At 41.9% G+C, this 136332-nt stretch overlaps 5 protein-coding genes across 10 annotated transcripts in view; 3 read left to right on the forward strand and 2 right to left on the reverse strand.

Moving 5' to 3' along the window:
- Positions 1-12895, reverse strand: part of TPRA1 (transmembrane protein adipocyte associated 1) — a 27899-nt gene extending 15004 nt beyond the window's left edge. For 2 of the 4 annotated variants that reach the window (XM_051983164.1, XM_051983154.1), the window contains exon 1: positions 8896-9266. In XM_051983164.1, coding sequence (XP_051839124.1) covers positions 8896-9000 — 105 coding nt within the window. In that variant the 5' untranslated portion in view covers positions 9001-9266. Of the gene's footprint in view, positions 1-8895; positions 9267-12524; positions 12670-12747 lie in introns of those variants that run through there. The other 2 variants (XM_051983180.1, XM_051983172.1) reach the window with 2 other exon arrangements.
- A 38949-nt stretch (positions 12896-51844) lies between these two features.
- Positions 51845-66342, forward strand: MCM2 (minichromosome maintenance complex component 2). Its single transcript, XM_051983208.1, has 16 exons — positions 51845-51961; positions 53750-53994; positions 54793-54968; positions 55395-55655; positions 56251-56470; positions 56907-57114; positions 58082-58216; positions 58652-58843; positions 60411-60504; positions 60903-61153; positions 61305-61431; positions 62850-62962; positions 63718-63966; positions 64679-64861; positions 65140-65295; positions 65406-66342. The coding sequence occupies exons 1-16, from the start codon at positions 51956-51958 to the stop codon at positions 65514-65516; spliced, it is 2727 nt and encodes a 908-aa protein (XP_051839168.1). The 5' UTR covers positions 51845-51955; the 3' UTR covers positions 65517-66342.
- Positions 66343-67244: 902 nt separating this feature from the next.
- PODXL2 (podocalyxin like 2) lies at positions 67245-103616 on the forward strand. Its single transcript, XM_051983220.1, has 8 exons — positions 67245-67659; positions 87799-88077; positions 94701-95515; positions 95886-95960; positions 97997-98153; positions 99278-99339; positions 100758-100937; positions 102165-103616. The coding sequence occupies exons 1-8, from the start codon at positions 67620-67622 to the stop codon at positions 102375-102377; spliced, it is 1821 nt and encodes a 606-aa protein (XP_051839180.1). The 5' UTR covers positions 67245-67619; the 3' UTR covers positions 102378-103616.
- Positions 103617-108404: 4788 nt separating this feature from the next.
- Positions 108405-121420, forward strand: ABTB1 (ankyrin repeat and BTB domain containing 1). Its single transcript, XM_051983232.1, has 12 exons — positions 108405-108675; positions 112646-112708; positions 113595-113650; positions 114079-114223; positions 114741-114900; positions 115214-115259; positions 115872-115988; positions 116104-116222; positions 116378-116476; positions 116917-117084; positions 119594-119794; positions 119968-121420. Exons 1-12 carry the CDS (start codon positions 108620-108622, stop codon positions 120172-120174), a joined length of 1437 nt encoding a protein of 478 aa, XP_051839192.1. The 5' UTR covers positions 108405-108619; the 3' UTR covers positions 120175-121420.
- Positions 121421-129294: 7874 nt separating this feature from the next.
- The window catches only part of MGLL (monoglyceride lipase), a 187432-nt gene continuing 180394 nt past the window's right edge, over positions 129295-136332 (reverse strand). For all 3 annotated transcript variants that reach the window (XM_051983241.1, XM_051983257.1, XM_051983248.1), the window contains 2 exons: positions 136109-136324; positions 129295-134029 (listed from right to left, as the gene is read on the reverse strand). In XM_051983241.1, coding sequence (XP_051839201.1) covers positions 133904-134029; positions 136109-136324 — 342 coding nt within the window. In that variant the 3' untranslated portion in view covers positions 129295-133903. The remainder of the gene's footprint in view (positions 134030-136108; positions 136325-136332) is intronic.

Genomic DNA, 136332 nt, shown 5'->3' on the forward strand with positions numbered 1-136332 from the left:
CAAAGAAACTATTTGTTGGGATTAGGGATAACAAACTCCCGCTGGGTGCCGTCTCCCACCAGAGCGCTCCCATAGGCAATCTAATAGGTCGGGGAGCTAGGAGAAAGGTCAGACTGGAACTGGACAACCGGCTTCCATCTGTACAGAGGGGATGGAAATCACCGGGAGAGGATGCAGAGAGAAAGCAAAAGACAAAGCACCCAGATGGGGAGCTGAGGAGAAGAGGCATCTCAATGGCTACAGCACTGAGCCAGTTGGGAAAATCTGAGCACAGTCTGGCCACAGGCATTTGCTAGCTGTGTGACCCTGGGCAAGTCACTTCACTTTTTTCAGTTTCCTCTTTTGTCAAACAGGTATAATAAGAACACCCACCTCTCACTTTGTTGGGAGGATAAAATGAGATGTTTGTGAAGTGCTTTGCAAAACTTAATGTGTTCTATCACTGCTAGTTAACACTACCATCAAGAGGAGGCAGACAGAGAGGAAGGATGAGACCTTAATGGTATAAGATAATGTCAAACAAGGCAGTAAAATGGGCTGCAGGCCAGAGAAGGAGGCCTTACCTGCCAGTGATCACAAGCCCAGCAAGGTCTAGGATAGCAATGGCCACCCATCTTCTGGAGAATGGCTTTGAGGAAGCAGCCTGGGAAGGACAGAAGACCAGAAGCAGGGCCAAGGGGGGCAGGCCAGTGGGAGAGCCAGGCTGTCCTGTATCCCGGCAGAAACCCCGGTAACTTAGCTCGTCCTAGTGCGGTACAGGTGCAGGGAAGTAGGCGGCCTGCCCCCAATCTGGGCCTACATTCACTACCCATCCCAAGGTTTCTCAAATTAAACAACCACTGGGTGCTCCTTTCCTACCCAGACATGGAGAAATGCAGCCGTACCATTTGTCACCTGTAGGGCCTGGAGGCCAGAAGTGGGGCCTGATATGTCCAGAATGAAGACCTGGTTTTCAGCTCCTCAGGTTAGCAAGGGAAACCAAATAAATTCATCCCAGTCATACCTTTCAAGGAACAAGGATATGGCCTAATCCAAACATTCAGGAGGAAAAAAATGGACAAGCCAAATGTTTAAAATCCTTATTACTCACTGGCAGATGCACATGACTGAAAACTAGCCCACTGGCTCCGAGGGCAATGTGTACTGAGAATTCAAGTTAAGGTGAAGGAAGGACAGAAAAAGCCCTCCAATTAAAATCAAAGCATTTTATAGGGAAAACATTCTCTAAAAGGAGAGAGAGAGCTGAGACAAGAGAAAGAAAGGTCAGAATGCAATCAATGGGGGGGAAATGAGGCCTCCTGGAGCCACAGAAAACTATGGCCCCAAGAGGAATCATCTATTCCAAACCCGCAGACTGCAAAACTCTTGACCCAATCAGATTAAAATGCAACTGGGGAATGTTTCATTATTAAATAAAAATATAAACAACTCAGATAATGTGAATTTGTGGCTTTCTATGTATCTAACAGTTTCAATACCTCTGATCTTGTCCAAACCCTTTACTTTACAGATGGAGAAACTGAGACCCACAGAAATGACACAACTGGCCTAAGGCCAAATAACAAAATTGTACCAGTCAGGCCTAGAATCCAGATCTCCTGAAGCCCTGGGCAGGCTACCGAGCACACCAAGAATCCCCTTCCATCACTCAGAGGAAACTGGAAAAGTTCCTTACGTGAATTCTACCATCTGTAGGAATGGAGTACCTTCAGACACTCCTCTAGGAAGTGCTATGTGAGCCAGGAAACCAAACATAAAATTTAGTCTGAGAACCAGCACAAGTCAGATGGGGATCAATCTGGAACAAGCCCTTTAACCTCTGAGCCTCAGTGTCTCATCAGGAAAATGGACAAAGAAAGGCCAGAATGATTCCTGAGCTCTCTGCCAGCATGCTCCCTTTTATAACCCCAACTCTCACCTAATACACTCATTAAGAACCAATTAGTGGAGAATGGCTGAATAAATTGTGGTATATGAATATTACGGAATATTATTGTTCTGTAAGAAATGACCAGCAGGATGAATACAGAGAGGCCTGGAGAGACTTACATGAACTGATGCTGAGTGAAACGAGCAGGGCCAGGAGATCATTATACATGGTAACAACAAGACTATACAGTGATCAATTCTGAGGAACCTGGCCATCCTCAGCAATGAGATGAACCAAATCAGTTCCAATAGAGCAGTAATGAACTGAACCAGCTATGCCCAGGGAAAGAACTCTGGGAGATGACTATGAACCACTACATAGAATGCCCAATCCCTTTATTTTTGTCTGCCTGCATTTTTGATTTCCTTCACAGGCTAATTGTACACTATTTCAAAGTCTGATTCTTTTTGTACAGCAAAATAACAGTATGGACATGTACACTTACATTGTATTTAATTTATACTTTAACATAAAAAAAAAGAAAGAAAAAAATAAAAGAATTCCTACCTCCTCAAAAAAAAAAAAAAAAAAGAACCAATTAGATGTAAGATGCAAAGAATAAAAGACAAAATGGAAAACAGTTCTTGTTTTCCTTCAGAAACTTAATTTATAGGGTTTGGGGAGGGGAGGTGGGGAAGGCAATCCAACTGGCAAACAGAGAAATTGATACCAATTAAAGGTGAGACTCTAATCCTAAAGGCTTCAACTCTACCAGGAAAGGCCTAGAAGGAAGTTAAAGACTGTTTGGAGGGAAGGAGCACATCCAGGGTAGGCAGGTGGGAGATGGAGCTCAGAGAGACAAGGACAAAGCTGTAAAGGGAAGTAATGTAAGTAGAGGAAGTTGAAGTCAGAGCGGAGGCCTAGAAAGGCCCAGGGGAAGAGTCCGTATTTCACCTTACACTGTGAGTAAAATAGTGAGCAGGTTTGTGCTAAATTCCTAGACCCCTGTCCATATGTAAGATTTTTCTCTCGGGGCTCTTATTAAAAAGGGAACTGTGCCAGAGTCTTTATTTGTGTACCTAATAAAGACTGAGATTCTGGGCCTTAATTTTAAAAGCCAGTGAGCTGGCTGGTGTTTCTCTCCATTGGCACAAGGAAATGTGCACTACATATTTAACATATGTAGGACTGCTTGCCATCTTGGGGGGGGGGGGGTGGAGGGAGGGAGGGGAAAAAACGAAACATAAGCGAGTGCAAGGGATAATGTTGTAAAAAAATTATCCTGGCATGGATTCTGTCAATACAAAGTTATTATTAAATAAAATAAAATTTAAAAAAAAAAAAAAACAAGGAAATGTGCACTGAAGTGAGCCGGGTGATCCTGACCGGCAACTACTGTGTCTTGGCCGGTTCGCTGTCCCTCCCATGTCCCTTCGGTGTCACCTGTGAAACAGGGATAAGAATCTTTGCATCGCATTGTTGGTGGAGTTGTGAACGAATCCAACCATTCTGGAGAGCAATCTGGAATTATGCCCAAAAAGTTATCAATTTGTGCATACCCTTTGATCCCGCAGTGTTACTACTGGGCTTATATCCCAAAGAGATACTAAAGAAGGGAAAGGGACCTGTATGTGCCAAAATGTTTGTGGCAGCCCTGTTTGTAGTGGCTAGAAGCTGGAAATTGAATGGATGCCCATCAATTGGAGAATGGTTGGGTAAATTGTGGTATATGAATGTTATGGAATATTATTGTTCTGTAAGGAATGACCTGCAGGATGAATACAGAGAGGCTTGGAGAGACTTACATGAACTGATGCTAAGGGAAATGAGCAGAACCAGGAGATCATTATACACTTCGACAACGATATTGTATGAGGACATATTTTGATGGAAGTGGATTTCTATGACAAAGACTCAGTTTCAATTGATAAATGATGGACAGAAGCAGCTACACCCAAAGAAAGAACACTGGGAAATGAATATAAACTGCTTGCATTTTTGTTTTTCTTCCTGGGTTATTTTTACCTTCTGAATCTATTTCTCCCTGTGCAACAAGAAAACTGTTCGGTTCTGCACACATATATTGCATCTAGGATATACTGCAACATATCTAACATATATAGGACTGCTTGTCATCTGGGGAGAGGGTGGAGGGAGGGAGGGGAAAAATCGGAACAGAAGTGAGTGCAAGGGATAATGCTGTAAAAAAATTACCCTGGCATGAATTCTGTCAATATAAAGTTATTATAAAATAAAATAAAATGTTAAAAAAAAAAAAAAAAGAATCTTTGCATCAGGGTTTGGGAAACTTTTAAGCTCTATGGAAAGGGGAGCTCTTCTTGTCACTAAAGCCCACCCTTTATATCTTTCATCACTACATGGAAGCAGCAGCGGGCTCTGGATGCCAATGGAGGAAAAGCTAGAAAGTATGGCCCCAGAACAGAGATAGTGTGTTTTGTCTTTGGATCATGAGGACCACCAGGGGGAATGGTGGGTAGAGCACGGGACCTGCAATCAGGAAAGCCTGAATTCCAATCCAATCTCAGACACTTACAAGCTGTGTGGCCCTAAGCAAGTCACTACTGCTACTTGTCTCAATTTCCCCATCTGTAAAAACAGATGTAATTATAGCACTTATCTCCCAAGGTCTTTGTGAGAATCAAATGACCTATTTGTAATGTGCTTTGCAAAGTTCTCTATAAATGATAGCTATTATAATTAGGACAGCTAAACAGAGAGGGAGGGACCAGATAATCAATTTTCCGGCCATCCCAACAGGTGAGCACTGCCGGCTGAAATGCAGAGGTGTTGCAACTGACATCAGTAAATAGAATATCGGCAGATGCTTCAGTACTTAAGTATCATTCTCCAGGGAGAAAACATCCATCTAAGGAGGAATCCTGAGACTTTTTGAGTGATTCTCTACTATTTGAGTGACCTTGGCCAAGCACTTAATACCTGTGGGCCTGTTTAAGAGGCCTGGCTGTGGGTGGAAGCACAGCAGGAACTAGAAGAGGCAGCAAGGAGCGGGGGAAGGTTCTTATCCCTGGCCCCAAGCTCCAGGTGCCGGGCTCCATCTTTGGCACCCTTGGAAAAAGGCTGATGACTGGAAATCCCACTTCCACCCTGGGACGGAGGCTCAGAAGGTCAGAGGAAACTTCTTCAATCTTCCCCTGCTGAGCGCCAGGGGCCAGTGTGCTCCAATTGTGCTTTCGGAGGAAGAAGGGACCTTGGATGCCCTTCTTCTCCCTGGTTTAGGCCCTCGCTTTGCAGATGACCACCTGAGGCTGAGAAAGTTGTGACTTGCCTAGCTCACTTTGATAGTGCCCAGCAGGGGCAGGATTTGTTCAAACAAATAAATAAATAAAAATAAATGCAAGCATTTATTAAGCACCTACTGTGTGGTACACACAAAAACCAAACAAGCCCAGACTTCAATGAGTTGACATCCCAAGCGGAGGGGAGATGCGAGGTACCTGTGGGAGCAAACACAGAATTTCTACGTGGCAAATATGAAGCAATGGGGGCATGGGGAGGGGACGCTTGAACAGAACAGAGCCCATTTCAGGGAAGGAGGAAGTTCCATCTTGTCCAGAAGTCAGAGGTAGATCACTAATGGGCAAGAACAAAGTGACAACTCTTGCCCTGGCTTTCCACTGGCCTGCTGAGTGGCTTCCCTGGCCTCAGTTTCCCTTCTCCAGTGTGGCAGGGAAACACCACGGTGAGCAGCTACCCAGGTATTCATAACCAAGCCCATAAAAGCTCAGAAACAAACTGGCGCAGGGTGTACCTCAGAGTCACCACGCCCACCTAATTAGGGCCTCCAGTGCCATCTTTCCTCAGCCCCTGCCCCCAGACTCCCTTTTCCATCTCCTTCAGCCCAGCCCATAGGATGCCCGTGGCAGGGGCAGACTTCCAGAGCAGCCTCAGGTACTCATTAGCCAGGTTGTCACTTCTCCTACTCGGCTTCCTATAATGGGGGCAGTGAGTGCGCCCACCTCGGAGGGCACAAGGAGAGGCTATGTGCGGGTAAGCCCTTGGCAGGATTTCATGTACTACAGAAATGATGACGACTGCAGTGGGAGAGGAGTGGCCGGGGACCATGAGCTCTCTCTGCCTCAGTTTCCTCCTCAGGGTCTGGGGACTCCCACCTCACCTAGTGGTGGTTCTTCTTTATTATAGCCTCCCTGCCTCGGGTCTCCAAGGGAAAATAACAAGAAGGAGGAAGCCTTCCAACCAGGGAGGGAAAGGAGCAAAGGGACCTGAAGGGAGCCCTCAGCCCAGCTAACCCCTGGCCGGCCCTCTGACCTTCCATTGCTCACTCTCCCCCCAAACCCTTGGGAAGAGGAGAGAAGCCGCTGCTGGAAAGCCTGTTCTCGGCCTCCCGGCAGGGATCCTGACACAGAAGTACTACCTGGACCAGAGGAGCAGGAAGTGGCCCAGGAATCTAAGAACAAATAAGGCTTGGGTGGCTAAGGCTTGGTTACTTGCTCTACCGGCCTGGTGACTTCCAGGAGCACACTCGAGACATCCCTTCGGGCTCCAGGGCACCAAGCCGGCAGGGCATCATGGAGGCCAGCGCCCACATCCCTCATCCCTGCTCCTCGGCCCCTGCAATGACAGGCTCCTTGGGTATAATGGGATGTCTCCTCCTTCCTCTGAAACCCACTTCCCCCCAACACTGAAGAGCAATCTCTGGAAAGGAGAGAGAAAAGAAGAGGGCAGTCTGACGTTCAGGAGAGGGACAGAAATGTGACCTATTTACTGCGCTTCTGTGTGAAACAAACCTGTGAACTGGATACCTCCTGGGCGAGGGCCGGGGAACACGAGCAGGGGGTGGACGGTGTTCTCATTGCCAAGGCCTTTAGAGGTGGCAGATGGAAGGCTAGCCTGGGGCTGGCCTGCTGGGGCAGTCAGGGCCTCTCGGTCACCTGAGCCAGAAGTGAAGGGTGCCCCCCCCGCCACCCCCGTGCAGCTGCCACAGACAGGATCCTCCTCCCCACTGCAACGGCCATCTCGCCCTATAAAGCCTGGCTCTCTGAGCCCATCAGATGGCCCAGGCTCCCAGAGCAGCTTTCAGGACAGACAGTCTCCCATCACTCGCCTAACAGCCACAAAGCCAGGTTGACAAAAAGCAACCCACCTGCTTCTCAAGGTCAGCCTGCCCCTTAGCCGACCTCCACACCACCCAGCGGGCAGCAGGAGGCCTCCAGCAGCTCCTCACGGCACAGAGACGCCGTGCCCGGAGAGTCCTGAGGCGCACGCAATGTGCTGCCATCTTGGCCCGGGCCCAGTCTATAGGCCCTTTTGTTATCCTTAGAGACATCCAGCAATATCAGGTGCCCCAAAGAGAACATGTACAAGCCAGGAGTTCTCCCCCTGGGGTTTGTGACCTTGTTTCTGTCTTTTTAAAAACATCTAGACAACAAACAGCATTTCAAAATAAAATGTTTCTTTGTGGTTAGTCCGCTGTCTTTTACTTAAAAGCCTGATGCTAAGAAGAGGTCCAGAGATTTCATCGGACTGCTGACCACGGGGTGAGTAACAGAGCAAGATTAGGAACACCTGCTCCAGCCCAAAACCCTGACTTTAGAGATGAGGAAGCAAAGACCCAAAGGAGGGAAATATCCCAGAAGGGCAGCCTCAAACGTGACTCTTCTAACTGGGCCCCTCTGTGTGCTTCGATGCCCTTCCAAGCTGCTGCCCCAGCTGGAGATGGGCCACTGGCTCCTACCCGAACCTCCTGCGAATGAAACCAGTTGGTTCTAGGTTTGCTTCCTAAAGGACAAATGAACAGACCATCTACTTTTCCCAAAACAACAGACCAAACCAAATCAAGGCCTCCTCTGGCTCAGCACCCCAGGAACCCCTCTGTTTTGCCTCGGCTGACATCTCTTTCTTTCTCACATTGGTAAACTTCAACTCTAAGCTGAGGGTCAGAAGGGCAGGAAGCATCCTCTCCATACCAAGAAGATCGCTGGCCACATTGTGAAAATCAGCATCTTTAGGTTTTTGCCCTTCACCAAGTCCTACTCTAAATCATCACAGAAGTATGTAACCCTGGCTCCTCCAAGGCAGCCAAGGGCAAGCTACCTGTCTCTGGAAAAGGCCCTGGACCCAGTGACAGCCAAGGGAAAGAAGGCCCCAGGAGGCAACCCCTTGGCCATGGCAACCACAACTCAAGATACTACCACCCAGAGACTCAGTGCTGTTGGAGACCTGCTCGCTCCAGCAGGACCGTGACAGTGATGGAGACGGGGACCGAGGGTGCTAAGAGTTCCCCAATAGTGCAGCCATCCACAAAGACCACCCTAACACAGGAGGTACCTAGGTACCAAGGAGGGGACACACTATTAGAAGAAAAGCACCTTCACCACTGACATTCTCACCATAAATGAAACCAGTGGAGAAAAGCAAGAGTGGCCAATAGGTGTTGATTTGGAAGGGGGAAGGAGAATGAGTCAGAAGGGGATACAGAACTATTTTGTGACTACCTTGTTAGATGTAATATGTGCTTGAAGAAAGTTGTACATAAGCTTGTAGATTCACACACAATCAATCATCTCTTTTGTGGAAGATTATTAAATTTGTAATAAAGAAAAACTCCAGAAGCAGAGAACAGAAGGGAGCTGCAGCTGAGTGGCGGGATGGCTCCCAAGATCGCCTTAGAAAGGCCAAGTTGTCAGGACTCATTTCAAAAGCATCAGGAAATGCCATGTCACACAACCTCCAGACATCTCGTATTGCTCACATGTTTAGTATTTGCAAAAAGGTAACTAGGAACTAAAAATAGCTCAGCATTTAGACCACCATTTCTAAGGGGTGGAGAAGCACAGAAATCCTACAAATTAAACCATCATCTTGGATACTCTGTGACTTAAATCCATAAAAGAAAAGAACTGGGAACAGTGAAAAATATATTAGAAAAGAAGGAGAGAGGGCAGACTCATGCCTGAATATCATGAATACTTTGTTGGAAAAAAGTATCTGAGGGTTCTAGAAACAGTAATACTCTGGGGTCTCACCAGTTCAGGAGCGCTTCCCATGATACAATTCACAATCCCCCAGACCTTCAAGGCCACAGACATCCTGAAGCTCACTGAGTTGGGGAATGGACAGGGAAGAGGCATCTCATGTGCTTGTGATCTTCCTGGATTTCTCCTGGTTTTTCAGGGTCTCTGGTAGAGTGCTCTGGTTATCCACTTCTCATTCCTCCTTCTTGCTGATCAATGACCCAAAGACAGCTTTTGCTCTAGTTCTTCAGGATTCTGTCAGTTCCACATCGCATCCTGCTCAGGCCCATCACAAGCTTTTCCATCCTTGGGGACAGACTTAATTTTCATTCTCTAAACATCTCCATGTCTTCACTTCCATGAGGTATGGGGTCAGAAAAAAGAGCTTTGCAATTTTCTGAGAGCAATCCAGCCCAATCTCTTCTGCTTTCAGCTAAGTTGGGAGCCCAACTCAGTATCTTTGATATTTTTGTCCTAAACATTCATAGTGATGGTCAAGCTCTTCATTTGGACATACTGAAATCTGAGCAAAAAAAAAAATTCTTCATATATCTTTCCTATGTGGATGGTTAGGATTAAAATCTTTTAATTGCAGATCTTTTGCAGAGTCTCTGTGACGTTCTAGGGCTTGATGCAATAAGCAAAATATCATCAGCAAACAGAAGGATCCAGAGGATTCACTTTCCTCTGAATTTCCTCTTTGACCTGTGCCTCTCTCTCCAGCATATGCCTTTGGCAAGCATACAGCTTCCTATTTTATGTTTCACCTAACGTTTGTGATCAGAGAATCATTGACCAGGAAGGAAAGAAAGGACAAAAAAAGCCAAGCAATATGCTAAGCATTTTAAGAATATTATTTTATTAGATTCTCACAACAAATCCAGAAGGTTAAATGTTGTTATTATTATCTCCACTTCTACAGATGAAACTGAGGCAGAGATTAAGTGACTTGCCTAGGATCACAAAGCTATTAAGTACCTGAAACCATATTAGCCATTGTACCACCTGGCTGTCTCAAACAGAGTTATTTCTGCTGTGGTGTTTTCCAAGGAATCTTTGGATGCTGACATGGTGAGGAGACAGACACATTGTAATGTAAGAATCTGTGTTTTGTTCTACCAAATTAAATGTCTTTCATAATTGATAAATAATAAGCCAATGCATCTTGTGGGATCTTAAATTCTGTCCATCTTTTAATTAACTGTGACATGATCAAGATGTGGTCCATGGCTAAACACTGCTTGCCAAAGTCAGCAACAGCACTTAAAAAATCCAAAGAGCTAGGAAAGGCAGCCAAATTGGATGAAGTGGCCAGAGAGGACTCTGAGGGATCAAAATAAATAGTATTTAAGGAGGAAAAGGAATGGAAAAATCTCAGACTTCCATTACCTTCATCTACCACAATTTGTAAAAAGTATTCTCTAATCAATGGGCAGTCACTTTTGTCTCCAGCTTTTATAGCCACAAAAAAGCCACTTGGAATATTTTTGGCAAACATAAGACCTTTTGTCTTTGACTTCCTCAGGGGACTGCCCAGTGGAGCAATTGTTGGGTCAAAGGGGATGAACAGTTTAGTAACTTTTTCATGTAATTCCAAATTTACTTTTACAGAAAGATCGGATCAATCCACGGCTCCATTAATGGGATATTCAGAGTCCAGTCTTCTTCTGGCCCTCCAACGTGGATTATCATCTTTGCTAATCCAACAGGAATTAGGTGAAGCCTCAGAATTGTTTTAATTTATTCCAGCAGTGATTCTGAGCAATTTTCCATGTGGTTATTAATAGGTTACAGCCCTTCTTTTCAATACTCTTTATATCCTTTATTCACTTATTAGAGTCACATGGTAATCATATATTAGAGTTAATTCTCCTTATTTGAATATCAGACTTCTATAAAATAGTTTAAAGAAAACTTCTGATTCTACTTCATTCATGAAAAAATCATTTTTTAAAAGTTTATATGTTATTTGACTATTTTATTATTTCTTTTATCCTTCATTTGTTCTATTTTTGTCATAGCTTTGTAAGGTTTCTTCTGTTGTCCTCTAATTTTTTTGATAATGGGACCTTTTCTATTTAGGTCATATGGTCATTTGGAGATTATGGCAAATATGTGTATGTACACAGTGAATACACATGTACATACATACACACAAATATTTGATTATATATTGATATGTCTGTGAGTATGTACACACATATCATGTTTAAATCACATGCAGTATAATAAGATCTAATCCTCTCTTTTGTCAGGCTGCTCTCCACATTTACTAGCAGCTCTAGTAAAGTACAGATCTTTCTCTAGCAGCTTGGGGCAAGTATTTACTTAAAAACAAAAAACACTAGGCTACTTTGCTCAATTACTTTTAGGTACTTCTTGTTCCACGTATGTACTTTTCCATTTTTTTAAAAACCAGGACCAAACTGTTTTAATGGCTATGGTTTAATAGTACAATTTGAGATGCAGTAAAAATGCTAGGTCACCTGCCTCTTGCATCTTTTTCATGATCTTCCTTGAGGTTCTTGGGCTTTTGTTTTACCAAGTTAATTATTTCATCTAGTCCTACAAAGTAGTCCTTTTGGGCTACTGGTTGGTATAGGAATCCATTTTTAAATTTAGATGGTACGTTCATGTTTAATGATATCGACATGGCCTACCCATGAGCAATGAATTGCTTTTCAATTCCATAACTCTTCCCTGATTTCTGTAAAGAATGCATATTGGGCATTTATAAAAATGTTAACTGTGTCTCAGCAAATTAACTGGCAGGTGTCTTATGCAGGTAGGATGGAATTTTTCTAACTCTTGCTCTTGAGTTTTGTCTGCGATGTACAGAAAAGCGGATGGTTTTACGGATTTGTTCTCCAACACAGGAGGCCTAGGGTGCTCATGGATATGTGGGATTTAGAGATGGGGCCAGGGCTGCCCGGATTTCCTTCCCTATGGGAAGTGGGTGGGAAGGGGACAGTTTCCTGCTCGGTAAATTGAGAAATAAGAGAACTGCTGTCTATTCAGCTACACTAGGTTCTGACTCCGCAGCAGCTGTGACCCAAGGAGAGGAAGTGGAAGATCAAAGATCACAGGACTACACTGAAACTGAAAAGGATTTTGGCGCACATCTAGTCCAACTCCCTCACTTTACCCTTGGGTAGTTAAGCAAGGGGCACGGGCGGGGAGAGGCGGGATTCGAACCGAGGTCCTTCGGAGCCCTCCTTGCTTCTCTGTCCAGCTGTGCCAGGAATTTAAGAGGGGATGGCTCTGTCTCCAGATGTGAGAAGGGGGTGTCTGCCTGTCCATCTCCAGGTAGGATTCCAGGAATGACAAGAAGGTGACTGTCTATCCAGATGTGGGGGTGGCTCTCTCCAGATGTTAACAAGGGGGGATTGTGGCTCTGTCTCCAGATGTGGTGAGGAGGGGGAATTCTCTTTCCAGATGTGACGGGGGTGTCTCGCTCTCCAGCTGTGACAGAGAGGGCACCGACGCCCCGTGACCAGCTATGACCAGAAGAGGGTCACGGGTTCCCGCTCCACCTGTGCCCCCAAATGGGAGGCGGCGGCCCCCCCATCCAGCTGTGACCAAGGCTACTGGGGAAGGGGCAGGACCGGGAGAGAGGCGCCGGCCCTCGGGGGCCTCCTTACCTGAACTCCTCGAATTTGCAGCCGCTCAGCGCCCGACTCCCGGGCGGCCCATCAGCCGCCCCCCTCCACGGCCCTCAAAGGCCCAGCAGCCTCGGGCTCCTCCGGCTCCTCCGCCGCTTCCGACCCAGAGGACAGAGGACGCGGAGGAGAGGAGAAGGAGGAGGGGCAGGGGAAAACGAACAGCCTGACCGGCAGGGCAAGGACCGTCGCCCAAGAGCCTCACCTCCCGGACACCGAAACGCGGAAGTCGCGGTCGCGTCTGGGGAAGCTCGGCCCCTCCTGGACTCCCGTCATCTGGCTCCGGGACCAGCCGAAAGGCAGTCCGCGAAGGGTGGGAGCAAGGGGGAGGGGATTGTGGAGGTGGAAAAACACCCAAACTCGCCAACCAGCTGGGACTAAAAATTTATCTGTCATCCCTGGGTATAACGTCCAGCCCCGCCTCTCCATCACAGAGTAGCCAATAGAACTGAAGCACTCTGAGATCTCGGCTTAAAAGAGAAAGTAAATAGCAGAAGTAACCAATGGAAGCAGTCTGAGGCGGGACGCGTTGAATTTTCTTTTAAAGAGACAGTCTCTGGTCATCTCCAGGAAGACCATCCTCCCACCAGTCTCGTAACCCCCTGCTGTACCTCTCCCCCGAGGAACAGGACCAGTGCAACAATCCAGACCATCAGCACTAAGAGGGACCGTCATATTAACTTCATATTACGGATGAGGTACAGAGAGATTGTGACCGGCTAAAGGTCGCACGGTGAGTGAAGTTTGTGCAACCTGGATCTCGAACCCAAGTCCACCTAGTCCAGATGGGACAAGCCTTCACAGAGTGCCATTTCTTTGGTTTGGTCTTTTTATACTGTTTTTAAAATACCAAGTAAATATTTATTTAGGAAGCTCTCCAATCCCTCTCCTATTCATTTAGAAGGAAAATCGATGGGATGTTACTATACATGAGAGGGAGAGGGGGAGAGTGAAAAGGGAAGAGGGGGGCAAAGAAAGAGAGAAAGGAGTTCCAGGAAAGGAAGGAGGAAGGCAGGGGGAGAGAGACAGACACACACACACACACACACACATACACACACACACACACACACTTCAATTTGCACTACGTTCTCTCTCTGGGATATCATGAGTTCTTTGGAATTGTCTTAGATCATTGTAATGAGAGTAGCTAAGTCCTTCAGGGCCGATCATTTATGCCATTGCCATTTCTGGAGCTGTGCACAATGAGCTTCCTGTTCTTCTCACTCATTTAGCATCCGTTCATATAGGTCTTGCCATATTTTGATTTTTGTTTTGTCTTTTTAAAACTGTTCCCACTCATATGTACACATATATTGTATTTAACATACTTTAACATATTTAACATGTATTGGTCAATCTGCCATGGGGGGGAGGGGGGAGGAAGGTGGGAGGGGAAGGAAGGGAAAAGTTGGAACAAAAGATTTTGCAATTGTCAATGCTGAAAAATTACCCATGCATATATCTTGTAAATAAAAAGCTATAATAAAAAAATAAATAAATAAACTGTTCCCACTCATCATTTCTTATAGTATTCCATCACAATCATACACTGAAACTTGTTCAGCCATTCTCTAATTGATGGGCAACCCCTCAGTTTCCATTTCTTCACTGCCATAAAATTCTGTTCTAGTGAGAATTCACCTAGAATGCCTCTCTCTCAAGAACCAAGAACTTCCCTATGAGTATTCACTGCACTTCTGCTTTCCTTTATAGCAAAGAATAATTGGATTTCAGAGTTGAAAGAAACTTCTGAGGACATGAAGGAAACAAAGTACTATTGAAAAGTTATAAGATTTGGAGCAAAGCAGCTCTTACAGCACAGAACGTCAGTTTGTCCAACTCCCTTAATTTAAAGATGAGTAAATTGGGGCCCAGAGAGCAAAAGCAATTGTCTAAGGTGTGGGGTTAAAAATATAAGAACAAGGATCAAACCCAGGTCCCCTGCCTCTAAGTTCAGTGCACAGCACTGCAGTGTACTTGGTGTTGAAGAATTTGGGTTCAAATCACACATTCTGCTACTTGTGTGACCTTAGCCAAATTACCCCCCTTCAAGGGGAATATTTGCAAAGCATTTAGCACAGTGCCTGACATATTATTTGTTATTCTATTTGTTTTCAAGTGGCATCTGGCTCTTTGTGACCCCATTTATCATCTTGGCAAAGACACTGAAGTGGTTGGCCATCTCCTTCTCCAGCTCATTTTACAGATGAGAAATCTAAAGCAAATTGGGTTAATAACTAAGGGTCACTAGTAAATGTCTGAGGCCAGATTCCAGGATTGACACATAGTTTTTAATAAATGTCTTCCTTTTCTTTCCCCTTTTCCCTCAGCCTCGGTTTCCTCACCTCTAAAGTGAGAGGGGTTGAATTAGGTAGTCTCTAAAATTCCTTCCAGTCTCATGTTCCTATAGCACCAAGCTTCTCCCCTGAGCGTCTAACAGGAAGGAAGCCAAAATAACAAAGTTATAATGATCACTGAAGCCGACTCAATACATCGTCCAGAGCAAAGACCAGATCTGAGACTCTAGTGAAAGGTATAATTATCCCACAGAGTGAGGAGTCCCAGAGAAATAGAGCTGTGAAGGAATTTCCAGCAAAGGACAAAGGGAAATCTCTCTGATGCTAGTCAGGAAAGCCCATCAGAAAGGATTAGTCATTAGGAGGCACTGAGAGCCAAAAGCTAATTTGGTAGGAAATCTGCCTTGAGGTACTTTCTCTAAACAGGGATTTCTGCACTGATGGGAGCTTTGCCTTCACTTTCCCATCACAGACTACTGGCATCACATACAGCTGATCCCTTTCTTTTTGTGCTCCAGTCATGTAGGATTCTGGGCAGTGTGGGTGAAAAATACCTGTCTCTCAACTCTTCCCCCCCTCCTTTGCCCCATTTCTCCCACATCCAATTCAACCATGCACACTGCTTCCATTGTGCCTGCTCAAATTCCCCTTCTCTCCTTTACAAACTTCTCTTTATGTTTGACCTTGACTGCAGACAAATGGTATACTGGAGAGGGTGTTAGAGCTGGCTTCAAACTCCACCTTAGATACTTACTAACAGTATGTCTCAGTTTCCTCAACTATAAAATAAGGAGAAACAATAGCATCCTACCTTGAAGGGTTGTTGTGAGGATCAAATGATACAATGTCTCTAAAGCTTTTAACACAGTGTCTGGAACACAGTAGGAGATTAATGAATGTTTGTTTCCTTCCTATATGTTAAATGAGGGAGTTGGTCTTAAAGGCTTTCAAGTTTCCTTCAAGTTTTAAATCTCCAGTCTTAAGAACCTAAGCTCTTTCCCTCCTTTGACTCCAACATCTTCCAGCAACACTGCTTCCCTAGACTACATTCCTTCTATTACTAAATGCATTTTCTTTCACACCCTCCAACTCATTCCTTTACTGTTGGGGAGTTGGAATATCCCTTGTTTGCCATTACCATTTCTAGACTTCTCTTTCAGACACTTGCTAGCTGTGTAACCTTGGCAAATCACTTATCCCTGTTTGCCTCAGTTCCCGCATCTGTAAAATTAGCTGGAGAAGGAAATGGCAAAGTACTTCAGTATCTTTGCCAAAAAAAACCCAAATGGGATCACAACTGAGTTGGACACTGCTGAAAATGATGTGAATTCTAAACCAGCTTTTGTTGTTAGCATAGAATAAAGTAAAGATGACAAAAATCAGCTCATATGAGCTCCGTTGTTCATCCATCCATCCATTCTGTCTCCCACTTCTCAGACTGTCATGATTTGCCTGATCAGTCACACCTGGCTCCACCTTTATTCTCCTTAGCCTCTCCCAAACTTCTCTTCATACTCCCTAGACTCTGCCCCCACTCCTCCTATCCCCTGAGACTTTAAAAATCATTTTCCCCCAAAGCACAATATTGCTTAACCACTATCATTATGCTTTGATGATATTTAGTTAAGTTCATGAACTATTTCACATAAGAAATGGGAAACCTTTGTAACCTGTGATAGATGTCTATAACTTGATTTCTTCATGTCAATTGAACTATTATGAAATAGTTCTACTTCATATTTCCATTTCATATTATCACTTTAAAATGAGTGAACAACAAGAAATGTTTAATAAATATTTGTTAATTATTAACTGACCTATATCATTCCACTTTACCCACAGACAAAGAGGGCCATACCCTGGATTCCCCATATGTGTCGCACTTGTATGATCAAGAAACCTGAAATTCTTTTAATCAGTTATAACCTCTCCTGTGGTTTTATCTTTTCCTATGCCTTACTCCTTTATAATCTTTGGAAATTCAAAAATATAAATGAAAATGGCAGGGTGCAGACAAATCTGGGGCTAAAAACATTCCAGGGAAAGTAACATATTCACAGACTAATTGATTATAATAAGTTGAGCAAGTACTTTGCACTGCTCTGCCTAGAGACAGAAAGTTTGCTCATGAAAAAGGCAGTTTCCTGGAGTCTAATCTACCTGCAGCTCTTTAAAGGAATGCCAAGTTCTAAAAGTGAGCTTAGAATCCTGATTACACAACTGTCTAAACTATGTTTTCACCTTCTCTTCTCTTATTTGTCAGTCACTTGTACTCCGACTTCCAAATACATTACCCAACTGTAACTGTTCTAAAAATTACCATGCTCTCTTTTTTCATTTTCATTTTATTTTTCAGTTAATAAGCATTTTTCTCTCTCCCACTCCAAAACTTAAAAGAAAAAAGAAAAACCCATATAAATATAAACACACACACACACACACACACACACACACACACACACACCTCTACTCTGTGTGTGTGTATGTGTGTGTGTGTGTGTGTGTGTGTGTGTAATCAAGTAAAATAAGTTCTCACCAATGATGATGGAATTTCTTGTTTATTTATGAAGAGGACCAGTGACATCACAGGGTGATGCCTTGACTTACCCATGAATACGGTTTAAGTGATCTCCTCTTAATTGTCAGATCCAATGGCCTTTTCTCATTTTGTACCTTTCTTGACATCTCTATGTTTGTCACTGCTGACTGATCCTTCCTCCTGTATACTCTTTTCATCTCTCTGCTGGTTCTTCCCCTGCAGGTCCACCTGCTAATTCTCACTCCTTTACTAGATCATCAGCCATATCCTTTCTTATCATTGTGAATATACCCCAAGAATCTGTCCTTGTCCCCTTTCCCATTCTTTGTACATTCTCTCACTTGTTGACCTCATCACTCCCATGGATTTTAATGATCATCTTTATGCAGATGACTCTCAGATCTATGTAGCTAGTCCTCAGCTCCAGAACACTGGACCTTGAGTCGGAAAGATCTGAATTCAAATCCTGCCTCAAATCTTTACTAGCTGTATGATCTAGGCAAGATGCTCTACCTCAGCCTCAATTTCATCATCTATAAAGTGGGGATTGTAACACCTATTTCATCAAATTAATGTAGGAAATAGTTCATGTAATATATGTAAAGAAACTTGAAAACATTAAAACTCTATATTAATGTTAGCTATTTTTATTATATGATTATTATTATTACCGTTACAAACTATTAAACATTTTGAACTGAGCACCTCAAACACAACATGTCTAAAACAGAATTCACCATCTTACACAAATACACACACATTCCTTTAGAACTTTTTTCTTTATTAATTGTTTTATTTTTTTTAGTTATATATGTATATTAACTTTTAAAATACACACTTCTTTATGAATCATGTTGAGAGAGAAAAATCAGAACAAAAAGAAAAATTCACAAGAGAGAAAGAAAAAAAAAAGAGAGAGAGATTCAGTCTCTTTAGTTCTTTTTCTGGATGCAGATATCATTTTTCTATCCAATGAGAAGAACCAAATCCTTTGTAGTTGATCATCCCATAACCTTGCTGTTACTATGTACGATGTATTACTGGTTCTGATTGTTTTGCTCAGCATCAGTTCATGTACCTCATTCCAGGCCTTTTTAAAATCAACTTGGTCATCATTTTTTATAGAATAATAATATTACATTATTTTCATGTACCACAACTTGTTCAGTCATTCCCCATTTGATGAGCATCTACCCATTTTCCAATTCTTTGCCACCACAAAAAGAGCTGCTACAAACATTTTTCCACATGAGTCCTTTCCCCTCCTTTATGATTTCCTTGGGATACAGACCCAGTAGTGGCACTGCTGAGTCAAAGGATATGTGCTTTGGACATAGTTGCAAATTGTTCTCCAGAATGGTTGAATCATTTTCCAACTCCATCAACAATGCATTAGTGTCCCAGTTTTCCCACATTCCACATCCCCTCTGACATTTATCATTATCTTTTCCTGTCTTCTTAACCAATCTGAGAAGTATGACATGGTACCTCAGAGTTGTGTTTCTCTGTGGTGTTTCCTTCTTTTCTCAAACATGATGGTTTTTTGGGAGCAGGTTTCTCGGGGAGGTTCTGGAGGCAGCCTTAGTTTCAGTTTAGTTCAAAGTAATAATCACCTCAAATGCAGTCAGGAGTTAAAATCCAATCTTTTATTGTCTCTTCCAAAATAGCCGGGTAAGTTTTCCTTGGTTCTGAGAACTCTTGTTGCTTGTCCTTTGTCTCTGCCAGCTTCAACCTCCAGCTCTCTCTGAATCTTGGTTCTCCTCTTTTCCACCAACTGACTCCACTGACTCAGCTCCTTTTATGCTCTTTTAGAGGTGTAAATTCAAAGGTTGACTCCTCCTCTGAAAGTGGGAGTATGGGAGGTGAATCTCCTGGACTTGTGGACTTGTGAACTTTAATGTGTGAGCTCTAATGTGTAAACTCTTTTAAAGGTGTGAGCTCTAATGTGTGAATTAATTACATAAGCATTGTTTCTATCAACTCTAATGAATTAACACTTTGTAAGGATTCTAACATTTCTCTAGTCAATAGTGATTTGGAGAATTTTTTCGTATGAATATAGTTGGTTTTAATTTCATTATCTGAAAATTATCTGTTCATATCCTTTTCAAAGCATGACACAATAAAATCTTTTGACCATTTATCAATTTTGGAGTGACTTATATTCTTATAAATTTAGCACAGTTCTTAACATATTTTAGAAATGAGATCTTTATCAGAATGAGATTTGGCTGTAAAAAAATTTTTCCCAGCTTTGTACTTTGCTTTTATTCTTGTTTGTGTTGTTTTAGTTTGTGCAAAGGCTTCTTAATTTAATGTAGCAAAGTTATCCATTTTGCATTACATAATGTTCTCTAGTTCTTCTTTGGTCAAAAATTCCTCCCTTTTCCAAAGATCTGATAGATAAATTATCCCTTGCCCTCCTAATTTACTTATGGTATCATCCTTTGCCCAAATCATGTACCCATTTTGACCTTATTTTGGTATGGGGTATGAGGTCTATGCTGAATTTCTGACATATTATTTTTCAGTTTTCTTAGTTCCTCCATACTATGTCTGTGAAATAATGAATTCTTGTTCCAGAAGATAGAGTTTGAGAGTTTATCAAATGCTAAATTACTATAGTCATCGATTATTGTGTCATATGGATCCAATCTATCCCACTGATCCACCATTCTGTTTCTTAGCCAATACCAAATGGTTTTGATGGCTGCTGCTTTATAATATAGTTTTAGGTTTGGTACTGCTAAGCCACTGTCCTTTATCTTTTTTTTTTTCAATGATTCCCTTGATATTCTTGAACATTTGTTATTGTTTTTTCTATTTCTAGAAAATAATTTTTGGTAGTTATGATTAGTATGAACAAGTAAACCAGTTTAGATAGAAATGTCATTTTTATTTTATTAGTTCAGCCTACCCATGAGCAACTGAGATTTTTCCAGTTGTTTAGATCTGACTTTATTTGTGTGAGAAGTATTTTGTAATTGTGTTCATATCATTTCTGGGTGTGTCTTGGCAATTAGACATTTTTTATCTTGTCTTATGTTTTAATCTTGTCTATCGTTATTTTAAATGGAATTTCTCTTTCTATCTCTTGTTGCTGGGCTTTGTCAGTAATATCTAGAAGTGCTGATGATTTGTGTGGGTTTATTTTATATCTTACAACTTTGCTAAAGCTGTTTATTGTTTCATGTAGGTTTTTTGGATGACTTTCTAGTATTCTCTAAGTATATCATCTTGTCAGCTACAAAGAGTGCTAATTTTATCTCCTTAATACCTATTCTAATTTCTTTCATTTCTTTTTCTTTCTTATTGCTAAAGCCAACATTGGGAACTTCTCTCCATTACAAATAATGCTTGCTGTTGATTTTAGATAGATATTGCTCATTATTTTAAAGAAAATTCCCTTTATTCCCTATGCTGTCTAGTGTTTTGAAATAGGAATGGGTGCTGTGTTTTGTCAAAAGCTTTTTCTGCATCTATTGAGATTATCATATGATTTCTGTTGGTTTTGTTATTGATATGGTCAATTATGGTAATAGTTTTCCTGATATTGAATCAGCCCTACATTCTTGGTATAAATTCCACTTGGTCATAGTGTATTAAAGCTTCTGATAAGTTGCTATAATCTCTTTGTTAATATTTTATCGAAGATTTTTGCATCAATATTAATTAGGGAGATTGGTATGTCATTTTCTGTCTCTGTTTTGGCTCTTCCTGATCAGTAGCATATTTGTGTCAAGAAGGATTCCTTTACCTATTTTTCCAAACAATTTACATAGTATTGGAATTAATTGTTTTTTAAATGTTTGAGAGTTTTTCCTTAGGGAGTTTAGTAATGGTTTATTCAATTTCTTTTTCTAAAATGTGATTTAAGTAATTTATTTCCTCTTCTGTTAATCTGGACAATTTATATTTTTGTACATATTCATCCATTTCAGTTAGATCGTCAAACAGCTGGGCAAAATTGCTCCTAATTATTGCTTTAATTTCTTTTTCATTAGTGATAAGTTCACCCTTTTCATTTTTAATGCTGGTAACTTTTTTTCTTTTCTTTTTCTACTCAAACTAATCAAAGAATTATTTATTTTGTTGGTTTTTTCATAAAACTAACTTAGTTTTGTTAATTAGTTCAATAGTTTTCTTAGTTTCAAATTTATTACTCTCTCCTTTGAGTATCAGAATTTCTAATTTGGTATTTAATTGGGGGAGGGGGGTTAATTTGTTCTTTTTCTAGCTTTTTTAGTTGCATGCCCAATTCAATAATCTCTTCTTTCTCCATTTAATTCATGTAACTATTTAGAGATATAAAATTTCCTAAGAGTTGTTTTGGCTGCACCCCATAGACTTTGGCATGTTGTCTCATTATAGTCATTCTCTTGGATGAAACTATTGATTGTTTCTGTGATTTGATATTTGACCCACTCATTATTTAGAATTAGATTATTTAATTTCCAATTGGGTTTTAGTCTACCTTTCCCTGACCTTTTATTGACTATAATTTTTTTTCAAAAAAAGAATAAAAGCTCCTTGAGGGCAGGGCTGTCTTTCTGTTTGTATTCACAGTGCCTAAAAAAATCAGGAAAAAATTGAAAATTGATTTTAATCTTATTTTTTCAAGCACTTATTAGGTGCTTATTGTGTGCCAGGCACTGTATTAAATTCTCTGAATAGAAATATAAGCAGAAAACAATTCCTGCCCTTAAGGACCTTACATTCTTTTTTTTTTTTAAATATTTTTATTTAAAGTTTGGAGTTCCAAATTCTTTCCCTCCCCTTTACTCCCCTCTCCCTGAAAATATTGGCAAAAAATTTTTATTGATGTCTTCCGTTTCTTACATTATTATAGTTATCCTAAGTATCTTTTCCCTTCCCAGAAAATCATCCCATATAACAATTAAAAAAAAAAGAAAAAGGAATTTACACTGGAATGGAGTAGATGACACATAAAATGAAATAAAAAACAGAATAGGGTCTGGGGAAGAACAAGGAAGGGAACCAATGCTGAGGCATGGTAGAAAAAGTCCAGTCAGGAGTGCAGCCTGATAAGGAATGGAGAGATTGCTGGCTTGGGTGACCTCCTTCATATGGGAGTTCTGGGAGGAGCCAGCTAATCCAAAGAAAAGGTCACGAAGTGGAAGTAATTCTGACCCATGCCTGGAAAGAGAGAATGGAGGGAAACTGAGTGTGAGCTTTAAATACTAAATTGAGAAATTTGTACTTTACCTTAAAGGGTAAATTTTTTTTATTGTGTCATGCTTTGAAAAGGAAGCATTTATTATTTCTGTCTTTCTGAATTTGATTGTGAGATTGTTATGTCCTAATACATGGATAGTTTTTGTGTAGATGCCATTTACTGCTAAGAAAAGAATATATTCCTTTATGTCCCTATCAACTTTCTCTAGAGAGTTATCATATCTAGGTTTTCATTAATCTCCCTAGTTTCTTTTTTGATTATTTTGTGGTTAGATTTGTCTGGATTCTGAGAGGGCAAGTTTGAGGTCCCCCAATAATATAGTTTTGCTTTCTGTTTCTTCCTTTAATTAACTTAATATCTTCTGTAAGAATTTGGATGTTCTACCACTTGGTACATATACACTTAATCATTATTGCTTCATTGTTTATGGTACTTTTTAACAAGATATGGTTTCCTTCTTTATCTCTTTTAATTAGATCTATTTTTACTTTTGCTTTATCTGAGATCAGAATTGCTACCTTTGCTTTTTTTTGCTTCAGTTGAAGCATAAACATGATAAATTCTGCTCCAACCTTTTACCCTTATTCTGTATGTATCTCTCTGTTTCAGATGTGTTTCTTGTAAATAACATATTGTAGGATTCTGTTTTTTAATTCACCCTGCTTATTCACTTCCATTTTATGGGAGAGTTTATCCCATTCACATTCACAGTTATGATTACCAGCTCTGTATTTTGCCCAGCTGTTTGACGATCTAACTGAAATGGATGAATATGTACAAATATGTATTTTTTTCTTTCCCTCCTTTTGGTCACATGTAAGGCATTAATTCTTTGAACAGACAGCACAAGGCTAGGGATGATCTGGGTATAGAGATAGTCTCTCAGCCCAAGGGTAACATGATGTCACTGTCAGACCCTCATTGAAATATTCTGTTCTCTCACTAATTGTTAACCAGGCAGGATTGATTCTCACACTGGGGATCACCTACTCTTCAAAGGATGTATTATGAGCTGACATGATTGTCTTTGGTCTAAGAGAGATGGTCAAATGACCATCCTTTTATTAATAAAAATACTACTCTTATTAATAAAATGATTAAATTACCCAGAAATCATGGGTCTTGAACCTTTTTAATATCCACAAAACAACAAGCAAAAAATATTTTTTACTAAATATATATGTATGTAGCACACACACACAAACAAGAAATATATGGGATAAAAAGAAATATAGCATTCTACCTAATTTCAATTTGGCCCATGCTGTTGCATAAAAATCCCTTAACTCTACTTTAATTAATTTAATCAAGCAAGCAAACATTTATCATACTAAAATTCAAACAGCAGACTTACCTGTCCAAAAAGAACAGGGATTGCTAGATTTAACTCAAAATCAACTCCTGACAGTGAATTGTTAAATTTTCAATGTGATCATTTAAACTTGGTAAATGACAAACTGCTACAAATTAGAACTTGATTTATTATCTTGTGTTTAGAATTAAGAAAATGATAGAGAAAATATTAATAATTTTTCCTGGAAAGTGAGTTATTAAACATTTACCAGCATACCACTGAAAAGGGATTCATTAAAAAAATTATTCAAAATATCTATTCAAAAATTCAAGAAGCCTGGAGATGAGAGAGGTGCTGCAATTCTATAAATCTGTATCCAATTGGGGGTGATTCTGTAATAGATCCTAAGATGGTTTCCCAACTGTCCTTTCTTTCCCTTTTTAAAAAAGTGGTATTTGATTTTTCCAAATACATACAAAGATAGTTTTCAGCATTTATCTTTGTAAAACCTTATGTTCCAAATTTTTTTCCTCCTTCCCACTCCTTCTCCAAGATAGCAAGCAATCTGATAATAGGTTAAACAATTTCTTCTAAACATATTTCCATATTCACCATGCTGCACAAGAAATATCAGATAGAAAACAAAAACAAAAACAAGCAACCTAACAAGAAGAAAAAAGGTGAAAATGCTATGCTTTGATCCACATTCAGTCTTTCTGAATGTGAATGGCACTTTTTATCAAAAGTATATTGGAATTGCCTTGAATCACTTCATTATTGAAAAGAGCCCAATCTATCACCCAACTGTTCTTTTGAAAGAGAGAAAGTCCCATTTCTGACATGCATTTAAGATGTTTGCTCCTCCTTAGGGGCTTCCAGGTAGATATTGATGGACAACAAAGGGCTATAACCATCATTTCCAAGACTATGATTTTGACTTTTGGAACACAATAATTGATTAAAGGGAATGAGAATTATAGGACTGAAAAGTCTTGCAATTTATTCGAAGTTGACCACAAAAAGTGTGGAATATATTAATCAGTTAGTGAATCAGTCAATAAGCATTTATTTTAAACACTTACTATGTCTCAAGCATAGAATAGTGGCCTTATAAGCCTAAGTGAACATATATGGAGTCATAACTGGGGCTTCTTAGCTGGTTTGGGATGTAAAATTTAAAAAAAAAGTGGGAAGCAATTAAAGTCACAAACTTATACAGCATAGTAGCCAATTAATATGAGCATGAGTCTTCCAAAGGATCTTTGTCTCTAAATTGTTTATCCTTGGTTATTCTCACAAGTAAAGATCAAAGGCTCTCTGATAAAAATGCTCAGTTTTTTCCCCTTGGTATTCTACAAAGGAATGTTAACTCAGATCCTCTAGGGAAAAAGAAATAAACTTCCAGTCTGCAAAGATCCTAACATAAGGAAAAGGCCTCAATTATTAATGTAGCTAATGTATAAATGTGTTCATGTATATCTATTTTGGCTAGCAAACAAATATGAGTTTATCTGTATTCCAAAGGAAAGAGATAAGGCTTTCAATTACAAAATTCTAAAAAGCAAACAAACAAATAAAGACCCAGGAAAGGAGAAAGCAGATTTAAAGCTTTCATAGCTTAAGGTGGGCTATACTACCCACTTTGTAGGCCAATTCTAAAAAAGATTCCTATTTAGATTAGATTAGATAACTTCAAAAATCCCATTTGAATTTGAAATTTTGTTCTATATTATTTTATAGCCAAACTCCTTATGGGGAAAAAAAAATCATCTGAAAGATTGGCTTTCATTTTCTCACCTTCTATTTATTTGTCTCTATGCAGTCAAGCTTTTACTTTCACCATTCTTTCTAAGATTACTATAGCTCTGAGGACTATCTCCAGTCATCCTGATCTATATCTAGCCACTGGACCCAAGTACCTCTGGAGGGGAAAGAGAATCTGATGACTTTGCACAGCCCTCCCTCACTTAAATCCAATTCACTTATATGTCATGGTATCTCCTCCTTGATGTCATAGTCCTTTTCAAAAATGAAGAAGGACAAACAACAACTGGATCTCTGAAATGCTTGAGATGATGGCCTCTCTGCAGTTATTCTAATTCATCTCCCCAAAGATTTTAACACCAGTCCTTCTTCTTGGGTACTGTATCTTCCTTTGGTATCTAAGACACTGTTCTCTCCTGGTTTTCCTTCTGATCTCTGCTTTTTTTGTCATCCTTTTTTTGGATCTTAATTTTTTTGCTCTCTAGGCATGGGTGTTTATGAAGAACTGGATTCAGCTCTGGCCTCATATCCTTGCTTGCTTGTGACCCTAGGCAAATCACTTAATCTCCTACCTGCCTCAATTTCCTCAACTGTAAAATGGATCTGCCTCCTAGAATTGGAGATATTAATGAGATTATATTTATAAAAGGCTAAACATAGTACCTGGAACAGAGTAGGCACTTAATATAGGTTTGATTTGGTTTACTTTGGTTTATCTTTACTCTTTTTCAATCATCTCATCAGCTTCTTTATAAGCAACTATCATTTTTTTCCACAGAAAAATCACAAATCTATGTATCCATTTTTCTCTTCCTTGAATTCCAGTCCCACATTGTCAAAGGCCTGCTGAACATATCCAACTAGATGGCCCACTGCATAAATGAATGAATGCAAAAATATTAAGTGCTCCTTATGTGCCAACCTCCCTGCTAAGTCCTAGGGATACAAATACAAAATTAAAACAGTGTCTGCCCTCAAGGAACTTACATTCTAATGGAGTGCATAATATATAAAGGGAAATGGTGACCTAGGAAGAGTTGGGGGCCATAGGTATGATAATTGAAGTCATAGAAGATTTAACTAGTATACGTTTTCCAGCCCCAGTCACAATATTGATTTAATTCTGGCTCCAGAACTAGAGTGTAGTATAGGGAGAAGTGGGAAAATGAAAATGGAGCGAGGACATTTCAAATTCAACATGTCCAAAAGAAAACTCATTATCTCCCACCTCAAGACCTCCACTCATCCAAACATTCTTATTCTTATTAAAGACACCACTGGCTTTCTAGTCTTCAAGGTTCACAATCTCAGTTTCCCTTATATCCAAATAATTTCAAAGTCATATTGATTTTTCTCTTTATAAAATCTCTCAAAAAATAAAATAACATCTTCCCCCCTCTTCATATACATGGTCACTATTTTTGCTCATCATCTCTCACTTAGACTATTAAAATAGTCTCTACTTCTAGTTTCTCCCTTCTCCAATCCACTGATAGTATAGAGAAATGGTTAGATGTGAACACACAAGACCATCTATCAATCCTGGTCATCTTAGAATTCACAAGCTGAGGATTCCACCTCTAATCCCAAACTTGGTTGGCAATAGACAACCTAGCATTTCTGGTATGTGAAGGCTTGCCTGGCCCATTTCAGAGCTGTTCACCCATCTTTGTTGTCCATCTATCATCCAACTTTTACTTGTGGCTCCAAGAAGCTATAGCATGTGCAGCAGCCAGTCTGGTAAAATGGGCTAAAAAAAAAAAAAAAATCCCTATTTTGGCAAGTGGACTAAGCCAGGCTAAAGATAACCAACAGGCCCCAGACATGTCAGTGGGTAAGAGTAATGCCTACTCCAAGTAGGTGAAGACTTTTCTCAATGGAAAGGGTGGACATTGTAAAGTATTTAGAGCTTGGTCAAACTTCATAAAAGCTAATTGCATCCCAAGCCAACACCAGTCATCTTCCATGATTCTGGAAGTGTAAAATTGACAGCTTTGTTCAACTCATCCTTACTTAAATTTATTTCACAAACAGATCAAGACATCACATGGTGATTGGTCCTTATTGGAAACCAAGAACAAACAACAATCTTACAAAAGCATGCATGTGGTAGAAGTAGTAGAAGCAATATCCCCATTCCTTCTTGACTCCATACCCCTACCATGAAAATTATTCTGATTTTCCTTAAAATCAATCAAGGCGATTGTTGAAATTCAGATGACTCAGGGAACAGCTCAGGCTGTTGTCATTTTTTCTCATTGCTTGGGTTGATGGACAATGGTGGCAGGGAGCTTGAAGAATCTTCAATGACCTTCCTTCTCCTATTATGGCTAAATAAATCTTCTTTTCTTTACAGATGAATGATCTCCATGTGTCCCATTTTGTCCCAATATCAATCCTAAATGACATGGGGAATGAATTGAGTCAGGCTCACTCCGGAATAGCAGGTCTGGCCTTATTCCTTTTCTTAGCTGAAGAATCGTTATTCTTTAAGGTAAAGTACAAATTTCTCAATTTAGTATTTAAAGCTCACACTCAGTTTCCCTCCATTCTCTCTTTCCAGGCATGGGTCAGAATTACTTCAATTTTGTACAAGTTAGAAGTATCTTCCACTTGGTGACCTTTCCTTTGGATTAGCTCGCTCCTCCCAGAACTTCCATTCTTTATCAGGCTGTACTCCTGACTGGACTTTTTCTACCATGCCTCAGCATTGGTTCCCTTCCTTGTTCTTCCCCAGACCCTATTCTGTTTTTAATTTCATTTTATGTGTCATCTACTCCATTCCAGTGTAAATTCCTTTTTCTTTTCTTTTTTTAATTGTTATATGGGATGATTTTCTGGGAATGGAAAAGATACTTAGGATAACTATAATAGTGTAAGAAACGGAAGACATCAATAAAAATTTTTTTCAAAAAAAGAATAAAAGGTCCTTGAGGGCAGGGGCTCTCTTTCTGTTTGTATTCACAATGCCTAAAAAAATCACGAAAAAACTGAAAATTGATTTTAATCTTATTTTTTTCAAGCACTTATTAGGTGCTTACTGTGTGCCAGGCACTGAATTAAATTCTCTGAATAGAAATATAAGCAGAAAACAATTCCTGCCCTTAAGGACCTTACATTCTTTTTTTTTTTTTTAATATTTTTATTTAAAGTTTGGAGTTCCAAATTCTTTACCTCCCCTTTACTCCCCTCTCCCTGAAAATATTGGCAAAAAATTCTTCACTAAAGAGAATACTGTGTGCCAGGCACTGCATTAAATTCTCTGAATAGAAATATAAGCAGAAAACAATTCCTGCCCTCAAGGACCTTACATTCTTTTTTTTTTTTAATTTATTTTAAAAAATATTTTTATTTAAAGTTTGGAGTTCCAAATTCTTTCCCTCCCCTTTACTCCCCTCTCCCTGAAAATATTGGCAATCAAATATAGGTTATACATGTTTTCATATTAGTCATGAACGAGATAAGGTGAAATCTTTCAAGACAGTTGTGAAAATCAAGTAAGGTTTCATCTATTTCAAAATTTGAGTAGGCCTGAAGGACTTTAAGCATTAAGTCAAGGGCATACTTAAAGTGTCTCCTCCCTGCTATTCTCCTAAGGGCATACTTAAAATCTCCTCCCAAGGTGGTACTTAAAGTCTCCTCCTTGTTATCCCCCTAAGGGCATACTTAAGCCCCCTTCTTGTTATCTTCCCTATTTCGACCAAATATGGGCAACTGTGTACTAATTGGTCAAGTTCAATTTCTTGGGTAGTTCCCGTGTTTAGAATGTAAGATCCTCAGCCAATAATGATGAGGGTCAGTGGTGGGAGGGGGAATTTGCTTTAGGGATTAAAAGCCTTGACACTACCCGCTACGTGCTTCCTCCCTTCGATTGTCTGCTCGAAGGGTAGGACATCCAAACTTATAATAAACTTTGCTTTGCTTCTAGAGATCTATCCAGTCTTTTTTTTTTTTTTTATTAATGGTTTCTGACCCACACAGTCATTTTGTACAAGAAGACTAGAATTAAAAAATGAAAGAAATAAAATAAAAAATAACATGCTTCAGTCTGTATTCAAACAATATCAGTTCTTTCTCTGGAGACAGATAGTATGCTTCAACATTAGTCCTTTTGAAATTGTCTTGTATCACTGTATTGTTGAAAATAGTTAAGTCATTCATAAATAGAATGCTCCATCATTAGTTCTTTTGAAATTGTATTGGATCATTGTATTGCTGAGAACAGCTAAGTCATTCACAAATCTTCATCTTACAATATTGCTTTTACCATGTACAAAGTTCTCCTGATTCTATTCACTTCAGTATGTGTCAGTTCATGTAAGTTTTTCCAAGTTTTTTCTTAAATCATCCTGCTTGCCATTTCTTATAGCACAATAATATTCCAATTAGATAGCCCAGCTTGTTTAACTATTCCCTAATTGATGGGCAACCTCTAGATTTCCAATTCTTAGTCAACACAAAAAGAGCTGCTATAAATATTTTTGAACAAATAGGTCTTTTCCCCACTTTTTTTGGATCTCTTTGGGGTATAGACCTACTAATGATAATGCTACATCAAAAGCTATACACAGCTTTATAGCCTTTGGGGCATAGTTCCAAATTATTCTGCAAAATGGTTGAATCAGTTCACAACTCCACCAATAGTACATTAGTGTCCAATTTTCCTATATCCCTCCAAAATTCAACATTTTCCTTTTTTTTTTTGTAGCCACTCTGATAAGTATGTGATAGTTATTTTAATTTGCATTTTCTATTCAATAGTTATTTAGATGGAGATGGAGCCAAGATGGCAGAGAAAAAGTAGGGACTTGCTAGAGCTCTCCTCCAAACTTTCCAAACAATATCATAAAATTATTCTTGGAGTGACAGAATGCACAAAAGAATGGAGTGGAATATTTTTCCAGGAAAGACAATTTAGAAGGTCGTCATCCCAGAGTGAGGATGTAACAGAGTCTGGCACAAGCTGTGTCAGTGTAGACCTGACCCCAGAAAACCCAGAAGTGGACCTTGGGAAGTACTGAATCTGCAGTGGCAGCCAGTGCTTCTGGACCTCTCTGCCCACAGACAAAAAGGGATAGGACAACAGACAAGAAGGAGATTAAAGGGGTCTCTTTAACAGGATTCTGTTGCCTTGCCCATACTTGGTTCTGGGTCACAGTCTTGTGTGGCAGTTACAGCACTAACATATTAGAGATGGCAGCCCCAGTGGACCAGTGACCTTTGTCACAGTTCCTGGACAGAAAAGAATGCTTGTGGTCACTCACAGACTAAAACCAGTAAAGGAGTAAACATACCTCTCCTTTGATCATACCACCTTGGATGAACTGAAAACGCACTGGTTCCTAGAAACACCTCTGAAAACAGCTGTACAAGAACTAAGAAAATGAGCAGAAAACAGAAAAAAAAAAATCGAACCTTAGAAATTTACTATGATGACAAGAAAGATAACACATACACAGGAGGAAGACAACAAAGTCAAAATTCCAGTATCCAAAGCCTCCAAGAAAAATATGAATTGACTTCAGGCCATAGAAGAGCTCAAAAAGGATTTTGAAAATCAAATAAGAAAGGTAGAAGGAAAACTGGGAAGGGAAATAAGAGTGAAGCAAGAAAATCATGGAAAAAAAAGTCAACAGCTTGGTAAAGGAGACAAAAAAGTACCAAAGAAAATAACACCTTTAAAACAGAATACGCCAAATGGTAAAAGAAGTACAAAAATCCATGGAGGAATGCCTTGAAAAGCAGAATTGGCTAAATGGAAAAAGAGGCATACAATTCACTGAAGAAAAAAAAACCTCCTTAAAAGTTGAACTAGCCTACTGGAAAAGGAGGTACAAAAGTTCACTAAAGAGAATAATTTCTTAAAAATTAAGATTGAGTAAGTGGAAGATAATGACTTTATGAAAAATCAAGAAACACTAAAACAATACTAAAAGAATTTAAAAATAGAAGACAATATGAAATATGTCATTGGAAAAACAACTGACCTGAAAACAGATTCAGGAGAGAGAAGTTATTGGTCTAGGCTAGACATTCTCTTTCATTTTTTATTATCAAGGAAGGAGAGGATTCTAGGAGGATGGTGGAGCAGGCCATAAAACTTTTGGCTCTCTAAACTTCCTCTATAAAAAATTTACAGAACATCCTCTCAAGCAGCAGAAATAAATGGGGTAAAGCAACTATTCTCCTAAGACAATTTGAGAAGATCCCAAGAAAAACCTGACCTCCAGTGACTGAGATTCAGGTGAAGTACAAACATTCCCCAGCAGATTCTAGAGAATTAATAAACAAAAATCCCTGGGGGCAGCTGGGTTGAGAGGCCGCCTCAGTCATGGAAGAATTCCAAAAGGACTTCAAAATCAAATAAAAGTGATTGAGGAAAAATTAGGAAAAAAAAAAGATTAATCCAAGAAAATTATGAAAAGAAAGTTAACCAACTTGAAATAAGGAATCAAAAACTTAAGAAAATAATTCCATGAAAACTAAAATTGGACAAGGGGAAGTTAATGACATTCTAAGACATTGAGAAATCATAAAACAAAATCAAAAGAATGAAAAAATAGAAGTGAAAATGAAACATTTCATCAGAAAAAAAATTGATCTGGAGAACAGCTCAAGGAAAAATAATAGAACAATAGTCAAACTACCTGAAAAAATAACTTAAAAAAAGAATCTTGATACAATATTACAAGAAATTATTAAGGAAAATTACTTTGAACTTCTAAAACAAGAAGGCAAAGTAGAAATGGGGGAAGGAGGGAAAGAAGGAAAAGGGAGAAATCTACCAATCACCCTTTGAAAGAAGTTCCAGGAAGAAATTTATAAGAATATCACAGCCAAGTTTCAAAGTCCAAGGTTGGAGAATTCTGAAAACAATGTGTAGTATTTATTAAATACTGGAAAAGGGTAAGATATTCAATATTATTTATATTAATAAATATTACATGATATTTTAATTGATATGATATTGGTAAATAATCTAATGATATGGTAATTAATATATTAATAAATAAATTGACACAGATATTTGTTGTTTTGTATTTTGAATTCCCTCATATTCTATTGTATACATGTTAATGAGTTTTTTCTTTTTGTATTTTCTATTTACATTTCTAAATACATAAAAATAGGGATATAATTATGATCTTAGAAAAAGTTAAAGTTAAAAAATTTAATCAAAAGTAAAAAAAAAGCAACTACATTATGTCAACACTATTATTCAATATAGCATTAGACCATTTAAAATATCTAGACAGCATAAAATACCTGAGAATATACCACCCAAAACTCACACAAAAACTACATGAACATAAACATAAAAAACATTATACAAAAAAAAAAAATCAGATCTAAATAATTGAAGTAATATTTATTGTCCATGGATAGGTAAAACCAACATAAATGATGTTTTTAAATGATAACTTTACCTAACTAGTCTATTTATTCAATGTCACCCCAAATTAAAATTATTAAAAATTATCTTACTGAGTTAGAAAAAACAACAACAAAGTTCATTTGGAAGAGCAAAAGATCAGAAACTTCAAAGAAATCAGGAAAAAAAATGTAAAGAAAGTAGATTCAGCAGCATCAGACCTTATATTATATTAAAAGGAAGAACATTGTTGAAATGTAAAAAGAGTAATTTCAATAATTTTAAATTAAAATTTTCTGCTATAAAATAAAAATTTTTTCTGGTACAAATAAAACCTATGTATCCAAGAACAGAAGGAATGCAGAAAATTGGAGAAAAACTCATAGGTAATTTCTCAGATAGATGTAACTGACTTGGAATGTTGCTGTGGCATAGAAAATGATGAGCTAGTTGATTTAGAAAAACATGGATGGACTTGGACTTATGAAGGAAGATAGTATCCATCCTCAGAGAAACAGATAACAGGTGGAAATAAGCATAATACAATCTTACATATATGTATATGAGTATGTATAGATTTTATGTTTATAGATACATATGATGACAGTCATTGTTAGGAATGATGTGAATTTTAACTGAATTCATCTTGCTCCCAAAGGAAAACCAAATTCCTGGGACTGTCTTGTCAGACTGACTAAGGCACATTCAACTCACCAAATCAGATAAGGGACCTCTCTTGGAGCTGGCACACTAGACACATTCTCACTCTATGAATAACCTTCAAGACCAAAGCAATCTCATTATCTTTATGACCATACCCTATTTTCTCCTGCCTCATCTTGTACGTGCTGACAGAGATATAAGGCCCATGCCATTTTGTTCTTCACAAACTTCCTCCCTAACTCTTGCCTAACTCTCTAGACCCCATCCCTACTCTTTATCTCTGACCTTTAAGTAGATCCCTTTCTCTCACAGGTTACTGCTTAATTATTTTGATTAGCCCATGAGCCTTTTCAAGTCAGTTACTTGTGACTGTGATAAGCTCTATTGTGAATTTTTTACATTCCAAACTGCTCTCTTACCACCAATACTTCACTTTATGTATATATACACATATAGAAATATACATATATGTGTGTGGATGTATATGTATATATGTATATTCATATATATAAAAAGAGAGAAAGAGGAGCAGCTAGTTGGTGCAGTGGATAGAACACCAGTCTTAAAGTCAGGAGGACCTGAGTTCAAATGTGATCTCAGACACTATACTTCCTAGCTGTGTGACCGTGGGAGAGTCACTTAACCCCAAATGCCTCAAAAAGAGAGAGCGAAAAAGAGAAGGAGAGCAGAGAGAAAGAGAGAGGAGAGAGAGAGGCATATATCTCCATGTTTAATAGCCTTTTTTAAGGGGTGGGGAAGGAGAGTAAAAAAAATTAAAATAAAAAGTGCACAGCAGAGAACAAAAGAGAACCAAGAAGGAAGCAAAGAAAAGTTGGGCAGTTTTGAAAACAATATGTAGTATTTATTGTTGGGGTTCAAAGGAGACTCCAAAAAGGTTGGGATTCCAGACCAGTATTGTGAGGTGTCTCAAAAGAATCTGCAGGCTCAGATCCATCTCCAAGTCAAGGGGCAAAGTTTATTATAATTGTAACGCCTATTATAGCAGTCTAAGTTCCAAAAGAATTTAGCAAAGAACCAGGAGCAAGATAAATTTATAGGAAAAAGTTAGAGGGACCAGGTGCTTCAAGTCACTGATATGCCAATTTGATGGCTAATAAGTGGATTTGAGGAGTGGTCTGGTATGCACCTCTTTATTGTCACAGAAATTTTGTTATCAGTGATCAACAGATTGTTATCTGACAACCAGCAATGTTTGTAGAACTCCTGTACTCCCAAGGCCAGGGGACCTTAGGGTTATTGCTACATCTCCCCTAGAAACTGCATCCCATCATTTATTACATTGGTTTTCTTGAAATGGAAACTTATTGTCTTTTATTGAATTTTCTCCTTTGGTCTGCTGTGCACATGGCACGAGTTTAAAATTTTTTTAAATTATATTTAGAAAAAATGGGAGATTAGAAATAAAAAAAAAAATACCCTGATTATTTTGGAACCAGAGAATAAAATAGAAATCAAAAGAAATTGCTGATTCCCCCCTGAAAGAGATCCCAAAATGAAAACTCTCAGAAATATTATAGTCAAATTCCAGAGCTCCCCAAGTCAAGGAGAGAATATTTCAAGCAGCCAGAAAGAGTCAATTCAAGTTGACAGTGGTTTTAATACTTTCCCATACCATCTAAGTCCAGACTCCTTACCTTTACCTACATTCAAACTTCATCCTTCATCTACTTCAACTTCATTCTGGAGAAACTTGCCTAAAGGTCAAACTTTTTTCATGTAATTACTTCCAGATACTCAGGTAGATCATTTAAATCTCATTTCTGTTGTTTTAATCTGTATCTCCACCCTGGTATTGTCTACTTGTTACTGCTGTTGTTGACTGGTATATCTAGTTCTTCTTGAGCCTTTTTGTGGTTTTTCTGGGCAAAGATATTAGAGTGATTTACCATTTCTTTTTCCAACTCATTTTACAGATAAAGAAACTGAGGCAAATGGAGTTAAGTGATTTGGCCATGGCCACACAGTATGTGTCTGAGGTTAAATTTGAATTCGGGTCTTTTTGACTCCTAGTCTTGTGCTCTATCCACAGCAACATCTAATTGCCATCTCTATAACTAAGAGTGTCCCATATTGCTTCACCCATCTTCTCAATTTCAAAAAAAAATTTATTACTAAACCAAGTGAAGAACATATCAACTACTCTTTTAGCGAACAGCTAGTAAAACTCGACTTATTAAAGAATTTATTTTTAAAGACTGTGTTGAGTTGATTATTTTATGTCTTAATGCAAATTGCAATGTCATTTAAATGAAGTCCTAACATCCCCAAGAAGATTCAGATCTAGGACACTCTATTCCTAAAGTCTAGATAGTGGCACATCATAATAAAATACAATTTAAAAACAAACTTCTACGATTTGGTATCCTTACCTTATTTCAGTCTTAGATTGATCATGAAAACCCCCTAAATCTATTCCTTTAGGGAGTTTCTATGGTTTTTCAGCTAAGAGGGAGATCAAAAGGTAAAGAACAGCTAGGTTATTGTGTGGGACCGTATGGACCACAAAAACAATCAGAGACTCTCAGAGTAAGAAAAAACAAAAAAGGGATTTATCATAATCTCAGGAGAAAGGGCATGTAAATGACTGATATGTGTGACAAGAAATGTCAGGACGGGGATAATGTGATTTTTGCTTAAAGAATATTGAAATACTGTTTTACAAAATACCTTGTGGATAGGCTTGCAAAAGCCCACCCACCACCCACTTAAGTCAAGTTGATTCAATCAAAGCTGGTGCAGACTACTCCCATGGTCTGCAGCCTAATCCTGCAACTAGGTGGCAGCAGAATCTAGTCTCAGATACTTACTATCTGTGTGGCTCCGGGCAAGTCACTGATCCCATTTGCCTCAGTTTCTTCCTCTGTAGCTGGAGAGAGAAATGGCAAACCACTCTATTACTCCTACCAAGGAAATCTCAAATGGGATCACAAAATGTCTGAGAAAACCTCTTCATTCTCATTTTCTGAACAAGGAGGAGCTACCTTCTCATTCAAATGTCTATTAATTGTTTTGCCTTTGTTGGGAGGGTCCAAATGATGTATGATCAGACCAATCAGAAGGAAGACACATCTAGAATTTTAAGAGACCCTGTCAGCTCTCACTTTGGGGTCTTTCATCATTAAGAGAAGCCATTAACCCATCTTACTGCAAGCCTTGATTAATAAATTGGGCATGTTCAAAACTATTGCCTCTCAGTTTACCTTGATTTTAAAGGTAACAATAATCTGACAATAATCCAAATAAATGTTTATTGACTTGATTTGATTACCTTCTATTCTCCAAACAAAATGGCCTACATGTTGTTCCCTAATGTCATCCTTCTATCTCCCCTAGCCTAACTCTTACTACACTTGATCTTAGCCAAAAGGTCGAGAAGCGATCCTAGCCTAATTCTTAACACAAGCTATCTTCCATGATTGGTATACACTCCTTCCTCACTTCCACCTCTTCAAATCCTTAGCTTGTTTCAGCATTCCCCTCAGCTGTCATCCCCTAGCGGGAGCCTTTCTTTGTTAATCAATTAAAAATATTAAGCCAAGTATTTTTAAGCCAGAGTCCACAAAGTGATCCCTGGGATATAGTTCTTTTTTTTTTTAATTGAAATCTTTTTTATTTTTCAAAAATACGTATAGATAATTTTCAACATTCACTCTTGCAAAATCTTGTGTTTCAAATTTTTTCTCCCTCCTTCTTCCCCATCCCCTTCCCTAGATGTCAGATTATCCAATACATGTTAAACAGGTGCAATTCTTCTATACATATTTTCACAATTATCCATGTTGCACAAAAAAAATCAGATCAAAAAGGGGAAAAAATGAAAAAGAAAACAAAATTCAAGCAAACAACTATAAAGAAAAAGTGAAAATATTATGTAGTGATTCACACTCAGTCCCCACAGTCCTTTCTTTATGTGCATCTGGCTCTCGCCATCACAAGACCATTGGAACTGACCTGAATATGGGATAAATTTCAAGGGATTTGAGAACTTTGTAAAATATACCTTTATTTTCATTGAAGACTAATTAAAATTTAGCATTTTCTTCCTTATTTAAAAAATATTAGTCTGAGAACACTCTGTAGGCTTCACTAGACTGCCAAAGTGGTCCAAAACATAAAAAATAAATGCTTACCATATGCCAGGTATTCTGCCAACACTGGGAATATAAAGAAAAATCTCCTACCTTACCGAAAGTGTAAAAATTCGCTTTCTTATTAAACTATCCTATTTTTATTTATGTAGCTGAAGGCTAGGCTACTTTTCCAATTTAGCACCTGAAGGTCACAGACTGAAGTGCAGTAGGCAACTGTAACCCCAGTTCAATGTAATCCATGTCTACCCTCCTTCTAACAACACAGTTTATGAGCCCCTACTGGTGTATATCCTTTTATTATTTAACCAGTAGACACGATTAGCAGAAATAAAAGCTTTTATTCAGAGAAAGCAGAGTAAAAACTGTAACATCCTCTCTGGTTCGGTTTCCTTGGGGTCTCTGGGAGCAGCCTTCTCTTCAGTTAAGTAATCGGCACGAGTGTAGCCAGGGGTTAAAGTCCAAATCCTTTATTGTCTCCTTGCCTGGGGCCCAGGTCAGCTTTCTTGAACTCCTTCTGAATGAGTCTTGGTTTCTGTGGGGGAGGCAGGAGGACCACCATGGTCTCTGTCTTCCCTAGTTCTGTTTCTGGCTGAGTTTGTCTGAGCTTATATAGGTGTGAACCTTGTAGAACTATAGTAAGTACTAAATACACGTACTGAACTACCATTGTCTATCAATTCCACTTGTTCCAAGTTCAGAGTTCTGGCCCATAAGTGCTATAAACACTTCCTCCATAAGCCTGGGTTATATTCTCCACAAATAGACAGGGAATATCAGTGGGAAGAATGTGTACACAGAACATACTAGTTATGAAACACACGCGTAGGGAACACATGCAGACAAGGAACTTGATATCCTTGGCACTAGGGGGTCCCATTGTTCTTTTTTCTCTCAGCTGTCATAATGTTGCTCGGCACAAGGTGTCTGCCGGGCAGGTCATCAGCTGGACTTCTGATTGCCAAGGATAATTTTCTCTTCAGTCTATAGCTAGCTCCTTTCTCTCCTGTCAAGTATCACACTCCCCTGGGCTAACTTAATTGCTCAAGTCCTTTCCCTGCTGGGCATTACTGGAGTAATAGTTTACAATTTTGAGGTCCCCTGATTTTATTCTCTTCTAATAATGTCGGTAATCCTAAATCTTCTGGTTTGGGAGTCTGCCTCAGGGACTTCCCACACTCCCCCTCTAAGCACAACAATCTGTCTGATTCTGAATAGAATTTATTGCAGACTGATAATCTGGTCAGTGAGAACCAAATTCCAGAGACCACTCCTCTGGGCCATAGAATTGGCAGGTCAATGAAAGGAAGCTGGATAAATGTGTCTCTTTGCTTCTGTTTCCTTGCTAATTTCTTTTGGAACTTAGCCCATTTATCATTAATGGCATTACGATTACAACAAACTTTGCCCCTTGACTAGGAAATGGGTTCAAGCCTGCAAATTCTTTTGAGACACCTCGCATCAGTTTATGACCCCAAACTTTTGAGGTTCCCTTCTCAACCCTTCTCATTGTCTCCTTCTAGAGCATCGATATTAAATGCCACAGGTGGCTTGAGGGGAAGATAAATCACACCTACTCCCCAATAATTTCTAGCATTTATGCAGCACTTTACAAATATTATCTCACTACAATCCTGAAAAGTAGGTACTATTATTTATTATTCGTTCCCATTTTACAGATGAAGAGACTGAGGCAGACAGCCAGTAAGTGATCCTTGCAGAGTCATTCAACTAGCAAATAGCTGAGAAATCTTGAGACAGGATTTGAATTTGAAATTTCTTGACTCTGGGTTCAATGCCTCATGTACCATGACACTAGCCGCCAACTTTTTGGTAGAGGTACAAGAGAAAAGACTTCTTCCAGAAATGGTTCTCTTTTCTGGGATCAGGGATTTGTCTCTACTGTTGTTTTTCAGTCGCGTGTGACTCTTTGTGATCCCATTTGAGGCAAACAGAGTTAAGTGACTGACCCAGAGTCACCCAGCTAGGAAGTGTCTGAGGTGGGATCTGAACTCAGGAAGAGTGATCAGACATCAGGGCTAGAGCTCTGTGTACAATGGCCCCACCTAGTGGCCGCTCTACTTCCTACACACCTACTTCCATCAAGCTTGATCGACACCTTTTAAAATTACTTTGTATTTATCCTGTGTTTGTTTTTCCTATTTGTCCGGTACGTGTTGATCCACTCCACTGCCCACTTGTAAGACTGGAAGCTACTTGCAAACAGATATTATTTCATTTTTACCTTTGTACAAGACTGTAAAACCTTGCACAGTTTGCTCATAGCAGTCAATTAATAACCTTCTTGTTGAACTGAACTGATAGCTGATAGAATGTCAGAGCCAGAAGGGACCTTTGAGACGACTTCATGTGACTTTTTCCTCTCCCTCCCTCCCTGTCTTTCTGTCTGTTTCTCTGTGTCTCTATCCCTCTGTCTGTGTCTCTCATCTTCTCTCTGTCTCTCTTGTCTTCCCTCCCCTTCTGTCTCTGTCTCTCTTCCTCTGTCTCTGTCTCTGACTCTCTCTTTAAAATGTAGAAAACTGAACCCCAGAGAAGGAAAAGGAAGTGATTTAAAATCATATGTGGAGGATGCCTGTAACTCAAGGTGCCACTTAACCCAAACCCTGACCATTGCAAAGATATTGTGCTGCTTTTAGACAAGGAAGCTTTTTGCCCTTAAGTATCTCTGGGTCAAGTTCTTTTCCATTTAAGGTTTTTCTGAAGGAATCAGTTGAGACTTTTTCATTTTCCAGAGGAACAATATTTTGGGCAGAAGACTGAGAAAAAAGTTAAATAGAATTCTGGACACAACCTAATCTGATTGTTGGGTAGTCATTTTTCAGTCCTGTCTGACTCTTCATGGCTCCATTTTCTTGGTAAAAATACTAGAATAATCTGCCATTTCCTTCTCTAGTTCATTTTACAGAGGAAGAAACTGAGGCAAACAGGGTTAAGTGACTTGTCCAGGGTCATACAGTAAGAGCCTGAGGCTGATTTGAAGTCAGGTTTTCCTGACTCTAGGCCTGAGCTCTATCCACTATACTGCCTAGCTGCCCTCAGTTCTCACATTGTCCATGTCCAAAAATGTATACCATTTCTCTGCCAAGAAGTGGATAGCACTCCTCATTATTGGCATATATATAGGTTTACACATATGTGTGCCTTCAAAGAAATGTGTGAGCTAAAATGATAGGCTGAGCAGAATGAGGGATAATCAGTGGGCAGTCTATTAGCTCTATTGAAGTCTATCCTATAAACAGGATCAAGGAAAGTCCCTAGGATGTTAGACGGTCATATTGCAATATTTATGGGATAAGGTGAACAAGAATTGCTTCGAATGAGCAAGAATAGAATGTTTCTAGCTACTTTGTAGGGAAAAGTATTCATAATGATGAAATCCCAGGTCCATTTGAATATTTGATTAATTTCAGTCAGTCAAAAAGCATCATGAAGTGTTTATTATGGTGGCTCAGTGGATGGAGTGCTGGGTCTGGAGTCAGGAAAACCTGACTTCAAATGTGACTTCAGACATTCACTAGTGGTGTGACCCTGGATGTTTGGCTTAATCCACTGGAGAATGAAATGACAAACAATTCCAATATTTTTGCCAAGAAAGCCCATACAGGATCACAAATTGTTGAACATGACTGAACACAGGAATAATATACATGAAGTACTGTGGACACAAAGAAAGGGGGGGGGAAGAAATAGCCCCTTTCCTCAAAGTTAACAGTTTAAACTAGGTGACAAATGACCCTGTCTTTAAAGAGTTCATATTTTAATTGGAGTTACAGACTGGAGGAAGCTGGGTCGCACCACCTCCTTCGATTCTTAGCACCCAGAGTAAATTCCTCTAGGTATATTGTTCTCTATTTGAGCAGAAGTTTTATCTTGCTACTGTCTGAAGAGTTTTTGTACATTCTTTGATCTCTTCTAATCTGTATAACTTCCCTCCTGTTTATTTTTTACTTTGATAAAGAATTTTACCAGCTATTTGTCATGGTCTTTTGTGTAATCATTTTGGTTGGAGGGAGTTAAACTGGAGATAGGAAGCCTAGTGTTACCCTTCCCTTGACAGTAACGGGTAAAGTGATTTTTGTTCTGAATTCCTTTTTGTGCTGATATTATGGTAGAGAGATATATTTTTTAGTCCAATATCTTCTTGACAATAGGAAAGTATAAAAAGGACCAAATAACTGTGTTGATCTGGAATCCCATCTGACCTTCCTTTGCTATCCTACTGATAATATAGGCAATGGACCTCCTCTTATTCCTCACAGAGAGAAATGATTATTTCTCCCTCATATTATTCATAACTTATTAAATTAGGATTTTTTCTGGAAGCCCATAGGTTATTCAGTCTCTGAAGGACTTTGCTGATAATGAGATTAAATTAACTTTCTCCATAATCTAGTTCAGGACCCCCCCCCCCAGCTTTACAAGGAATTTAATCTAAGGTGGGGAAGCCATTTACTCTAGCAAGTAAATCAATCACTTCCTAGCTGAAGCTCCAACTAAAGAGGTTTTGAAGGCCATTAGGCTATTTTTTGTGTGGCAAAGCACCTAGTGCTGATTTTATTCCTGCTGAGATTTATAAGGTAGGGGTAGAGGTCCATTGTTCATACAAAAGCTGCCTACAATTTTCCATAGTATATGACAAGAGGAAGTTATACCCCAGGAGTTTCAGAATGCCTCTATTATCCATCTGTATAAAGGAAAAAGAATGTACATCCTGTGACAATGATAGAGAGGGGTCTCTCTCTTAGTCATTGCTGACAAGATTCTTGTCCTGGAGTAGCTTCCTTAATAGGCTGATTCTAAACCTGGAAGAAGGTCATCTACATGAGAGTCAATGTAGCTCCAAAAGGGGCTGAGGAATAGTTGATATGGTATTTGCTATTTAACAGGAGAAATGCCAGAAGCAGAACGAGGACTACCTGTATACAACGATTGTAGCTCTGACCAAGGCCTTTGACACTGTCAGTCGTGAGGGCTTATGGAAAATTATGTCAAAATTTGGTTGTCCAGGATAGTACGTCATTTTCATGATGGCATGCTAGGGTTCTGGACAATGGGCAATGCTCTCAAGCTTCCCCGGCCACCAATGGAGAAAAACAAAGCTGTGTGCTTTTTAAGCTTCCATGCTTTTTAACATGATATTTTCTTTCTTCCTTTTTTATATAAAACTTTCTATTTTCAAAATATATGCATAGATAATTTTCAACATTTACCCTTGCAAAACCTTGTGTTCCAAATTTTTTTCTCCCTCCCTTCTCCCCCCAGCTCCTTCCCCTAGATGGCAAGCAATTCAATATATGTTAAACATAGGCACAATTCTTCTGTACATATTTCCACAATTACCATCCTGCACAAGAAAAATCAGATCAAAAAGGCAAAAAAAAGCATGATATTTTCAGTCATGATGTCAAACGCCTTCAATGAGGACAAACATAGCATCCAGATCAGCTACCACACTGATGGTAAATTTTTCAACTTGAAAAGGCTACAAATGAAAACTAAAGTGGAGGGAGTGTTAATACATGATTTTTTTTGTTTGCAGATGATGGTGGACTCAATGCAGCCTCCAAAGCCGAGATGCACCAAAGGATGGATTGATTCTCTGTTGCTTATGCTAATTTTGGCCTAACAATTAACACCAAGAAAACACAGGTGATCCATCAGCCAGCACCGACATCCACCTGTGGAACCATCAGTTACAACAAATGAAAAAGTTTTTAATGCTGTAGGTGAGTTTACTTACATTGGCAGTATGCTTTCCAGGGATATACACATTGATAATGAGGTTGCCACACACATTGCCAGAGCTAGCTCAATGTTTGGGAGATTAGAGAAAGTGTGGGAGAGGAGAAGTATTAGACTGACTGCCAAACTGAAGCCTTCAGAGCCATTGTGCTGAGCTCATTGTTGTATGCCTGTGCAAAGGGGACAGTACATGCCAGGAAACTGATTTGTCTCCTTCTGAATTGTCTTAGGAAGATTCTGAAGATAGCCTGGCAGGAGAAGATACCAGACACTAAGGTTCTTTCTCAAACTAAACTGCCCAGCATTCCAATTCTTCTGCAGAGAGCATGACTCTGTTGGACTGGCCACATTGTTCCAAATGTATGCTTGCCCAAAAAATTATTTTATAGAGAACTCACACAGGAAAAGTGCTCACAAGATGGTCAGAAAAAGTGATACAAGGACACTCTCAAGTTCTCTCTTAAGAACTTTAGTATTAGTGGATAGAGCACTAGCCCTGAAGTCAGGAGGATCTGAGTTCAAATCTAGTCTCAGACATTTAATACTTCCTGGCTGTGTGACCCTGGGCAAGTCACATAACTCCAATTACCTCAGCCCCCCCCCCCCCAAAAAAAAAAAACAAAAAACTTTTGTATGACATGGGAGACATTGGCACAGGGATTGCCCAACATAGTGTATCCTCACCAAAGAAGATGCTGTGCTCTATGAACAAAGCAGAATTAGAATTAGCTCAGAAAAAACTCAAGTTGTGCAAAGTTAGAGACTCCACCCCAAGTGTTTACAGGGACTATTTGAATCTGACCTATGGCAGAACATTCAGAGCTCCTATTGGTCTGACAGCCCCGTAAGACATACTAATTTGGTTAGTTAGTTAGTTAGCATTAGTTAGACATAGCAATGTCATTTTGATCCTCTTGTAGAACTAAGAACAACAACCAAGGAGCAAGTATGGATAGTGATGAATTCTCTCATTAGATTGTCCAATGCTGGGAAATTTAGAAGAAAATGACATATGACATTTATATTCCCCCAGTCTCTAATTAAAATAGGTCCACCTCTCATTGAAATATTTATTCTCTCTCATTAATTGTTAACCAAGCAGAGTTGATTGCCACCCTCAGGAACACCCACTCTTCCAAGGGCATATAAACTGTGAATCTACCATCATGATTGGTCTTTGGCATTTCAGAGTGTCACTGATTCTTTTATTAATAAAATGCTAGCATTATTAATGAAATGATTAGAAACTATGCTTTTTAAACTTTTTAAATGTTATATCACAAACACAAATCATATGAATAAAGGGCTATAGAGTTGGGAAAAAGAACATAATTAGACATAAACTTTATAAAAAATTTCATTGCTTCCTGAGTGGAGGATGGAATGGAATGGAGAGAGGATTGAAGCAAGAAGACTAATTAAAAGCATATCACAGTTGTTCAGATTATCAAGTAAGATGGTTTTTGTAGAGTGGAAAAGAGGAGACATAATAGGAGACATATTGTAAAGGTAGAAATGATGAGGTTTAGCAACACTTTGGATATGAAGAGCTAGAGTAAAATTGAGTGGATGCCCATCAATTGGGGAATGGCTGAATAAGTCATAGTATATGAATGCAATGTACTATTATTGTTTTATAAGAAATGACTAGGCTGATTTCATAAAAGCCTGGAAAGACTCTCATTGAGCTGATGATATTGAGCAGAACCAAGAGAACATTGTACACAGTAACAAGATTATGTGATGATCAACTAAGACTTTGCTCCTTTCAGCAATACAATTCCAATAGACTTGGGATAGAAAATGTCATCCACATCCACAGAAAGAACTATAGAGACTAAATGCAGATGGAAGTATTCTCTTTTCACTTTTTACTTTGTTTTGTTTTGATTTTCTTTCTTGTGGTCTTTCCCTTTTGTTCTGATTTTTCTTTCCCACTATGACTAATATGGAAATGTTAAAAATGATTGTACTTGCATAACCTATATCAGATTGCTTGATGTCTTAGGGAGGGGGGAGATAAGAGGAGGGGGAAAAATTAGAACCTAAAATCTTACAAAAATGAATGTTGAAACTATCTTTATATATACTTGGAAAAATAAAATAATATATATAGGAAAAATTGGAAATGAATGTTTGGGAGAGATATATGAAGAGTTCTGTTTGGGGCATGTAGGTTTAAGATGCCAATAGGAAAGACCAGCCAAGATGGCAGAGGAGGAGGACGTAATGCAGCCCAACTCCCCCAACAACAATATAAACAAAGATGTCAGAGAAGCAGAATAAGGGATGGGTATCTTGATCTCAGATCCTGGGTTTGGTGGTCACAGCTTTGTTACTATAATCGTGGATAGATTCCTTGAAGGAACGAAGTAAGATTTTTTTTTTCAAAGATGCTTTTGGGGAATCCAGTTTGAGATGTTCAAAAAGCATGTGGACATGAGTGACTGTAGCATGAGAAAGAACAGAATTGAATATGTAGATCTGGGAATAACTTGCATAAAAATGATAATTGAAGTCAGAGGAGGTGATGAGGTCACCAAGTAAGATAGTATAGTACAGAAAGAAAAAAAGAATGTTGGGGAACATCCATAGTTAGTGGGCATGACATATTTGAATAACCAATGGAGGTGAAAAGAGTTATAAGATTCAAACCAGGAGAGACCAGTGTTGTGAAAACCTAGAGAGAAGAGACAAAGTCAAGATGGGGGGGGAAGGGGAGGGGGAGAGGAGAGTAAAGGCAGGAACTCACCCAATCTCTCCCTCAAATTGCTCTAAATTCCTTTAAATAATAACTTTAGGGCAGCTAGGTGGTGCAGTGGATAGAGCACCAGGCCTGATGTTAGGAAGACCTGAGTTCAAATCTAACCTCAGACACTTAATATTTCCTAGCTGTGTGACTTGGGCAAGTCACCAAACCCCAATTGTCTCACCAATAATAATAATAATAATAATAATGACTCTAAACAAATTTTAGAGCATCAAAACACCCAAAAAGTCAGAGCAAAACATTTTCCAGCTGAAAGCAATTTAGAAGGTCAGCAGAAAAGATATGTGACATCGAGGTGGGAATCCAGTGTGCAGTCCTGGCGCAGGCCTAACCAGTGCAGCAGCAGACCCGGCTCCAGCCTGGATCTGGCTCCAGCCAGAGGCAGTACTGGTGGTTTCCAAACCTCTCAGCTCAGAGACACCAAAGCAGATCTGGAAGGTCAGTAGAAAAGGTCTATGGAACCAGGATGGGAGCCTAGGGCATAATCCCAACTCTGGCTGCACCATGCAGCCCCAGCCCAAGCTCCAGCATCAGTAGGGTGGGACCTCTGAGTCAGCGGCAATGCAATAGGGTTTCTGGACCTCTTAGCCCAGGAACACCAGGGAGGACTTGGAAGGTCGGTAGAGAGAGTCTGTGGCAACGAGGTGGGAGCCCAGCATGCAATCAAGCTCAGGCTCCTTCATGCAGCCCTGGTCAGCAATCCCACCCCCCCACAGCTCCAGAGCAGAACAGAGGGCTTGTGGTCTGGTCCCTAGACAAGGCTCTGAAAACAGCTGCACAAAACTGTTGACAATGCACCCTCCACCCTGAAAACAGAGCCTTACTTTAACAAAGAGTTAAAGCGTGAGTGAACCTGACTCTGATCAATATTGGCTCAGAGAGGGGAAATAGGAGGGAATAGGATATGGAAAGGGAGGGAGAGTGATAAAACAGACCGGAAATTGGGGAAGGGAGGGAGTGGTCAGTACCAAAACACTTTTGAAGAGGAACAGGTGAAAGAAGAGAATACAGGCAATAGTAATTATAAAATGAATTTAGAAGCAAGTTTCTCTGATAAGTCCTCATTTTTCAAACATAGAGGGAACAAATTTACAAAAAATGAGAGCCATATTTCAATTGATAAATGATCAAAAGATATGATCTGTGCCCCAAGAGTTATAACTTTACGCATATCCTTTGACCTAATTGCACCCCTCCTTGGCATTAATATCAAAGGAGATGGGGGGGGATGACCTTTATGTACTAAAAAATTATTCCTAGCAACTCCCTTCTCAGGGCAAAAAAAATCAGAAATCAAGGGGATGTCCATCAATTAGGGAATAAACTGTGGTGTGTGTTTATGATGGAATATCATTGTTCTATGGGAAATGATGAGCAGTATGCTCTCAGGAAAAAAAAAAAAGACAAACAAACCTGGAAAGTCCTCCATGAACTCAAACAAAGTGAAATGTACTGTATACAAAGTAATAGCAGGATGATCAACTGTGAATGACTTTGCTATTCTCAGTAGTACAATGATCAATGAATACTCTGAAGGACTTAGATGAAAATCTTAACTGTATTGATTGTGCCTGAATACAGATTGAGTATTCTCTCTCTCCCTCTCTTTTTCTCATCCTTTTTTCTCCCTCCCTTACTCCTCCCCACCTCTCTCTGTAATTTAATTTCTCTTGAGGATTTTTATTTTCTTTAGAGTGGGAGATCTGTTTTTTTTTCCCCCACAACTTGACTTTTATGGAAATGTTTTGCATAACTTCACAAGTGGTTTCTTAATTGTGGATGGAGATAAGGGAGAGAACTTAGAACTTAAAAATTTTAAAAATAAATGTAAAAAAAATATTTTGAATGTAACTAAGGAAAAATATTAAAGAAAAAAGAAAATCTAGAGAGGAAAGTTTATTATTGCATGAGTCTATTGACTAACCATTATCAATATATTACTAAACAAGACAAAGAGACAACTTTTTATTGTAGCCCATTTACTCAGTGTGACACTCTCCATCAAAAATCGATGGAAGTATGTATCATTCACAATTTGACTAGTAGCATTCATATAAGACAAAGAAGAAAAGATGATTGCTTATTATAGAGCAATCAGTAATACAAAAAAGCATGCTCATTAAGGGAAATGTATATCACTAGCTACAGGAGACAGAGAAGGGAATATGGCCTTGTTAGTATAGCTAGTAGTACTAAATCAAAAGGAGCTATACATTATGTCAGACAGGATAAAGAAGGGTAACATTCCTTGGGCTGCTAAAGTCCTCATTTTGTAGGAATTAAGTCTTTTGTATCAATTGACAGAGGAAAAAAGACACTGAAGGAAACCAGCTGTTGCAGCTGCTTCTGTAGTTTATGCAGAGGTCATACGAAATCGAAAAAAAACAATAAAATTGAATTAGTTATGTCAATTCCTAACAGACCACTTTTAACTATCAAAAAATCAACTTTTAATAGTAACCAAGAGAAAAAGTGATTGACAATGTCAAGTACTGGGGAGAAGTTAAGGGTGAAAATTGAGAAAAAGTCATTTGATTTCATGATTAAAAATTCATTAGTAACTTTGGAAAGGGAAGTTTCCATTTAATGATGAAATTGGAAGCTTGATTATATAGAGCTTAGAAAGGAGTGAGATGTTTAACCTATATCAGATTGTTTGCTATCTTGAGGAGGGGGAAGGAGAGAGAACAGAGGGACAAAAATTTGGAACACAAGATTTTGTGAAAGTGAATGTTGAAAACTATCTTTCCATGTTTTTGGAAAAAATAAAATACCATTAAAAAAAAAAGGATAGAGAATAGAGAGAATAGAGATCCTAATTGTAGATTATTTTCTCATAGAGATTAGTCATCAGGGGGAGAATTAGTATAAAATGATAGCTCATGGTTATTGTGGGATTAAGCCACAGGCATGTTTGTAGATAGTAGGAAAGGAACTAGATGGCAAGGTGGTACAGTGGATAGAGTACTGGACCTAGAGTCAGGAAGACTTGAGTTCAAATTCATCCTCAGACATTTACAAACTATGTGACAATGGACAAATTACTTAATTGCTACTTTGCCTCAGTTTCCTTCACTGTAAAATGAACAGATAATCAACATCATCATAATAAGAGAAATGCAGATGAAAACAACCCTCATTTCATACAGTGCAAATTGCCATAGATGACAAAAAGAATAGGCACACTAATACATTGTTAGTAAAGTTGTAAATGACAATCATTTTGGGAAACAGTTTAAAATTATGCAAAAATAAAATGACTAAAATATTTATGCTATTTGAATCAGAGACTCCTTTACTGGGCTTATATCCCAATGAAGCCACTAATAAGAAAATCCCCAAATCTTTATCTGTTTTTGAGGCAATCAGACTTGCCCAGGATCACACAGCTAGTCCTTGAGGGTGGATTTGAACTCAGGTCCTCCAGATTCCATGGCTATTGCTGTATCTACTATGCCATCCAGCTGCCCCTACATACAGATATTTATAACAGCACTTTTTATGAGAGCAAAGAATTGGAAACAGTAGATGCCCATTAATTAAGAAATGTAAACAAGTTGTGGAACATGAATGTCATCTAATAGTACTGTGCTATGAAAAATTATGTATGGAATGAATACAGAGAAACATGGAAAGATGTAAATGAATTGATGCAGAGTGAATTAAGCAGAGTCAAGGAAACAATATACGTACTAACTACAACAATATGAATAGGAAAGAAAATTATTCACCCCCCAAAAAAAATCCAAAGGAATGGAACAAAATTATAAAGCTCAAGCATGACCAGAATGAAGAGATATGAAAGGATACACTTCAGTTTACCCCTTAGGGGAGACAACTATAAGTATTACATAATACGTTTTCTAACTTTTAAAATATTTTAGTTGTGCTCATTTCTTTTCTCTTTAAAAATACTATTCGTTATATGGTATGGCTCTTTGGGAAGAGAATGTAGGAGGATACTAGGCATGACAACTATGATAATATAAAAAACAAGACTCAAAAAAAAAAAACATTTAAAAAAGTTTGCCTTGTAATGAGGAGCCTGTTGAGATTAGATAATAATTGTAAAGGGCCCAGTCAGCACCATATTCAAAACCCATGAATAGACAAGAGATGTGAGTAATATAGGCTATGAATATGACAAGTAGAATCAGGGATAAATGATAGAATGGAGTTGGTTGACCAAAGGGTCCAATTAAAGAGAGGAGAGTGTAGCTTGTGGAGGGCAAAGTACTGAGGTGTGGAGAATTGTTGTGGTTTGTCCGTTTTCAAAGAGGACCAATGACATCATGGGATGCCGTCTTACTCCAACTGGAAATGGACTTAAGTGAGACCAAGCGGCCCAAAATCCTCGACCTCATCCTCTCATTGAAGTCCAGTGGCAGCGCAAAGTCAGCATGGCCTGGGACGCAAGCTCTAAGTGCTCCACAGCATCTGCTTCCACCTTCTTTCTTTCTTTTTCTTTTACATTTCTTTTTACATATATATATATATAATTTTTTCCCCCAGTTACAGACAAAATTTTTTTACATTTGTTTTTAAGATTTTTGAGTTCTAGGTTCTCTCCTTTATCTCCACTCACAATTAAGAAACCACATGGGAAGTTATGCAAAACACTTGCATAAAAGTCAAGTTGTTGCCTCTTCTTTCTTCCATTTTCCATTTTTAATCACCTCCTCCCTTGCCCATCAGTAAGAGGGGATTCAGTTGTGGCAGGTTTAGGCTGTAACGGTTTCTGTTCATACTCCTGGATTTGCCCAAACTCCAAGGCAGGGTTCTCACATCAGCGGCGCCATTTTGGGGAGCCTCCCTCGTACAGAAGCCAGTAAATCAGGCCTCAATTTTTATTTCTTATGCACACTTTCCAATCCGTTTCTTGACAGTCAGTTTTCACCTTTACATAAAAAGGATGGAAGGACCAAGAGGACAAAGGTTAGGGATCGAAAGGCAGCGTAAGGAATGGCGGAATGAAAAAAGAGAATAACCCCCAAAAGGGAATTCAGAACGTAGAACAAGGAAGTATCCCGTAGCTCATTAATAACTGCATTCTTTCTCTCGGGTCCAAGGATAGTCAAAGGGCCAGACTCCCCCCGAATGGGGCCTCCAAAGCCTCGGCCTCCATTCCAGGGTCGGGTTCCCTGGATTCCGCCCACTGCCCATATGCTGCCGGGGTCCGAGAGAGATTCCGGTTTCCCTTCCCAGAAAGAAGCAGCTATCCATTGAATTTTATTAAAAACAAAACAAACAGCTGCCTTTGCAAATCTTTCCTAGGCCCTCTCCCCGGACCCTAACACGCTAACTCGACTCAAGGGGGACAGGGGAGGCCCGGCAGCTGGAGAGGCGGGCCCAGCAGCCGGGCGCGGGACGAGAGGCTCTCGAGGGGCGGGACCAAGAAGAGTTCAGGAACCGGCCGAACAACTAAGAGGGAGGAGGCGGGGCTTCATGCTCAGGACGGCATCGGATTGCTGGAGTACCTATGGGCCCGCCTCCCTCATGCATATTGATGATGTACGGCGGGGAGCGTATTGATTATTCATGAGGATTCGCAGGCTCCTTGGGATCACGTGGGCTTTTTCGCGCGAAAACTATTAGCCGGGGTAGGAAGGAGTCGCAGCTGTGGGTGCTGAGCTGAAGCAACTATGGCGGTGAGCGGGGAGGAAGATGGGAGCCGGGAGGCGGGGGAACGTGACCTAGGGAGATCCGTGAAGCGGACGCGGGGGACTTTGAGGCATTTGGTGGGAATTGAGATGAATTTAGGAATAAAGAAAAGGGGGGGAAGGGGGGAGGGGAGAAGGAAAAAAATTGCGCATGCGCGGTGAAGAGGCGAGGGACCCTCGTGGTTCCTACGAGTCGGGTAGTGAAAGTTGTGCATTAGTTCCGCAGACATTTATTAAGCGAGTGTTGTTTAGGGCCTGCAGTCATGAGTGGGGATGAGAGAACCGAGCCCATAGTAGGGAGTAAATGGGAGGTCATTATGGGGTGGGGGTAACGGTGTGCGAGAGAAGTATGGGTGCGGACGGGAACTGTGCAAGCCCTGCCGGAAGGTATTGGAATGGGGTGGGGGCGGGGACGGAGACGGTGACTGGGCCGGGGCTGGAGGGAGATATGGAGTGGGGGCGGGGATAATGCTCTGGGGCAGGACGGAGATAGGGGATGGGGGCAGAAAGACAGGACCAGAAGCCAGTTCTTTTTCTCGAAGTCCCCGTTTTGCAAGTGTGCATTGAAATGAGTCAGAGTTCAAGTACTTTTGGCTGGCTTCTAGCTGGTTTGGGGCTGGGAGGGGAGGTCTCTTGGTCCAGCATCCTCATTTTAGAGATGAGGGAGGAGTCTTAGTCCCAGAAAGGTGGATGATTTGTTTAAGGTCAGGCTGCTAAGTAAACACAGTAAATATCCAGGATCCAAGGGAAGGCCTGTTGTTTGAACTCCAGATGCCAGGGTCTCTGATTTTTTAATTAGACTTTAGAGAGAATCAGTCTTTGTTCTCTTTGGAACCTAAAGTCTAGGAGGGGGTAAAGACAAATAGGTTAAAAACACACAAGTGTATTAGAGGGATGAGGGTGCCTGGGAGAAGGAAATTAATGGTAGGGATTTTAGGAAGACAGCAATTATACATTTATCAAGCACTTGTTATATTATTAGCCTTTTCCCACCCCTGAATTTAGGCAAAAAAGTTTCTGTTCTCAGGGAATTCTACTCTGGTAAATGGGTTTATGGATAAGTAATTATGAAATACTTTTAAGAAATTTCAGATGTATGGGTAGGAGGGGAGATACTAACAAATGAGATCAGAAAAAAATCTCTTGAGGGTTATGGTATTTAAGCTGAGCTTTGAAAAGGGAGAGTTGGGAGATTCCAAGAGGCAGAAATCAGAAAGAAAGTTCTTCTGAGGCTTCCTGGAAGAGTTGTACTTTACAAGATGGATAGAAATTAAACAGGTGGCGAAGGAAAGTATATGGCAGTGCAACTGTAGGGAATTGATGAAGGAGGCTTCTTTTGAAGAGGAAAGACCTCAGTCCCGTGATTTTTAGGCTCCTGGAGACTGCCCAGGCTAAGCAGACTAAAAATAGCTATTCTCGTTACTGCCTTAAAGAGTCTTTGATGTGCTTAAGTGTACAACTTGAATTGGCACAAATACTGAAAATGCCCCAATTTATTATCTTCCTTTCACTTTTCCCTCAATCTATCTTCTTTGCATTGACAGAGGTTTTTTTTTTTCCTTTCAAAAATATCTATCTAAAAGGAATTCCCTGTTTTGCAGGATCCTTTTCTAAAGTAAGAGTAAAGAAAAATTGTTTCCATCTACTTCAGCTCTCACCCTGTAGATCTTATTCTGGATCCCAGCTCTTGTGCCAAAGCAAGTCCTGCTATGAAAGCTTCCCTGTCCTTGCCTCTACATACATGCAGCATTGTTGATCAATCTGGTCCTTTTTTAGGATTCCTCCGAGTCCTTAAATATAGCCTCATCTAGTCCAGCCCGAAGATACAGACGTGTCAGTGATGGTTTGACCTCCAGCCCTGGGCGAGGTTCCCGGCGTGGGGGCACTGATGCTTTGACTTCCAGCCCTGGGAGAGACCTGCCGCCTTTTGAAGATGAATCAGAAGGCCTTCTGGGCACTGAAGGGCTTCCTGATGAAGAGGAAGAGGATGGAGAAGAGCTTATTGGGGATGGAATGGAGAGGTGAGAAGTTTGGGAATAAAGGAAAATTGGGGATGAGAGGGTCAAGGCATTTGAGAATCATTCTAGACCTATTCTATAGGACTGTAGGATGGTAGGATGCCAGAGGTTAGTTCTATTTATCACTGCTTTTTAGCAAGTTTCTTCCTACTTCCTCTCCTTCCCATGATATATGGAGATGATGAAACAACATAGAATTTTTTTGTATGTAAACTGAGCTATTCTTAGGGAAAATGTTTCTCTCTAAACACTTTCATCAGCAGAAAGGAAGGAACACGTCAGTGAATTGGACATGAGATTAATAAAAATTAGATAACCAATACATTTAAAAAGTCAAACACCAAAAAGATTAATAAAATTGAAATAAAAATAAATTTTAAATAAAATTTTAAAACTTGGATCAATAAAATTGAAATACGTGGAGAGTTATTTCCCCTTTGTTGAGATAATATATTATAGTTATGGAGCACAAACTGTATTTTGAGCATTAGGTTGTACTTAGGCAGTCACATTGCTCTAAGGACATCAGAGATTCTGTACTAGATTTTAGCAGTGCTCTTTTCACCCAGTATTCTTTCTCTGATGGCAGCATCAAAAGGTGATATGTGGAAATGCATGACCATAAAATGTTGAAGTTCTCTTCCCTAACTTTCAGTCATAAACATGTGTCCATCAATAAAGTGCCTTTGGCATCTCTGAGGTGGCCCTAGGGCTATTCACATGAGTCCTGTCCATGTGACTTTAGCACGATGCTGTCTGTCTGTCCTCTGCGCTAACTCTCCTTGCTCCTGGTCGCCCTAGGGATTACCGAGCCATTCCCGAGCTAGACACCTATGAGGCGGAAGGGTTAGCCCTTGAGGATGAAGATGTGGAGGAGCTGACGGCCAGCCAGAGGGAAGCTGCTGAGCGGGTGATGCGGCAGCGAGACCGGGAGACTGACCGAGGCTTGGGACGCATGCGTCGGGGGCTGCTGTATGGTAAGTCCTTGGGGCTTCTTGCCTGGATCCTTCCAGAGCAAGCTGTTAAAAGTGCTGGATTCTGTTATCTATCTCTTGCCCTCTTAGACTGGGAATAAAACCCTGGAGGGGAAAGGAGAAAGAAGGGAGGGATATGGCATTTCTGCCCAGGTAGAGAGACCTGCCATGCAGCAGGTTTCACCTCCTTCGGAGCCTCCATGATTTCCACAAATGTATTCCACATATATTCACGCTTTGTGGTACCTCCGTTTACCTCTCTCAGCTATAGGTTAATGACTCCGGATCACTGAAAAGCGGGATAGGTGGGTATGGCACCAGGCCCACTGGATTGATGGTTGAGAGGGATTAATCTTGTGGAAAGGGGATATTAATCAGAAGAGGGGAGAAAGGGAGGAGGCTGATAGGCCTGTTCCTTACGCTCCTCAGACAGTGATGAAGAAGATGAGGAACGGCCAGCCCGGAAGCGGCGCCTGGTGGAGCGGGGCACAGAGGAGGGCGAAGAGGAGGAGGACATGATAGAAAGCATCGAGAATCTAGAAGACTTAAAAGGTCACACTGTCCGGGAGTGGGTGAGCATGGCCGGCCCTCGACTGGAGATCCACCATCGATTCAAGAACTTCTTACGCACTCATGTGGACGGACATGGTCACAATGTCTTCAAGGAACGGATTAGCGACATGTGTAAAGGTTTGTGGCCGGGACTTCGTTCCCTTTCCCTGCTCTCAGAACCATTTCTCATCAGCGCTTTCTTCCTGTTTGCTATTTCTGTTTTCCCAACAAGATGCTATATTTAGCCTCATAATAACTCTTCTTACAGATGAAGAAACTAGGACACAAGGAATTCCAGTGTATTGTTAAAGTTCATCAAGCTGAAAGGGCTGCGTTAGACCTAGAGTGCATGATTTCTGAGCATTCTTGCTTAGTGCTCTTTCTCCATGCTTGGTGTCCACCCCATTGTGGTCACATTCAGGTTAGGGCCATATTTTCCCCAGCACTGGTAGAAGGACACCTCTCTGCTTTGCTCAGGCCCCTGGGGAAGAGTTGCTGGGGTCTACAAAGCCATTTCTGTGCCCCCCCTTTCAGACCGCTCAGCTGGTCCACCTGCCCCATGACTGAGCTCTCTTTCATATGTTGTAATTTCCTAATTAGTGAGTGAGCTCTTTCAGAGCTGGAACCATCTGACTTTTTCCATTGATATTCTGGAACTTAACAGAGTGCTTGCTGTTAGTAGGCACTTCGGGCTTATTCATCTATTCCTTCATTCATCTTTCCACCTCACCAGAGAACAGGGAGAGCCTGGTAGTGAATTATGAAGACTTGGCAGCCCGGGAACATGTCCTGGCCTACTTCTTACCTGAGGCCCCAGCAGAGCTCCTAGGGATCTTTGATGAAGCTGCCCGAGAGGTGGTGTTGGCCATGTACCCAAAGTATGATCGAATTGCCAGTCACATCCATGTCCGCATCTCCCACCTTCCCCTGGTGGAGGAACTTCGCTCCCTCAGGTGAGAAAGAGGACCAGGTACAGACCAGCAGCCAGAGCCAGGGGAATGGGTGACGGGGATTGCTTGTCAGTTCCTTCTGCCAGACCATCTGAAAGCTGAGTCTCTGGGATACTTACTTCACCCTGTCTAGAACTGGATGGGATTGTAGGGCTAGTAATTGAAGTCTCATTAACTCTTTGGATCTTCTGGACTCTTGGGGAGTGAGGGAGGGGTCATCCAGTGGAAATCAAATCCTAACAAGCTCTATCTGTGCAGAGATAATTAAAGATCAGTATGCACAGTTCTTCCCAGTAGGACAACTGAAGCTTTCGTTTTCTGGAACAGGATTCCTTTGTGCCCCATCAGAGGATTTTCCCTGCCCTGGTCTTCCCTGAGCAGTGGCCCTGACTAAAGCCTGTGGCCTCTGTGTATTTCTTCCCTTTCCTGCCCCCCACAGGCAGCTGCATCTGAACCAGTTAATTCGAACCAGTGGCGTGGTGACCAGCTGCACAGGAGTCCTGCCCCAACTCAGCATGGTCAAGTACAACTGCAATAAATGTAACTTTGTCCTGGGGCCGTTCTGTCAGTCTCAGAACCAGGAAGTGAAGCCCGGCTCCTGTCCTGAATGTCAATCTGCTGGTCCTTTTGAAGTCAACATGGAAGAGGTGAGCTCAGGTGTCAAATCTCAGCCTTGGTAGGTGCTTCAGCAGATACAGGCCATCAAGACCTGAGTTCAGATCCAACCTCGAACACTTAGTAGCTGTGTCACTCTGAACAAGTCACTTAGCTTCTGTTTGCTTCAACTGTTTTCATTTGTAAAGTGGGGATAATAATAATCCTTAACTTTCAGGGTTGTTGTGTGGTTCAAATGAGAAATTATTTCTAAAGTGCTTAGCACAGGGCCTGGTCATAGCAAATGCTATGTAAACATTAGGAGTTCATTTAATTATTTAGATATATCAATGTAAATATTCATATCTACATATCTTGGCCAATTCCACAGGGATATTGGGATAAAATGAGATAATATACATGAAAGAGCTTTGACAGATTAAAAGTACAATATAAGAAATATAAAGCATTACTATCCCAGAAGGGAAAGGAATGAGAATTGTCAATTACATTGAATATTAAGTACCTGCAGCATTCAAGGCACTGCGTTCAGCACTGAAGGGAATATCCCTCAAATAAGATAGCTAAACAAGTAAGTAAAATACAAAGAAGGATACTGAGTGCCCTCATGTTTTAAGGATTTGGGGGAAGTAAGACCATAAATCCTGAGGGTTTGGTTGGATTTCATGAAAGATGGTGCTTTGAACTGAAACTTGAAGAATGGGTAGGATTTTGATAGGCTGTGATGAGGAGGAGGCATTTCAAGTAGAAGGAACAGTGAATAAAGGTAAGGCAATGGGAAAATAAAAAGGAAAATAGGAAGTACTCCAGTACGGCTGGAATATAGAATATATGTAGGTGACAGACGCTAAACAGGTAAATTGGGGCTACAGCATAAACTTTGAATTTCCTATGGAGCTGGGACTTGATTCTCCCTTGGCACTGGGGAGCAGGGCAGTGACATGACTAGAGAGCACTCATTTAATATTCTCTCACTGGAGTGTCCTTTGTCCTCTCTAGACAATCTACCAAAACTACCAGCGCATCCGAATCCAAGAGAGTCCTGGCAAAGTGGCTGCGGGCAGGCTTCCTCGCTCCAAAGATGCCATCCTTCTTGCTGATCTAGTGGATAGCTGCAAGCCAGGAGATGAAATTGTAAGTGAACAGGAAAAAGAGATGGCGCTTCACTTCAGGACCGAACACTAGAAAATGCAGAAGAGTGGGTACAGGTTGGAGGTTGAGGTTGGCTGTGGCAGTGTTGATAATGGGTGATGTGTATATGTAAGTTGAACCAGTCAAATGAGGAAGCCTGGTGTGATAAGAATAGCAGAAGGGAACCTTGCTCAGACATTCATGCATTGAATAATTTAGGATAGGACAACTTATTTATTTGTACTCTTGTTAGATAAGTAGCTTGGATAATGTCTGTAGTTCTAAATAATTTTCTATCTTGGTATTTCAGGATTAGGAAGTTAGGGGGCTTAATGAAAAAATAATAAATTGATGAGGGCAGTTGTGGGCTGGGATCTAACTTTTAGCCTTGCTCCTCTACTAGGACCATTGACTGCTTCCTCCTTTTCTCCCATCCAGGAGTTGACTGGCATCTACCACAACAATTATGATGGCTCCCTCAATACTGCTAATGGCTTCCCTGTCTTTGCTACGGTTATCTTGGCCAATCATGTGGCCAAGAAGGATGACAAAGTAGCTGTAGGGGAGCTGACCGATGAGGATGTAAAGACTATTATTAGCCTCTCTAAGGATCAGCAGATTGGAGAGAAGGTGAGTTAGGGAGAAATCTTGTTGTCTATCAGTTAGAATCTTTTCTCTAAATTACCTTGACCTCTCCTGGATGAGTCTTTAATTCTGATTTGTCCTCTCCTCAAACTAGTCAGTGCATATATCTGATCTCAGGTGGACTGTGGGTGTGTCCAAGAAGCCCCCAAGATAGGACAGGAATGTCTTGAGTTTCTGAGATCTCTTTTTTTGGGACACATAACTGCAAATAATTTTATTTCCACTGTGTGGAGCTGATGCATCACCAAACCAGAGGAAGGGACCTTTGAAGGTACGCAGTGAGTGTCTGCAGGCTAAGTATATGCTGACTTGGAAGCTGGGACCTCTTGGGGTTCTAACTTTTGTTTCCTTGAATTGCTCCCAGGATTGTTTGAAAAAATATTAGTGCCCAAGTTCTAGGTGTCATATTTCAAGATGCTTGTGTGAGATTCAGAGCATTGGGTACATGTTCTCCTCAGGACATGAAGGAATCACAGAATGTGTAAAGAAAATATATCACAAGGAAGATTAAAGAACCATGACAACTCAAGGGAGGAGGGTATGGCACATCTCACTCTTGTTACATTCAGCGTTAAAGACTCATTAGGGAGTTAGTAAGGTTACCTCATTCTAGGAAGTTTTGCCTGTTAATATAGAATAATAAAATAGAAGGAGAAGAATAGAGTGGAAAAGAACACAGACATCATGGGGTTAGCGAATATTCTACTTGGAATATTCAGCCTTCTCATTGCTTCCTCCTGGCTTCCTTCAGGCAAGTCTCAGCTACTGCACCAAGTCTTTTTTTTTCCTTTTTTTTTTTTTTTTTTTAATTATAGCTTCTTATTTACAAGATATATGCATGGGTAATTTTTCAGCATTCATTGACAATTGCAAAACCTTTTGTTCCAACTTTTCCCCGTCATCCCCCCACCCTCTCCCCCAGATGTCAGGTTGACCAATACATGTTAAATATGTTAAAGTATAAGTTAAATACAATATACGTATACAAGTCCATACAGTTATTTTGCTGTACAAAAAGACTTTGAAATGATGTACAATTAACATGAGAAGGAAATCAAAAATGCAGGCAGACAAAAATAGAGGGATTGGAATTCTATGTAGTGGTTCATAATCATCTCCCAGAGTTCTTTCACTGGGTATACCTGGTTCAATTCATTACTGCTCTATTGGAACTGATTTGGATCGTCTCATTATTACTGCACCAAGTCTTTCCTACTTCCTCTTAATTACAATGTGCCCCTGTAAGGCATCCAGTTTAGACTGTTTCTCTCTTGTTTGTACATTGCTGTTTGCATGGTATCTCCCCCTATTATATTATAAGCTCCCAGCAGAAGCTTGCTTTTCTTTGTATTCTCAAATGCTTAGGACAACATATGGCACATAGATGGCACTTTGTGTATGTTTGTTGACTGACCGATTGACTATCACTCTTCAGAATTGCTTATTAGAAATCACCTGTCTCTCTAAGGTTGGCTTTTCTGGGTTAAATAAGAGCTTTCAGGGACTCTGGACACTACTGCCTCTTGACTTTTACACTGATTGATTTCTTCAGGTTTTTGCTAGCATTGCCCCTTCTATCTATGGGCATGAAGACATTAAGAGAGGCCTTGCATTGGCTCTTTTTGGAGGAGAACCCAAAAACCCAGGTTAGTGGTAATGGCTGGCTTGTGGCTTTTTCAATGCTAACTCTCTTCTCCTGTAATTATTTTAGTGTGTGTTTTATTTAAGAGAATTCTGATATGTGACAGATTTGCAGAAGTAAATGTTTTGTAGTTTGCAATTTGAGGGTGAGGACATGTGTTCAAAGATAGCATGTGCTGACCAGGATTCCCTCTTCATACCCTAACCAGAAGGGTCTGAGTGACAGCCTCTCCCCTTTGGTGATCCTCTTTGTTTTTTCCATCCACTATTTATCTCGGTGGTATCTGCTGCCTCTTTGTCCCCATTGCCCTCCTGACTCTACAGCAGAGTGAAAAATTATTGACAATCCAGCTGTCTGATGAGTTTAGTTCTTGCCCAAACATTTATCCCTTTCTTCTCTCAGGTGGCAAGCACAAGGTGCGAGGCGATATCAATGTGCTCTTGTGCGGGGATCCTGGCACAGCCAAATCTCAGTTTCTTAAGTATGTGGAAAAAGTGTCTAGTCGCGCCATCTTCACCACTGGCCAGGGGGCCTCAGCCGTGGGGCTCACTGCTTATGTCCAGCGGCATCCTGTCAGTCGAGAGTGGACCTTAGAAGCTGGGGCCTTGGTTCTGGCTGACCGAGGGGTGTGCCTGATTGATGAGTTTGACAAGGTGGGTGCTTGGGCTTTTTAAGGTGTAGAAATACCTTACAGAGTTCTTGGCTTATGGGGAAAGATCTTGACTGATCCTGGTATAGAGCTGGTATAGGAGAACATTGAAAGAACAGGAATATGGACTAAGCAGGATGCTTGCCTGTGTGTAGATGAATGATCAGGACAGGACCAGCATCCACGAGGCCATGGAACAGCAGAGCATCTCCATCTCCAAGGCCGGTATCGTCACTTCCCTGCAGGCCCGCTGCACTGTCATCGCCGCTGCCAACCCCATAGGTACGAGAACTCTGTGGGCGGGAATGACTCCTTTTCTGGGACTGTGGGCTTAACTCCTAGTGAAAGGCCATGTCCATGGGAGGCTGCCTCAGTGTCCTAGGCCCATGTGGCCTGTTCTCTTCTGGTCTGTCCAAGTATAACAGCTGGAAGTAGATTGGGGCTCTGCTTCCCAGGTCTGGTTTGGTAACTGCTGACAGGAGCTGCACTAAAGCCAAAGTAGCAGTGTAAGATTTGGGAAGCACTTGGCATCCCTAATCAACATTGAGCTTCTTAGTAGTCCTTTGTGGGAGGTGCTGTCATTACACCCATCTTACTGAAGAAGCAAGCCCCACCCCTTGAGTAATTGCAACAAACGATGCTTCAGGTGACACTGAAACCCAAGTCTTTATGGGTTTGAGCCAAGTGCTTTGCCTGCTATGTTCAGTAGCATTTTTTTTATCTTATTGCTATTTTTTGATAATTTTTCCTAAATATGAAAGTATTTGAAACTTAGAGCTTATAATATATGAAATGGAACCAGATGAGATGCTTTCTAAGAAGAATTTTAAGGCTGCCTTCTATCAATATTACTATTATAGTTTTATAAACATTAGCTTTTGCAGTAAGTTTTTTTTATGGCATAGAAAGCAAAGAAGATATCAAATGTTAATTTATGGGTGATACACTTTGTTTAGAAAACCCAAGAGACAAAATTAACCAAAATAATACATTCAAATGGATTTAACAAGGTACCAGAAAATAAAGAGAAACACATTAAAATCATGAGCTGACAAAAACAATATCACAACAATAAGATGTATCAAATACTAGGTCTTTAATTTAACAAAGATACATGTGAGGCCTATGTAAAGCTAATAGTAACACATTTTTGACAGTAGCAAGGGAAAGGTTAAGTAATTGAAGAGATGTTCAAAGTACCAGTAAAGATGGTACTATTGTCTAAATTAATTTGTAGATTTAATATAATCAGATCAGTAAAAGTACTTTTTACGTTTATACATTTGAGATGTTTTTCAAAAAAAAAAAAAAGATGAAAATGACATGAACTAAAAAGGTAATCTTAGGGTCTCACCCGAACAGTTATATTTCTTCTGCATCTACACTCTGCTCTTTTTGTAATTGTGGAAGAGAAAAGGCAGATCCACACTGTCTCACAGAGCAAGCATTTGGTCTCCATCACATCTTTTTATTAGTAGCTTTCCTTCCCTGGAAAGCAGTTGCACACTCTGAATATTTTCCTAGGGCATTCAACCCTTACAGAAATAGCATATCTCCCTTTGTTTTTACGATATCTATTTGTCCTGTGGACCATTATGTCCTTGTATCCTCCCTTGGGCTGGAGAAAGCATTCTGAAAGCTGAGTAGAAGTATAGAGCCTTGGGGCAGTAAGAATTAATTGACTCACCCTTATGTTACAGGAGGGCGATATGATCCCTCATTGACCTTCTCAGAAAATGTGGATCTCACAGAGCCCATCATATCCCGCTTTGACGTCCTGTGTGTTGTAAGGGACACCGTGGATCCTGTTCAGGTATAAAATGGCTGTGCTCCGTGAGATTTGAGCAATGAGGCTTAATTATTAATAATGAAAATTCAGCATTTATGTAGTACTTAATAGTTTATGAACACAGTGTTTTTCTTATAATCTTGTGAGATGAGCAGCTGCAGGTAACAGCCTTCCCATTTTACAGATTCACTGAGGCTGAGGAAGGCTGACTGACTGACTGGCTGAGACACAGTGCTTGTGTCATAGCCAAGATTCAGATCAAAATTTTCTGACTCCAGACCCACTGCTCTTCCCTCAGGAGTTTTTTCCAGACTAGGGGTTCTTAACATTTTTTGAGTTGTAGACTTCTTTGGAAGTCTGATAAATTGTGTTATCCCCTTGTTAGAATTATGTTAAATGCAAAAGGCAAATTGAAGAGGAAATATTAAATTAAATCAGGGTTACTAAAAATAAAGATGTAATTTTTTAAATTCAAGTTAACAAGAATCTAACTGTGGATCCTTTGGGACTCCAGAGATTCTAGGGAATGAATCACTCTTATTCCTCCTTTGATACGTGGATGGTACTTGGAGATGTGGGTGCAATGTAACAGTAGTACTGAGCTTCTTAGGAAATGGATGATCAGATTGAGGATACCATTCTATTGGTTGCTCTCTCAGGACCATTTCATTTCATTTCTCCTATCCGGTTTCCTATGATTAAGAGGATTGGATGACTTGCTACAAGATATGAATTTAGAAAAGCAGTGTCATAACGGACCTTTTTCTTCCCCTCACCAGGATGAAATGCTGGCACGCTTTGTGGTTGGCAGCCATGTTAAACATCACCCCAGCAATAAGGAAGAGGAGCTAGCCAATGGCAGGACACAGGAACCAGCCCTGCCTAATACATATGGTGTCGAACCCTTGCCTCAGGAGATACTGAAGAAATATATCATCTATGCCAAAGAGAAGGTCCACCCAAAACTTAACCAGATGGACCAAGATAAAGTTGCCAAGATGTATAGTGACCTACGGAAAGAATCCATGGTGAGAACCCCAGAGAGTAAAATTTAGACTGGGAAGAAAGGTGATTTCAGTTCAGTTCAGCAGGTATTTACCAAGAGCCTAAAAGTGCTAGGAACTGAGTATATAAAAACAAGTAATCCCTGTCCTTGGGATTATATTCTACTGGAGGATACTACTATGCAGATATAGACAGAGAAGCAAATAATAATTTGAGGAGAAAGAATACTAAGAGCTAGGAGAGGGGGCATCTGAAGTGACCTTGAGAGGAATCTGGAGATCCTAAGGTATGAAATGAGGAAGAGTCATTGGGACAAAAAGCCTGAATGAAACATACAAAAAGGTGATGTATTGCTAAATTGGATTGGCTAGAAGGAGAATGTAATAGTGGATTCAAATGTAACTGGGAAAGATTTAAGTGAATACAGTGGAACATAGATAATGTTAATATGTGATTTTTCTAAGTCAATATTTAGCCCATAGTGATCCCTTTCTACTTCATTTTGACACTGTTATAGTAGATATAAAAGGGGAGCAATGTGAATTCAATCTGGGGTTTTAAATGCCAGACTTAATAATATGAGCCTACTTGTCACCAAGGTAGTTGGTCTAGACTTGTTGGACAAGTAGGCAAGGAGTGTTTCTTCAGTTTCTTTGCTATACTATACTTTTCTAAACTGTAACTCTCCAGTGGGATTCTTCCAGCTAAAGCCTGAACATGATCTCTCTCTGGCAGGCCACAGGCAGCATCCCCATCACAGTTCGACACATTGAATCAATGATCCGAATGGCAGAAGCTCATGCCCGCATTCACCTTCGGGACTATGTGCTGGAAGATGATGTTAACATGGCCATCCGGGTGATGCTAGAGAGCTTTATCGACACCCAGAAATTCAGCGTCATGCGCAGCATGCGCAAGGTAGGATGCAGATGTGGGTTTAGATAAGAAAGTCAAGCCAGCCCTGCCTGAGAAAGAATTCATTAGAACATTGGGGAACTTGTGTTCCTACAGGTGGGGTCCTCACCTGCCCCAAACTGCTCTGCTCAGTGGAAGCCAGATTGGTCTCACTGTTGTGAGCAAGTAGAAAAGGCGAGGACAAGGGGACATAGCAAAAAAAAAAAATTGTTAATGGGGTAATAATGTTGTAGAAAAGTGGTTAAGAGCACATGGGTTTATATTGTCTTTGCTCTTTGCAGACTTTTGCCCGTTATTTATCATTCCGGAGGGATAACAATGAGCTATTACTCTTCATCCTGAAGCAACTAGTAGCAGAACAGGTGATCTACCAGCGCAACCGCTATGGTGCCCAGCAAGACACTATTGAGGTACCTGAGAAGGACCTAGTAGACAAGGTAGGGACTAAAGACAGGGATTTGCTCAACTGGATCTTAGGACCATATTTGGGGAGCATGGGCTATCATATAGCATGCTTTAATTCCCTAATATCATATCTTTTTTTTAGGCTCGTCAGATCAACATCCACAATCTTGCTGCTTTTTATGACAGTGAACTCTTCAGAATGAATAAATTCAGTCATGATCTGAAACGGAAACTTATTATCCAGCAGTTCTGAGACCTTGGACCACTGTAGCTAATTATGCACTTTGCTTCTGGAAGGTCAAGTCACCATTGAGCACCCTGTTGCTTTGTGCCTTAGGGAGACCTCACCCAAGAGCTTTGTTAAATCACCAGTGGCTGTGGGAGAATGGGGGTGGGGGGTCCTTTTGGTTCGGGGTTTGAACACCTTAATTTGACCATCAGGGTCCCCTTGGATGTGGTTCTGTTGGTCACTGTGGTTGTGTTATAGAATGGTCATTTTGTAAGTTCTCTTCCTTTGCTGCTTTAGATGCCTATATTTTGTATATTTTTCCTAGCTTCTCTGGAGCTGTATCTCAAGATCTTGTCATCTAAAAAAAAGAGTCCCTTCCTATTGCTTTTGGCCAAAAAAAGTTTTCATATATAATATTCTGATGGCATGAGAGACCCTGGCCCTGCCTTTAGCTGACTTTGGCCAGATGAGGTAATTAGAATGGTTTCTTCCCCTCTTGGTATTTCATTTACTCATCTTCAGTTCCTGCCATCTTTTGAGTAATAACAGTTACAAGTAAGTTGTAAAGACTAGCACATGCCACTTGAAGAACCACGCCTTATTCTCATCTATGTAGCAGTAAACTGGCAACGTAAAGTGTCTTAATTTGAACCTACCTGGCTTTCCTCAACTGAGGAGAATCAAACGGCAAATTGTGACTAGATTATGTGATCATAAGTGCCAAAGGTTCAACCATCTTTGCCACATCTACCTTTCCCCTCCCAACTGTTTCCTTTTTGCCATTAGTGTTTGTACCTTGTGTTTTGTAGTTTTCATTTTGCATAAGATAATTAAAGTGTTTACTTAGAAATGCTGGTATCTTAGTTTTACTTTGAGGCATCAGAGTACAGTAGAAATATAAACTGGAAAGATGACATCCTAGTCCTTAGTTCTGCCACTCCACCCAAGGTAGAGCCTGTAGCCCTCAGCCTTTGGGGATGGCACCATTCTGGGGTCCCATGAGAAGGTGAGCATAGAGAGAAGTGTTGGGCCTGGAGTTGTGAAGATACTTCTGAGCCTCAATTTGTTTATTTGTAAAATGGGGATAGTATTTGCAGCAATTGCCTCACTGGGAGTTAGGAATGCCAATGAGACTTCGAGAAGGCTTTTGCTGCATAAAATCAGTTTTTAATTTTGAGCGTTTCTGACAGTATCTTCAAACATTTTGGGTTCCTCCATTGGGGAAGTCTGTGGGGAAGGACCCTTAGTCCTTCACCAGCTGACTGGTGAGGAAGACTTGGGCAAGCTGTAGCTTTTCTGGTCCTTCGTTTGTTCATCTGCAGTAAGTTTGGACTGGATGGGCCCTTTAAGCTCCAGATCTGAGTGTTTGAAACAGACCCTTCTACTGACTGGTACCTCCCTGCCCCACTGGAGCGCAGTCAGGCCTTGTCAGCCCTGGGAAGAAGGGGGCCATGAGTACTTGCAGGATTGGAGCCTCAGGGAAACGCCAGAGTGGACCTTGTACTGTTGGGCTGACTATGAAGCTGGCGCTAGTTACTTGAGAGTTGGCTTCGGGCCCTCCCCAGCTTACCAGGGCCTCCAAACTACCCGTGGGACTAGGTCTCCCCCAGGTTCTAGTATGACTGCAGCCAAACAAACCAACCCTTGGCTGAGGGGATCCTGTCCCCTGAATTCTAAAGGCAAGGCCGGGCTTACCTTGTGGCCATTGTTGGAGCACTCTTGCCCCTAGCCAGGCTCATGTGCCAGTACCCATATATACCAGGCCAAGGGGCGAAGGGCGCACGCGGGAAGGCCCTTAAGAGATGTGAGGCACGTGGGACGGGCCTCGGCGTCTGATTGGCTCGTCCCAACAGAAAAGGGCGGGGCTGGGCAGAAGGGGGATGGTCGATTTCTTCAGCACTGGCTTCCTTCCGGTCGAGGCGAGAGGCATGCGGCCCGGCAAAAGAGAGAGGGAAGGAAGAAGAGGGCGGAGTCCAGTGTGAGTGACAGCTCTCTAGTCCTATCGCGCTCGCCTGGTGGGCCCCGCCCTCCGCGCTCGGTTACGCCCGAGGCGAAGCTCTGGGGTTGCTGCGGCTGCAGGGGAGGAGGGCACCTGGGGCAGCTGTGGGAGCCGAGTGAGGCTGCACCATGGGCCGGTTGCTGCGTGCCGCCCTGTTGCTGACTTGGGGTGAGTGTATGGGGCCTACGGGCAGGATGTTGGGGAGGCCTGAAGAGAAGGGGGGAGGGGAAAATGAGAGGGGGAGGGTCGGTGATAGACATAGTGCTGATGGACAGCGCCCGACGGAGTGTGTATGTGTGTGACATTTGTATGAGATATGTATGTGTGTGTGGTGTGCGTGAGATGCTGCTGTACCGGATGTGTGTGTATACACGTATGTGTGTAACACGCTGCTGGACAGAGCCCCTGTGTGTGTGTACACGCACGCGCGCGTGTGACACTGCTACACGGGGGGAGGGGGTGTGTATGAAGGGTTTCTGTACGGTATGTGAGACACTGGCTTACGGGGTGTTTGTGTGACACTACTGTTCAGGGTGCGAGTGTGTGACAGACAGTGGTTTGAGGGGGGTGTTTGTGTGACACATTGCTTGCGGTGGGTGTGACAGACACGGGTTTACAGGGGAGTGTTTGTGTGACAATGTTGTTGGGGTGAGTGTGTGACGCTGCTGGACAGCTCCCGGGTGCCCTGCCACAAGCGTGTGCGAGGCTGCACGCCACAAATCTTGCTGGGCGGTCTCATACCGAGCAGGGGTGCATAATTGTGGGGGGCGGGAAGGGAGGAGCGGTCAGTCGCACTGCTGGACAGCGCCCGAGCGCCCGTGTGTGTGTGTGTGTGTGTGTGTGTGTGTGTGTGACAAGCAGTTCTCTCGGGATGGCTCCCGTGCGGCCCCCACAGCGAGAGGGTGCACGAGCGTGTTTGTGACTGGCACAGCCCTGGAGAAGGCTTCCGGGGCTCCGCAGCCGCTGTGTGTGACGCGCTGCCGGACAGTTCCCATCGCCTATGTTAGGGCAGTGCGTGGTTACCGGGCAGCTTGGTGTGTGTGGCCGCCGCTGCAGGGGGCGGGCTGGGCATGTGTATGAGGAGAGAACAAACAGAGACTCGCTCTGGAAATATGTTGTATGGCTCCCACGCTCCGTCGTGGCTTTGACCCAATGACACCGGGGGTGTGACCTTATGGGAGAAATACACAGCCGATGCTGGACAGCTCCTGGCACCGCAGTCGCCCAAGGATATTCGGCCAACGCAGGAGACGCAGCCCAGCCAGCTCCTCGGAGGCTTTTACACAAAGAAGAAAGGAGTGGGGGGGTGTGACAGTGCTTAGTAGGTGTGAATGCTAGGTGTCCAACAGCTATTGATGGAATTCACATTCAGTAGCCCTATGGACTAGTAGATAATGTGGATTCCTGTGCCGCTTTGCAATTTTCAGAGTGTGTTCGCATATATCTCACTTGTTCCTCTGGATAGCCTCCTGAGGGATCTCGTTTTTACAGACGAGCAAACTAAGGCGCAGAGAGGTTGAATCTTTTTTGTAGTCACGTGGCTGGTTGGTATACGAGTTGGGATGAGATCTCTGGTTTTCTAACTCTCATTCCATCAACATTTTTGTAATCTCACACTATTTCATCTACTGAGGGACAGGTCCTACATGATTACTCCACAAGGGCAAAAGCTGTACATGTGTTTGTGTCACACCGTTGGATCTTATGTAGCTGCTTCCAAAACAATTAGCAATATCTGTGAGATAGTGTTGTACATTATGACATGGTCACCAGAGAAGGGTTTTAAATTGTGCTTGTGTATGTCCTAAATGCTGTTGAATAACTATTTTAAGGTACTTGCTGCTCTAGTCTTCTTCCTATCCCTGTACTGACTGCAGACTGTCTCCTGGATTAGCCAATGGAGGCTTTGCAGAGAAATGTAAAACAGTAGAATAAACGCGTTCTCTGTTTTCCCTTGGGATCCTATCATCCTGACTTAGTGGTAATGTTCTTTCACTGCCCTATTTTGCACCCCCAAGCAGGGACATCCTAAGGGAATTGACGTATTTTTCTCTGTGTCTACCAAAAAGATGGTTAGAATGAAATGGATTTCAGAAGCATTGGTGGAAAAATAAAAACAAGATAGCTGTTGACTGCTGAAATCAGGAGCTAATTACTGGGACTGAATTTGGAATCTGGGAATGAGTTGAGCATTTTCTATTCTATCTCCTCCCCTCTTCTGTCTGGGCTAATCAGCTAGGTATTCAGCTTTTTGGGATGTTACTTTGAAGAAATCTGCATAGGATCATTATATGATCAAAGATTTAGAAGGAATCTCAGAGACTTTCTAGTCCACAAGGTCACATCAAGTCTCAGAAGCAGAATTTGAACCCAGGACTTCTGATTCCAGAATCAGTATGCTTTCCTTTGTACCAATGTCCTTTCTATCAGCTTCTTTTACTCTACCCACTCTGATAAGAATCATAAAGTAATAGAAAATTAGAAGTGCTTACAGGTAAAGAAAATCAACCAAAGTGAAATCCTGAAATATCATACTGGGTGTGGTCTTAATTAAGGCAGATTAATTATTAAGTGTGAAAGTAATTATACTTAGAATAGTTACGTCTGTGCTACTATTTTGGTGTAATTTTATTCTAGGCATATTTGAAGAGAGAGGACTCCCATCTAATTACCTAAATAATTACCTACTGTCAAGGTCTTTGAAAATATCAGGGTCTATATAAAGGCAAAATAATCATCATAGAAGCAAAATAATGAAAGAAAGTGTGATGCTTCCTAGAGAACATATTAACTAAAACCTAAAGATAAAAAACCAAGAAAACATTCTCTTACATCCTTTTCCTTTTTCCCCCCCCACTCCCACCTCTTTCATTCAAGTTGCTCCAAAGCCTATGGTTGCCTCAAAACACCCAAAAGAGATTGGAAAGAAAGCAAGGAAGGAAAGAGAAATGTTGCCGAGAAACTGACTCTCCTTACTTTACAGGTGAAGGAACTGGGTCAAGGAGAGGAAGTGACTGGCCTGAGCTTCCACCTGAGTCAAGAATGGGACAGAAAATATAGTGCCCACAAGTCCTTCAGATGCACGTTCAATCCTGAATGTTCTATAGAGGATTCAATGACCATAAAAATAATGGAATTTTTAGCGTTGTGAAAAGAACCTCAGAGGTTATTGAGCCCAACACATGACTGAAATAGGAATTTCTGCTTCAATGTCCCTCACAAATGGAGATTTAGTTTCCATATGACAACTTCCAGAGATGGGGAAACCTAGTGCCTCCTGAGGCAGTCCATTCCACCTTTGGGCAGTTTTAATAGTTAGGAAGTTTTGTGCTGGTATTTAGCTAAAATATATCTCTCATTTTGTCACTGTTTCTTATTCTGCTTTCTAGGGCCAGCAAAAGAAATCTAATCCTCTTTCATATGTAAATCTTTCAAATATTTGATACATATCATGTTGCTCCCTAGTTTTATCTTTTTCACATTAAAAATCCTCAATTTCTTCAATGTCTTCTTATTTCATGGCTTTCAAGTCCCTCACTATCCTTGTCATCCACCTCACAATATATTACAGTTTATCATTATCTTTTTTTAAATGTTATCCAGAACTGAACATATACTCTCCATGTAATCTGATCAAGGAAAATTATAGTAGAAATATAAATTTCTTTGCTCCAAATATTTCTATTAATATAGCCTAAAATTATTAAGAGTTTCTTTTTTCTCTCTCTCTGTACCCCCTTCTCTCTCTCTCTCTATCTCTTTCTCTCTCTCCCCTCCCCCCCACAACTTTATCCTATTGACCAATAATGAATTTGCAGTCCAAGAAAGCTTCCAGGTCCTTTTGGATGAAATGTTGTCAAATAGCTTTCTCCCATGCCATGTACTCGTACAATTAGGTTTTTAGATCATTACATTTATTTATTTTTCATCAACTTCATAAACACCAAAGAAAAGATCATTCCCTCCTCATGGTAGAACAAAAAAAGAAGATTGTATATGAAATGGACAGTTGAATATACATTTGTATGTAAAATGTATTTAGGTTTTTTAACCTAAGGATGAGCTTTTATGTTTATTATTTTTAATGTTATTAAATGAAATTTTAGCATCCTATTAGAAGCTTTCTAGATATTGTTTCTATCATCCAACATTTTTTTTTCCTTCTCATCTACACATTGAATTAGCATACAATCTATACCAAATTGTTGGTAAAAATGTTAAATTGAACAGTGCCAAAAATATAGTATATCTTTGTACTAGAAATAGTCCTTCAGGTTGACTTCCATCCATTAATGTCTTGGGCTCACAAATGAACATCTTTTGTGGTCACTGAATCAATTCCAAACCTACCAAATTAAGGATCACTTAATTCACACCTTTTTCTTTTGTCAGCAAGGATGTTGTGAGAAAGATATTTTGTCAAATGTCCAACAAGACTTTCGAAAAAAGATGGGGGAAATGAATGGCTCTTCCTCATTTATCCACTAAATCACTCCACAAACTTTTATTGAATGTCTACTGTGTACAGGAAGCATATAAAGAATTTAACGTGTGTGTGTGTGTGTGTGTGTGTGTGTGTGTGTGTATATATAAAGAAAAACATGTTTACAATATAATGGGAGAAACATGGCTTGTCTGAAGACAACTAATCCAAAGAATGATATTCTAAATTTTTTTAAAAGAGTTATATCAAAATACTTTGGTTTTACTAAGGATGAAGAGATAGCTTTGGGCTGGTGAGATTGAAGGGGAAGATTTCTTAGAGGAGGTAATACCTTTCCAAAATGCACCTTGAATGATTGTATAGTAATTAATTCTCCTACCCTCACCAGAAAATTGCCTAGTTTTCCTTAAAAGGTATAAAAATTGCCTTTAAGATATAATTGGCCTGTGTGACTTTGGGCAAGTCACTTTACCCCAATTGCCTCAGCAAAAAGAAAAAAAAAGATATAATTGACTCATTGAATAAAAGTTTGAGACATTGATGTGGCTTCCTGGCCACCTGAGTACAAAACATCCAGAACATGAAGGGCTAGAGCTCCTTTCTCTTCCTTGTGACTACAGACTATCAACATGAAACACACTGGGAAACTATATCCGATTGAACTGATGCTTTATCCTGGATGGACTCTATTCCTTGTTTTGATTGGCCTTCTCCTGCCAGGGTTAGGTAAATTTCTTTTTGCTAACTATTAGATGGATTACAAGAGTTTCATTTCATTTCTGTTTCAGATCTAAACTACCATGCGATTAGTATAAATCAGGTCCAGCCCATGCCAGCTGGTAGATTTTCATTAGATGGATATGGAAGGAAAAGGACATTCAAAGAAGCAAGAATAACATGAGCTAAGGTATATAAACAGGAAAGTGTATTAAGCATTTGGTACATGTGAAATAGTTTGGTTTTCCTGGACACAAGGATTTGTTTAGAAGAATAATGGAAAGATGATAAAAGATGGTAAAAAGGTAAGTTGGTAAAGATTATACAGAAAATTAAGTGTCAAGTCAAGGGGTGTGGCACACAGGTAGCCACTGACAGGTTTTATTTTTTAATGTTTCCATTTTTCCATTTTTGTAGGCATTGTTGTTTTCCTGTTTCTTATTGTTATTTTCTTATTTCACTCTCCTTTAGTTAAGTCTTCTTGTTCTTCTCAAATCTTTTGCTTTCATTGTTTCTTATAGTATTAATAGTGTTCTATTGCACTCATGTGCCACATATAGCTTCTAAAATATGCTATTATGAATATTTTGGTGTTTATGGAACATTTCTTTCTATCTTTGATATATATGTGTGTGTGTGTGTGTGTGTGTGCGCGCGCACACACATCTATATATGTATATTCATATACATACCTAAAAATACACATCTTTTTAAGTATAAGTGAAATAACCATATACTATATTTAATATGTATGATGTAATATATAATAATATGTATATACACACCTAAAAGTAGAATATCTTAGCTAACAGGAAAATTTTAGTAAATTTTTGGCACAATTCCAAATTGCATTCCAGAATGGTTGGACCATTTTATAGTCCCTCAACAGCACCTATCTTTTGTAGCCCTTTCAACATGGGTTGTTTCCATTATTTGTCATCTTTGCCAATTTGCTGGATATGAGATAAAATCTTAAATTTTTTTGGTTTGTATTTTTTCATTATTTTTAAGTTCTCTATTTAGTGCCTCTACTCTCATTCTCTTCTAAATTCAATTCAATCTGGCTTTCCACTGTCATAATTCAAATAAAACTTTTTTTCTCCAAAGTTACCAATGACCTCTTAATTGCCAAAACTGATAGCCTTTTCTTAGTCTTCATATTTCTTGAACTCTGCACCATTTGACACAGTTAAATCACCTCCTACATACTTTCTCCTCTCCAGGTTTTTATGACTTGTACTCTCTTCTCCTCCTATTCTATAACTCTTCCTTCTCAGTTTTCTTTGCCGAAGTGTGTATGTCATACCCACTAACCATGAGTGTGTCTCTGTATTTCCCTTTTCATCCCATACTATCTATATTTCTTTTTACTGTCTCTGTCTGTCTCTCTCTCTCCAGATATATGTGTGTGTGTGTGTGTGTGTGTGTGTGTGTGTGTGTATTTCCAATCTGTTGCCCAAACTAGTCATTTGTACCTTCAAAACATTTTTCCTATACCTCTTCTATCCACTTCTATTCTACTATCCATTCCCATGTTCACCAAGACATGGTAAAGACTTAGTTCCGGCCCTCATCATCTCTTGTTTTGATTATTGAAATAATCTAGTTGGTTTCTGTCTCTAGTCTCTTTCTTTTCCAATCCATCTTCCACTCAGCTCCCAACTTTAGGACTTTAAGTTTAGGTATGATCTTGTCACACACACTTCCCACCCTTTTAGTGGCTATTAGCTTACAACTAAATGTAAAGTCCTTTGTTTGTCTTTATAATTTGGTCTCCTTATCCCTTTCCTGTATTCTGACACTTAACTCTCTGTGCATGAGATGATCCAGCTACTTGGACCCTTACAAGTAACACTTCCTTTTTTGTTCCCTTGTCTTTACACTAGCTGTCTCTTATGCCTGGTATGTTTGTTTTATCTTCACCTTTATCTCTTACAGTTTCAAATGCTTTTCTCATCCCTTAGCTACTAGAGCCCTTTCCTTCTAAGATTACCTCCTATCTATTCAATGTATATGTATTTCATATGTATCTATTTCTTTACATGTATTAGAGTATAAAATTCTTGAGGATATAGACTTTTCTTTTTGCTTTTTTTTCTCTACCCCCAAAAGTAGCACATAATAAGCTCCTAAATAAATGCATATTGGTTGACTAAAAATATGAATATTATGTACTGCTTGCCTTTTAAAAAGTATATTTCAAATTTAACAATACTAGCACTACTCTGCTTAATTGTGTCCCTTTCTGAATTTCCTTTCTCTTTTGCACATTTAAAATTGTCTCCTTTTGACATTTAAGTCATTTTCAACCCTTAGTATTCTTTCACATTTCTATTATCTCCAAAAAATGACAGATTTCCCTTGTAAAAAAATAAACATGGAAGAGTTAAAAACAATCTACATGTTGGCCATATATAAAAGCATATTCTGCATTTATAATGCGTTACTTTTCAAAAGATAGGAAATATAGTTTATACTCTCAGAGTTTTCTTTTTCTTTTCCAGCCTTTATTTATTTGATTGTTTTAGTTTTTCTATTTATACACATATATTAACTTTTAAAACACATTTCTTTATGAATCATGTTGGGAAAGAAAAGTCAGAACAAAAGGGAAAAACCATGAAAGAGAAAGAAAAAATACAGAAAAAAGTGAATATAGCATGTGTTAATTTACATTTAATTTCCATATTCCTTTTTTTGGATGTAGATGACATTTTCTATCCAAAGTTTATTGGTATTGTCTTGGATTCTTTCAGAGTTTTGATTAGTTAGAGCTCTTAATCTTTGAATATTGTTTTCTTTTACAATATTATAATCATTGTTTTCCTCTTTATCACTTCACTTTGTATCAGTTCATGCAATTTTTCCCAGGATTTTCTAAATTTATATCTTTTATAATTTCTTAATTTTTCAATACATTAATATATATAATTTGACCATTTGATGGATATTACCCATTTGATGGGACCACTTTATTTCTAGTCCTTTGTGCCAACAAAGAAGGCTACTATAAATGTTTTGAACTTATGGATACTTTTCCTTTCTTTGATCTCTTTGAGGAATATGCCACTAGGTCATAGAGTATGCACAGTTTAGTGACTTTTGGAGTATTTTTCCAAATTGTTTTTTAGAATGATCCAAGCAAATCAAAGCTTCACCAACAATATATTAGTGTGATTGTCATCCCATAGCTGCTCTAACAATTGTCATTTTCCTTTTTTGTCATCTTTGCCTATGTGAAATGCAACTTCAGAGTTGTTTTAATTTATATTTATATAAGTCATTACTTACTGGAGTAACAACTCTAATCATAATATTAACAGTAATAGGATCATAATTTAGAGGTTAAAGGGACCTTAGAGGTCATCTAGTCCAATCCTTCTTTTATTTATTTATTTATTTATTTATTTGTTTGTTTGTTTGTTGTTTGTTTGTTTGTTTATTTATTTTTTACAGATGAGGAAACCAAGAGTTAGAGGGGTAAAGTGACTTTCCAAAATGACACAGGGCCAGGATTTGAATCCATGTTCTCTGACTCTGAATCCAATAGTATTCTTTCTACTATACATATAATACTTCCCTATTTATTGTCCATACTGCACCTCATGTGCCTGTTGTTCTTCCTTAGATTCAGGTGCATGGAGTACAAAGATCTTCATCATAGAACTTTCAAGGAATTACTGTTCAGGTATGCCTAGGAGATATAAAACTATCTAAGATGTATTTATTGCAGACTTTTCCCCCTTTGATATTTAGTCTGGAGATTTAGCCAGAATGATTCACCTGGAGGATTGTAACGTCCAAGAGAAGGGATGAGCTTGTTCTGTGTGATTCTAGAAAGAACTAAGACACTAAAAGCTAAAGAGTCAGATTCTGGGTTGATTTTACATGATTTATTGAACATTGTAGTCCAGATTTAATTTCCATTTTTTTACTTCTTTGCCCCTGGATGACAGTTGTTCTTCCAAAAGGAGACCTGGCATCTAGGTGAATTGAGCAGTGTAGGTATACATTCATCTACCTTGTGTCCTGAAAGTCCTGGGAAGACTAGCACTGAGAAGGGAAGGGGGAGAAAGGAGAGAGAGAGAGAGAGAGAGAGAGAGAGAGAGAGAGAGAGTCAGAGAGACAGAGACAGAGACAGACAGACAGAGACAGAGACAGAGAGAAATGGATAAAGTACTCTACACAAGAGAAGCAGGTAGGGGAAGGATCCAGCCTTCAGTTATATCCTAGTGATGTGACCTTGGGCATGACCCTTCTGTTTTCCTTTGTTTTTTTTTTTTTTTTTTTTTTTTTTTTAGCTGTAAAATGGGGATAATAATACTGTATACCACATGAGATTATTTTGAAGATTTTGACACTTTATAAATGCTTATTCTCTTCTCTATACACCTACTAGGGATTCTACTAAGTGCTGAGGTATCCAAAACACAACAATCTCTGCCTTCAAGGAGCTTACATTCAAACAGGTGAAGACAAAACAACAAGGGGAGCTGGAGGTGGGGAAGAATGAGAAAAGAGGGAAAGAAAGGAAGATACCCACAGAGGGGCAAGGCAATTTACTTTTGCCACTCAGTGCCAAAATAGCTTTTATTCCTCCCTTCTTCCTTTCCCAGTAGCTAGGATTTGACCAGAGATATTATAGCAGGCAAACTGTTGATATGATATAGTTTGTGTCAGAGTATGTGTTTAGATGGGGTTTGAGAATCTTGATTCCAGATACTATGGAAAGCATTTAAATTTTTTTTTCGTTTATTTAATTTTATTGTTTTCTGATATCCTGTAGAGCCTCTTTTTTTCTTTTTATTTTCTCTAGTTGAATGTAAAACAATAGGTTTTTTTTTTTTTTGGTTATATATGTACATTCATTTTTTACATATTTCTATATGACTCATATTAGGAGAGAAAAATCAGAACAAAAGGGAAAAACCACAAAAAAAAAAAAAACAGAAGGAAAAAAAAAACAGTAAACATAGCATGTGTTGATTTACATCCATAGTTCTTTCTTTCTCTTTATGTGGATGACTCTCTATCCAAAGTTTATTGCAATTGCCTTGGATCACTGAACCACTGAGAACACAAGTCTATTATAGTTGATCATTACACAATCTTACTGTTGCTGTGTACAATGTTTCCCTTCTGCTTGTTTCACTCAGCATCACTTCATGTAAATCTTTCCAGGCCTTTCTAAACTCAACCTGCTCATCATTTTTTATAGGACAATAATATTTCATTAATTTCATATACTATCACTTATTCAGTCATTCCCTGATGGGCATCTACTCATTTTCCAATTTTTTGACTACTACAAACATTTTTGCACATGTGGGTCCTTTTCCCTCTTTTGTGACTTTTTTTGGGATAGTGGCACTAATAGTGCCACTGCTGGATTAAAGATTACGCACACTTTGATAGCTCTTTGGGCTTAATTCCCAATTACAATCCAGAATAGTTGCATCAGTTCACAACTCCACCAACAATGCATTAATGTCATAGTTTTCCCACATGTTCTCCAACATTTATCATTATCTTTTCCTGTCATCTTTGTCAATCTGAGAGGTATGAGATGGTATTTCAGAGTGTTTTAAATTTGCATTTCTTTAATGAATAGTGATTTAGAGAGTTTTTCATATGACTATGGGTTGTTTTAATTTCTTCATCTGAAAATTATCTGTTCTTATCTGTTAAGCATTTATCAATTGGGGAATGACTTGTATTCTTATAAATTTGACTCATTTCTATATATTTTAGAAATGAGGCCTTCATCAGAAACATTGGATATAAATCCCTCCTCCCCCAGCTTTCTGTTTCCCTGCTAATCTTGACTGCATTGGTTTTGTTTGTGCAAAACATTTTCTTTTTTTGTACTTAATTGTCTCTTGCTTTTTTTTTTAATAACTTTTTATTGATAGAACGCATGCCAGGGTAATTTTTTACAGCATTATCCCTTGCATTCACTTCTGTTCCGATTTTTCCCCTCCCTCCCTCCACCCCTTCCCCCAGATGGCAAGCAGTCCTTTACATGTTGAATGGGTTTGCAGTATATTCTAGATACAATATATGTGTGCAGATGTGCAAAACATTTTCAACTTAATGTAATAAGAGTTATCCATTTTGCTTTTCATAATGTTCTCTAATTCTTTTTTGGCCACAAATTCCTCTCTTCTCCAAAGATCTCCTAATTTTCTGATAGTATTACCTTTTATGCCTAAATCATGTCCCCATTTTTATCTTATTTTGGTATGAGATGTAGGTCTATGCCAAGTCTCTAACTTACTATTTTCTAGTGTTCTCAGCAATTTTTGTCAAATAGTAAATGCTTATCCCAGAAGGCAAAGAACATTTTACAAAGAACTGAAGAAAAGGCATAAAATTTTTCTTTCAGCTATGGTTCAAGTAACCACTAAGTATGCAAAAGTGGTTTGTTTTATTTCCTTCTTAATAGAGGAGGAAAAAGGAGACTTGAGAAATGTTTCTCCATTTTCCAGGTTGTGAGAGAGGGTAAAATGTTTTTTTGGGGAAAAAAATTGGAAGGACTTTATGTAGAAAGAACAAAAAAGATTTGAAGAGATAGAAAATAATCTCTGTGTTAGGGATTTGGAAAGCAGAATATTATGACGTGAAAAAGAAGAGAAGAAGCTAACTATACATATGCAGTTATCTCTGCAAAGGGAGGAATTAGACCTTCTGGGATATGCAGAGGTGTGCTGGAGCCAGCTCAAATTTACTTATGAACAGATTATTAAATTTTCAATGTAAGCATTTACAACTGGCAAAAACTATGAACTGACTGGATTTATTGCTTTGTTGATTGTCTAGACTTAAGAAAGTGATGAGGGAAATGTTAATGATTCAAATTAAATTTTAAAATGTATTATGGCTGCATTTTTTTGAGAACCAATTGTTAAACGCTTGGAGGGACATCAGCCAATAAGGGTTAAAGGGAAAATATATATGTAGTAGTGATTAGTGACTCCTATGTGAGAAATACTCAAGCTGTTTTTTGTTGACCTTATATTAACAATTGATGTCTGTCATCTTCCTAGCTTATATGTCTAGGACATGATGAAGAATTTTACAGGACATGTGTAACTTGCTGACTGATGCTGATTGCCAGAAATACAGGTGGGGGCAAATAGCACTGCCAGAAGGAATTGAAACCATATTTCTTGAGATGATGAAGTGTTTGGCAAGAAGGTGAAGATCTCCAGGGACACAAGTGAGATTTTCCCCACAGTTACTAGTTGAAGACTGGATCTTTGAGAAAGAATGGCAGATATGGAAAGTAAATTGCTAATTAAGAATATAGAGTCTGAGAATACAATTTAGAATTTTTATCACAGCTTAAAAGAGAATGATAATTGGTCTTTGATTGGGGATGAGAACAAGAAGGTAAAAATATTATATGTATACCAGACAGTAGCAGCTACAATATGGTAAAAATAGCATTAGAAACATATAGTAATTTTTAGAAAATCAACTCCAAGAAAGGAACCAGAAATACAAACTGACAACCTTAGATTTGTGCATACAAATGTCGGAAGGATGGGTGACTTCTGGAGTCTAACCTAAGAATACAAATTTGACTTCATAGATACTACTGAGATAGTAAGATAGAAATCAGAACTAAAATAGATCTTGGGAAGATTAGACTTTCTTCTAAAAGAACAGTTTACCTACCAGCACATACAAATGCTTATTGCATTCCAGGTACTGAGTGTTGGAGATGCAAATAAAAAGCAAAAATCGTCATTGCCCTCAAATAACTTAATTCTAATACTGGAAATATCATATTTAAATGAGAATATGGAAATGAGATCAACATAACATAGTTTGAAAGTAACCTGAAAGAAATGCCACTGGCAATAGGGAAGGAGAAAAGGCCTCACAGAGGTGTTGCTTGAACTGAATCTTACAAAAAGTTGGGGATTCTACAAGAAGGAGGTGAGGTGGGAGAGCATTCCAGGTGTAGGAAACAGTCAGTGCAAAGTCATGGAGACAGAAAATGGAAGGTTGTGTCTGAGGAGGACGTGCGCCATTATGGCTGGCTTGTACAAAATGTGGAAGGGAATGCAATGGAAGGAGAATGCAATGGAAGATTGTCCAAGGGATGAGTTGTGAAGAGATTTCAGTATCAAAGAACTTTAAAACTGATCTTGAAAGTAATAGGGAATCACTGAAGTTGATTGAGCAGGAAGATTATTAAGTTGGGCCTATAGCTTCAGGAAAATTGCCCTGGAAACTGAGTGTGGAATGGATTGGAATGGAAAGAGACTTGAGACAGGAAGGGTGACAGCCTCTGCTGAGGGGCAAGCTGCCTTTGGCCCTTATCTTGAAGTTACATTCCCCCCATACACCAACATCCCCATATCTTTCAAGTGGTGGAGAAAACATCAAGGAACACTGCTATTCTTAATCTGATTATGAGATTGATAGAATGTAAAGAATGACTAAAAGTGGATTTTTTTTAAAAAAAAGTAATGCTGTGGGGAAACAAATGCTACGTCACTGTTCAAAGTGACAATGATGGTTAACAATAAAAAGAAATGAAAACCATCTAACTTATTTTCTTTCTATTTTTCTGCCAAGGAGAATGATGTTTGGACTAACAAAGATGAAATAAAAATGATTAATGGGAAATTGAAACCCATTTTAAATGAGATAGCAATGGAAGAATCTAGTTGCTTTCAAAGTGTAGCTGAAGAAGTACATTGTAGGGTAGTGAAGGAACCCAGCAATCTGGTTGCTGAGCTATTGGCAGCCATTTTTGAGAGATTGGGAAGAATTAGAGAAGTGCTACAAGTCTGGATAAGGATATATGCCCCAGTTTTCAAAAAAAGGAAGAGAGTAGATTCTATGAATTAATCTGGTGAGATTCAACTCCTAACAAGGATCTAGGGTGTATTCTTTTAAAGTTACTTTTATCTTTTTTATTTAATATTTTGTTTTTTCCTAAATTACTTGTAAAAATGATTTTAACATTTTTCCCCTCATATTTTGAGTTCCAAATTCTTTCCCTTCCTTCCCTCCTTCCTCCACTGAGAAGGTAAACAATTTGATGTAAGTTATTCATAGGGCATATTATTAAAAAGATAATTTGTTATTATCCATTTATAAATGAAAGCTGTGATCATAAAGTGACAGATTGGCTTCACTGATAGATCAAGTCACATCAGTTTAATTTATTTTTTTTTAAATGTAACCAGATCAAGGGGAATGCCATAGATACAGTAGTATATCTAAGTTTCAGCAAAATATTCAGTATCTCTCATGCTATTCTTATGGAAAAGATGTAGAATATATAGGCTAGATATTATTACAGTTTAGATAGATTCAGACCTTGTTGGATGGTCATCCTCAAAGAATATCAATAATACCTTGAAATCAGTTTAGAGGAATGTGTTCAGTGAAATACTCCAAGGATTTTTCTTTGTCCCTGATCTGGCTTACATTTTTATCAATAATTTAGATAAAGCCAGATGCCACAGAGTGTGAAGGAATAGACAACACATTGGGTGACAATTACAGAAGATCCTAAAAAAGTAAATCAGGTATTATCCAGAGGAGAGCAGTTAGAATGGTAAGAGAGCCATAAGTTCATACCATATTAGGATAGATTAAAGAAACTGGAGATGGTTAGCCTGAAGAAGGAAGGTCTGAAAATGTGTTAGCTGTGTTCAAGTGTCTAAAGACACGTTGAAGTAGAACTAGATTTATTCTGTCTGGCTGCAGAGGGCAGAATCAGGAGCAAAATAAGACTTGCTTTCCTGAAAAGCTTGCTTCCAATTCAAATTTTCCAAACTAGAGTGGGCTGCTAGATGACCACTTGTTGGATGTTTTATCAAGAGAATTCTTTTAACAAAATAATAATAGCTAGCATTTATGTATCAACAAATTTAGGTCCAGCACTATACACTATGCCACCAGTACAGGTATGGAAAAGACTAGATTGCTAGTGAGGTCCTCTTCTAAGATTCTGTAATTTTCTGACCTCAACAGGTTAGAATTATAGAGTTAAAGAAGATGTAGTAAGAGATTAATCAGCAAATCCCAGAGCAATTGAGTCCCTCCTACCCACAGTATGAAATCAAAGGATATAATGGGGCAAGTATCTTTCAGATTTATTATATAGAGAGTGAAATTAAGAGTGGCCCATTTCTACTCTGTAAAGGTAGGAATCCCTTTCAGACTTTGATGGGCCAATGTAAAGGAAATGTAAAGAAGTGTGTATGCTACCACTACTATGTTCATGGTCCAAAGAAAGCAAAGAAAGAAGAAAGGTTCATATATGTAAAAGTATCTGTAGCAGGGTTTTTGTTTGTTTTTTTTGCTAAGGCTATTGGGGTTAAGTGACTTGTCCAGGATCACACAGCTAGGAAGTGTTAAGTGTCTGAGGCCAGATTTGAACTCAGATTCTCCTAACTTCAGGGCTGGTGCTCTATCCACTGCACCAACTAGCTGCCCTGCAGTTCTTTATGTGTGTGAAAACTGAGGGAGCACCTATCAATTGAGGTATTGTTAAACAAATTATGGTGTATAAATATGATGGAATAATATTGTGCTCTAAGAAATGATTATGGGGATGATTTCAGTGAAACATGGAAAGTGTCAGTTCCTCAATTGTAAAATGGAGACAATGATATTACTTATATCCCAAAATTGTTTTAAGGAGAAAATGAGGTCTTTGTAAAACATTTTGCGATCCTCAAATACTATATAAATTCTAGCTATTTGATGTCATCATCATCATCATCATCATCATCATCATCATTATCATTATCCGTATCCAATATATGAAATGATGTAGACAAAAGGAAACAGAATCAAGAGAACAGTTTATGCAATAACCACAATATTACAAAGACACACAACTTTGAAAGACCTAGGAATTCTGATCAGCATAGTGACCAATCACAGTTTCAGAGGAATTTTATAATGAAACATGCTGCTTATCTCCAAATAGAAAAATGAAGGAGTCAAAATGCAGGATGAAGTATATATTTTTTGTTGATATAGTCAATGAGGGAATTTATTTTGCTTTATTATATATTTGTCATAGAGCTTTTGTTTTTATTGCTTTCTCAATGGAGAGAATTTGGATTTGAAAATAAAATGAAATTGAATCTTTAAAAAGAAGCGTTCACACTTCCTTACCCTTTAGGAAGTGTGAAGATGTTCCTCAATTAACTTGTAAGAATTATATAGGTGGTCGGCTATAGCTAGCTGAAGGATCTCTCCTGCTCTTTCAAAAAGCAAGCCAAATTTCTCTGGACTCAGTTAAGAGTTATCACTATCTGATATTCAGGAAGAAACAACCCAAAGAAAGGATAGAACTCTTTAGAAGGAATAACACTTGGCCTTTTACCTTGCACCTCTTCTTAATATAGAGAAGGGGAAACTTTCTCTCACCTCCCATCAGCACTGACAACTGAACAGCTGTCCTAGAAGAAGATATAATGCTTAAAAGAGAGAATACCCAAGGAGGTTGTAGCACTGTGTTAAGTTGTTGAAAGGAGCAGACCCAGGAATCCCAGAGTGACATGCCTAACAGAAACATTGAGGGGAAGCAGTTTTGGGGTGTTATAAAAAGAAAAAAGACATCAGGACACTGCTGTGCTGGAAGTATGAGTTGCCTTGGCCATGCGTGTTTCCTCCTTATACACTTTTCCAGTATTGTACCTATTGGACTGCCCAGTTCTTTACATATGCTTTGTATATTTGTAGGAAAGTGCACCCTAGGGTGATGAGGGCAATATTTTTTTAACTATGTCCTTAGTAGACCATTTTAGTAAATGATTTTGACTTTAGCAAAGTATTCTAAGTTTGGCATGGCAGCCACAAACACTAATGTTATCTTCGGCTTCACTAAGAGCTCTAATGTCCATAATAAAATCTTCTTGGGGCTAGTCAAATCATATCTAAAATATTATGTTCAGTTCCGGGGACCCTACTTTATGAAGGACATTGACAACCTGGAAAGCATATAAAAGAAGGTACCTAGGATGGTAAAGATTTGAACTCAGGAAAATGAGTCTTCCTAACTGCAGGCCTAGTACTTTACCTACTGATCCATACAGTTGTTCCTGGGTGGAAGCAGAGAAGCAGAATTAGGCTCAATGTGAAGAAAAGTATCACATGTGAGGAACTGATTAAGGATGCTGATGAATTTATAAGGTGATAATCTCTTAAAGGCAATAGATGGATAGAGCAATGGATTTGGAGTCAAGAATATTTGAATTCAAATCCAGCCTCACTAGCTATATGACCCTGAGCAAGTCACTTAACTCTGATTGCCTCAGTTTCCTCATCTCTAAAATGAGCTGGAGAAGAAAATGGGGAACCATTTTAGTATTTTACTTAAAAAAATGCCAAATAGGGTCATGAAGAGTTGGATACAACTGAAAACAACTCAACAACAACAACAACATTTGTGCTCATTGGGACTTTGATAATTTCTCCCTGTGAAGGGTAGAGACACAGTCATTTGAGTCTTAATAACTCAATGTGGAGTGATTGGGGCTGACTTGATTGGCTCAGACTTTAAAAAATTTTCATTTTCCTTTCTCCATATTTGTTTATTTATGTGCTAAGGGTCTAATACAGTGATTAGTACATAGTAGATATTTAACAAACATATGTTGGCTAATTGAAAACTTGAGTTTTCTTATCCCTTTGCTTTTTCTGGGGAGTTGCTGAGAAAGCAAGAGATATAAAATTGAACCTGAATCCTGAGACTTGGGGAAGAATAACGGTGGGTAAACAATGTGTGCACGCATATAACCTCCCCAACTCCTCTTCTACCCAATGGTGGGTAACAACTGTTTCTGAGACATAGAAGCACATGGGAATTGGATGCATGCTTGAATATATGCAGCCAAGAATGCATGACCTTCAAGTTTCTAGATTCAACCTAGATAAAAATGGAGGAAATAGTGTAGTCTTTCTGCCTAAGAGATACCAACTATAAAGAGGGGAACCACATGGTCTAAGGACCAGGAGTTCCTGAACCAAATTGTCTGGAAAAGTGTCAAGAGTTCCTGAACTTCAGCCTTCTGAGCAGTGTCATACTTGACAAATTCAAGAATTTGGAAAGCCAGAATTCCAGAGACAGAATGGGCATGGGAGTGGTTGTGGGCTAGAAGAGAATCCATGTGCTCACCCACATACCCAATAGAGGAGTAGCAAAGGACTAAATCTATTATACAGGGGAGCAAAAGAACTAAACTCTCTCTTGTTTTTGTGAATTATTTGGGACAGCATATTGGAAATGAAGTTTCCGATAGGAAATAGGTGGCCTCTTTAGCAACTTTTAATTTTGTCATCCTACTTAGGAAAATTCAACTTGTAAAGTTTATACCAGGACCCTAAAAGTTTTCTTATTGCTTCCAAGTCTGGGACTTGTTTCCTAAAAGTCTTCCTATAGGTTCATAGGCTCTTTGGGGCCATCTATGTCTCTCTTCTCTTACCAATTATCATAGCATAATAGATTTATAGCTAGGAGGGGATCTTAGAGATCATTTAGTCTAGGCTTCTGGGTTTACAGAAATTCAGTGACTTGTTACACAAGGATAATAGAATAAGGAAAAGAGCTGGGTTTTGAACCCAGGTTCTCTGCCTCCAAATACAGGACCCTTTTTGCTGTATAATATTCCTTACATTATGTTCAGCATCCTTGCTTCTAGAGCAATAGGGATCCAAGAGACAGAATTCTATTTTCTCTACACAATCCCCATAGCTATGGAATCTACTTATGTAGTCCAGCTAGGGAAATCCCTTGGCATGCTGGGAGTTCCATTTCCTTTTCCTTAGGAATTCAGGGAGATAATAAAAGTAAACTTAGTTCAATATAATCCCTCCCTCCAACAGAATCCAGAGGGTCAGCAGCTCCCTCATGCTACTTGGCAATGTTATTCTAATGGAATTGGTCCTTCATCTCAGAAAAGGAAAACATTCTGCTCCCTGAATCTGACCTATCAGTTATCTCTTTGAGTCTCATGTTATGGGCAGTCTATAAATTAATTTAATAGTTCCTCATGCTTTGAAGACAAAGAAAGAGGGGTTTTTTGGGTAACTGGTTTTTGCTCATGTCCAGAGACCCATACAGAGACACAGATGGTAGATGGGGAGTATAAGATATAAAATGCTTTACAAAGATGAATACCCATACTCCCATAGTTAAGCAAAAGAAGGAAGGCCAAGGTGATAAATTTTCACAAAAACTAGAATTCCTGGTATTGAGAACTCATGGGAAAGAGCCAACTTTCAATTTCCATCAGCTATACCCAGAAAAGACAAGTCAGGTAGTTTGAGACAAGAAAACAACTTATTCTCCTGTAAAAGACTTAGTGAGATCCCTTCTGATATCACCTTCAATCAGCTTCCTAGTCCATCTCCATCTATCACATTTTACAGGGGAGGGCACTGGAAACAGAGGTGAAGGGCTTTAGCCAAGATGGCTGATAGTGGAACAATTCTTATGTAATAAAACAGACAAACTGTTATATTTATAGTTCCATTTTTAAAAGGAATGAAAAGACAAACAATTGTTGGGGCCTTACTAATTTGTATATTACACTGAATAACTTGCAAAGTGAATCCTAGAACCATTCATCAGTTTGTACTACAATGCTTTGTAAGGAAAATATTCAGGATACTATGCAGCTAAAATACAGAGCAAGTTTTTAAAAGTAACCAATTTAATCACATCTTTGATCAGCAGAAAGTCCTGGGGAGACATGACTACGGATGGGTTAGTCTATGATTCAATACTCCTTCTCTTTTTATCCTCCCACACACACTAGCATTATTTCTTAGGCCTCAAATACTCTTCTCTCTTCCCAAAAGAACTGAACAGCCGTTTTCAGGCATTCACCAGCCCTGCCTAGAGAGACAAAGGAGGCCCAGCATTTTCCTGCGCCTCAATTGTGCCATCCTGTCCCCTATCCTCAACCCATTCCTCACCCACACCTATGCAGACCTACTCTGCCTCACTCCAGTCTTCTCAAATTCTGTTGAATGAAGACCAAATTGATAAGGATATTGATAAACTTGTGTAAAATTTGTGCTCGAGTGATTCTTCAGATTAGGTTCCCCTTTTCTGTCCCTTCCAAACTCTTAGGGCTTCTTTTCTTTTTGGGTTTGCACAGGTGTGTCCTTGAGTATGTGCCTGATAGGGCTTGAAGAGCCTGGCCCTGAGGGGCTCACTTCTACCTCTTTGTTGGATCTCCTGCTGCCAAGTGGACTGGAGTCAGTAGACCCAGTTGAGCCAAGTGAGGCTATTGGGCCAGGAATTGGGTTGGGAGGCCCTGGTTCAGGCTTCACCAGTGAAGAGAATGAAGAGTCCAAGATTCTGCAGCCACCACAGTATTTCTGGGAAGATGAGGGAGAGCTAAATGACTCCACCTTGGACCTAGGACCCACTGAAGGTAACTTTTCTCCAATAACACTAATTGAATGCTAGCTTTGTGTATGGCATGGTTCTAGACAAGGGTGCAAATGTCTTAGTCTCCTGAGATCATTACAATCCACATTTTCCCATCCTCTATACCAAATTTTTACTGTCAGAGTTATGTAGAGGTCCTGTCCCTCCATGTGCACTAAATGTGAACTGCTTCATCTACCTTTGGGAGTCAAGTGGTGACAGGGGCAAACATAGGAAAGCTTATGTATTATCCTATTATAATAATTAGCTCATTTTAAGCTTAAAGCACCAATATAATGGCTCCTAAGGTCCACTTTATTTTATTGTTTTTCACTTCAAGGAGTTTATTTTGGATGAAAAAATTCTAAGTTTATTCACAATTCTTCCAAGCCCCCAGTTAGGAAATTTTCTAACATTTAGAGAGAGGTTATACATATTTTACATTTGTACATTATATAAATATATATCCCTAACAAGCCTATGGCTGCTTGGTGGTTGAGATAAAATTCAGTTTTATAGAAATAAAGAATAGATTATTTTAAAGTGTTAGTAGATAAACAGGCACCAGAGGGAAAAATTGGGGTAAAAGCCAGCCTTATCTAAGAACATCTGTAGTTGGGTCTTCTGCTCTGAGTTACCTTTAAAACCAATACATCTTGGCATCACCTTTACAATTCAGTTCTACCATTGATACTCCAATTTCTTGGATGAATGTGATTCTGATTAGTTTGATAATTTATAGATGACCTTGAGTCATTGCCAAATTTCTTCAACCTATCTAAATACTATTCTTGTGTCACTACAGTTTGAAAGACTTTTCTACACTTAGTCTAAGGCCTATAAAATTGATTGGGCATCTGATCACTTCAAGTGGGGTAAGTTTGAATAAATCCACTATCCCACCCTTACACTTGGATACAGGATTTTTTTTCTGCACTGGGTTTACAAGACTGCATGCCTAGCTGTCAGTAGTATTCCAGATATCTGTGATGATGGAGGATACCTTCCCTAGGTCTGACATAATCTTTACTCCCAGAGACACTCTGAGATTTGGAGACTATGAGCCAGCGTGCCTAGCAATTCACATGAAAGATTTAAAAATTACTCACAAAGTATTCCTCAGCTTGTTCTAGCAGCTGTGCAAATGTGCTTGGTTAGCAAGAACTCTTTATAGATTTCAGGCTATTGAAATTCTAGAGTAGCAACTTGATAAGAGCACTGGGCCTGAGTCAGGATATGAGAATCTTGGATGCACTGTCTGCTAAACCTGGGACTGACTCTCTGGGTGCTGGTTTCATCACTTGGACAATGAAGATGATAATACTTGTAGTATTTGCTTCTAAGGAAGAGACTGAAAGGAGCACCCACCCAATATGGGCTATAAAATGGCTGCATAAATGTGAGGTATTATTAGCCTGAGATGAAAAACCCTCTCAGAAGACCCCCAAGAAGAGGAAAATCCAGTGTTAAAGCTGTGTTTCTTGTCCCTTCCCCCCTTCCCTACCTGAGGGATCTACTTTTGAGATGATGAGATGGATCTTTATCTTACATTATGCAAAGTTCTTAAACTCTGTCTCTTCTACTTTCTGTTTCTCCTTTCTTCCCTTACTTTATAATTCCCTTATTTCTATTCCTTAATGTCTTAGATTTCATATGTGTGAACAACACATACATATGAGGACATATATGTATGTACATGTGCAGACACTTTAATGGCTATGTGTCTGTAGGCTTATATCCATATGTATGTCTTTCTGAGTCACTCGTTCTCTTTTTCTGAACATTTCATAAAATCTCAGAGTTGTAAAGGACTTTAGGGAACATCTAATATAAACTCCCATTCAGTGCAAGAATCTGTTCTACAGCTTCATAACTTGTAATCATAATACTACTGATGTCAGGTAGCTTGTTATCTTTCTGAGTGGTTTATACTATTGTTGTCCAACTCTAATTCAAGGGACTATAGTGAAAACACTGGCTTTGGAGTAAGATCCTGGATTCCAATCCTCACTCTAAGGTTTACAATACCATCATGACTATGAGTAGGAAGTCCTTGTTTCCCTGGGTGTCAGTTTCATTATATGTAAAATGAGATTGAACTAGATGTTCTTGGAGGGTCCTTCTAGCTTTAAATATAGAGATCCAACATCTTTTCAAGTGGTTAGAAATTTCTCCCTCATACTGAGCAGAAATCTGTTTCTTGGTAACCTCTATCCATTAATCTTAGTTTGCTTTTAGTAGTTACACAAAATCAGAATGTCAGATCTAAAAGAGACTTTATAGATTGCCTAATGTAATTTGATCTTCCTATTGATAAAAAAGTGAGACTTATAGATAACGTGACTGGGCTCCATTTTGTTTTGTTTTATCTTGATTTTGGTTGGGTGAGCCTTAAAAAAAAAAAAAAGCTCTATTCAAAATAGTCCTAGGAGTATTTTTTTTTTTACTTCTGTAGTTCCTAAAATTTTTATATTCTAAGACAATGTTTTAACTTTTCTTTAAAATATCTTCTCCAAGAGAATTTATAGTTACTTAGATGTTTCTGAAAAGAATAAAACTGAAACAATAGTTTTCAAAGTCCATATGTTGTCTCTTTCAGATGATGGACCTTTGTGTGAAATCAGCTCTAAAGTCTCTTCCATCCTAGTCATTTCTTTTTCAGACTATAAACATCCTCAGTTCTTTTCATTATTTCTCATCTGAGACGAGAGTGGCATCTGTTAGATTCTAATCTCAACTCTACTACTTAAGCAGACCTTCATTTCCTTCTCAAATCATCATTCTCCCATCTCAACTTGAAAAGCCTCAAGTTTAAAGCAATGCTTTAGAAAAGCATTTTCTGTTGTCCTTATTTTCAATGTTCCCGATAAATTAGAAAACCAATGCTCATCATGTCTTCTATCTTCTTTCTTCTCAGGGACAGAATCCGGACTTGACTGAGTCTTGCTAGAGTGAAATTATTGTCATTAAGCTGATTTGTATATTGTAGGCTCTTAATATGGTTTTGAATTGAATTAGATCATTATCATTATAATTGCATAAAATTAAGCCTGGGTTGGCTCAAGCAATTCTCCAATTGCTTGACTAGTGGAAATAATAAATTTGGAGAAGTAGGATGTCTTTGTCTTTAGAGTAGTCTCACCCAGTCCTAATACCTTCCGTCTTACCACTGGGAAGGAGTAAGGTATCAGAGAGATTTCTTGATGGCTGAATGGATAATGAATGAACAAACTTTTTAATCTCTATCTGCAGACTATTTCTTTCAGTCTCATCACATTTCTAATCTATAGATAATTATACTTTTAGCTATAACTAGAAGTGACCAAAGCTTTGCTTTAGGGCCCCAAAATCATGGATAAAAGAAGAAGCCATTTCCTCTTTGGGCACTAAAACGTGCTTCTTTCTTGCAGCTCTCACCATGCTTATGGCAATCATCATTTGCATGCCTTGCCCCATTGCCCACTGTGGGCCAGTGATTCTAGAGCTCCAGAAGGATCAGTGGAGTTGTTAATGCTTCTTTCAGTTCAAGTAGTTTCAAAGTTGGCAGCATTTATTAAGTGCTTTCACAGGATAAGGTGCTATCCTGGGCCCTGGGCACACAAATGCAAAGGGAGAAACACTTCTTGTCTTCACAAGCCTGAAATTGTACCTCAGAAGCTTGTTTTTCTAAGAGGTCAAAGTGGGAAGGTGAGCAGAAGGGCTAGTCCACAGGCTTCTCAGAGAAACAGATCCCTGAGTACAGATGTCTGTATCCCTCAACATAATTTACTCTAGTCCAGTCCTTTCACTATATAGCTAAGGAAACTGAGGCCCAGTGATATAGTGATTGAATCAAGGTGAATTAGAGGTGGAATCAGAACTAGAAGCCAAGTCTTCTGTTCTTTGATGTCAGCAAAGGATCTTAGGTGAAATCACATGAGTAGGAAACAAGGCTAGGCCCCATAAGGGGAGTCCTGGATTCCCAGGACTCTTGATGAGATTATGATAGTACAGCCCTCAAGTCCCCTCTATTCTTCCTGGAGTTTTCAGCCACTTCCTATACTCCTTCAAGAAATGATTCTAGGGGCAGCTGGATGGCATAATGGATAGAGAACCAGCCCTGGAATCAGGAGTTCAAATGTGGCCTCAGACACTTAATACTTACTACTAGCTGTATGACCCTGGGCAAGTCACTTAATCCCAATTGCCTTAAAAAAAAAAAAAAAAGAAAGACAGGAAGGAAGGAAGGAAAGAAGAAAGAAAGAAAGAAAGCAAGAAAGAAGAAAGAGAAAGAAAGACAAGAAATTACTCTAGACCTATGGAAGCAAAAATACTTGTTTTGAAACTTAAAATCATATGCTACCTGGCCCTTCTTCTCCAAGACCTCTCTTCTGGCCTATTTGCTGGTCCTCATAAGGACCTCCTAACTTCCTGACTTCCTTCCAAGACTCAGCTCAAATCTTATCTTTTGTGGAAGGAACTTCCCAGTTCCTCCCAAACTCCCTCACTTCCTATCATTTTCTATTTACATGGCATATATCTTGTGTATAGTTATTTATGTGTTGTCTCTCCCATTAGCAATATGAATCCTTAAGAGTTAGGATTCAGTTCCACAGCTCTTAGAACATGTCCAGCACATAGTAGGCATTTAATAAATGTTTGTTGATTGATTAACATCTTCCTTCCTGTGGGCATGCTCATACAAAATTATATATACATATATCAACATGCATATATGTATACATACCCATCCACACCCATAATGTCACAATATAGTATTAAACCAAAAAAAGAGTAACTATTACTTGTCTAATTGCATGTAGATTCTTAATATATGCATATGATGTCCAGTGGAAACTATAGTGGGCTCATGACTCCATGTTCTTCTTGCTTCCTTATTCCCAAGAATCAGATAATGCTTTCTGGCTTTTCCCAGGCATTTGGCAATAGGGACTCCTTTAGAGTAATAAAGCCAATAACTGTAAGTACTTTGGATAGAGTTCTGGAGCTTTACTCTTACAAAAATTGTATTGATAGCTTTGGTTTTTACATCACTTAAATTTCCCATGGAACCCCTTCTCCCAGAAGGCTCCCAGGGCCTTCTATATAATAAAGAATTTTTTAAGAAAAAAGAAAAAGAAAAAACAAACAGCAAAACAGATTAATACATTAAAAAATTGGAAAATGTATATTATTTTTCACATTTGTGGACCTTCTGCTTTTATAAAATGATATAGGGAAGATGTCTTCTGTCTCTTTTTGGGTTATGCTTATACTTGGTTATTTTGTACATTCACTTTCAGTTGTTTTGTGGTTGTTTTTTCCATTTATATGAAATGTTGTAATCATTATGTATAGTCATCTTAACTGTCTATAATTTGTGTCAGTTCTTGTAAATCTTTCCATGTTTCTCTATATTCTTTGTTCCTAACAGCACAGTAATAATAATGTTCATGAATTTGAACTTGTTCCCATTTCCTAAGTGATGGGCATTTACTTATTTCTAGTTCTTCATAACCATTCTTTAAAGTACAGAAAATGCTGTTATAAATATTTGGCATATGTGGGTCTGAGTCTTTACTCTTAACCAGCAGAAGAATAGATTTTTAAAAATTGGAGGTTGATCATTAATTGCTTTTCACGGTTTTAGGAAATGGTATATAGAATAGGCTTGTCCATGGCTCCTCTCCCAGGAACCAACAGTGTAGTAGATTATTGGATCCCAGGTACTGGATCTGGACCTGGAAGGGATCTTAGAGGTCATCTAATCTACAATTACAATTACAACTTAAGTTATTGAAGTCCAGGAAGCTTCTATGACTTGGGTCCTATAATTTCAAGTTTGGCAGCTCCCTTCTAATAACAACCACTCTGGCCTTTGAGACTTTGTTTTGGGGAATAGGCTCTTGGGAATGATCCAAGGGCAGATGGAGTAGTCTTACCCAGGCTTATCCTGATAAGAAACTTGCGAAACTGTAAATACTGAAAACCCATTTCCTAATGTCTGCACAATATTTCTACTTGGATGATCCAATGTCACTTCAAACTCAACATGTCATCCAAACTGAATTCACAATCTGGTTTAAATCAGCACTTCCTTATAATATTCATTTTATAGTAGGTCCCCACCAGTCTCCCAGTCACCTGACTTCTGAATCTTAGAATTATCTTTTGACTCTTTTTCTCTCATTTGTCCTTCACATTAAGTCAATTATTAAGACATATGGAGCATTTCTTCAAAATATCTCCCAAATTGATCACTTTTCAGTCCATCCCTACTACTTCCACTTTAGTTAGATTCTCGCCACTTCATCTCTATTATTGAAGCAGCCTTCTTGCTAATTTCCCAGTATCTATGTGTCCCATATTTAATCTTCTATTTCTTCATACACATCAGTGAGGTTTTTCTTGTTTAAATCCATAAAATCTTGAGTTGTTCCTCACTACCTATGAAATAAAGTCCAAACTTCGTCTGATAGTCAGAAATATGACCAAATATATCTCCTATTAGTTCCTAAAATGATCCCTCCACTCTGATTGAACTGATCTTTTCTCTGTTCCCCAACAATATTTTCTACCTTTCTTTTGTAGTATGTTATATTTAATAAGTTAAACATGAATGAACTAACCTTTTATCTCTATCTTCAGATTACACCTTTCCACTCTCACCACAGAAATCAGTACCAGAAGAGGACAAGATCCAGGACCAAGAAGTTCTAAGCCTCTCCTCTCCCCTGCCCACAATGAATCTGGTTGAGCCACCCTGGCATAACCCTCCTGAGGATTTAGATGAAGAGGAAGAAGAAGAAGAGGAAGAGGAAGCGGAGGAGGAAGAGGAGGAAGAAGAAGAACAGGAAGAGGAAGAGGAAGAAGAAAAGGAACTGGAAAAGGAGCAGGAGGAGAGATTGCTTCCAGTGAACGGTTCCCAAGAGACACCCCAATCTCAGGTCCCTGGCCCTGTTTCTACCAGCAGTACCCCACCTGGTTCAGTGCCAGAGACTCCCAGAAATAGACATGAAGATCCTGTGGACCAGGGTGTGGAAGTGGGGAGCAGCATGGAATCAAGCTTATCACCACTTCCAATCATCCCAGCTACAGTGGCCCTGGGTAGCCAAGACTTTACCAAACAGGAGGCAGAGACAACTGTGGGAGTGATAGAACAAGATACAGGACATTCAAAGGAGTTAGAAATCCATGGGGGAATAGATGAGGAGGCTACAGTGGTGACAAAAGGACCGCTGGTCAAGCAAGGAGATGAGTTTCCTTCATTATCACCTTTTCAAAGAAATGTGCCATCTGGGGATCTTTTCCAAGCTAGTATCTCTGCCTCTCCCACCCTGGATCTCACTGGAATAGATCTCACATCCTCTGCTGCTGCCACAGGGCAACATGACCTTCCTCTTCAAGTTGAGGATGGGAAGGTTCCTGGGGTACCCACCAGAACATCCTGGGACCCAGCTCAGGTAATATGAAGGGGTTTTTGTTGACTAGGAAATGTTGGGTTTCTGATAGGATGATCTAACATTACATAAAGGAACTCTCAAAAATCCACTCACAAAGATTGACCACTGGGGTGGTTTCTTACAGGGGAGCTTTGATTTTGTAGGAAAAAATCTTTTAAATAAGTAAGTGACAGCCAAGAAACAAGAAGAAAGTGATATTTCTACTCTGAGAGACTATCTAGGAATATGTTCATGGCATACTTATGGTTTGGTGAGGTGGGCAGACTTCTACTTCATTACTAATGGCTTCCTACAGGATACATGCCTAAGTTGGCATTCAGTCTGTCATTCTGCTCCCTATCTTCTCATTTCTCTCTCTTTCAATGTCCAGGTTATCTGCAAAGATTGGAGCAACCTAGCTGGAAAGAACTATATCATCCTGAATATGACAGAGAACATAGACTGTGTGAGTGGTGGGTCTTGCATAGGGGCTTAGGAGAGAGGGCTTACCTCAAGATGATTTGGAGGCACAGAACAGAGCAAGTGGGGGATTTGGAGGCGGATCAAGAGAAGGGGGCGAGAAGCAGGCTATCAACATTCACCAGTCTCATTGACAAAAAAATTTTATTTTTAAAAATGTTATTACCTGTTTCGTTCATTTTGCTAATTAGAATTAACAAAGGACTACATCATTCACCCATTTATTCATTTGCACACCAAATCTAGTTGCTATTTTAATTATGTTTTTATTGCATTTGAAAATACAAAGTAATTTGTAATGGCATTTGTTTTCCTTCTCTTTGCTTTAAGGGGCACATTTGAAGTGCTAAACCACCATATGTATTCTCAGGGCCAAGGGTTGGTTACACCTACTCTAAGTGGTTGCCTTTGGGATAGTGGGAATGAATATGAAGATGGAGCCCACAATGGGTTGCTGGGCAGATGACATGTCAGTAACAAAGTACTAGAGAGTCATAGGGGGTCACGAGCACTTTGAGGAGCAGGCATAAAGAAGCTAATGCTACTGGGGAATGGGATTCCATAAATATGTTTCTGAAGACTTTCCATTTTGGTGGGAACTTTGGGGAGAGGAGAGTGGCAGTGTTCTTATAACTCCACCCCTCGCTTGCCCAATTATGATCCCCCATCTGCCAACCAGCCTTGGCTTAAGAGTCCATCTTTGTCTCTAAGTCCTGTGAGGTTTCCACGAATGGAATTCCCTGTCATTCTAGGAGGGTGTCAGTTTTCCTCAAATGGTCTGCAGAGAGAACCTTCCAGGCAAGCTGGACCTGAGTGGTGAAGAGAACCCAAGCTAGATAGTGAAATACGGTACTTACTCCCTTCCCACTCTGGTTCCCTCACTTAGTTGGCTGTGGGGCTGCTACGTGCCATTTGTTCTTTCTGTCAGCTTTTTTAGGGGATTGACAGGACAATCGTAGGAGCGTCCTAGAGTGGCCTCATCAGGTTGGCTGTTGTCAAACTGTTTCTGAGAGCCTCAAATCTGCCAAGCAAGCATCTCTCTCCCTTCCTAAATCCAGAATCTAGTTCTCTCTTCCCATTAAGCCAGTAAGAGTCTCAGACTTTTACCTTGGTAAACAAGGGGGATGGTCAGGGCTCTGAATCATTTTGGTGACCTTTGAGTTGGCATGGCAACAGTGGCAGCAATATAGGTAAGAGAGAAGAAAGGAGGGATTGGGAAGTGACAGAGAAATCTCAAGGGATAGATCCAAATTTAATGTCATGTGTGCCTTCAGGCTCTTTCAACTCAATCACAAGGCACAGGAGACAGATGAGCACTCTCATCTCACCTGGCTACTCTCTTGGGGAAGAGACTGGAGTAGATCTATTAGGGAGACACATAGAGATTGTGTTAAATAGAAGGGAAAGACTTCCTGAGAGAAATAGAAGACCTATAGCAGAGGGATTGAGGAAGTGACAGGACCAAATAAAAACATTTGTAGAACTTGAGGATGGGAACTCCCAATGGGAGAATGTGGGTTACTTGTCTCTATATAGGCTGGACAACATCCATCCTCCATCCATCCATCCATCCATCCATTCATATTCATTCAACCAGCATTTTATAATTTCATACAGTGTCTAGATCTCTGCTGGGTATTATTAGTGATGTAGCAATAAATAAGACAGTCCCTCTTACCAAGAAATCCAGGACCGTCATCAAGATATGTTTAAGGCCTAAGTGAGTAGTACAGACAACTTATTGCTATGAGTTTGAAGTATGTCAGAGCTTGATGCCAGACTTCTCTGATGCTTGTGCTCATGGTGGTACTTCCCCTACAATACAGAGATGGGGCCAGGGAGGAGACTGTGCTGTGAGCTAGTTGACCTCCTTCCAGCAAATATGACAGGTTTGCATGATGCAAAGCCATTGAGCAGAGTTTCTAAGGGGAAGGATAGAGGGAGATAGGTCCTGAAAATAATGTCTCATTCACAGTGGCTTTGTTTAGCTTAGGTCTTAGGGAGATCTCATCTTTTTGGCAGGAGGTATTCCGGCAACACAGAGGGCTTCGGCTCCTGGCCCTGGTAGAAGAGGTGCTGCCCCGGCAGGGGGACGGGCGTCCTGGGGACTGGCACATCTCCCTGAGCAAACCCAGTGAAAATGAGCAACATTTGCTGATGACCCTAGTGGGAGAGCAGGGTAAGTGGTTAGAGTTGGGGATGGAGCAAGAGTTGGGATGGCTTGGGAGAAGCTATGTGTAGTGGGTAGAACTGAAACTGTGGAAGAAGAAGCTTTTGCTCTTCACTTTTTCTTGTGCTTAGGCACAGACCTCAGCAGGAATCCTAATTCACTCAGAAGGCTTAGCATCTTATTATGGTGCCTTGTGAAAACAACAATAATTTGGCCAATTCAGCATTTCCAGGGTGCAGGAGAATCTTCACTCAGAATGAATTTCAAAATAAAAAAAAATGTAAAACCTTGGGTTTGTATATGTTCCCGTATTTTAGGGTTTTTGGAGGAGGTAGAAGAGAAGTCACCAATGAGATTCGTCAATCCTATATTCAGGGTTCAGTCTGGGAGTTCTAAAACCTTGAGACTACAGGGAAATTTCATAAGCCCAGATTTTGAGCTTATAAAGAGAGAGAAAAAGAAGAGAGCATACATTATAAAGTTCATTCAGACTCATAAAAACCTGCCTTCATAGACAGAAAGTTGGTCTCAAAACTAGGAAAGCCTGGAGTCAAGTCATAGCTCTGATAGATACTGGTTGTGTGAACTTGGATAAATCATTTAACCTTAAGTTCTGAAGGCACTATCTAAGACTTTAAGTTGAAGAGAAGGTGCTGATCTGTACTGGTATAGATGATAAACAAGAATTCCCTGTACCAGCAATCCTTCATCCCTAACCCAGAGTCATAACTAGGTTGGGAAAACTGAGGCTTTTTCTAGGCCACTGAAAGTTAGAGTGTGCTGACATCACTTGTTCTCCTTTAGCCTTATAGTTACAGCTCAGGTGAGTGTCTGCCCTGGACTGCTCCCTACCCTGGCAGTGCTCTCTAGGTTCCCCATTTCATATGTAGAAATATTTACAAGGAAAAAAAGACATTTAAGTAAGAAAGAAGCATTTTAGAGGAAGAATAAAAGGGTAATCTGTATAGATGGAAAAAGGTGTGAGTAAGGAATATGTAGGTATATAATAGAGAGGGACTTCAGCAGGGTTAGAGGGGAAGCTAAAAATGGATGGGATTCGGAATCGAATTTCCTGCTGATGTAGAGCTCCGGGGGCCGAGGCAATATTGACAATTCTTTTTTCTTCTCTGTAGGGGTGGTTCCAACTAAAGATGTCCTTTCAGTTCTGGGTGATATCCGGAGAAGCTTGGTGGAGGTAAAGAGCTTTAGAGCCTGAATGGCCTTCTTTGTATTGCACAGTCATGTAGACAAGGGCCTTCCCAGTAGACATACTTAGGTACCTGCCTACACATTTGTGATTTGGGGAAATAAATAGCTGCCAGCTTCAAAATATAGCCTGACTGGCCCTCCTGTATCTGAAATTCCCACTATCAACCTATTTTAAGAATCTCTTGGAAGAGCCTGGTATTTTAGCTAGTTTAAGTCTGTCTGTTGCCTAGGAGATACTTACACATTCCTACTAGATACATTAGTAGAAATTATATATCCTAAGTAATAATCTTCTGCTATATGTTGTAACCCAATAGAGTAGAGAACACTGGAAATTTGAGGGGGTGATAACTACTTGGTAAAATACCCTTGGCAGCCAACCCTAGGGCCAGGCAGGAGTAAGGGATGTTAGAAAAATGAGGGAGAGTGAAGAGTATGTAAGAAAGACTTTGTGGACCTCACCATTTGGCTAAGAATCAGCCCTAATTCCCGGAATGGGCAGAGAAGGTGTTGTCTTCACATGCAAAGTCAACATTTCATTCCTTGATCAGGCTTTTCCTCTAATGAACTTCCTTTCAATGAGTCCTAAGCCAAATATTTCTAAGGATTTTTCTACAACGATTATAGCTGGAGATTTTCCAAACCCAGCAAATGTCAATGGAAGATTGAAATGGAAGAACTTTCTTTCTATCCCATTTTATTTTGTTATTTTGCTCTTTAGTATCTTCATGAAGTAATAGCTGTTTATTTTTTAATCCTATTCTTTCTCAATGACATTAATTTTAAAGAAGACAGTACCTGCTTTCAAAGAGCTTACAACTTCAAGGGCAAAATATCACAAGGTCAAATAAGTCTAAGAAGGAAGGTCTAAATAGGATGCTCTAGGGAATTGGAGGAGTGTGAGTATCAGAAAATACTATGTGAATACCAGAGGAAGGAGAGCTTGAGAGCAGGTTCATCTCTAGCCTCATAGACTAAAGGGTGGGGACAGTTGGGGAAAGGAGAGAGGGAGGACTGGCTTACTCTGGAGAGAGGAAGCACTAGGGATAGACAACATAGGGACCACCCAGGGTGGATACAGTTCCCCAGAGAGCAAAACAAGGGGCACCTCTAAGTATTATTTTTTTTATAAATGCTGAATGTTTAGGAGACAGTAGGACTGGAAGGTTTGCATCTGCCTCACCTCTGCTTTTCCCAAGGATTCCTGGCTCCTCCCAGCCTCTCTCTGCTCCTTGACTCACTTCTGCCATTGACTAGTCACCGGGAGATCATTCTGGGGGTTCACCCCAGAGTAGCTAAGCAAATGACTCTGGTGCACCCAGGGGAAATGTTGTCATTGTTTTGTTTGTTTGTTTGTTTGTTTTTGTTTGTTTGTTTGTTTTTATCCTCTTGCCTCCCCTTTAGATTGGCATCCAGAATTACTCCACTACCACCAGCTGCCAGGCCCGGCCGAGCCAGGTCCGGAGTGACTATGGAAAGCTCTTTGTTGTTCTGGTCGTCATCGGCTCCATCTGTGTCATCATCATAGTGCTGGGGCTCATCTACAACTGTTGGCAGCGTCGCCTACCCAAGCTCAAGAACATGGTAAGGGGTCAGAGTTGTTCATGGGTAAGAGACCACGAGGACAGGCAGAGGATAGGACAGAAGACAGAGTGGGGATAGCTAGTGGGGAAGGCGATGGCCAGAAAAGTGGCAAACGGGCTGAGGGTGGGCTGCTCAGTCATGGGCTAGGGCGAGGGAGGGTATAATCCCAGTTTAGTGTGCCCAGTATAGGTGAGGATTCAAAGATGAACCAGCAAAGAGCTGACAGTGTGGTTGAAGAGACAAGGCTAAGAAGCAGGAGTATATGAGCATCACATGAGATAGCACTGTGAAACCCTGTGTATCTCGATAGCAGGAGTCATGAGAGCTTCATGGAGGAGCAGGCGTTCAAGAATTTCTAATAGAATTTAGATAGGGAGTGAGGAAGCAAAAATATGAACTAGCTTTTTCTCATGGCTGGACATTCTCCTCTCCCACCTCATGATAGTTCATGTGGTTGATCTTTTATATCTGGCTTCTCTGACGTAAGAGTTAGAGCAAGATGGAGAGAGTGGGTACTTGGGCTCCTACATCCCTCCCATGATGAGCAGAATCCAAGCTTACCAGGAAAGAACTGTTTGCAGAGAAGGAGCTACAGAACTCAGAAAAGGCTAGTTTATCCAGAAGGGGAACTGGTTCTGATTAATCCAGGTGGGAGTATAAGAAATGGGAAAAGAGGAGGAAATGGCATAGAGGTGGGGTTCAAGTTATAACCAAGATTAATTCCAAGGGGCCTAGGAAGAGATCTAGGCTTCCAAGATTTCCAAAAGGGGCAGGAGGAAGGGTACGTTGAAGCCACTCCTTTTATGGTCTGAAGAATATAGTTGAAACCAAAGGCCTGGCTATAGGCCAGGTAGTCCCAGGCAGTGCCATTTACTATAGAACCTGTTCCGGTTTCCTCTTCTCCAGGCCCCCAGAATGGGGATAATTGTCATTTCTGCCTCACAGAGTTGTGGCAAGGATCCAATTAGAGACTAGTGTATGGGAACTGTTTTGAAAAACTATAAAGCACTATCCAAAGAGGAGGGTGCTGTAGGTGTGGTGGTGGGAAGCTTAATTAGTCCTGGGCTGTGGGACAAGAAAGGTACAGGCCCTTGCCCAGAAGACTGTACTCCACACCTGGCCAGGAATAGCTCCTCCATCTTGTCTCCTCGAGGTTTGGGAGGCATTTGAGGGAAATGTTTTTTGAACCTCTTGCTAACAGTTTTGATTTTCTTATCGCCTCCCCAGTCCCATGGAGAAGAGCTTCGTTTTGTGGAGAATGGATGCCATGACAACCCCACATTGGATGTAGCCAGTGACAGCCAGTCGGAAATGCAGGAGAAACAACCCAGTCTGAATGGGGGCAGTACAGTCAATGGGCCTGGAGGCTGGACTGTGCTGATGGGGGGCAAGAGAGACCCTGAGGACTCTGATGTATTTGAGGAGGACACACACCTGTGAATTAGGTTGGGGGATCAGTTCCCTCCCCGCCCTCCATCACTACCAGGCACACTCCTTTCTTTCCATCCTAGAACTTGGGACCAGAACTCTGGACAAAACCAGAATGATATTGCTGAAGGTGTGAGTGCAACATAGTCAGGCCAGGTTAGGTACATAGCAAAGAGAAGTACCCAATTCTGTCCTGCTTTAGAGACAACTCTCTATTATTCTGCTCAAACCCACCACTAGATCACATCTTTCTCCCTTCTTCTAAATCACCTCTCACCCTTCCCTTGAAGCCTGGCATCTATCTCTTTGCTGGCCCTGTGCATCCCAAGCAGAGAGCCGATGACCTGATCTGCCCCCATCTCCAAGGTGGGAAACTCCCCTTGTTTAACTCTTATTTGATGAGGTGAAGAAGGGGCCCAGAAGGAAGAACACTGGTTGATGGCAGAGGTTGTGTCTGAATCTAAAATATTGGCTTGAGCACCTGGGACAAAGAGAAAAGTCACCCTTCATTTTTTTGTTCCTTCAGAAAGCACCACCAGGAAACCCGAATAAGCTGCAGCCCTTCCCCCCACTTCCTTTCTCGGCCTCAGTCTCCAACATCTTGCTTTGGTTAACCCCAAAGCACAGACTGGGTGGGCCCAAAGCCTGCTAGGGATTAGGACTATGCAGCCCACTCTGCTTCTCACAACCTTAGCACGACAAACCCCCATTGCCCCTCTGCTGTGTGGAGCAGATCCTGGTCCGTACCCCAAAGCTAACACTGATGTTGCCCCTTCTTTGGGAGTCTCCCTGTCCCCAGCTAACTCCGGAGCCACTATGACTTCTCTTGGTCTAAGCAGCCAAGGTCTGAGAAGCAGCCCACAAAGCTTGCCCCTCCCGTTTCCCCAAACGTGAGTTAGAGAAACAGCGCTTCACTTCCGGCCCCCCTCTATCTCTTGTGCTGTTGCCAAGTTGATTTCTCATGTGCTATTGATAGACCTCAATTTGCTGAGGGGTTTTCTTCAAAATCCCTGCATACCCCCCAGTAGCAGCAGTGATTTATTCTAAGATCTTCAGGGCAGGCATTGAGTGCGTTTCCCCTGAGGCTCGAGGCAAGGTACTTGAAGGTGGAAGCTGCTGTTATGTTGTTATGGGGGGTGGGAAGGGGGAGGAAAGGGCGGATGACATCCTCTCCCTGTTCCTAGTCCAGCTCTCCTCCGGGCACCGCGGAACTGATTAAACTGGCCCTGGATTAAGGATGCTGAGCAGAAACGTGCCTCCTGTCCCTTTTCTCCTCGAGAGCTAGGTCATTTCTAGGCCCGTGGAAGTGGTGGGTCGTGATAACAAGAGCCGGCCTTGGCCAGAGTTGGGGACAGAGTGGCTACCGCTCCCAGAGCCGTGGTCTGGTAAAAGGGCTGCGTCCACCAGATTGTAATTGTGGGAGCGGGGCCAAGAGAGCACCAAGGAGGCGGGGTCAAAGAGCCAGGAGCCAATCAGGAGAGGCATAGAACTGCCGGCGCCTAAGGCCCCGCCCCCCAGAGCCAGAATTCGTTGTCACTCGCGAGGCTACACATCCCGAGAGCTGGTCCCAGTTTGGGCTTGGGAGCAAAGTGGACTGGGATGTATTATTTTGATTCAATAGCGGGGACTCATCTGTGAGGCGGAGATGGAAGGAGGGGGCGGCGCGGAAGCTCAAAGGGAGCTCTTAAACACTTCCAAAGAAAACGTCAACTTTCGTCATCCGCCTGCACATGCTCATTTGGGCTTAGGTCCGGTTCGGTACACTACGCATGCTCAATTGAATAACCCTCTCCCCGAGTGAATATGTAGAGGCTTTTGCGGGGTTGAAGTGGGCCACTCTCTCCCCATCTGTATTCCGCCCAGCAGCCCACCTGGTGATGGAAACGGGCAGTAGTGGGGTCGGAGGCCATTATTTGTGAACCCCCTCATCCTCGAAGGTGAAAGCAGCTCCAACCCTAGGGGAGGTCTGACTTTCGGAGAGAGTGCTCGGCTCAGAATAGTCAGGAGAGCTGGGTTCAAATGCAATCACAGACTAGCTGGGTGATTTGGGCAAATTGTGTGAACCCTGTTGAGGGATGAGACACCCTAACAGCGTTTGGGAGTCCTCAGGCCGATGTCGCAGATTTTGCGAAAGAATTCGCAGTCCCAGTCTCCAAGTTAAGGTTTGGCAAAAAGAGTTTATTGACACTGAGTGGTTTTCCGGGGAGCGAGGACCCTGATTAGGAAGATAGCAGGGAATCGAGAGACAGAGTTTATTTTATTTGGTCTCCTGTAGCACGGGCCAAGGAGCGATCTCCCGATGAACCTAGGGTAGTGTGTAAGGAGTAATTTCCAGATGAATTAAGAGTGGTGATTATTTTAGAAGTTTCCCGAGACCAGGTGAATTAAGGGTGGGGGTGGGGGTGAGCCAGAACCAGAAGGTTCAGGATTTTCTGACTCAGCCCCCCCCACAAAGATCAGGGGACCAAAGAGTCCTATTACATCACTCTGCTTTTCAATCCCAGCAAAGTCATAGAGTATCCAAGCTGGGAAAAGATCTTTCAAATAATTTAACTCCCTCATTTTATAGCCAAAGAAACTGAGACACAGAGAATCGATTTGTCCAAGGTACTATATTTTCAATTCAGAGCATCTTCCAATTCAAAAGATTTTCATAAAATATCCACACAGTGTAAGGCATTGTGGCTACCTAGACAAAAATTGAAGTATCTCCCTGTCAAAGGGAGTTACTTAATTCTACCTTAGCAAACATTCTTTTGGATAAAGAAGGTATGCCTTCCATTGTCTCCAAATCACTTCCTTTTAGTTCTCTGGAAGAACCATAGAATATTCTACTGTTTGGAAACTGGGAAACAAGACCATGTTCTCTTTCCATTCTCTTCATTAACTCATTCACTTTGAACAGGTCTTGCTAGACTCATTTTCTTTTCTTTTCTTTTTTTTGAACAAAGTTATTAAACTAGTAGACCAAGGGAATGTTCATATGGAAATGTATCTGGATTTTAACAAAACAAAATCTCTTAAACTATTCTTATAGGAAAGATGAAGAAATGTGAACAGACAATAATACAATACAGAAGAATTTGGGAAGTAATTGACAAGAGACATCGGCTATTGGTCTCCAGAGAAAGTGTACTGTGACCTGAGTTGGGGTGCCAAAATATACCATCTAGACTAGCTCTCTGGAGGACCTCAGGATCAGCCTGAGTCTCTGGTCTTAGTGGAGGAGTGCAGGAGGCAGGAGAGCCACCAGGAAGATGGTCAAAAATGGAACGTCTCATTTCCAGTCTTTCTCAGGCCTTATATACCTTAGTAAAATTACATCATTACAGCATACTGAATATAAGTAAACTAGAGAACCATTACATCACCATACTAAATACCAAGTCTATATGTGAATAAGAGAACCATTATCTCATCAATTTCACTGAGTTAACACCGTTTCAAGTATACTTCTCCAGAGTTCTGGCCCTCTACAGGAAAGGACCTTTCAGATCTATACTTAGTCTTGTGTTTTTTTTTTTTGTTTTGTTTTTTTACATTTTTATCAGTAGCTTAGACAAAGACACAGATGACATGCTCTTTGACTTTACAAATGATACAAGGTGGGACTATTGACATACTTAGTTGACCTATAGGCTCTTTAGTTGGGTCAGTGGAAGGTCCTCATAACAAGATCTGGATTTGACCAGAGAAGAGGGAAATAGGAGATACTGTTCTCAGAGCAATTTGGCAGAAAGACCCCATCCAGGAGATTGTGGGTATATGGGAGGACACAGTATAAGAAGAATGCACTTCCCTACTTTGTGGAGATGCCGTATTCCTGGACTATCAAGGAGAAGAAAAGGAAATACAGTCAGAGAAACAGAATCTAAAAAGATTTTAAGAGATGAGAATATTGGATTGAATCCAATGAGATGAAATTCAATAGAGATGAATGTATATACTTGGGTTAAACAAAAATCAACCTCAAAAATAGGATGAGGAAGGGAGAGGGATGGGAAGGAGGCATAGTAGGACAATTATTTCTAAGAAGTTTTGAGGTTCTCGTGGCCTTTAAATTCAATGTGAGTCAGCAGTATGATGCAGAAGCCCAAAAAAACAAAAACAAAAATTCTAATGTGAGCTTGTTTTCCATATATTTAGAATATAAAGATGATAATCTCTCTGCCCTCTGTTCTGTTCAGATAACAGCTGGAACAATGTGTTCAGTCCCAAGTACCAGTTTTAACAATGATATTGTTGTAAGCTCCTTGAAGGCAAGGACTTTTTGTATCCTCAATGCTTCTGGAAGTGCATAGCCCACATTAAGTGCTTGATTGATAAGGTAGAGAGTGCCCAAAAGAGAGCAAGCCTTACCTGAAGGAACTGTGACTGCTTATCTTGGAGAAGTCTCAGGGGAACAGGATAGTTATCATGAGGTATTTGAAGGGCTGTCCTGTGGGAATTGGTCCCAGAAGGACTAATTATAATAAGGCAGAAGTGGCAATGCCAGGAAGAACATCCCAAATTGGATCAAGCTGGCTTGGGAGGTTGGGAGAGCTCTAAAGAGAATCTAGGTGACTGACTGACCATTTCACAATGGGTCCAAGTTGGACCAGATACCAGATGACTCCCAGCTTCAATTCTGATTCTTTGCCTCATCTCCTTGCAGCCTCTCTCAGCTAGAGAGCTAAGGAAGGCCTCAGCACTTCCAACTGTCCCCATTTTACCCCTAAACCACCAAATCAGGCCTTTGCTGGAGGTCAACCTCAGAAGCTTGCTTTGTTGTAGCATGGCCAGACCCTGAACCTTCTTTAAGGTCACCAAAGATTACCTAGTACAGACATACCCACAACATGGACAAGTGTGTCTAAAGTGGCTCTGATATGTCAGTAGCCTTTCCTGAACCTTCACCAGGTATTTTGTTGCAGTCACCTTTATCCTACCATCCTTAAAGCTGGCCAACAAAGTATAATTTGAGGATCCTGGCCATAGAGTATGGAGCTCCCTAACACTCTGTATTATGATAGAAAGCATATAGACTGACTGCAGCTTCACCACCCATCAACTGTTCCATTTTGGACACACCGTTTTAGCTTTCTTGCTCTGAGTTCCCTCATATAGAAAATGTTTTGTTTGTTTGTTTGTTTGTTTGGGCTAGATAATCTCTAAAGATCCTTTCAGCTCTAACATTCTATGAATGAGCTTAACTTGACTGTCCTGGCTCTCTATCAATTAGAGATTGATTCCTTTGAGACCTCCCACTTTGGGGTCCTTTTAGTGGCTGGGGAATGGGTAATAAATACCCTGGAAGGAATTAGTTGAAACCAGCAGAGCCTGCGGCCCTTTAAATGCGAAGGGGAAGAGGACCTCTAAAACCAAATGTCAATCCCATACCCAGGTTAAGTCCTCAGGTGGCCAAAGTCCGCCTTCTGAGAACCCCATGACCTCTGGCCCCAGGCCCGAGGTTAGATAAGTTCTCAGCACTAGAAAGAGATGGTGGGAAGGGGAAGGTCTTGTATCTTTGTAGAATGAATCATTCATTAAGTGTCTACCTAGGACAAAGGCTATATTAGGAAGTGGATGAGATACAAGATAGCAACAATAAACACTTATTAAGCACACTCCGTCCTCCGAGGAAGGATACAAAATAGCCGCAAAAAACAATTCCCTAAGACGTGCAGTTAAATTCAGCGTTATAGCCTTAAAGCTTAGTCCCTGTGTCTTAGGCCAGTGCTTTGGCCGAGGCCCCCCAGGGATCGGGGGACTGTGGATTGGGAGCTGGAAGGGACCACAAAGGTGATCGCTTTCACTATCATAGGCGTGTTAGCAGGCCCAGAGAGGTTCAGTAAATTGGAGGAGCCCAAATTCGAACCCGAGTCCTCTGGCAACACGTCTAGCAGTCCTGCTCCTATCCTTAGGAAAGGAGCTTAAAATCTCGTGGAGGCTGGGGCTTCCCTTCCGGCCCAGGCCGCGCAGCCTAGAACGCTGCCGCAGCGACCGCTCTAGAACCCGACGGCGGCGGGGCTCCCCACACCTAGAACCCGGCGTGCGGGCAGTGGGTCGTTGGTCCTCGGGCCCCAGCAGCCGCAGCGGCCGCCCCGCCCCGGGGGCGGAGCCGGGCCTTGGGGCCTGCAGTGTTTACATCCGCCCCGGGACTGGGACGAGGAAGGGCCGGGAAAAGGGAAGGGCCGCCGCCGCCTTCGCCGCCGCCAGAGTCTCCCCGAACCCCCGCCGAGCCCGAACCCACCGGGTCATGAGCGCTCCGGGCCATGGACACCAGCGATCTCTTTATCAGCTGCAAGAAAGGAGACGTATGCCGAGTCCGGTGAGGGAGGCCGGGGGTCTGGGGGAGCGGGGGAGGGGAAGGTGGGGGCGAGGCAGGTCTGCAATGACTGGAGGATGGGAAAAGGGGGGATAGGGGATGGGATAGGGCGAGGGACTGTGCGCGATGAGAGGAAGTGTGCAAAGATTGGGAGACGTGGGGGATGGGAGATGTGGAGGAATGAGGGCGATGGGGGATGGGATCAGGTGTGTGATGGAAGCTGGTGCACGGAGAAGGCGGATGACGCGCCGAGGGAGGGAGAAGGGGGGATATTTAGAGAGAGTGGTTTGGGGACGGGGAGAGGCGTGCAGAGATCTGGGGAGCCAGGACTGGGCAGAAGTGTGGCGAGGAGGAGGAAGACTATGCAGAGGGAAGGTGGGGAGGGGAAAGGTGAAGAGATGCGGGGAGGTGGGGCGAGGGAGGAGCACTGGAGAGTTTCAGGGATTGTATGTTCTAGGAGCTTTGGGAAGGAGGGTGACATCGTAAGGCGGCGTGGATGCTGAGAAAGGACTGAGGAATATGGAGGGGGGGTCTCAGAATTCCTTTTGGCTGTGCCCTGGAGTTTGGGGGTGCAAAGCCAACACTGAAGAATAGGGGTGAGGGGCACACTAGTAGTTCCTGAGGGTCCTCACCATAGCAGTATTGCTCTCCATGGAGGCAAAGAGGATCATGGGCTGTATTCTTCCCCAGAGCCAAGACGAGGGCATCTTGATAGCCCAGTGTGTTTGTAAGCAGGAGAGTAAATGATGGGGGGGGGGGGGGAGGAGGGGGGAAGAGAAGGAGGAGGGGCCGACAGGGGATGAGATCCCCGGCCAAATTCCTGCCCTCCACTTCTGTTTCTTGTCTTTGGGGAGGGAGAAAGATGTGTTATCCTATAAGGGAATTCAGAGCCCAATTTATGCAACTAATAGAGGTGACCACCTCATATATCCTGAGAATTAGGCCTATATAAAGGTGAGATCCACCATCAGAACTATCTTGTTTCCTTCCTCCCTCTGCTGGCCTCTCAGAGCACTGCATGAAACTGACCCAAGGAGCCCCAGAAGTCTGTTCTTTCTCTGACTTTGCCATTAATGCCCTGTCCTCTGCAAGTATACCCACCTGCATGAGCCAGGTAGATTCCCGGCAGCACCTCTAAACCTGACACTGGGCAGACCTCGAAGGAGGTCCTTCTAAGAAGGTCCATTAGTGCCCTGTCTACCGCAGGCATACCCGCTTGTATGAGCCAGGTAGAATCAAGGCAGAGCCTCTCCAGCCTGAGGTTGGGCCAGATTTCTAAAACGTTCTTTCTAAGAGGGACCCAATTCCTGGGGAATTGAAGGGGTTATGTATCTGGTGGGAGAGCTCTGGGACCTGAGATAGGCCTTTTGGTCGCAGAGCAAGAAGGCCTCTCTTTGGGGGGATGGGAGAGGGTAGTGTTCCGAACTTAAGTAGGAGAGGCCCCAGAGGAGATCTTTCACCCTGGTGCATCAGCTGGCAGTCCGAGGTCTTGTACAGTGGGATCATCCTCATGTATGAAAACCCTACTTCTTTGGTAGCTCTAAGCCAGGCTAAGCCGTCTTCTCTTCATAGGAAGCTTCCTTATTCACTGCTAAGGATCTAGGAAGATGGACTATCCCAAACTGGGACTCTCTACCCCAGACAACGCTACCTTCTCACAGGAAGCCTCCTTGGTTCACTGCTAAGGATCTAGGGACATGGAGTATCCCAAACTGGGAGCCTGGGGTTGGGGGAAGGGGTGCCTAATGCACTATTCCCCCAGGAGAAATTTTGGCTGATATGCAAATGATTTCCTCTCTTGCTTCCCTAAGAGAAAATGATCATTGCTCTGGACTTCATTTCCTTGCCTCCTAGCATATTTATCTTTCTTGCCTTAGGGACCCATTTTTGAACCTCATGTTCCTGTCCTGCTTCTGTCTCTCCCTCTTCTGAGTCGGTTCTGTCAGCTATTTCTCTCCTTCTAGCAAATCCAGTCACTCCCTGTCCACTGACTTCTTTCTCCAAACTATCCCAAGTCTCTATAATGAAAAAAAAAAGTCTTTACTCCCTGCTGCTCTCCTTTTTGGTATTCCTTTTTAGTCTCCACCAGATTTCTTTTTTTTAAATTAAATTTAATTTTTTTTATTATAATACCTTTTTATTGACAGAACCCATGCCAGGGTAATTTTTTACAACATTATCCCTTGCATCACTTCTGTTCCGATTTTTCCGCTCTCTCCCTCCACCCCCTATGGCAAGCAGTCCTTTACATGTTAAATATGTCGCAGTATATCCTAGATACAATATATTCCACCAGATTTCTTAAGAAATAGAAGTACATGCTTTGCTTCTATTCACTTTTTTTTCTTACTCTTACTCCTGGTAAGAGTACACTTACCACTGTGTCTTAGGACTATTTTCATGGCACCAGTGACCACCAACCCACTTTGCAATCCCTGGACTTATTGCCTTTTCTCAGGTCTCCTCATCCCATACTTTCCAGTTTCATTGATGCATTCTTCTTGAAACTATTGCTCCTGCGTCTTAACTACACTCACCTGGTCTCCCAGTTATCATTTGCTATTTCATTTGCTTTCCTGGCTTCCTGTCCCTCAGCCTTTGGCTTCCTTTGTCCACTTCTGTCTCTGGATTCCTTGACTTGATGCTTCTATTTCCTCTCGTTTCAGTTCTCACCTGTATATAGATAACTGTATAGTAACTGGTAATGATATTGAGGCAATAGAGAGAAAATGAGACAGCATTGTGTGGGGAAAAGATTTCAGACTCAGAAGCTGGGAAGGCCCCAGATCAAACAGAATCCAGACATTTAATTTTTCCAAACCTCAGTTTCCTCACCTGCAAACAATAATAGCCACTGGAATACCTTGAAGTCTGTTGTTGTTGTTGTTGTTGTTGTTGTTTTTTTTTTTTTTTTTCCTGAGGCAATTGGGATTAAGTGATTTGCCCTGGGTCACACAGCTAGGAAGTATTAAGAGTCTGAGGCCTCATTTGAATTCAGAGCCTCCTGATTAGAAGACTGGTGCTCTATCCACTGTGCCACTTAGCTGCCCCTTGAAGCCTGCTTCATACCTTAAAGCAGGAGTATCAATTTCTCATAGAACTGGGGCCACTAAAATATATATGAGGATCCCTTCAGGCCGCATATTAAATGAGCAAACCACATGTTAATAATGTCTACTTTATTTTATTGTTTTATATTGTACTTTTAATTATTTTGTTAAATATTTCCCAGCATCTGGTTAGGGCAAGAGTAGGCTCTGTGCTTGATGCCTCTGTCTCAGGGGGCCTCTGAAATCTCAATTGCTGTTATCCTTTTTGGCACACTTGTGATTTTAGTTTTTGAAGAAGCTTCTAATGGGAACCTGAAGCCTTGCTGGGGTCACTGACATGGGAAGTGACCTGTCCAGAATAATATGCAGGATATGTCTTTGCAGGATTTGTGTCTAGGATTTCCTGATCCTGAGGCCCTTCCCCTCCCTCACTGGGGGTTCTAACCATTCTGCAGCTCTTATTATAACTTTGTCTCCCACACCATCTTCTCCCCTGCATTTCAGGCCTCTTTTTTTTCCAATTAACTTCTGAGAATTTCCTACTCAGCATTCTGCTAGGATTGTAAGTTCAGCGTTTCTCAAATCAGGCTTAACTTATCTTATAAAATCAGCTCTTCCTTCCAACTTCCCTATTTCTGTCCTTTGGTTCACTTTCTTTTTTCTTGTCCTTCATAGCTAATCAGTCATCGAATCTTGTAGATTCTTCCTTCAGGATCTTGCTCTTATCTACATCCATCTTTTCTGTTCCCATGGCCATTATGTGTCCTGTGAGAAGAGGCCTCTTCTCTAGTCATTCTGCATTGAGCCTCCCCCACTCTGCCCCCCAGTCTCATGGATCAGTAGAGTTCCTTTTCTCCTTTAGGGGATGGATGACTTCCACTGAGGAGGCATTAATCACTCTTTGCTTTCTTCTTTCCACTCAGGTACCTTCTGGAGCAGAGAGATGTGGAGATCAATGTCCGGGACAAATGGGACAGTACCCCTCTGTGAGTATCTCCACTTCCCTTAGGGGGGAAGAATCCCCCAATCTCATATCAGTCAATCATTGAGCATTTATTAAAGGGAGGTAATGAGGATGAATACAGAGAATGAGACAAGCTGTACTCTAAAGATCTGATATTCTCATCAGGCATATATAAATATACCCAGCACAAATGGAAGGTGAATAAATAAAGATTTATACAATGTTGTATAAGGGAAGAAAGGCACTAGTGGGTAGTGGGTGGTGGGAGGTGCTAGAGCAGTGTCTTAAAAGAAAAGGAAAGGTGGTTTGAAGTAGAGGAAGACTTGGCAAGATGGCCAATAGCAAGGTATGGAATTGAGAGATGAAATCTCATACCCTGGGAACAGAGTGAAGGCTGATAAGGCTGGATTGCAGAGAGAGCGGGAGAAGAAGGAATGGCTGTTGGAATGGAAAGATAGATTGGGGTCAAGTTTGTAGGGCTTAAAGGGTAATTATAGTTCCTCTTTTGTGCTTGAGGCAATAGGAAACCATTAGAGTTCAGTGAGTAAGGAAGAAGCATGCTTTGGGGAAGAAGGATGGGAGGCCGAGCTAAAAGCTGGGTTCTTGAGGAGGGGGCTGGCCGTGGGTGTGATTTGATTTCTAGAGCCCTTTAAAGGCTGTGTGTGTAACAGTTGGGAGGCAAGTTATTTAAGTGTGATGTTCCCTCCCTTTCCCCCACCTCATTTGAGAGCTGGGAAGACCGCTACCCAGCCTCGTCAGTGGGAGAGTTGGATCTGAACTCTGGCCTCCCGGAGGCAGCTCCTGCTCATTCCACTACCTTATTAATACCTTTTTGCCCCAATATGAGGAAAGGAGGGGCAGAATGTGCTATAATGAGCTCTGCAGAGTGGATTTTTTTTTCCTCACAGATATTATGCCTGCTTGTGTGGACATGAGGAGCTAGTACGTTATCTCCTGGCCAATGGTAAGGACAGGAAGACATGTGTGTGTGTGTGTGTGTGCGCGTGTGTGTGTGCACGTGCGCACAAGCACTCCCTGGGGGGAGTCAGACCCTTTGAGGTGGGTTGGACCCAGATGCTGGAGATCTTTCTCTGTCCTTCTCCTGCCAGCCTGGGGCCATGCCCTGGGGAACTGTCCAGCTGTATGAGTCCTGCCTTTTGCTTTAGCCTAAATCCTGATGGCACCACCTCCTCCTCACCCTGTAAAAACTCCATTTGGGGCTTGTTGGAGCACATGGCATTTATGTCTGGACCCCCACAGAAGGGCTGAGAAAGGATAAGGCCCCAGGGAGCCTTGGCTGGGCTGGAAGGGTCTAGAGTGGGGCCAGGGACTGGGGTTGGTTGGGCAGAGGGCAGGAAGAGCAGGCTGTGCTCATTTTGCCTCATCCCTCAGGTGCCAGGTGTGAAGCTAACACTTTTGACGGGGAGCGCTGCCTGTATGGGGCGCTGAGCGATACCATCCGTCGCGAGCTGAAGGATTACAAGCAGATCACCTCCACTCGAATGCAGAGGGATTATTATGATGACTTCCTGCAGCGGTGAGGGGCTGGCGGAGGGCCTAGGGCTGCGGGCGCCTTTCTCCCTTCTCTAGGACAGAGGAGGAGGAGGAAATTACGCCCATTTGGGCATTTTAGGGGGCCTCCTTTTTGCCTCAGAACCATCTTTGGGCCAAAGCTCATCGGGCCATTTCCCATGGCTATGAGGAGGCCAAAGAATGGCAGACGTCCCCACACCAACTTGAGATTTTTTCCTAGATATCCTTTCAAGGCATAAAATTGGAAATTTGAGTATCATTTCCCCTCATATCAGAGACTAAGCTGTACAGACTCAAAAAGAGCCAACTCATGGGCTTGGGAGTGTTTGGGGGAGATAAGCTTCCTCCAGTTGCTGTCCTGTTTATAAATCTTGGGTCCTGGCTCTGAAAAGAGGGACCTGCAGGGCTTGGGGCCTGAGGAGCGGACAGGAAGGGGTGGGGGAGATCATAGCCACTTCCCCCTCATGGCCCATGGCCCCCTCCCCCTCCGTGCCCCTGCCCACCCAGCCCCCTCCCCCCAGGCTCCTGGAGCAAGGCTACCAGAGTGACATCGTGTTCATCGTCCATGGGAAATCCTTCTGTGCCCACCGATGCATCCTCAGTGCCCGAAGCAGCTACTTTGCCAACATGTTTGATACCAAGTGGAAGGGGAAAAGTGTGATTGCTCTCAAACACCCACTGGTATGTCCTGGGCCATGGCCTTGAGAACTCAACCTCTGGGCCCCGAAGGAGGCTGCCCCTAGATCCCAGACACTCAGGAATAGGAAGTCACATGGTCTGTCCTGGGTGGACGTCTCCTTTCTGAGGGATCCTGGGCTCCTTTCCTGCCCCCACTGTCTCCACCCCACCAAGGCTTTGATGTTGAACAGCAGGGGAACTGTCAGTCTGGCCTTTGGAGAGGGGATACTGAGGAAATATAAGGTGTCCTTCCCAAGGGAGGGGAAGGGGAACTCTGAGCTCCCATGGTGCTCTGACTTTTCCTTTTTTTCCACAGATCAATCCCATGGCCTTCGGCTCCCTTCTGCAGTATCTCTACACAGGTGGCCCCTCTCCTGGGGGCTGGTGATTGGCAGAGCTGGGGTGGCCGTGGTGGGGTGGACGGAACTCATTTATCTCCTAGCGATCAGTTCATTTCTGTCCATAGCCCGTTTAAGAGATGGGCAACAGTCAGAACTCATTCCAAAGTACTTGGTAACTTTAGCCTTCAGCTGTGAGCATTTGGGGATTAGGACAGAGTCCCTTAGGGGACAGTTGGCTTGAGAACAGAGTTCAGTTTGATGGTCTGCCCCGCCTCCTTAACCCTGAGTAAGTTTTTGCGTTGAGAAGAGGTTCCCTGCACTCATGCAGTCCCTTACCCACAGTGTCCTGGGCATGTTTGTGGCTGTGGTCCCTCCAGGTGGGTCGCATCTCTCTATCCTAGATGACTCGGTTTCCTAGTAGGGGGATCAGAGACAAGTCCTGACCAAACTTTTCCCTACTTCTGGCAACTCTGAGTCTCTGAGATTTACTGATGAGGAGACAGAGGCAGGTCGCTGTACAGCCTCCTGTTGTTCAGCTAGAGAAGAGGCCAGGAGCCCTTCTGTTCTGAGCTTTGCCCCCACATCCTGCCTGACTGTGTCCCTCTGAACGCCGGCCGGCTCCTCTCCCCGCAGGTCGCCTGGACATTGATGTGGAGCACGTGAGTGACTGTAAGAGGCTGGCCAAGCAGTGTCAGCTGCAGGAGCTCATCACCGGCCTGGAGACCAAGTGCAAAAAGGCCTACGAGTTTGGTGAGTCCCTTCGGCCGCTCCGGGAAGCCCGCAGGCCTGGGGTGGTGCCGGATCAGGCCGTGTGGCAGCTAAGCTGGGGATAGAAACAGAAGGAAGCTGTGCTCTTGCTTGGCAGTGGCCTCGAAGCCGGGGACCTGTGTGAAGGTGCTGACCATCGAGCCCCCCCCTGCCGACTGCCGGCTCCGGGAAGACCTGGCGCTGCTGGCAGACTGTGCCTTGCCTCCAGAGCTCCGGGTGAGTCCAGGCCCCTTCCCAAAGCCTGAGGGTGGGATGTCTAGGGTAGTGCTGCTTCCGAACGTGTCCCGACTTCTTTATTCTGGGGCTGGTGTTGGGACCTCAGCAGGCAGGGGCTCCAGGCTGCAATCCCAGCCTCCTTCTTGATTCCTCAGGTGGGCTTCGGAGAGTTACCTTTTGACAGCACCGACAATTTTAGCAGCTGCCCTGACGTCTGCTTTCGTGTGGGAGATTACAACTTCTTATGCCACAAGGTGCCTGCCCTGGATTGGGTCCCCCAAGTGTTTATTAGCCCTCTCTAGATCTCACCCTATCCCAGTTTCCAAGACCTGTCCCTGCCTCCCAGTCCTTCACTGTCCTGCTCCTTCTCTTCCTTGACCTCACCTCGTTAGGTCTTGCAGAGCTTGCCTGTTCCCAGACCCTTTACGCAGGCTCCCTGACATTAGGTGGGTGGTACGCGGGGAAGAGGCCAAGGTTGGAGTTTTGGTGAAGACCTTGGAGAAAAGACCCGGACCCTTAGGGATAAATACAGGCAGTGTGGGGGAAAGAGCTGGCCTGGGCAGCAGGAGGTCCCAGCCTCCGACGGTCACCTGTTGGACCGGGTACCCTCCGGGGCACCTGCTAGCTCCCAGTCTGTGGTCCTGTGGTCGCGTGATGGGGGTCCCCTGACCCCTCCCCCTCCTCGCTTCCCTAGGCCTTCTTCTGTGGCCGCAGTGACTACTTTCGGGCCTTGCTGGATGACCATTTCAGCGAGAGTGAAGAGCTGGCAGCTTCTCCCGGCCTCCCTGCGGTCACCCTGCATGGCATCTCCCCTGACATCTTCACCCGCGTGCTGTACTACGTGTACAGTGATGACACAGAGGTCAGGCCCCCCATTCTGTAGGCATTTATTTCATTCCCCCCAGGCTGGGTTTGGGACGCCCGCTAGCTGAGTGTGGGGAAGGAGACAAAACGAATACGAGGTCCTCCCCTTGTGCAAGTAGGTTGGTACCTGGCTGGGGGCGGGAGCAGAGCAGACATACTGGGTGTGTAACAGGAGACGGACCCTCTGTGGGGGGCAGATAGTGCTCGTAGGGGAGAATGGATGTTCACACTAGACTTTGAGGCAGAGCCGGACCATTCCTGAGTGACAAACTCTGAGCCAAACCACAGCATCTCCAACAAGTGACCATCCACCCTTTGCTCGAAACACTTTGGGGATGGGGTGCTCACTACCTCTACAGCAGCTCATGGCACTTTGGGAGAGTTCTGACTCTTAGGAATTGTGCCATCAAGCTAAATACTCCTGGTTCTTTCAGCCAGTCTGAGTGAAACCCATCGTTGTCCTCTCTGCCCTCTGCTGGACATTCTCTCCATTACTGACATCTTTCCTAAAATGTAGCCCTCAGGATAGAGAACTGGCCTCTCAGCGTATTCTGACCACAGCTCAGGAGCCTAGAATGTTTGTCCCTTCCCTCACTTGGAAGCTACAGCCTAAGAAAGCCTTAATTCTCTGGGTGCCTCATCACCAAGCTCCCAAGAAAGCCCCAGCTTTCCTTCAGATGAGCTTCTGCTCTTTAGCTGGGCTGCTCTCATCTTGTTCTTGTGAAATCATTTTCTGAATCCAGTTTGATTCAACATTTATTAAGCACCTCAGTTGTGCTCAGCACTGTATTAGGCAAAGGTTACAAAAATAAGCCCATCTCTCTCTTCAACAAACTTACCTTCTAGTGGGTTAAAAAAAATTGTTATTGTCCTTTTCAATGAACAAGCTTTTATTTTCTCTCTCTCCTATCCCAACCCCAGATAGAAGGGGGAAAAAAAGAGTAAAAAATCCATGTAAAAAGTTTACATTTTACTTTACATTTAAATTTCATCATTTTTTTAAATTAAAATTTAAATATCTTCTTCTTAGATGCTGCTTAATAATAAGATTATAGATCTAGAGCTGGAAAGAACCTTAGCAGCCCAGCCTCTTCATGTTACAGATGAGGAAACAGTTTCAGAGAGGTTAGGCCATTCACCTGTGGTTATACAGCTAATAAGCCATAGCAGAGCTGGGGATAAACTCAGCTCCTGGGCCTCCCGCTGTTCTTCCCACTGTGCTTTGCTGCCCCCCAGTGTTCTAGCCTGTCATGAATTTTTTGGATCCTAATTCTGTTGCCCAATGAGTTTACCATCCCTTCCAGCTGTGTATCTAAAGCTTGGATGGGCAAACCATCTATACCAGTGGTTCTCAAACTTTTGTTTTCAGTATCTTTATCCTATGAAAAAATTATCGAGCATCTCTCCAAAGAGTTTTTGTTTATCCGGATTATATTTGTAGACATTTACCATATTGGAAATAAAAACTATTTTTGAATTTGTAGATCCTCTAAAAGGGTTTCAGAGATCCCCAGGATTCTCTAGACCATACTTTGAGAACCACTGATCTCTACCTTTAGCTAATTTTTTTTAAGACAAAGTTAGAACAAGCATAGATGGAGACATCTCTCCAAGTTGATGGAGAACCGTTGTTGACCAACTCTCTGGGTTTGATTGTCCAACCAAGTCCAAGTTCATCTCTGACTGCCCTATTATCTAGTCCATAAGATGAGTGACATCTAGCAAACTGGATAGAGCTCCCTCCTCCTGTTTGTTGAATAACCCTACAGGGAGATGGAGTTGGCTTGGCCATCCCTTTACTACTATATTCTAGAACTGGGCTATTTTGTGGGGAGGAAAGGCATTCTGGGTGAGGGCGATTGTGTCAGCGCTCACCCCAGCACAGGGAGCTGTGAACAAGGAGACCCCACCCCGGAATGCTCTTCCTCTGGGAAACCCAGCTCCCCTCAGAACTGTTTGAGCCCTTCCCTCGTTTCTCCAGTTGATCCTGTTCTCTGAAATTACTTTAGATTTGGTTTGGCCACGTTTGGAAATGAATTATCTGTGTACTTGTTTCCCTACCAGCCTCCAAGCCTTTAGTGGAATGTCCTTTGGGAGGACGAGAACAGACTTGCTATTTTTGGTTTTATAATTCCAGTACTTGATGTTGAATTGGGGGGGTTAAATCTAAGGCATGTGCCTAGCACATAGTAGGTATAAATGGTTATTATATTTATTATGTTATATATGAAATACATAATGTAACAAATAGTATTTTGTTTATAAATGATTATTGATTGGTTGAGAGAAGTCTCACCAGGTAGCCAGGGGCCGGATTATAGGGTTTGAATGCTATACTAAAAAACATGACATCATTCTGCCGTTAAAGCAGGGAAGCAGTTCTGTTAGGCAGTGCTTCCTCCTCCCTGTTTGGAGGGGTCCGGTTTGGGGGATCTTTCGGAGGTCCCGCTGGGGGGGCGTCCTAGACGAGGGTCCCCACCCAGGAGGCCGCCCCGTCTGCCCTGCAGCTGTCCCCCGACATCGCCTACGATGTGCTGTGTGTGGCCGATATGTACCTGCTGCCCGGCCTGAAGCGGCTGTGCGGCCGGAGCCTGGCTCAGGTGCTGGAGGAGGACAGCGTGGTCGGGGTCTGGAAGGTGGCTAAGCTGTTCCAGCTGACCCGGCTGGAGGACCAGTGCACGGAGTTCATGGCCAAGGTCATCGAGAAGGTGGGAGCCGAGGCTGGGGGTCGGTGAGGGTGGGGGGAACCGGACTTGGGTCCCGGTGTGGCAGGCTCAGCACCGGCTGTAGGAGACATGGAGCTTCCCTGAGTGCAGGGTCTGCCCCCACCCCCTTCCCCCAGGACTTGTGGCCAGACTCTGTCCCTTCTTCCCTTCTCCAGCTGGTGGAACGGGAGGAGTTTGTGGCGGCCGTGAAGGAGGAGGCGGCGGCCGTGGCGGAGCGGCAGGAGACGGACTCCATCCCCCTGGTGGACGACATCCGTTTCCACATCACAAGCAACGTGCAGACCTACAGCGCCATCGAGGAGGCCAGCCAGAGGCTGCAGGTCCTGGAGGAGCTCTTGGCCAACATCGGCCTGGACTGTTGACTTGCAGATGCTGCTGCCCGGGGGTCCCGACGTCCCCTTCCTCTTTCTGCCCAGGGCTTGGTCTGGCTTCCCCTTGGCTGCCGAGAAGCATCAGCCCGGAGGCGGGCGCCCGGCCGGACTTGACGCTGTGGTGTCTGGACAGCTTTGTCTCAGCACGCCCCTCCCCTGAATCTGGGAGTGTGAGGAGGGGAAGCACTGATTATATCCTTGGGGTTGAAAACCTCATTCGCTATAGGTCTTGAATCTTTGTTTCTAGAAGCTAAGAATGTATTTTTCTGCTGGGCAAAGGAGAGAAGCGTCGACGAGGCTGACTTCTCTTCTGACCACCCCTGTGTGGCCAAAGCCCTCCCTCCACCCCGGCTGTGGGGCAGAAGTGCTTTCCCCTGCTTTGGGCCGTGGGCTCTGCGGCTCGTGCTTACCCAGCCTGCCTTACTCCGTCCAGGTTCTGAGCTTTCCCCCCCGGCCCTTTCACTGTGGGTGAAGGAGGCTTAGGGGCCAGGGTTGCCCCCATCCTGCCTCTGGGGTCGGGGCAGGACCTGTCTGCTGCGATCATCTTCCTCTGCTTCGAAGGACCGGAGAGTCCTGGTCCCAGAGGGTGGCGTGCATCAGGGAGCGTCCCTTCCCTCGGCGTGTGGCCCCTTGGCCATGGGCCGAGAGCCATTCCGGGGTCTCTAGCTCAGGCTCAGGTGGGCGGGAGAGAGGCAGGTGGCCCTGCTGGGCCCCCCTCAGGACACCCGAGGCTTACAGTTTGGGGCCCAGCTGAGTCCTTCTGGTCCCTGGGGCCCTGGGATGGGTGCTTTCCTTTTGTTTTCTCAAAGCACAAACAGGTTTCTCCCAGACTTTCCTGGTGGGGATGTAGGAGAGTGAGTTTTGGTTGGGATGAAAATCCTGGGAACACTGGGATGTAGGGAAAACGGGGTTCCCCCAAGGACTCCAAGGCCAGGTAAAGCCTGGGGATTATGCTAACCCCAGAGAAAACTGATCTGGGCTTGTGAGGAGACTTGTTCCCCCTCCCTTCCCTCTCCCACCATTCCCCCCGCCCCGCACTATTTACTGGAGGTCTCCCCAGGTACCCTTGCTCAGACAGGACCGGAGAGGGGCTGGGGCTGCCCAGCACCTTTCTCTCAGAAAAAAAAAAAAAAGTCCAAACTGCAGGTTTTCAGAGCTAAGATCTATTCTAATATATACTATTTAAAAATAAAACAGAAGAGCATGTGTGCGGCAATAAAAATATATTTCCCTATGATTATCTCGGCGACGGCTTGTTAATTATCTGGGGTTTATTATATCTGGGGCTTGGCTGCGTTTTCTCATCTGTTTTATTTTGGAAGCTGCTCCCTGGGGCTCTGTCTTCCTCATTTCCCAGCCAAGATCTGTTTTCTCTGCCTCCAGCAAATCCACCAGCCTTTGAAGGCATTGGTTTCTCAGCTCTGATGGCCCGTAGAGGCATCAGCTCTGGAGCTCTGGGTTCTAGGCTCCTGCCGGGTCCCAGCAGAGGGGATTGATGGGGTTGCTGGGAGACGGTTGGCCCGGCTTGCTCAGCAAGGAGCTTCTCTCCTGATCCAGGACTGCCACAAACCAGCTTGGGGAAGAAGCATCAGCTACGCTGAGGGAAGGATGGATCCCTGACAAGGAGGAGGTGGGGGTGCAGCCTGCTGCACGGGCCATGGGCTCCGGGTCTGGAACTGCAGCCCGGGCGTGCTTGGAAAAGCCTCCGAGTCTCTGGAGTTCCCTGTGCGAGCCCTGGGGAGAAGACTGACCTCTGCCGGCTCACACTGCCAGCCTCCCATGGGGGGACACTGCTTTGTGTGGCAGAAGTCGGGGGCTGGAGTCATCTCCAAAGCCACTCGGTGGTGGGGATTATAGCGCATTCCACGGGCCAGGTACTGGTCTTGTTGCCAGAAACCTGACCCCAGAACCACCTCACTGTGTGGCTCTGGGCAAAATCCCTTCAATCTGAAGGGAGAGGGGCCGGTACCTGCTCTGCCCACCTCCTGAACCTTCTCCTGGGGAACCATAAAGGCCTAATAGGAGTATGATCATGCTATCTTCCTGCAGGGCCTTTGGCCCCAGCCCCAAGAGGAACTCGGAGAGGGAGGGCACAGCCCTCTTGGCTCATTATCCAGATGGGCTTTATTTGCCTTCTGCCCCCCATCAGGGGCCTACAACCCCTTCCCCGGTTACTGTCAGAATCTGAATGGATAAGCCCCTCCAGGACGCCTGTGTTCCTAGCACTGCAATCAGTGTCCTTTCTCACTCATGTCCGCCTGGAAATCTCTGGATTTCACTTGGCTGATATTTAGGGGGCTCACTTGGCTGATTCCTTGACTTTCTGGCCTGAGCTGTCGGATTTCCCTCCAAAAACATGGGGGAGGTGGGCCTGTGACCCCCTCCTCTGGGGAAGGGCAGGAAAGAAATTCAAGTGAGAAGCATGTTTGTATTCCGACTAGTGAATTATTTAATTGGGCTTCCTTAAAGTCACCTGAGCCTGGCCTCCTTTTTACGGACTCCTGGTCTTTATCCTGCCCTCTCTTTCCATTCTATCAACGGCTTCTCGTTTTACCTGCTTCCCTACCCAGCCAGGAGGAACTCACGGGCATCCATATCAGCGATGCTCTCCCACTAGGATCTTAAAACCAATCCCCCCACCTCCCCTGTGGCTGCCATGACAATTCAGCCATCTGCTTTCTCTGCTGTGTTCTTAGGGAAGGAAACCCAACTGCGCTTATTGTTTCCATTAAAAATTCCAGCTAGCCTGCCTCAGCTGGGCCTCCACTGCTGCTTCCTAATGGATTCGCTTACCTTCGGCTAATTCCCACTACCACTGGCTCTTGTGAACCTTCTCCCCTCAAGGCCCCACTCCCTTAAAGGCGGCGCCGGCTGCCCTTTCTCGACATTTGTAAGGCCATTCTTGCCGGTGTTTTTAGTCTTAATGTAGTGTTTCCCCCAGTCGCTGTTTTCAGTTCCAAACTTTCAAGCTCCAGCCCTATATTAACAAGATGGCTTCAAACTTGGGCTCTGAAACTTCCTAGTTATGTGACCTTGGACAAATGACTTAGCCCCGTGGAAGCCCAATTTCTTTACAAAGAGAGGGGGTTGGTGATGGTCCCCTCGCCCCAAAGCCTGTGATGTCCAGCTGCTGGCTGCAGTTCATGTAGGTGTCTCACGAACATTTCAAACTCCATGTGTCTAACGCTGAATTCAGTCATCTCTTGTAAACCAGCTCCACCTAGTTCTCTCCAATTTGCTTTTTTTTCTCTTTAAGAATTAAAAAATCATTATCTTTATTTCCGGATATATCTCTCCTCCTTCCCCCACTCAGCAAGCCATTCTTAATAGCAAGAAACAAAAAGGGATGGGGAGGAGTTTTCAGCAAAACTAATGAACTGAACGACCCAGTCTGTCCATTTATGCAATGTTGCGCATCTATGGTCCTTGCCTCTGCAAGGAAGGGAGAGAGGGCAGAAGGAAGAGAGGGAGGTGGATTTTTTTTTTGGTAATCCTGTTCCTATTTCTACTGATTATATGTAGTAATTGTGCTCTACCGTCTTCCTACAGTTCGCAACGCCATATCGTCTGTGGTTAATGTCTTGCTCAGCTTCCACATCCACTCCTCCAGCCCTCTGGTGTCCACCTCTGCAGCCTCTGAATGAGCCCTTCTGTTTCCATTCCCATCTTCTAGGCCAGGTCCTTCTCATCCATCACCTGGATTGCTGCAATCACCTCCTAACCTATCCTGGCCCTTAGTGTCTCTCTCTCCTCAACTCTCAACCTCCCTGCCTTCTCCAACAAATAAAAAAAATGGTCATGTGTACCACAGCCCATGTAACCTTCCCAAGAAGAGCCCTGATCATGCATCTCCTCTCTTGTTGCCCTTTGCCCACAGCAATGGTATCAAACTCAGCAATGGAGGCCACTTAACTATAGTTAAGGATTCCTGTGGCCCCATAGTAACTTAGAATATCACATATTAATATCACTTATGTATTACCACATTTTTATTTATTTTTGTTAAATATTTCCCAATTATATATGTATTTTTCCCAATTATATATTAATCTGGTTCAGGTTATGCTGGCAATTGGGTGTTTTGACACTTCTGCTCTTTTTTTCTTTTCTTTTTTTTTGCTGAGGCAAAAAGTGACTTGGCCAGGGTCACACAGCCAGGAAGTGTTAAGTGTCTGAGACCAGATTTGAACTCTGGTCCTCCAAACTTCAGGGCTGGTGCTTTAACCACTGCATCATCTAGCTGCCTTGACACTTTTGTTCTAAAAAAACTTTAAGATTATACATTTCAGAGCAGACGTTAATATGTATTAGTAGAGAAAGTTAGTTCACTTGGGAGTTCTTTATAGCAATGAAATCGAAGTTCCTCTCCCTATTTCTTTTCTCCCTTTCTAGACAATGAGCTGTTAGAGAGCAGAGCTATCTGTTTAGCACCTACTATATTCAAGGCCCTAACATATGCAGAAGAAAAAACAAAACCAAAAAGATGTAGATTAATGGCTAGCTGAAAGTAAACCCACTATCACCCCATGAACAGATTTTGTTAAAGGGACCCCTGCAACATCTCGCATCAAGTGGCTGCTTTGGGGCCTCCATCTGGGTGGCTTCTCTCTGGATTCACGACTCCCTGGCTCAGAACTCCCTTCCCTGAAGTCCAGACTGACCTCACTCCCAGCTATTGTTGTTGCTGTTCAATCGTGTCTGATTCTTTGTGACCCCATTAGAGGTTTTCTTGGCAAAGATTCCTTCTCCAGCTCATTTTCCAGATGGAGAAACTGAGGCAAACAGAATTAAGTGATTTGCTGAGGATCACACAGCTAGCAAATTTCTGGCACTGGATTTGAATTCAGGTCTTCCTGACTCCTGGTCCAGTGCTCTACCAGTTGCTCCACCTAGCTGCCCTTCACTCAAAATCCCTGGATTTTTCTATTTCCTCATCAGTAGCCTTACTTCCTAATGGGTGTACTCTCCATCTCCAATCCCCTGCCTTTCCAGCTTCTATTTAAAGGTAAGTTCTCTGAGAGTAGAAACTATTTTGTTTGCTTGTATTTATATATCCAGAACTTAGCACAGAATCTGGCACACAGTAAGCACTTAATAAATGCTCTATCTACCTAGTTACTACCTACCTAAATATTCTTATTTATTATCCATCTAGCTTTCTATTCTCTATCTGTCTATCCACTCTATCCATGACCAACACTCCTGGGTGGCTCTCATTGCCACCCATGTATATTCTTGTAATGTCCCCAGATGGAAAAAGTGCAAAGAGCTCTGCGGTTTGAGTCAGCTTTTCTTTTTCTCTTATGTGAACTTGGACAAGTCATTGGCAATTGAGACAGAGCAGTAGGGAATTCATAAGGGATTTAATCCCTTAAGGGTTCAGGTTTTTCTCATTTAAAAAAAATAAAGAGGTTGGACTAAGTTGTTTCCAACTCTGACCGATGTCAAACTCCATGGTTTTGCTTGTTTACAGCATCCTAAAATCACCGTACTCTGATACTGTAGACAATTCAAAAAGAGAAAGTCTCTTAAGTACTGGATTGGGGAGGGGAGTGTTTTAGAGGGTCTGAAAAAATCCTGTCAGAATCTCCTTAGTATATACCAGTGGTTCTCAAAGTATGGTCTGGAGAATCCTGGGGATCTCTGAAATCCTTTTAGAGGGTTTACAGATTCAAAAATAGTTTTTATTTCCAACATGGTAAATGTCTATAAATATAATCCAGATAAACAAAAACTCTTTGGAGAGATCCTCAATAATTTTTAATAGGATAAAGATACTGAAAACAAAAGTCTGAGAACCACTGGATAGTCTTTCAAACTCATTTGGGAAATAAAAGCTGGCCATCAAGAGACATACATCTTTTTCTTTACAATTTATTTTTTAATTATTTAATGTTAATTTAAAATTAATATTTATTTTCTCCTTCTACTCCCTCTGCTCCCTCTCCCCAAAAGAAAAAGACCTTGACTCTTTTGTCTCTATTGTCAAGCAAAACAGATTCCCATATTGGTCATATCAAATAAATATGTCTCCTTTTTTCTTGGTTGGTTCATTTTTCTATGTTGGGGATGGGCAGCATTCTTCCCTATTAGTTATTATACATCTTGCCTAGCTTTTTTCTCCCTAAATATTTTAATGATCAGGATTTTCCTAAAATTTTCCAGGTGTCGGTGGAGAAGTACTTGGGCAAAAATAATAAAGAGGCTTTGCTCTCTGATATTCCCTCCAGAGTCCCATCTCCATTTAGCTCTGAGAAGCAATTAAACTTAAATGCCAAAGTCTGGAATTCTTACACCTTGAAGGTTTGATGTCTTCAGATGTCTAGGGGCACAACTGTTCTTAGGAGCACAGAACCATTTCCTGTCTAGAAGGGACTTTAGAACTCATCTTACAACCTAGTCCTGGGTTCCAGTCTCATCCCTGATGCTTTCTGTCTATGTGACCCTCCCTGGGCCTTTTCTCAGCTATAAATAAACAAAAGGTGGTTGGACGAGATGATCTTTGAAGATCTTCCAGTTTATGAAGCAATTCAGTGTACAGTTAGAGAAACTGAGGCCTCAAGAACAAAAGTGATTTGTGGACAAGCTGGGGCTAGAATAGTTTAATTTCTTTGGGAAAAAATGGAACATCACGTGAAGAGGAAAAACCACTATCTATTTTCTTCTCAGAACTGGGAGTGGATGCAATTATGCAGTAGAGAAAATGATGTAAATACATGGTCCTTTTTGGTGGGTCACCATATGAAGAAGTGACAATTATCCTTTTTTTCCCCCAGTGACTCTGCCTTTTGCTCTTCCCTATGGATCCTTGTTCTTTTGAATGATTGTCTCCCTCTAGCCTTCCTTCCCCACCCCCAACACTGGCAGTAATAAGGACAGTCATTGTGGGGATTTTAGCCTGACTCTATGGGAGGCTGAGTATACACTTTTCTTTTCCCCAGAGTATCCATAATGCATTAATGGTGCATAATAAATAATCCTTGACTGAATACATGACTGTCTTCAGTTAAAAGTAAAATCCTTCCTGAATGTTAGAAGGCTTTAGCGCTACAAGACAACTTATAGAGCATCTGCTATGCCACCTTCCCTTTCCAAATGAGGAAACTGAGTCCCAGAGGAGTAAAATGATTTACTTAAAATCATATAAAGTATTCCTTAGTATCATGTTCTTCCTTATCTCAGGACACTTCATCACCCCCTGGTTTTTGCCATGCTTTTCTGGAGTCTCCCTAGAAGCTGATGCATCAGGAATCCTGGTTCTGTCCTAACTCTGCTACTTATTTTCTGTGTGATTTTGATGCTCTATGACTTAGTTCCTCCATTTACGAAATGGAGAAAAGCCTCTAAAATTCGATCAGCTCTGAGGTAACTGTGTTTATATGTTTTGTTGTTTTTGTTTAATTGTATCTGATTCTTCATGATCCCATTTGGGGCTTTCTTGGCAAGGATACTAGAGTGGTTTGCCATTGCTTTCTCTAGCTCATTTTACAGGCAACTAGAGTTAAATGATTTAGTTTGTAAGTGTCTGAGGTCAGATTCGAACTCATGAAGATGAGTCAAAACCTGACCCCAAGCCATAGTGTACACTATAGCGCCACCTAACTGCCACTCTGCAGCTATAGCTGGTTTCATATAGATTGTTTACTTTTTAAATGATGAGCCTAAACGTTGCCCTCTGATTTGCCATTTGCTTGGAGTTTAACTTTGGTTCAGTCACTTTTTATGGGCTTTTTTTCTCAAAAATAGGATGGTTCATTTCCTCTCCCTGAGCCTCAGTTTTCTCATCTGTAAAATGAAGCAGTTGGACAAGGTGACCCTAGCTAATTCAGGCAAACCCCATAAAGGCCATGGCCTAGAAAGGAGCAAAGTCTCTGAGGGGTGCTGGTCTTTATCTGGTGGTCACAGAATTTTGTTGTCAGAAAGCACCGGGTTGACCCAGTTCATGCAGGACTATGAATGTCAGATAGAGGAGCTGGACTAGGATCTCCTTGTAGTCAGCTGCAAAATGCGATGTAGCCAGAGGCATTCCATGAGGAAGAAACATGCTAGTTAAATTCTGTATTCCATCCATTTCCTGACTAAGCTGGCTTTCCCATTCCTTCCCCCTCCTCCCCTTATTCTCCTGGTTCAGCAGAGACAGAATGGGTCCCCACATTGGAAGCAGGACTCCAGAGGTGTAAGACAGAGCTATTGGTTTCTGGGATTTGGATTCTCTGCACAGGAAAGCTGTAAACGGCTTACATAAATGTGAGCTAATGGTCTGAGGCAGGAGAGGGAGAGACACCTAAGAATCGGTCAGGCTCATTGATCTTTTTCGTCAAAAATGGGGAACATGCATGACAGCTGAGGCAATACATTAACAAACTAAGAGATTCTTTTAAAGTTTCATGTGATGGTGAGTTGTGGAAGAAACAGTAAAGAAAAAATGAAAAGGGAAAAAAGAGAGGGAGGGAAGCAGAAAAGGAAGCAGGGAAAAGTTAAAATCAGTAAACATCATGGAGATCATAGCAGCATAAATTCCAGGACTCCCTCCAGGAGGGAGTCATCTCATCTAATTCTTATCATCCCATAGTTGAGGAAACAAAGGACTGGTCTAAATGCATATGAACAATAAGTAACAGAGCTCTGACCAAACACCAAAGCCAGCATTCTTTACCTTCTGCTGCCAAAAAATAAGTTGGGGTCTTATCACCCCAACTCTTCCTCTGGGCTCCCAGTTATTTTGGTTGTCCCCAATGGTGACAGGTCTGGTAGTGGTGATTGGCAGACAGGGCCACATATAAATCTGAGAACATACACATTTTGCTGCTAATAATGACTTTTAAAATTTCATGGATTAGGTGAAATTAGGCCAGTGGCGCAGGGGTTCCCCATTTCTCATCCTGAGTTGAGATGTGCCCACTTCTAGCACAGTTCTCACCAAGCCCCAGGACAACAGATTGAGGATTTAGCAAGTGAAGGAACTGTGATGAGGGAGTGAGGGAACAGCTGAAAACTGTCTCCATCTTGGCAAAGCAGATTGTAATTTTCCAGTCTTGGAGAAAAGCGTTCAAGAGCTGCTCAGGCCAACATCTGAGTTCCACTGAAGAAAAACACACAGATCCAACACCATTCAGAAAACATATGGTTTTTTTTTTAATTATTGATTAGCAGTAATCATACACTGTGTTCCTGTAATAGTTCTAAACTTGTACACATTTGCCCCACTAAAAGTCTATATGAGTATATGTCATTGAACTGCAATGGAACATGGCAAGGGGAATGGGCTAGGAATTACTTGGGAGTATTGATAGGTTTGTGTTAGCAAAAGGTTAAAGTGCGGGGCTTGGGGCAGGGTGGGAAAAATAGCATTGGCCAGAAGATGCTTCTGGCCTCTTGTTATGTAGGGCCTTTGGATGCTAGAGTGATGGGGGCAGGAAGGAGAAAGGAAGCAGGCACAGAGTACTATTGCTCAATCGCTATTGGGCTGTGTTCTTCTTTTAAAGGAAAACCCAGTTCCCTCAAATAGTGCACAAGAAAGGCAGTGCCATTGATGGGTGGAAGTCCACACGGTTTGGAATCAAGCCCTGAGCGTGCCGCCTGCCACCTCCCCATCACCGTTTGGGACAAGGGGCTTGGTGAGAGGGGACACGGGCCCCTCACCAGCAGCAGCTGGTTTCCATTCCTAGATAAAAGCTTTGCATGCACATCCAGTCCAATCGGATCCGTTCCTAGCCAGTGCAATCCAAGCAAGTGTTTATCAAGCTCTTAACATGCTTAAGGTGCTGGGCATTACGTGCTCAGAGTTTAAAAACCCTTAAGACTGGCTGATTGGGGGGGTGGCAATACTCAACCAACAAGCATTTATTCAGTGCTGGAAACAAATCGGAGACAGAGACAGTTCCTGCCCTCAAGGAGCGTCCATTCTAATAGGTGGATCCCATTTCTTCCGTACTCTGGCTTATCAGTCCCTAACCGATGCTATCCTTAAGCCCCAGTTACATTAGCTAGAGATCTCTGATTCCCATTCTCTCCTCCCTCTCTGTGTCTCTGTCTCTCCCTCTATTTTCACCTCACCTTTGGGGTGCCAGACACGAGTGGCTGCATCCATTTGCTCACATTTGGGTTATTTGCTCCTTACAAGTTTGGGAACCTCTGAGTCCGAGAGGGACGGTCCCTCCGCTGGCATTTGGATGAAATAGCCCAGGCACGGGGTCCCTTTCATCAGAAGTCAGTTTCCCTCTCATACCTTACTTTGGAAAGTAAGTCCTTCTTACTCACAGCTAAGGTAACTGTGCCTCAAAGTGCCCACCCAGTGGAAGACTGGGTCCTGCCTCCCAGCACTCACTGGGCAGGAGGGCTGGATGATAGAGGAGTGGGTGCTTTTTTGAGGAATTGTGGGGGGAAAGGGAGGGTGATAAATATGATCAACTCTCCCATCCTAAAGCATTCACTGCTTAGAAGGCAAAGGGCCCTATTCAAGATTTTTTGCTTTTTTCCTCAGCTAAAAAGGGTGCTTTTTTGATGGATTCTTTGGTCCTGCTAAGCAGATGTGGGTTAATCTTTTGCCCAGAATACAATCTCTGTATTATTTCCCCCTCCCCAGGTGACTGATTCTAAAGGAGAGGAAATCACATCATCTGGACAGACATCTGAAACCAAACAGACTAAAGCATCTCTTGCCAATGAACCCACAGGTGCCTGTCTGTCTCCTGCCTTTGGTAATGCCCTGGCTAAAATGGGTAGGAAATTGCTCATGGTCTCACCAGGCGCCGTTTGTCATTCTCTGGATCTCTGAGCTCAGGAGGAAGACCCTGCTCGCCTTACAGTGGCAGCCTTTGAGCTAGGCGACCAGGGTCACCTTGTCTGGTGGGATTGGGGGAAAGGTTTCCGTCTCTCTGAGGTGGCTCGTCTCATCAGCTGGCTCTCACGGCCGAAGCGGGTTCCTGGAGCTGGTAGGCATGGGTGAGGCTGCACCAGTAGTAGTTCTTACTGTCAGTTCCCATAACCTAGGCATAGAAACCGGTGCCTCGCAAAAGGGCTGGAACGAGAGCAAGAAGCACCTTTTTGGCTCCTGGGAGTCGAGGCAGGGATATTTCAGCGATGACTTCGCCACGGTTCTGCCTCACTTTCTCATCCACAGCTGGGTTTGAGGCCTGAAAAGGAAGGAGGAAGGCATCTGGCCAGAATCTGACTTCTCAGCAGGCTGAAAGATGTAATTTTTCCCTCTCTGTTGTGAGACTGGTGTTGGCGTTTTAGCGGGTGAGGTTGGAGTCTACGTGCAGTTTTGGAAACAGAAATGAGTCCTGCGGGCTGATGGGTGGGAGGGACCCTCGTGGCGGGGGGTTGCTCCTTGAATTGTTCCTCTGGGAACTTCCCCACAGCCATGGAATTTGTATCTGATGAAGCATGTAGAGTTTTTTTTTAGTCCATTTTTGGAAAAGACAGTGTCTTAGCCATGTGACCCCTTGTTATTGCTGGCGTTCACCGAGGGGGAGAGAAAAGGAGAGAGGAAAGGGGAAGGGAGGCAGATGGACACACACCTGAGAAGAAACGGGCCACTGGATCGGGATCAGGGCCTGAAGCATCCTCCCTCCGCCTCTTTTTACTCTGCTGTCAGGGCCTGAGAGAGAGATGACAAGTTTCCCTCTTTGGCTCAAGGAAGTGACTCCCCCTTGAATTCTGTTTGTTAATTATGCAAAATTCCAATCTGCTTCTGGATTCCCACATTTATATTTTTAGGGTTATTAAATTCTTCTGGCCGTGCTGGGCAGACTTGGAAAACGAGGCAGACGATTCCCCCATCTCTTCTCCAAGGTCCACGGCCACTGAGCCAGACAAGGCTGGGGAGAATGTGCTGGCAGTTTCGGAGCACCCGATCCTTCCACCAGAGGTAGCTGTGTCCTCAGTACTGGTGACTTCTCCAGGAAATGCTCGGTGACCCTCCTTGCGTTCTGAAGGCACCAAAGGGAATTTAGGAAGCAGTTCCCCAAGCAGCAACTCTGCCGTGTCAGTTTTCCTTCTACGTTCCCACATCTTTCAGAGACTGGAGATGATCTGGAAAGGCCCTGCACACCACGGGCTTGATGGGAAACCCTGGGGAAAGAAGTGCCCTCCATGCAGAATTGATGAAGGAAGGAAGACTGTCTTCAGGGTTTGCTCATCACGCACACCAGCCTCCCCTAGGAAGGGCCTGTTTTCTCTCATTTTATCTCCTGGGTAATTCAGACTTGCTTTAGCTTCCTCCATGGCAGACTACCCGAGCAGTTCTCTTGGTACCACCAGCTCTCCGCCCAAACTATCCCATTTTCAATGATTATCTTCCACAAGTCGTGCTGGCTCTAACCCCAAGAGACAGTTGGGCCTTAGCCTGAGATGGTCGTGGACAGAGCTCTCTCCTCCAGAGAGCCAGGCTGGGGGAGATGGGGGGGGGACCCTGGAAAGGAGCCTTAGGTCCTGTTCTTCTTCAGAGCGATGAACATCTTCCAAAGAGCAACGGAACACTGCAGAGTCCCTACCATCAAAGTCCACTCTTGTCTTCCCCCAAGGCTGATGGGGGGCAGAGATGACGTCTAGGACCACGTGAGGAGATGGAAGTGATCCCAATGGCACCCTTTAAAGAAGGTAGAGCCGTGAAGAGCTTTGCCGGCCAACTGTCATGGGCTTTGATGGTTTTACTCATCACCACCATGGACTTTTTTTTTTAAGCAATGTTATCTCAAACCCCCTTGATTTCTATAATTATCTTTCTCCCAACCACCAAAATACTATATATCTTATAATATGCAATCATATATTAAACATTTTATATTAAATATGATTTTTTTTCTTTCATAGTGTCAGTGATTAAACAAGTCTAGGCAGACTCTTTGAAGGTATATAGCAGATCTGTTAACTACAGGGCTTCCATCCTTTGAAAGGGGAAGGGTCTATTTGGGGAAGATAGAGAATTCTCTCCTCTTATGTTGATTTGTGCTGTTATTATTTGTATTCCTTTTAAATACTTCATACTGATTTTCCACTGAAAACTTGATTATATTGAGAAGGAGCTTAATGTGCTCCCATGTTCAGTTTTTTTTTTTCCTGTGGGACATCAGCCTCACCCAGGAGGCTCTACAGATCCCAGCCAGCTGAATTAGCCATGAATTAGATCATGGAATGATTTACATTGATCCCATGACCAAATAAATCTCCTACCTGGATCCTTGGGTTAAAGGACTCATTTTCTATTTGAACATCAAATGGGAGGTGGGACATGGAGGAACAGGACAGGAGTCCTGTTAGGAGGAGAAACTCAACAAACTGTCAGTTATAAAACCACTGCAAATATTATTGCAGTATAGGGAGAGAGGATCCTCCCCCCTCCCTGCGTGTAATACCAGGCGTCCAAGAGAAAGCACGTGGTGGGGGGGAGAGTTGGTGCACAGGGGCTCCTTTCTATAGTCATTGGCATATAGACCCCATCTTGAGATTTGCCTATAGCTCTTTCCCCACCCGGTTCCCTTTTCCCATAAAGGGTTTCTCCCTTCCCACCCCCTCCCCTTAAGGGAAATTGTTCAAATAGCTGACAGGGGGGTCATCCCATAATAGGAATGTCTACTTTTTTTTTTTTTTTTTAAGCAAATTGTGCTAGGAATCCCTCCAATTTGAGATTTTGGTAAGATGAAGCTAAGAAGCCAGCTTCCACCCCTTTCTCTGCCTATTTCCCACAGACCATGACATGGTAATCAGGCTGAAATGCTTAGGGATTGGCAGTGGCTCCTCCTGTAGCTATCCTTTGAGAGAACCACATTTTTATTTCATGGAAGACAGAGCTCGTCACTTCGGGGAGTTCTTTGTGGAGGACGTGGTAGGCACCTTCATATATCTGCAACCAAGGGAAAAACATGGAGTCAGAGCCGGCGGGGCTGGAGCAGAGAAGACGCGCAGAGGCACCTGGACTGAAGTTTACAACACGGACATCGGGGACCACAGTGAGGGCCCTACCCTGTGTAATGTATATCTGTATATGTGTGTGCACAAATATATAAATACAAATGCATGCAACAAAATGTGCAAGATGTGTCTGTGTACACGTGTAAGTATGTGCATATGTGTCTGTATATGTATATGTGTGTGTACCTAATACTGCTATAAAGATGTAGGCTATTTTTCCATAGCCCCTTCTTATAGATGGTCCTTTTGGGGTGGGGGCTGTCATTGCCTTGTACAGAGTCCATCAAGGTTTTACTTTTTGGTCCAGATTCTCCAAAAGATGGAGAAGCCCTCGCCCCCTTCTCCTCCCAGCCCGGGACCCCCACGACTGCCCATCAGCCAGCTACAGCTCTTGTGCTCAGCCTCTCTGGGCTGCTGGGGTCTTTGCAATTCTGTCTCTCCAGGGTAAGTAATAGGCTCTTCCCGGTTCCCACGGGCCTGTCTCATAGTCTCTTAATAACGTTTGTAGCTTGAGAAGAATATAACGTTACTGCTGTCAGGAATGCATAACTGCCCTGTGGGGGAGAGACAGGGGATGTCCCTGCACGGACCCCAGCAGCACCCGCCTTTGTGGATGCCGGGCACCCGGGGTCATTGCTCCTTTCAGGCACCGAGGGAACCGTGTGGGCCGAGACTTTCTGCTCACACACAACGATCCAAAAGGCAACTTGGAGGTTAAAAATGTGGTAACAGCTTCTTCCGGCCTCCTCAGCTCAAGCTTAGAGTCCTTTGCTTAGTCACAACCATCCATGTCCTTCCACACACGGCACAACCAAGTCTGCCCCAAACAGAGGGTGTTCCAAAAGTCTCGGTGCGTTATTAAACCGTTAAAGATTAAAATTGCACTGATGGGGGGGGGGGAGAGGGAAGAAAAGAGAAGGTGTGGAGATGAAAGGAAGAGAAAGGAATACAGGGGGAGAAAAAGGGGGGGGAAGGAGGGAGGGAGAAAGAGAGAGGGGGAGAAGGAGGGAGAGAGAAAGAGAGAGAAAAAAAGAGAGAAAGAGAGAGAGAGAATCAGAGACACACAGAGACAGAGAAAGAGAGAGAGAGACAGAGACAGAGACAGAGAGACAGAGAAGTAGAGAAAGAGAGAGACAGAGAGAGAGAAGTAGAGAGAGAGACAGAGAGAGACAGAGACAGAGACAGACAGAGAAGTAGAGAGAGAGAGAGACAGAGAAAGAGAGAGAGAGAGAATCAGAGACACACAGAGACAGAGAAAGAGAAGAGAGAAAGAGGAAGAGATAATGAGAAAAAGACCAAGACTCTTGGAATATCTTGTTTGTCAGCAACTCCAACAGAGGCTTCAGGAATACACACACACACACACACACACACACACTTACAAACAAACAAATGAATATATTTTTATACATATTCCTCCTTCCCCCTATACTTACATATATTTATCTTCTTCCCCTACACACACACATACATAGATGTAGCTATAAAGTATATATTTATTTCCTCCTTCCCTCCCATACAAAAATAATTATATTTATCTATCTATATTTATTCCCTCCTTCTCCTCTATACAAACACACACACATATTTATTCCCTCCTTCCCTTCCACACACACATACACAATATTTATATACATATATATCTCTATGTTTATTTATTCTCTCAGCTACCTCCACATCCACCCACCCTGCTCCCCAAGCCTGCCCCCACCCCCAGCTGGGCCACTTCCGTGTTTCAGACTACGTCCCTGCTACGGTTCGGGGAACACTGGGCTGTGCAGCCTCTCAGACCCAGCCCGGTCCATGTAGTGTACTGTACTAGAGAGAAAGCTGCAGCCGGAGCCACGGGACCCAGGTTCGAGTCTTGGCGTCCATGGGCCGCCACTTCCCTACAGAACGACCGGGGCTGGACTCGATGACCTTCCCCCTTTAAACCCGGGACCTCGGGCCCCACCCGGCGTCCCGGTGGGTCCGTGAGCCTGCCTGGTGCAGACGCCCGGATGAGCTTTACCTTCAGGGTCTTATCCTGACTTTTGGCAGCTTCCATGAGTACGTAGGCCCCCTTGCTGTCGCACAGCTTGTCGGCGGAGCCCTGCAGCAGCAGGATTGGCAGTGTCAGTCTGGGCAGGGCCCTCTCCACCCGGGACACGGCGTTCAGCAGCTGGATGCCAAAGCAGACCTTCAACCCTGTCCGGCAGATCAGGGGATCCGAGTTGTAGGAATCGACCTGCAGGA

Source organism: Antechinus flavipes, chromosome 1, assembly GCF_016432865.1.
Source record: "Antechinus flavipes isolate AdamAnt ecotype Samford, QLD, Australia chromosome 1, AdamAnt_v2, whole genome shotgun sequence".
NCBI lineage: Eukaryota > Metazoa > Chordata > Mammalia > Dasyuromorphia > Dasyuridae > Antechinus > Antechinus flavipes.

Coding starts and splice junctions, on each gene's coding strand:
- MCM2 (XM_051983208.1), top strand. Junction 58,217..58,651: donor GCAAGCCAGGAGATGAAATT/GTAAGTGAACAG, acceptor TCTCCCATCCAG/GAGTTGACTGGCATCTACCA. Junction 65,296..65,405: donor AGAAGGACCTAGTAGACAAG/GTAGGGACTAAA, acceptor TCTTTTTTTTAG/GCTCGTCAGATCAACATCCA.
- PODXL2 (XM_051983220.1), top strand. CDS start 67,620: ATGGGCCGGTTGCTGCGTGCCGCCCTGTTGCTGACTTGGG. Junction 95,516..95,885: donor CATCCTGGGACCCAGCTCAG/GTAATATGAAGG, acceptor TTCAATGTCCAG/GTTATCTGCAAAGATTGGAG. Junction 95,961..97,996: donor TGACAGAGAACATAGACTGT/GTGAGTGGTGGG, acceptor TCTTTTTGGCAG/GAGGTATTCCGGCAACACAG.
- ABTB1 (XM_051983232.1), top strand. CDS start 108,620: ATGGACACCAGCGATCTCTTTATCAGCTGCAAGAAAGGAGACGTATGC. Junction 114,224..114,740: donor TATGATGACTTCCTGCAGCG/GTGAGGGGCTGG, acceptor CCCTCCCCCCAG/GCTCCTGGAGCAAGGCTACC. Junction 116,223..116,377: donor CCTTGCCTCCAGAGCTCCGG/GTGAGTCCAGGC, acceptor TTGATTCCTCAG/GTGGGCTTCGGAGAGTTACC.